This window comes from Schistocerca cancellata, chromosome 3, assembly GCF_023864275.1.
Source record: "Schistocerca cancellata isolate TAMUIC-IGC-003103 chromosome 3, iqSchCanc2.1, whole genome shotgun sequence".
NCBI classification, from domain to species: domain Eukaryota; kingdom Metazoa; phylum Arthropoda; class Insecta; order Orthoptera; family Acrididae; genus Schistocerca; species Schistocerca cancellata.
Window position 1 is genome coordinate 621,213,632 of NC_064628.1, and position 112,507 is coordinate 621,326,138.

The following is a 112,507-nucleotide window of genomic DNA, read 5'->3' on the forward strand; positions in this document are numbered from 1 at the left end:
TGTGAATACGTCTCCCTTCCAGTACTTGAATCTTTCGCCGATCGAGATGTCATCGCCTACAAGACCTGGCATTGTGGTATCGACCCGAAGACGCAAAGTAGACCTAGCTATGTTTATAGTAACATGCCATTTACATTGTATACACGCTCTTGTAGAAAAGTTAGTAATTATTTAAAAAATTCATGTATGGATGTAAGGACCTGGTGTACTGCTCGTCAGTGTCTCTCAATTTAATTATTTCCTAAAAGTATTTAGTACCAAAATAGATTATGATCATCTCAAAATGATCTTCATACCAATTTCACAATGATACTAAAATTAGAATAAACCTAAAGTTTGTTAACTGTAAATTTAACTGTTTTTACAAGCAATAAGGATAAGCTGGCGGCTTAATATTCGACGAGTGTTGATTATTTGTTATTTGAAGGTTCCCGCGCATTACTTCCCGTAAAACAACATCTCAGGCTAGATTCTAGCGGTGGTGCCATCTGATATTTGCCGACGGAAATTTAGCGAATGTTTGACATTAAAGGCAATGCTGAATTAGCTGAGCCCCGTAGATTGTTAAACTATTAGGCGTCGACGTATTATTTGTGTATAGTTTTATTTTTTGGCGCTATGCTGGACGTTCAAAAGAAAATAAATTATTGTTAGCGCCTCGTGTTCTACGGTACTAATCAGAGCTCTCTTACTGTTATGTATCTCAGGAGCTTTATTCTGAAATATTTATATGATTTGTGTGGAATTTCTTTTTATTAAAGAGGCACTAAATGTCCAGCGGTGGATCTGGGCAGGGAGCGTTATATTCTCCCCTTCCCCAATCCATAAGTGACACCGATTCATCAGAGGAGGAACTGGTCAGCATTGTTCATAATGACAGTAAAAAGTTAACAGTTTCCTGCAAAGATATCTCGGAAAAAAGAAACGGTACGTTGCACGCTATCTTTTGTGTGACTAAAGTTCGCTTTTCCATATAACATTTGAGAAAGAAATTAAGAAGTTAGTGACAGTGGAAGCGTATTATGCTGCACGGAAGTTAAAGGTAAAACATCACAAAAACCCGAACTGGAGAGAAAATAGCTTCGTAGCTTAACGCATTTGACCATTAGCTTTAGTAAGGCCCCATCAAAATTAGTAAAGGGAGCTTAATATGTTTGAAAAGGCAAACATTACATTTTTGGATATGTAAACTTGTATATCAGTATTTTCCCAGTTTTTGTTGCACTACTTGATGACAATCCTTTCACTTTAAGGCTCAGGGAGTCTGTTTTCCATCCTTGTCAAGCTGATTAAGTTCTTTAACTCCCAGGATATCACTAGAGCTTTAAAACAATAACGCATGGGCATTGGTAATTATTTTTCCCATTGGCAGTGCCTCTGATCATTTAAGCATTCCACACTTTCCATAAACATTATGGTATATTTTCCTGTATGTTTTTGAAACCAAATTTATTTCCTGCACTTCCTTAGAACATTTCTGATATACTTTCTTGGCCTATTAGAGAGAGAGAACTTTATTATCTAGAAGTGAAATTTTTGTGTAATTTGTTAGAATACCATAATTAATTAATTAATTGCTTTAAATAAAAGTAGAATGTACAGGCCTTTTTAGCTGACTGTGGTACCAGTAATTTAAAATTGCTGTGGTTACTACTACTGTTGACTTTTTTTGTTTGCTCCTGATTGTTTGGGCTCTGTATCTGTGGTACCAAGTGGATGCTGTAAACGCAGAGAAAAATGAGCTTCATTTTCTTCAGGAAAAAAATTGTCTCTAACTTCTGTACTTACGTGTAATAGATTGTCCTTTCAAGAACATTTCCTGAATACTTTTTCCATTTTAACTATGAGGTTTGCTCTAGCCCATTCATTGGCATCCTGTTTATTGGTCAGAATCAGTTGCAGTACTTGCAATATTGCTGTTTATAGAAATTACCATACTTAGTCTAGATGTTGCTGCATAGTCTGTGAATTACCCTTAAAATATTGCATTGATTTCCTTACATCTTCCTTAACGACCATTCTAAATACTGTATTCCACCTTTTCAAGTTGAGTACCGTAGTGGTATAGGGTTGATAGTGAGAAGTATGTCATCTTGTTTTCGTTTTCTTGTATTATTGATGTTTAAGGGAGATATATTGAAGAATCATGAATGTTGTAGACAAAGGCAGTACTTTCAGGAGTTGGACTTGGGTGCTGAAGACCTCTCATTAGTTGACGTTAACAGTATTTTTGCTAGTGGGGCCAGCTGCATTTGCTAATTGAAGCAACGTTGCCATGAACATTGCATTTCTCCATGAGACTTTGAGCAGGATGTGGTACTCACACTACTTCAGAGCTATATGCAACAATCTGTAATTTTGGAGCCTATATTTTAATGTAGAATGCTGATCATGGTGCAGATTTGAACTGGTTGCCTACTGTAAGAGCCAGTTGAACCTCTCGATACCAGACTTTGGCTTTGATATGTCGTATAATGAGGTTGTTGTTACATGTATGTGCACAGACAGAAGTAGATCAGAACACTGATAGTATTTATTTTCCTTCTGTTATTTTTTTAGATTGTAGTAGCATACTGACCTGCAACATAGCCTAAGGTCTAGGTTACGTTAGAAGGCAATGCTTTGATTGTGAATTGGTGAAATCAATACAAGGGATGCCATGACAGCAGTTACAATTCTTATGGCATGGTGTTTTTATGTTTTAGATTTCATTGAGTGGTTTATGCTGAAATTTTGGTGATGCTGTATTTGCCACTGTAACCTACTATCTTCTAAATTATCTGCAACAACAAGCAGGATACAGACAGTGGAGAATTTGTTATAATATAGAGTACCACATGAGCTGCTCATGTCACATAAATATGCTGCATCTGTTATAAGAAATTGCTGTTAAAGTTGAGATGAATCACATCAGCAGCTTATGCACACAGATTATGACAACAAAGGAGCATCATGCACTATGGTAGTAGTACTAAAGTCTCATTATATTTATCCTTATAACCAGCCTATTATAAGCCTTTTGTCAGTTTTAGGCTTCTTATGTATTTTTGATATGTACCAAAAGCAACAGAATGACCTGTGTAACATGCTTCTCTAGGGTTGGGAGTGGAATTATGTACTCTGGTGTTGAATATCTCAACAAGCTTGCACCTAGCATAAAACAAGAAATTAAAAATCCCTAACAATTAAAAAAATACCTTATGAGCCCCCTCCCTCCTGCAAATTATCTGAGTATCTAGATTCAAAGATTGAAAAGTTCTGTTAGCAAAATGTCAAGTAGCAGCATCCTCAGTATAGCTGCATGACAAGTGGCAGTATACTGTAAATAAGACTACATATTTACAGAGAAAATACAGTTTTACTCATGTAAATATTAAATTACCAAAAGCAGATAAACAAGATGCCATCTATTATAACTGAGTAGGCAGTAGTTGTTTCCAAAGTAGCAGCTTTCTTTCTAATTTACTTTATAAAATACAGCAGAAATAGCATTTAGAAGTATGGTGGTAGTTTATTGTTAAGACAGTAACCATGTTACATTTTCAAGATTTGCTTGCCTTTTGTTAATGTCTACCTTTATTTGTTTCACAACACTGAAGGTTCTTCTTCATATAAAATCTACAGGATTCAGTGAACGATTGCTGCCTATTTTCAGTCACAGTAGTTTTACACTTATTCAGCCATGTTACCAGAGTACTCCTCAGAAGTGGTTAATGTACTGGACTAAGTTTTGGAAGAAGCTGGGTTAAAGTATCTGTGTAGCAAGACTAATGTAGGGTTTCTGCAGCCTCTATATATCACTACAAGTGCATGCTGAGTTGCTCTTTTTTTCCATGTAGGCTATGCCCAGTCTCCCTATCATCCATATCTGAATAAGCTCTTACTCTGTGTCTGTCTGCCTCATTATTGACAGAACTTTAAGCATTATTCTTATTCTGTGAAGCAGATTGTTCTGTCATTAAATGGATATTGTTGTTGTCTTGGTTTATGCAGCTCTCCAAGCTGCCATATCCTCTGCAAGTCTCTTCGTACCTGAACAGCTACTGCAACTTACATCCTTTTGTATCTGTTTACTGTATTCATCTCTTGGTCTCCCTCTACAATTTTTACCCCTGACCCCAACCCACCCTTCCCTCCAGTATTTAATTGCTGATCACTTGATGTGTCAGAATGTGTCGTATCAAACCCTTCTATGAGTCAGTTGTGTCATAAATTTGTCTCCCTAGTTCTGTTCAGTACCTTCTTATTAGTTATGTGATCTGATAAGGAACATCAACTTTTTCATCTTGGTTTGCCTGAAATGAGTGACTGAAGATAGCAAATCTAATGTTGTGATAGGTGTAACACATTCTTCAGGCAAACTGTTCATTATTATCTACTGGATAAAGTTTAAAGGCTTATATCATAAGTTATAGTATGATTTCATGTAAGGCAACAAATTCTTTGTAGAATATTAGGCTGAGATACTTTGTGGAGTTATTATTGAAGATAGCTTTCAAGGGTCACTTCCCCATTATGTTTAGTGAGTACATTTTCTTCTTGTTGTTTGTTTGTTTGTGTGTTCATTTAGTTATGAAACTGTGTGCCAAATTAAAACTGTGTACTGGACCTGAACTTGAACCTGTTACCATGCCTTTTACAGGCAAACATTTTATCAATTGAACTACAGAGGCATGGCCCACATTCAACTCCTAGCCTCAATTCTGTTGTTACCTATCTCCTTTAATAGAAACTCTCTTTCGTACATTGCTGGACTAGCACTTTTTCAAGAAAGGATTACATTTGAAATGTCCTAGATTCACAAAAAAGAATATTTTGTCCGTTACACAAATGCCTGCCTACTGACTAGTTGAGTAATGTAATTAACCGTGATCCTGAAGTCAACTGCACCAGCCACAACCAAAATTATAACTGACTGCGTTGCATGTAGTTCACAGCAACCACCTTAATTCTTGCACTGTCAAAGCTTCTTCAATACAAGATTGATATGTTTCATGTTTCATTTATTTTAATACTATACTATAACAACAGTTACCAAGTTTTTGTAATGTTCAGTTTTCTGGGCAGTGAAGAAACAAAAGTACCCATCTTGTGGTCAGTGACTTGCTTCAGCTGTTCCATTGTAAATAGTTAGTTCACATTCATGTTCTGTTCATAAGAATTGTGACCTCTTACTGTGATGTGGAATGAGTCAGATGAGTCATTTTCCAATCATAATATGTCATCTCAGTGGAACAGGAATTATTCTGTGTAGAAGGTGTCGTTGAGCAGATATGATTTCACATAGTGTTTGAGGAGTTAATTTTATTATACATTCAGTTGTCTTTATCACTTGGCAGGTGATGAAAGATTTTTATGGCTGAGTTCCTCATTCCTTTCTTTGTCACACTGTCATGAGTTATGGATAGTGTAAATCATTCATCCTCATTGTAGACTATTCATGATCATTATTGTTGACCTAAACTGTAATTGTTACTGACAGAAAACATCACAAGGGAGTAAATGTACTGTGAGACTGTTTCAGTACACCCAACTGTCTTTCTTCAGTTTCTTCTGATGTATTTGTTGATCTAACAGTCCACACAGGTGTACTGCTGGTTCATAGTGTCCAATGGACACAATATTTTGCAGATCAGATGTGTCACCACCACCAAGCACGCGGATGGATTGACCACCTGGGAATCCACAGCCGACTTATGTCCTCTCTCTCCATGAGCCATTACCTATACAGTCTGCACCCGAGGGTGTGTATCAACAGCGATAGAGACGAAGGTGTCTGTGGTAGCGTAGGTGTAGTTACTTTGCTCACCAGGTCATTGTTTTTGTTGTTTGTCTAATTAGACCAGGTTCCCAAGCCTGACTGAGAGTAAAGCTGCAGTCCTGATTGATGAGTTTGTCTGTGATGCAAATTTTGATGATCTCTCTAACAACACCTTCCCAGTATTTCAAAATGTGTGGTAAAATTGTTGAGCATTCATATTCCGTTGGACAAACCGTGGACAGACAGAGCTCTGCAACTGCCAGTTTGTTGGGATACTTTATTGACTGTGCCGTTGTGATACGCTAGCGCACTACAGGGGGACACACACTGAAACAGCACTGAGTAAATACGGACTTTTTCATGCCAAATAAAAAGTGGACATTATTGAGGAGTGTCAAAGATGGCCTCAGTTTGCGGAAGTTGGAGGTCTTATCAGATTCTGTTCCAATGTGGCAAGATGTATCGAACATGCAGTGCACACCAAGATTAATGTCGAGAACACCTGTGGATTGTTCAGTCAGTATTCCCAGCATTTTAAAGAGTTGTTGACAAGACATGGAGAACATGCATTATCCTTGTTACATGCTTCTTTGTAACAAACACTTTTTCCTCAATGACAAGTTAGCACAAAATGTTCTGCTGTAAAACATTAGTCAATGAAAATAGGAAAAGTAAGTCACCTTTTTTTTCATTTTCATCTCCAATATCTGATATTATCCTTGATGCAAAAGTTGCAGAGCTAAGATATTTTAGATGGTTTGTAACATGTGACTACCAGTTCAGGTTCTTTTCAAAATAAACACCTAAGAATTAGTACCCTACCATGATATTGTTGCACTTGGCCTCCCACAGCCGTTATCGGAAACGCGGTAATGTTACAACAAACAAGTACATTGATGACTAAGAAAAACACATTGCATTGTGTATGATTTCAAGACACTTGTGCATATACTACTAAGTGGTTCAGTGTGTCCTCATGAAATAGCACGATAAAAACTCAAGATAAGTCAACTAAAGGGTACCTCCCCAGTGCAATAATGTTGCGGGTGACTTAATAGAACATTCTGCCTCACTTACTGATGTACCTTTATGAATTATTTCTTATTGTGCAGTCAGACCTTAGCACTGATGAATTGAATATATTGTGTTTTATCTAAGTTCATTAAAAGTCCATTTGCAGAGAATCAACTACTAATTTACATTTTCAACTGTTGAAATTACTTCATTAGGCATGAGTGCAACATTTCCATCATCAGCAGAGAGAACTACTTCTCTTTTTCGGTTTCATAATGGCAGATCTGATGGTGGTTCCGTAATGGTGTGACTGTGTTTACATGGAATTGAGTGGGTCCTAGGTTATGTTCGGTTACTTGGAGACCATCTGCAGCAATTCATGTACTTCATGTTCCTAAATAATGATAGAATTTTTTTGGATGACAATGTGCCTTGTCAGTGGGCGACAATTGTTTGAGATAGATTTGAAAAACATTCTGGACACTTCACGTGAATGATCTAGCCATTTATAGGATGTAATCAAGAGGTCAATTTGTGCACAAAATCCTACAATGGCAACACTTTCACAATTATGAGGCAGCATGGTTCAATATCTCTGCAGTGGACTTCCAACAACTTGTTGAGTTGCTGCATTACACCAGGCAAACAGAGGTCCGACATGATATTAGGAGTTAGCTGATGACTTTTGTTGTCTCAGTGTACATCAACAAAGAGAAGCATCTTATAGAAAACACATTGATAATTGTCATTAAACTGCTACATGTACAGCTGTTTGTGTTTATATAGGCTGCATTTACTGTATCAAAATGTTATGTCTACATCTACATAGATTCTCCGCAAGCCACCATACAGTGCGTGGCAGAGGTTACCCTGTACCACTGCTTGTCATTTCTTCTCCTGTTCCAGTCATAAATAGAGCAAGAGAAAATCAAATGTCTGTAGGCCTCCAATGAGACCTAATTTCTCTATCTTCTCTTTGTGGCCATTTCGCGCAGTGTATGTTGGCAGAAGTAGAATCATTCAGCAGTTAGCTTCAAATGCCAGTTCTCTAAATTTTCTCAGTTGTGTTTCTCAAAAAGAATGTCGCCTTCGCTCCAGGAATTCCCATTTGAGCTCCTGAAGCATCTGCCAACATTTACGTGTTGTTCGAACCTACCAGGCACACCAACATCCTATATGCAGTCTCCTTTACTGATGAACCAATCTTTCCTAAAATTGTCCTAATAAACCGAAGTCGACCATTCACCTTCCGTAGCACAGTCGTCACATGCTCGTTCCATCTGATATCACTTTGCAATGTTATGCCCAGATATTTAAACAACTTGACAGTGTCAAGTAGGAGACTAGTAATACTGTATCTGAACATTATAGGTTTGTTCTTCCTTCTCACCTGTATTAATTTATATTTTTCCACATATAGGACTAGCTGCCGTTCATCACACCAACCAGAACTTTAATCTGAGTCATCTTGTAGCTTCCTACAGTCACTCGACTTTGACATGCTACCTATTGTTATGGTAGGTGCTACTTTTCAAAAATAAGCTGTTTCCTCAATCAGAGTAATTGTCACTAATACTTTGCATTCATCAAGAATACCAGTAGAACTATATGCTGCAAGAATAAATAACTTTTTCAAAGAACTCTACTTCTGATAATGCAACTAACATGAATTTTAAATCTTTGAATCTATAGAACCAGGTAATTTGTAAGACTGGCAAAAAATTATTTTAATTTTCTTTTGGTTTTTTAGGGATTCGGAGTTTCTTGTTTTAAGCTGGATGAGAGATAGTTGAAGACATTCACTCCAGAATACAAAACCCCAATCTGTAACCTAGATAACGATGTAGGCTCTGCATGGAAATTATATTTATGAGTTGTATTGTGATTACAAAAATTACAATTTATCTGAATCTGACACCTCGTATCAGCAACAGTAAAAATGCAGTGTACTGGGAAATAAGTTTAAGAATTCCACAATCTTTGTGGAAGCCTCAGCAACATGTGCAGTTATTTACTTAACACAATATACTTGCTTCTCACAAGTGCAGACTAAATGTGGGTTACCCTCAAATGTTGTTCGTGAAATATTGAGGAGCTTTGTATTCTTACAGAAAAACTCGTAGATTTGTGTTCCAGGTGTACAGTGTGTTCCTCCTCACTGATTTTTTGTTGTTGACTGTTTTCTGCACTTAATGTAGGAGGATTTCATTAATCTCTTCAAAGGCAATTTAGATGCAATTTGATAGTGCTGGTAAATCTGTTGGTAATGGTAGTTCGAATACTGAATCTCATATAAAAAAATAATGAAATTAAATTGAGTGAGCAGGAGACCAGGACTGGCATTTTTGATCATTGGCTCCACACACTGTGTTGTTTTATTATTCATAAACATTGAGATATACATGAGGTGGTAGCTCCCATTATCATGTTCGACTTCCTTTTACCCAGTATAGTGCAGCAACTTGGTGTGGCATGGACTCAACAACTCATTGGAAGTGCCGTTGAGAAGTATTGAGCCATGCTGCCTCTATAGCCATCCATAATTGCGAAAGTATTGCCTCTGGATGAGTTAGTGCATGAACTGACCTCTTAAGTCCCATAAATGTCAGGTGATTGGCATGGCCAAATCATTTGCTGGAAATTCCATTGTTTGAGCACATGAAGACCATAAATATCTGCACGCGGTCTCCAGATATCCGAACATAAATGGTTAGTCAATGATCAGTTTGGCTGGACCAGTGGAACTAGTCCATTCCAGGTAAATACAGCCCACACCATTATGAAGCCACCATCAGCTTGCACAATGCCTTGTTGACAACTTGGGTGCACAACTGCATGGGGTCTGCGCCATCAGCTCTTACCAACTGAAATTGGGGCTAATCTGATGAGGCCACTGTTTTCCCAGTCTTCTGGGTCCAACCAACATGGTCACAAGTCCATGAAAGGCACTGCAGGCAATATCACGCTCTTAGCAAAGGCACTCACATTGGTTGCCTGCTGCCATAGCCCATTAACACCAAAATTCACCACAATGTCCTAACGGATAAATTCGTCGTATGTCCCATATTGATTTCTGTGGTTATTTTGCACAGTGTTTCTTGTCTGATAGCACTGACAATGCTATGCAAACACCTCTGCTCTCAGTCATTATGTAAGGCCATTGGCCACTGTGTTGTCTGTGGTGAGGGGTAATGTCTGAAATTTGGCATTCTTGGCACACACACTTGACACTGTGGATTTTGGAATACTGAACTCTCAAGCGATTTCTGAAGTGGAACATCCCATGTGTCTGTCTCCAACTACCACTCTACGTTCAAGTCTGTTAATTCCTGTCGTGTGGCCATGATGAAATAGGAAACATTTTCACATAAATCACCTGAGCACATTTGACTGCTGCATCTATGCGCTGCCCTTTTATACCTTGTGTATGTGATACTACTGCCATCAGTGTATGTGAATATCTCTATCGCACAACTTTTGTCACTTCAGTGTAAGTGAATGGGACCATCATGTTGTTGATGATGACATACTCACACTTTGTGGCTGTATTATGAAACAATTTTGCAGAATTTTGAAATACATTTTTTCTGTAATGGTTTCTTCCACGAACAAAAAGGATCATAAACTATAATATTTAAGTTAGCACTGAACACATTTTTTTAAATTGTGAGTTGTAGATTTGTTACACAGTAGTGTGCTATATTTACCCCAGATTCATTCATTGTGTTCTAATTGCAACATTTTGTCACCAAAATCATCCTTTTAATCTGTTAACAAGTGTGGATTTTGTAGGAAACTCACTCACATGTGCTCAACCATTCCGTCAGTCATATTTTGCCAGCAACTACTATTGTCAGATAGCATTGACAGTTTGTGCATATTTGTGAAATTGCATTCTAAAGTGACTCACCAGTGCTACAGACTGATGTAAATGAAACGCAAGTACAACATAAGTTTCCAATCACCTGTTGCCATTTTTATTAACACCTAACAGGTGTAGCCTATATTGGTTGTAGAAAAAGTGAAAACTCCTGCAACAAAACAAATATTTTTGAGCTCCACATGACTGCAACATTGTGTAAAAAATATCTCTGCGGTACATTGAAACAACTTCATTCATTTATAATGATCCTGTAGTTACTTTATATTGTATTAGTAAACTTACTCGCAGATTGTGACTTCATTTGACATGAGCTGTATTAAGTATAGATATACAGTCTATTAGGGACACACTTTGCCTGTGCTTGCCCAACAGGACTTTCATTTGCGGGATCACATATAATTTTATTTTTGAAGTATAATTAGTAAAAATCAGATTTTTAGTTTGTTAGGAAGATGAGCATTGAAAATTAGTCTATATTCTATTGAAGATGATCCATACACATTGCCTTGCTGGGCGGCTTGCATGCCTGAATGATACTGATAGCCTGATAGATGCAACCAAATTGAATAGGTATCGGTGGAGATACCAGAGTTTAAACATCCGGTACCTCAAGAGGGATAGCAGCCTTCTCAGTAGTCGCTGGGGCAAGTCTGGATGGTAGACTGATATGGTCTTGTAACATTAGCCAACATGTCCTTGTTCTACTGTGTGATTTAATGATGATGGCATCCTCATGGGTAAAATATTCCAAAGGTAAAATGGTCCTCCAAAAGGGGGGGAGGGGGTGTTGATCATCAGGAAAAAGAAATCTGACATTCTTTGGGTCAGGGCGTTGTGTATTATATCCCTGAACTGGATGTCAGGTTAGATAATATAAGAAGAGAAATGGATAGTTTGAAGTTAGATATAGTGGATATTAGTAAAGTGCAGTGGTAGGAAGAACAGGAGGAAATATCTTGGGCTTCATAAAGCTGCTAAAAGTAGTTTTAATAAGATTATGCAGATTTAACTGGAGAATCATTGTTTGCAGTGACTTTAATGTTGATTTCCTCTCGGACAGTACCGATTGAGGGCACTCAGAATTTTTCATGTCTAGCTTTCAATCATTTTTTACTGTAGAATTCCCTACAGTGATGGAAGGGCATAGTGCAACAATTATTAACAATTAATTTTTAACACTACAACCTACAGTGATTTAACTGTGCAACCAATAGGTAGTGATTTATCTGAACTTGGTGGTCAAATTTTAACAATGAAATTTACTGTCAAGGTATATACAGGCCGTAGGAAAAAAATAGTGTATTGCAGAATCATTATAAACTAGCCAGTGGCGATACATTTCCAAAGCACTTTGAGTACAGTTTTCCCCTAAAATAAAGACGGACAGAATTGAAGAGAAGCAAGGATAAGAGTGGCTAACTCATTGGGTTCAAGTATCATATGCTGGGAAGAGAGAGCTTTGCATAATTCAGAGAACATGAATATGAGTAAAGAAGACCATTCACCGAATAGGAGAAGTACTGAGTTGCCAACAGGCACACTCAAAAGAAAATGAAGCTTTTGGAATAAATGCTTTGACAATGCAGAGTACAAACACACACACGCACACTCTCTGTAATCCTCTATTGCATCAAAGGATTTATTCTGAAAGCTAGAAAGTTTTCATTCTCTTTTGTGTGTACATGTCAGTGACTCAAAGCTGCTATTCAGTGGGGCTCATTTGCTCTTAAATTATTTGCATTTTGCCTGAACTTTCCATACTGTAATTTAGCAGCCAAGTGCAAGATCTGAAACTCCATTTCCACCGGCATAGTAAAATCCTCCAGTCCATCATTAAGAAACCAAAACTTATGTAATTATGCTAAAAACATCCATGTCTGGAAAGAGTAAAAACAATTTATGACTATTAAACAAATAAAAATAATTACTCAAATAAAATTGAGCCATCAGAAAATAACTCTGGCAAAATTAGTTACAGTGGCCACTAGATTCAGTGATTACTTCCCCACAGTGGCAGCAAACACTGCACACAGTAATAATAATAAAAAAAAAATATACAGATGCATTACATTTACTTATGCAGGCATTGCATGTACTACCAACAGATATTAGTTTCGAAAATACAACCCCTGAGATGTTTACAGATCAGATCATAAAAAGTAGCAATAGTTACAGCTATGATTGTCTTTTAGAAGAATATTAAAATATTGTGCTGACTTGGTAGGCCTTCCCTAAAGCTGTCTCTCTGTAATCAGTAAATGACTTTGGGTGTATTTCCTGACAGACTTAAATGTGTTGCACCAACACCCATCTACAAAATTGGAGGTAGGCAAAACACCTATAATTAAAGACATATATCAATCCTTCCAATCTTTTCAACAGTGTTTTAGAAAGTGGCCTATGATAGTATACTGACTCATTTAACTTAACAAAACTTGTTAACTGGCTCTCAGTTTGGCTTTCATAAAGGATTCTCAATAGAAAAAGCAATAAAAGACCTCGCAAATTAAGTACTGTAAGAGCTAAACAAGAAAAATTATCATGTTGATATATTGCATGACCTTGTCAAAGCCTTTGATTGTGAAAGCAACGTAATTCAATTTGGTAAACTATTATGTTCTAATATTAATGGCATCCCTCTTGCATAGATGGCATAGTCCATGCATCTCATTAACCATCTGCATCTCTGCCCTCAAAATAACCTTACAATGGAGTGCTACAGGGGTCGGTATTGAGGCCACTCCTGTTTTTAAATTGCATTTCGATTTTCCATTGACTTCAAAGGACAGTTCAAAAACTGACACCATGAATCCTGCAGGGCTGTCCATAAATCCATGAGAGTACATGGGGGTTGAGATCTCTTCTGAACAGCATGTTGTAAGGCATCCCAGTTATGCTCAATAATGTTCATGTCTGGGGAGTTTGGTAGCCATGGGAAGTGCTTAAACTCAGAAGAGTGTTGCTGGAACCACTGTGTTGCAATTTTGGATATGTAGGGTGTTTCATTGTCCTGCTGGAATTGCCCAAGTCCATCGGAATGCACAATGGACATGAATGGATGCAGGTGATTAGACAGGATGATTACGTACGTGTCATCTATCAGTCATATCTAGACATATCAGACGTCCCATACCACTCCAACTGCACATGCCCCACACCATTACAGAGCTTCCACCAGCTTGAACAGTCCCCTGCTGACATGCAGGGACCATGGATTCAAGAGGTTGTCTCCATACCCGTACACATCCATCTACTTGATACAATTTGAAATGAAACTCGTCCAACCAGGCAGTTTCCAGTCATCAACAATCCAGTGTTGGTGTTGACTGGCCCAGGCAAGGTGTAAAGCTTTGTGTCATGCAGTTGTGAAGGGTTCACCAGTGGGCCTTCAGCTCCAAAAACCCATATTGATGCTGTTTTGTTGAATGGTTCACATGCTGACACTTGTTGATGGCTCAGCATTGAAATATGCAGCAATTTGTGGAAGGGTTACACTTCTGTCACGTTGAATGATTCTTTTCAGTTGTCGTTGGTCCTGTTCTTGCACGATCTTTTTTTGGCTTCAGCAATGTCAGAAATTTGATGTTTTACCGGATTCCTGATGTTCAGAGTACACTCATGAAATGGTTGTATGGGAAAGCCGCACTTCATCGCTCCCATGGAGATGCTTGTGTGTCAACTATACCACCACATTCAAACTCACTCACATCTTGATACCCTGCCATTTTAGCAGCAGTAACCAATCTAACAACTTCGCCAGACACTTTTTGTGATATATAGGCATTGCCGACCACAGCACCTTCTTCTGCCTGTTTGCATATCTCTGAATTTGAATACACATGCCTATACCAGTTTATTTGGTGCTTCAGTGTAATATTGGGTGCTGAGAACAGTCTTTCAGGCATTTATGATTTGTTCCTTAAGTCAGTTCAAGTAAAAATGTTCAAATACATGTATGTCTGGAAATGTTTGATCTATCAAATATCTGCCCTATTTGGTTTTTGAAACAGTGTGGGTAACAAGATGAAATCTGGTGTAATGTTATTTCATGGTAATTGTTACTTTACCAAATATTAAAGAGATCAACATATCTGATGACTGAAATCTTAGTGCCACAAACAGTCTGTCTTCAACACTAATGGATTTATGCATAATGATGTCCTGGTTGACAGTTTTTAGGTCCAATTATAAGGAGTATTTCTTTCATCTCCATGCTGTCAGTCTCACAAAATTTTGATATTTTTGGATCTGTTCCATGGCAAGCTTTACAGTGAGATTCTTGAGCCTTCAAAATCATCGTGCTCTCTATTCCACTATCTTATCCAACATGAACATTTGGGTTTGTTTTTTTCTTTGCCACTTAAGGCATTAAAACTGCACCTACCGCCTGGTGCTCTTCCATTGCAACCTCTTCTTTCCCACACAACTATGACTGAAAAATCTCAGGGAAAGTGATATTTCAGCCCTGAAAGACCTCCATCCTTCTGTGCATAAACACTTCTGACATCTGCTTCTGCAAGACACACACACTTACAGAAAGTACTCACTGGTAACTAACAGTAAAAATTCTCATACAGTGTAAATAATTCTGTGATTACTATCTGAGATTGACAAAAGGTGTGAGAGCAAAAACCTCTCACATGTACCCCTGCCCTTACAAGAGAAAGTGTCCTTTGTGGTTACATCATTGTGGTCTTCCCCTGCACTGCTGTATGGATTTTCAAAATAGGAGTTCGTGATCTTCCGTATTTCTGTCTTTTCCCTGACTGTGTTGCCGTCTGGCTTTTCTATCGCTTTTATGTATTCATTGCCTCTTCTTATATTTCTTATTGTTCAGTACAGTAGTTTATGAAATTAATCCAAGCTTTCTGTTTTCTTCGACCACAGTTCTTTTTACTTTTAGATTCTGATTTTTTTAATGTCTACTGTAATTCATTTACTCTGTATTCATTTCTTCTACTACCCTTTTGTATTTCTTTATCTCTGGATTCATTTTTTCCTCTTTCACAGCACTCATCACCCTATCATTCCACCAAAAAGTTTCTTTTATTTTCTTGCTTGTTTTACCACATACTTGTGCTGCAGCTCCAGTAATGCTTTCTTTGAATCCAGTCTGGTCAACTAACTTGTTTATCTTTCTTCCTCAGTTTGCATGCCTTTATTTTTGGTTTCCAGTATTTCTAAGGTCTGTGAACTTCGATGTGATTCATTGTTGCAAGTAGCAATCTGTTGACATGGTGTAGACTTCCACTTGATATAACTCTGAATGCACATATGATCTTCCCTGTTTCATTGTGTAATATGATGTAATTGGTCACAGTTTTAGATCCTCAATTCCAACTATATATTGTTAGTCTCTGACTTAACTGCTTCTGGAATCTTTTCAGTCTACACCTTACATATTGATCTAGAAGGTTTTCAACTTGTGGGTTGCTGTTGCCATGATGATGTGGACCCAGTACATTTTCATATCGAGGTCTGTGTGATCCAACATCGATACTCAGATCTCCCACTATAATTAAATTTTCTTCTCTTGCTGTAGCTTCTAAATCAGTTGTTCTTTTTCTTCGTCACTACAGCCTATCTATGGGGCATATGGCTGAACAATTATCAGCACTCTCTTGTTAAGTGATATGTGCAGTTTAATTATTCTTTAATTCATGTATGTTACCTCTCTAGTAACATCTCTTCCTTTTTTTAATACAAAACATACACCATTTTTGGCTTCAGTTTTTTGGCCACTCCAATGTAGTTTACATCTGTTCCTTAGTTTTGTTATTCCTCTACCTTTCCACTTTGTCTCATTCAGATCAGGGTACAGAGGTTTCTCCTTTACATATATCTATCAGTTCTTCAGTTTTACCAGTCAGGATGGGATATTCAGTTGTTCCAGTCTGATGTTTAAGGCAGGAAAAAAATTATTAACTGTCTGAATAATGAAAGAAATTATTCAGAAAGCTAAATGAAGTGAAAATTTAATAGTGATGAGGGCTTGGAATTCGATAAAGTAGGAAGAAGAAGAAAAAGAAGAGAAGGAAAAATGTCAGGAGAACATAGACTGAGAAAAAAAGTGACAGAAGAAGCTTCCTGGTATAATTTTGTGCACAACACAATTTAATCATTACTAACACATGGTTTATGAACCTTGCAAGAAGGTTCTATACATGGAAGACACATGGATGTTTCAGATGGACTATATAATGGTAATACAGGTTTTGTAATCATATTTTAGAATGGAAGCTCTTTCCAGGAGCACATGTAAACTTTCACCATGATTTGTTGGTTATGACCTGTCAAATGAAAGTGAAGAAATTGTAGGAAGACAGGATCTTAAGGAGACAGAAGCAGGATAAATGGAAATAATGACTATTGAGAGTTTCAAATGGAGCATTAGGGAATGACAGATTGAAGCAGGGGAATGAAATACTAGAGAAGGCAAATGAATAGTTTTTAGATATGCAAAATTAAGTCAACAAAGTATCAAATAGGCCAAATACAAGGCCCGTATAAATCCTTAAACAGCACATCAGATATTAAAATTAATCAATGAAAATAGAAAATATAAAAGTAATCAGCCAAAACCGAATACAGATATTTAAAAATTGACATTGACCTTAAATGCAAAATGGTGAAGAAGGAATTATTAGACTACATGTGCAAAGCTGTAGAGACATGCATGACTATGGGAAATATAGATGTCGTGTGTGGGAAAATTGAAGAAACCATGGGAGAAAAAAAAGCAAATGTATGAATATCAAGAGGTCAAATGGCAAGCTAGTACCAAAGAAACACAGAAAGGTGAAAGGGCTACACAAAAGAAATAGATCAATGTTGAGTAAAAGGAAGGAGAAGTAGATAGTGAGATGGGGGTGTGTGATGTGAAAGGAATTTGACAGAGCACTGAAGTATTTAAGTTGTAACAACACACCTCAAGGAGACACTGTTCCCTCAGAGTTATTAAGATCTTAGGGAGAACATGCAATCACAAAACCATTCCACTTGGTGTGGAAGATATATGAGACAGGCAAAATATGACCATTATTCAAGAAAAATGTAATAAAATTTCAATTCCAAAGAAGTTAGGTGCTGATGGGTGTGAATAACACCAAACCTTCAGTTTAATAAGTCAAGGCTGCAAACTATTGACATGACTTATTAACAGAAGAATGGAAAGTCTGGTAGAAACCAGTTCTGGGGACAATCAGTTTGAACACCAGAGAACTATAGGAACACACAAGGTGATACTGATCCTGTACATTACCTTAATAGAATTAACTGGAGAAAGACAAACCTGTGTTTGTAGCATTCGTAGATCCCGAGAAAGCTTTTGGCAATATAGACTGGAATATACTCTACGTGTTGCTGAAGTTATCAGGGATAAAACACAGGGAGTGAACCACACTGCAGTTGTAAGAGTCAAAAGACCTGAAAGGGAACCAGTAGTTGAGAAGAAAATGAGATAGGGTAGTAGCCTATCCTAAATGTTATCTCTCTGGACATAGCAGTAAAAGAAACCAAGGAGAAATTTGAAAAGGAATTTATATTGCAGGGAGGAAAATTAAAAACTAATGTTTCCAACAACATTGTAATTCTGTCGGAGACAGCAAAGTATTTAGATCAGTTGAATGGAATAGACAGTCTCTTTAAAACAGATTATAAGATGAATGTCAGCAAAAGTTGTGGAATGTAATTGAAGTAAATCAGACATTGCTGAAGTAATTAGAATATGAATTGAGACACCAGGTGTAATAGACGAGTTTTGCTATTTGGGCAGTAAAAGAATGGACAGTGGCTGAAATAGGGAAGATATAAAATGCAGACACAATAGCACACCACTCACAGGTTAGGCCATAGGCTTGTTCCAACTGGCCAGCTGCTGCTTACAAGGCACTAAAGACAGCACGAGGAGCAACCTACACTCATTGGACGTGTGATCCATTAATCTCTCCGGCCGTTATTGCCAGTAGATGGATACTGGTGATAACTGCTGCTTCTTTAATCAGCAGTATCTCATTTGGCACCCATACCAGACCTCCATACTCAGGAAAAAAATTTGAGGGGGTACCAGGAATTGAACCTGGGCCTTCTGCACCAAAGCAGCAACCCTAAGCATTCAGCTGCAGAGATGGGTAAACATGATAGTAAACAAAGCATCTTTTAAAAACACAAATAAGTTAACTATGAGTCTAAATTTAAGTGTTTAGCATGCCTTTTCTGAAGATACTTGTCTGGAATGTAGCGTAATACAGAAGCGAAACATGGACTATAAACAGTTCAGGCAAGAAGAGAAAAAAACCGTTTGGAAAATGATGGTACAGAATAATGCTGAAGGGTCAGCTAGGTAACTGATTAAGAGATACTGAAGCAGATTAGGAGGGTAAGAAATGTATGGCACTACTTGATAAAAGTGGGGATCCTGTAGAGGGAGACCGAAGATTTAACTGCAGTCAGCAGGTTCAAATAGATGTAGGTTTCAGTATTTATGCAGAGGTGAAGAGGCTTCCACAGGATAGACTGGTATGGAGAGCTGCATCACATCAGTCTTTGAACTGAAGATCACAACAAATGTGCTGTTGCACACTACTTTCTCCAAAATGTCTCTAAATACTGAAAAAAGAAAATGGGTATATAGTGTCTCAAGGGTAAGATTTTGATACTCTATGAAGAATACCATCATAGCCAGAAGAACTCTATTACATTCTAATAAATTCATTATATAACGGCTCCCTGCTTCTTAAAAATGCTCATGTAAAATTAATTTTTGGTTTGAGCAGTGCTGAATGCTCAGTTGAGCATCCTAAAATACTTCATCAAATAATGAAAAATATTAAAAAGAAGATTGATTCCTGTGTAGACAGGCACAATTAAGACACATAGAGCTTTTGGACACAGCCTTCATCAGCAAAAGAAAAACACAAATGAGCAAGCACACCTCATGCACACATAACCGCCACCTCCAGCATCTCAGGCCAGAAATGCAACTAAGGAAAGGAGTGGTCAAAGACGGGCAGGCGCATTGGCCGCAGGTGGCAAATAAACAGGGTGAGAGATAAGAATGGGGAGGGGATGATGGGACAGATGGGGTGGAAATTGTTGGGTGGAGGGTGGGGGGACAGTATGTTACCTTAGGATGAGGCCGGAATAATCACATGAGCAGAGAATGTTTTGTAAGTATAACTCCCATCTGTGCAGTTCAGAAAAGCTTGTGGTGGAGGAGGGATCCAGATGACTCAGGTAGTGGAGCAGCCATTAAAATCAAGCATGTTATGTTCAGTGCATATTGTGCCACAGGGTGGTCTACTTTGCTCTTGGTCACAGTTTGGCAGTGGCCATTCATCCTGGTGGACTGCTGGGTGGTAGTCACACCAGTATAACAGGTTGGGAAATGATTGCAGCAGAGCTGGTAAATGACATAGGTGCTTTCATAGGTGGTCCTGGCCCCTGATGGGGTAAGATAAACCTGTGACAGTATTGGAATAGGAAGTGCTGGGTGGGTGAATTTGGTCGGTCTTGCACCTGGATCTTCCACAGGGGTATGATCCTTGTGGCAAGGCATTGGGATTGGGAGTGGCATCGGGATGGACTAGGATATTGTGGAGGTTGGGTAGGTGACAGAACACCACTTTAGGAGTGGTGGGAAGAATCTTGGGTAGGATGTCCCTCATTTCAACGGATGATATAGGTTATCAAAGCTGTGACGAAGAATATGGTTCAGTTGTTTCAGTCCGGGTTGGTATTGGGTGACAAAGGGGACACGCCATTGTGGCTGGGTCTTGGGGGTGGTGAGAGAATTGGAGCTGTGAGGGAAAATGGCACAGGAGATCTATTTATAGACTAGGTCTGTGAAGGCCTTGGTGAGACCCTCAGCGTACTGAGCAAGGGAATTCTTGTCACTGCAGACATGTTGTCCCTGGGTTGCCAGGCTCTATGGAAGGGACTTTTTGGTGTAAAATGGATGACAACTGTCAATTTGCAGGTATTCTTGCTGCTGGTGGGATGGTGCCATCAGAGAGGAGGTGGTCAACATCTAGAAAGGTGGCAGAGGGGTTGAGGAGGACCACGTGAAGCTGATGGTAGAGAAGGTGTTGAGGCTGTGGAGGAATGAAGATATGTTGTCATGGTCCCAAGTCCAGATCATGAAGATATCTTCAATGAACACGAACCAGACTAAGGTTTTGGCATTTTTGGAGATAATGAAAGTTTCCTATAGATGGCTCATAAACAGATTGGCACAGGAGGATACCACACAGGTGCCCATTGTTGTGCCACAGATTTGTTTGTATACCTTCCTCTCAAAGGGAAAGAATTGTGGGTTAGGATAAAGTTACTAAGGTGTATGAGGAATGAGATAGTGGGTCTGGGATCTGAAGGATGTTGTGGAAGGTAGCATTCAGTGTCGGTAAGACTCTGGGCATGAGGGATGTTGGTGAATAGAGAGGTGGCGTCAACAGTGATGAGTAGGGACCCAGGAGGTAAAGGGGTGAGGATGGTCAGAATCAGTGAAGGAAGTGGCTGGTGTCTTTGATGTGGGAGGCTAGATTTTGGGCAATTGGTTAGAGGTGTTGGTCAATGAGGGCCAAAATTCTTTCAGTGGAGGCACAATAACTAGCCACAGGTGGGGCAGCAAGGAATGTTGGGTTGTGGATTTTGGGGAGCATGTAGGAGGTGAGTGTGTGGTGTGTTATAGAGGTGAGGAGGGAAATGGATTCAGGGGAGAGGTTTTGGGAAGGGCCTAAGAATTTAAGCAGGGATTGGAGATTGTGTTGGACTTTTGAGATGGCATCACTCGCAGAGTTTATAGGTGGAGGATCAGATAGTTGATGGAGGCCTTCTGCCAGGTAATCACTGTGCTTCATAACAACAATTATGGAACCTTTGTTTGCAGGTAGGATGATTAGGTCAGGATTTGTTTTGAGGTTGTATACGGTAGGGTATTCTTTCTTCTACTGGAAGGTTGGTGTTCTGAGAAAGGAACCTGGGGAAGGTTGGTGAGGATGAGTTAGAGGTAAGGAATACCTGGAAGGTGACCAGTGGGTGATTAGGAGTGAGGGGGGAAGATAACAGTTGAACTGGAAGAGGCAGTGTTCAGTGTTGGAATTAGGGTGGTTTTGGTTCTGAGGGATTGGGAGCAAATAAGTGCATCCATTGCAGGGATCGGGAGATAGAGAGTATGTGTTTGACAAGTCCAGCTTGGCTAAATTTGGGTGTATAGCTATAGGTGAGACCTTTGGATAAGAGTGAAACTTCAATGCAGCTGAGAGTTTTGGTGGAAAGGTTAACAACAGTGTTACATGAATGTTTTGACTCTGGATTTGGTGGAGAGTTGGTAGGGAGTTTTGTTGGATGTGGCAAGTTGAAAAGGTCAGCTAAGCAAGGTTTAGGCGCTATGAAAGGTGGACTAGGAGGAACAATGTGGGTAGGATAGGGGTTGGATAGTGGTGCTCTGAGATGGCAGTAATATGTCAGCAGGTTGGGTAACTTATGGAGCTGGTGTCTGGAATATTCCTTCAGGTGCTGGAGAGCATGGATTCAGTTTCAGCAATGTGACTTATGGAGTAGGGATTGCACAGTAAAAGTATCTTGTGGAAGGAGCAGAGGTGGTTCTGGGATGCCTGTGCCATGGAGATGTGTTTTTGTAGTACCAGGCTTGTGAAGGCCGGAGATTGGCAAAATCTGAGCAGGTATAGGTCATTGTGAAAGGAGGGATGGGTTCCAGAGAAAGGAATCAGTATGGTTAGGCCACTTGGGAGGATTCCATTGTATAGGCAGCATTTGAGAAATAGGATGTGGGACTGGGTTTTAACCATGGAAAGGTATAATTTTCTGAGCTGGTGCAGAAGGACAGAGCAGTGTCCATTGTGACAGGAATGGTGTGAAGGAGACAGGAATGAAGCAGAAATGGGCAAAATAGCTGTTGATGGTTGTGAGAGGAGCTGGATAAGCAAAAAGATGCATAAAAAGCATGAAAATATGCAAACACACACAGACACATGCACAGAAATGCAAAAATATGCACAGATACTTAAAAATATGCAACAGTGTGTGAAACCACATGAAACCACGTAAAAATATGTATAAACACATTAAAAATATACAGAAACATGGGAGTAAAGGAACAATAAAGAGTGTGTGTGTGTGTGTGTGTGTGTGTGTGTGTGTGTGTGTGTGTGTGTGTGTGTTGCGATAAGGGAAGATGGTAGGACGAGGATCAAACATTCATGTAGTATGGGTAGGTGTGGAATATAGAATGCTAAAGTAAATCAGGATGGGGTCAGTAGGAATATATCCCCCAGATGTAGTCCACAAACACATTTATGCTATTTCCGCTTACACCTCCAATCCTCCCACCATCCCCAAGAACCAGCCACAAAGGAGTGTCACCCAGCACCACCCCAGACTGGAACTATCCTTCATCATGGCTTTCATTTCTTATCATCATGCCCTGAAATGAGGGACATACTACCCAAGTTACTTCTCGCACCCTCCTAAAGTGGTGTTCCATCACCCATCCAACCTCCACAACATCATAGTCCATCCCTATGCCACTCCCAATCCCAACGACTTGCCACAAAGATCATATCCCTGTAGAAGACCCAGGTGCAAGACTTTCCCAATCTACCCACCTAGCACTTCCTGTACCAGTGCTGTCACAGGTCTACCCTACCCCATCAGGGGCCAGAGCCACCTGTAAAGCAACCATGTCATTTGCCAACTCTGCTCCAATCAATGCACAGCCTTTTATATCGGTGTGACTACCACCCAGCTGTCCACCAGTATTAATGGCCACTGCCAAACTGTGACCAAGAGCAAAGCAGGCCACCCTGTGGCACAACATGCAACTGAACATAACATACTAGATTTTAATGGCTGCTCCACTACCAGAGTCATCTGGATCCCTCCCCCACCACCATCTTTTCTGAAATGTGCAGATGGGAGTTATCCTTACAACACATTCTCCACTCCTGTAATTATCCTGGCCTCAACTTACGGTAACATACTGTACTGACACACTCCACTGAACAGTTTCTATCCCCTATGTCCTATTATCTGCTCCCTACTTTCATCTCCCACCCTCTTTGTTTGCACCCTCTGCCAACTCACCTGCCCATCTTTCCCTCATTTCCTTTTTCACTCACTTTCCTGCCCCACAACCTCTTGACGCTGCTCCTGTTGGCATTCTAGTCCATACACACTCTGCCAGATAGCATTCATCTCTGTTCCCACTCATACACTACTATCCCTTCCTCTTCCCCACCTTCAGACTGCTGCTTGCATCTCACGTGATAGTTGCATTCTGGTCCGAGATACTGGAGATGGCTGTCTTGTGTGCATGAGGTGGGCTTGCTTCTGTGTATGAATGGTGCATGTTTCTCTCTTGCTGATGAAGGCTGTGGCCGAAAGCTCTGTATAACTGTCTTTTAATTGTGCCTTTCTGCAGCTTAATGCGTCTTCTTAACGGTAAGTAGCAATTTATCTTTTCCTACACTGTTGATACTCCTACCTGGAGTTTCCCTTGTTTGATTGATTCCTCTATCACACTGATTAGTATTTAAAGAGTCCAAACAGAACTATAGTTTAGATTTCCATGCTTACAGAACTTAATGCAGGCGGTCTGAATCAAATTGGGAACCTCCTATTTCAGCAGTTGTCTGGATAGACACTGCTGTATTATGGGACAGTTACTGAAAATGATGAGAAGATGAGGGTTTGTAGGGATGAACTGTTGTGTTATAAATCCCAAAGTATTGAAAATATTAGTAGTAGAAGGCAACTAATCCATTATGTCTCCTTTATTATCCAGTTTTACTTATGAAAATGTATTGCTTCTGCTAAATGTTTTCAAGAAATCTTCATTGAAGTAGTTAGTGCAGCAATTTAGATTCTGTATTTATACTTGGAGGCAGTTTCAAATTCTAGTCATGCCATTATGATTTTGGTTTCCCTTGATCACATTTTACGAAAAAGGATGGATTCTTCAAGAAAGTCATTGACAACCCCCTTGCTTGTCAGGATTCAAATGATACAATGGGGTATGTCTAATGATCTTGATGTTGACATCTTGTTAAACTATTATGTAAAATGACATGTCTTCAACTATCCTCATTGAACATCTTTAAGTCACATTGACTATAATTCCTTTATAGAAGAATAAACTTTATTGATAATTTAATTATGTACCATAAATTATTGACTTCTTTTTTATCAAACAGTGGAAAATCCAGGATGGAATGTAACAATATTATGAAAAGGAAAGTTGCCACACTCTAGGTGTGTCCACAGTTGCCTGAGACTGCAGAGAGGTCTGTCTCTGTTTTTGATAAAGGTCTTACGGCCCGAAAGCTTTATTTGTGACAGTATTTATTTATTTATTTATTTATTTATTTTATTTTTTTTTTTTTTCTTTTTTTTTTTTTTGCCTATCTGTGACTCAGTATCTCCACTATATGGTAAGTGGCAACTTTCCTTTTCAGAATAATGTTGATTTGTTTTTTATGTGTGTTTTATCACATACTAGTGAAAGTTTATAATCTGTAGATACTGAATATACCAATTGCGATAATTTTGCCATCCCATCAAGTGGAAATACACAAGGTAAGTTTTCCTTAATTTGCCATTTTATGTTATTATAGAAACAAGAAACAAAACTTAATTAATACAGAACAACATTATCATGTTGCAGATGGTAGCACAAGTTCACCTTTTTTATGTTTGTGTCTAGTTGACTTCATGATAAAAATAGATTCCGTATTGCTGTTTCACAAAAGTTAATATTATGATATTTGTGGCATAGGGCATGCTCTATGAAAATGCAATTAGTAAATCACAGTTTTTACTCATTGGAGACTTTATGTGGAATCTTTCCATGTGTTTCATTAAAACTTTCAACTAATCTTGCAATCGATTTGTTACCTCTTTGTAGGTCACAAGATGGCTGAATATCGTCCTTTGGATCATGATAATGAGTGTGACTTGCCGATAAATGGTCTTACAAATAGAGGACCAATGGTGTCAGATGATGTACCAATCATCAAACCTGAAATGACAGCATCAAATCATCCAAGACCATTGTCCTTAATGCGTAAGGTGTTCTTCGTTTTGTCCATTTTATTGTGTTTCTTGACTGCTATTATCTTCCTGTGGGTAGTGCCATGTGACTGGGCTACTTGCCCTTCCTACCATGTGAAGCCTGGAACACAAGCCTGGGAGAAAACATTGGATGGAGTTGGCAAGTATTTTGCCTATTGTTGCCATAGTTATTTAAAACAAAAAATTTAATTGGTATTAACAGCTGTACACATTTTCTTTTTTTTTTCCAGAGCTAATTGGGAAAATAAGTGTTGTTCCAGGTGTATCAGGTCACAATTTGATTTTCTTGTTACGGGCGGACATTATGACAAATCCTGCCTCACATGGAAAAGTAGAGAATGCTGAATGGTTTGCACCAGGAGGTGGTGGAATAATTTCTTTACTGGGATCAACTGGTGAAGTAGCATGGTGGAAAAAATTTTATCTCCTCCCATCAGACATAGACTGTTCTTTGATCGATCTAACTGGAGATGGGATCTTGGACTGCATTGTAGTTGGTGCTAAAGATTTGATGTGTGCTGTTGAACCTTTATCAGGTAAATCATCTTACTGGTTAATACCTTCTTGTGTAAGTTTTTACTTACTATCATTTTCTTATGGTCATAAGAGCAATTTATGATCAAATGGAATTTTGCTTTTATTTCCTACTTGGAAAAATGTTTGATTAAACCAAATATCTTGTTTTGTTATGTGGCATCTGTGGGATAAGGATGCATGGCTTTTCTGTTTTTTAGTATTAGATGAAAAAGAGGAATATGTATAGGTTTAAGACCAGTGCTCTACAAACTGAGCAGTTTCTGCTCCATGGCTTAATGTGAAACACAGTTTTCTTACCACTTCCAGTTCTTTTCATCTGCTGACAGGTGTCCTTAACTTGACTTCATGATTGAATAATCAATAAAATACTTTAAACAAAAGTAGCTTGCAGTCTTATGAGGGTAATTGCAGAATAGGAGCAAAGCATTCACATCTTAATTAAAGTAAAATAAGAAAATATTGGCAGAACAGCAGAAATAAACATTTCTGAGCTACATTAAGCAGTCACTTATGGACAATATTTAGCTCTTGCTGGCATTGACGGTGAACCTTTCTGTCCTGAACTGGGAATTTCTTTCATTCAGAAGTCTCAAGAATTTTTTAAAGTATATCATTAGAGAGCTAGTGTTGGTGCACTTTCTTGAACGAGTATGTAAATCATAAAATATTCTTACCTCTTAGAAATGCTCTCTAGGGAATGCAGTAGTTCGCTTATTCAAGAGATCACATTTTCCATTTATGTATTGTGGCATATGTGCAATATTTGCGTTGACTTTAGCATAAGCAGCAACAATGATCATTTGAAGGCCACTGCTATATAAAGGCCTACTGTAGACATTTCCAAGCATTACGGTCATCAGTAACAAGGTGTATTTTTTAATTAAGTACTGCTTTGAAATCCTGCCACTGCAGCATCGTGGTCAGCATTTGGCACATGCACATTGTGTACCGCACTGTGTTGGCAAGCCACAGATGCAGTTACAGGGTCCTTTGGTGTCTTTATGTTTGCTATTTGCAATTGAGAAAATTGCTAACTGTGAAATATGAGCTGTGATTCATTTTCGTAGTGCTAAAGGTGTGAAAGTAGCTGAAATTCAATGTCATATTAGTGAAGTGTGTGGAGATAATATTATGAGCTATGGGATGTTACAGAAATGAGTGAAAGCTTACTGATGATTTGGTGCAGAAAGTCTAACACTGTAGACAACCCGAAGTGATGTGAAGTTGGATTGCAAAATTCACCTCTCTCACATCAGTTGACTTACTTGATCTGCACAGTCGATCTTCTTCTCTTGATTTCCTGCTACATCAATCTTCTCTGAAGAAGTTAAGGGAATTTAAAAGGCTCTCTCTCTACTTTTGAAATAATTTAGTACTCGGAGGATAGTTCTAGTTCACTCATGATATATTTCAACTTCCACAAGTAACATATTCACCATTTCCCACATTAATATTCAAATGTTTACAAGTCAGCTGATTTGTGTAGCATTAGACTCAATTAAATATGTCTGCAATATATTTGGTTTACCAACCACATAATGTATGAACCCATCTTGCCTCTAGCGAGTCAATACGTGCAATGTTTCAACTGTTCTTCTTTTTTCTCTTTACAATAATCAACGATATAAAACACCATAAGATACATAAACACTCCTTGTTCTTCCAATATGACTTCTGTGGTGCTAATGGCAAACACTTGTTGATTCCATTCGACTGTCGCATCTACCTTTTGCTCATGACTCCTTTCCAGCCTGCACACACAAACTTGGGTTTCACAGTATGTACGTTCTCTCACACTTATTTTTAAAATACAATGTGTTCGAGACTGTAGAAGGATGAGTTGTTCTAGACTTTATGCAGAAATTGTTGAAACACTACAAAAGTTGATGAGAAAGTGTGGGAGAACAGGCACTTCATGATTTCATCGTAATCTATTGAGTTTCTTCAAGTGCCAAGAAGTGTGTATTATGCAGTTGTTACAGAATGTTTAAATTACCAAAGCTGTACGCACACTGGGTAGCAAAAATGCTGATTAAGATGCACAAAAGCAAACATTTAGCCAGTTCTTTGACTTTCTTATAGTGGTACAGCGAGGAAGGTGCCAACTTTTAAGCCAAATTTTCATAGGTGATGAAACGTGGGTAGCTTGCATTACACTTCAATCAAAGCAGCAATCCATGGAATGGCTCCGTACAGCCCTGATCTAACATCCAGTGACTGCCATGTGTTCCTGCATTTGAAGAAACATTTGTGTGGTCAGTGTCACCATGATGCTGAAGGTATCAAAACAACCATGTTGCAATGGATGTCTAATCAGATAGCAGATTTCTACAACGATGGCATTAAGAAACTGGCTGTGTGATACTGTAAGTGCCTTAATATTGGTGGGAATTAGGTAGAGAAGTGGATTAAAAGTACAAGCTTTCATGTAAAAGTAAAATTGAAAAAAAAATCTACTTGTTAAATTTTTATATCAAAACTACACTTACTTAAAAAAACACCTCATACAAGCACTAGTCAATGTAGCAATGCTTCGCAGTTGCTAAACATTTATGGGGACTGGATATATGCCCTGATGTCCTTTTACCTCCCCCCCCCCCCCCCGACCTCTCCCTACCCATCTCTTCCTCCTCCCCACCGACCCTACCCATCTCCTCCTCCTCTACTCCCCCCCCCCCTCTCTCTCTCTCTCTCTCTCTCTCTCTCTCTCTCTCTCTCTCACACACACACACACACTGGCTCCCACTCCTGCTCCCTCCTCATTCTGTCCATTTCCTCTTTTTCCTCTTTCCCCTCCTTCTGACCATTTTCTCCACCCCCCCCCCCATGTATTTATCTTTTCTTGCCCCCCTGTCACTGACCATCAAACCTACATAGTTAGTTATGTGTTCCATTGATCAATCTCACAGCAATCGTTATGATGTGGGATGTGTCAAGTGCATAAAAAGTGCACAAATGAATCAAGGGTCTTTTTTAAGCCAAGGAAAACTTGATTGGGAAATGAAGCCTCTCAAATAAATGGGTGAATCAGTTGGGGTATGAGAGATCTCTCCTGCTGCTGGATTTGTGATGATAGTATCTTCAATGACAGTATTTCATATAGTTTCAATCTGCAATTGAATAGATTTACAAAGATCTGGGTGATACAGACTCCATAGCAGTATTCTAACCATACATACAACTTTAATGTTTTCTGTTAAAACAGATTGCAAGGCAGAGAAGAAAACAGCATGTAGTTGTGTATACAATTTTTGTTTAAAATTCTATGAAGGGCGGAAACATACTCATGGGAGAAACAATTTGTATAATGGTTTGAATGCCCTGATATCATGGTTAAAACCAACTATGAGAAAGAAAATGAAACTGGACATTTTGACAGCGTGTTTTCATTCTTGCAGTTGGTTTTAACAGAAAAAGTATACAGTGTCATTTTAAAAAAATACAGATTTTTGTCCATCTGAATGTTTATTAAATTGTCATTTAAAATTTTGAAATAAATCACTCAAAAATTTTTTGATATTTTTGCTGACATTTCCCCTCCATGTAGGATGTATATGTATATTTATGTACAATATATATTTTTAAAAAATGTCATCTGTGTTGTACCCAAGTAATACACAAAACTGGTTCAAGTAGCTCAAGTATGGTTTTATTCATGTTGCGTTGAAAAATAACAGAAAATGGACTCTCGTGGATCACCACGTAACAAGACACAGTACACTGATGTGAACAGTACACTGGAAGCACATACAAGAGAATCAATTAGCACACACCTCCCACAGGCAGCCTCCAGCAGCTGGCCTTCACTGATATAGTTGGCAGCCAATTCAAACACACATGCGTAATGACACCGCACTTGGTGTACTCACGCTTGCCTGCAGTAGTCGAAACTCTCGTGCGAATTAGGTGTCCAGGTGATGGAGGATACACTGGCAGCCCGAAGAGAGACACACATCCATCAGATCATGAGTGGTGACAGCTGGTGGGTATGATGTGCTATACGGGTATCTGAGCATAGGGCTGGAACACCCAGCGACGTGGGCACCCCCAGGGTAGTGAGTCTGCGCAGCACCTGACAACAGCATTGAAGAGGAGGTTGCCATCGCAATCTCTACATGGTCAGCAGCCAACAGAGACAATGGGGCTGGACCCACTGACAATGATAGCTGATTCGATGATGGTGAGGGGGTCGGTGGGGCTGACCTAACTGTAACAGCAGGCTATGGAAACTGACCCAAGGCCATAAACAGACCAGTGCTGGGAAGCAGGGATCCCAGGACACCACACAGGGAAGAGGCAGCCAGTGGGACAGGGCCGTTTCCACAGCAAGCATTGGTAGGTTAGAGGTGGAGGGTGATGAGGCAGACTGTGGTGACGTGTGCCACACCTGCGGACCAGTAGTTTCCGGTGGGGAATGGGGGTGCAGCTGATCAAAGCGACATGCCATCAACCTGTCGACTGTACAGAAGTTACACAGACAGACAGTGTTTCAAGTGGTGGACAGCAAGGCTTGGTATCCACTTGGTCCACTGACAATAGCCTCATGCCCACACCGATCCCAGTGTGACGTGGATAGATGTACCCAACCATGGCAGGCTGTAAAAGATGGAGGAGTGTGCATGGCTGCTGGCTGTGAAACGACTCAGCCGGGCTCCACTCCCCAATAGGCATAAAGCAATAGGTGTTCAGAAAAAAGGAGAAGGGTGTCATCCAATGCAGAATCACAACAAACTTTTTCATTTAAGACTTGGACATGAGCACTAGTCATTCTACCTTGCCATTTGATTGAGGGTAGAAAGCAGAGCCATAACATGGTGAATGATATGGTGGGAACAAACCAGTTGAAAGGTGTGAGAAATGAACTGGAGCCCATTATTGGAAAGCAAGGTACAAGGCAACATCTAAATAGAAAAAAGTCCACAAAAGCGTACGAATTGTGACCTTAGCTGATTTCGATGCACACTGCAGAAAGTAAGGAAACTGGAAAAATGCATCCACAACCAAGATCCAATAGGACTTCAGCAAAGGACCTGCAAACTCTACATGAATGTGTTCCAATGGCTGGAATTGAGCAGGCCAGAGAGACAGAACACCAAGGAAACTGCTTGTCATCGGGCACACTGCTCACAAGCCATGATGAAACGGACAATTTTGCCATCAATCCCTGACCGAAAAACGTGTCCCCTAGCTAGTTATGTGCACAAAAGTCCCTAGTGACCCTGGTGGAGAAGGCGTAGAACCTCGCCCCGTAATGCAGTGGGAATGACTAATCTGGAAGAGATGTCTTCCATAGACAACAGAAAAACACCATCAAAAACAGAGAGGTGATGCCATAAGGAAAAGTAGTTGCACAGGAGGTCCATAGCCCAAACCAGCAGTTTATCTGGGCAGCTCTGTTGGTCAAACTGAACCACCTGGCAGAGAACTGGGTTGTCAGCAATGAAAGCTGCTATGCGTGATCTCATAATTGGGAAACCCTCAACCGTGTTATGTGTTTCAGTATCAAGATGGAAGCAAAGCAATTCTTCACAATGAAAGTCGGGATCAGTACCCACAGGAAAGTGGGACAAGGTGTCCACACTGGCACATTTAGATGTAGGTCGAAAACGGATTTCATAATTGTAGCAAGACAATAACAGCTCCCAGCATTACAGACGGTGTGCTACCTAGTCAGCCAAGAAAGTGTGAGGGTTGAACAAGGAAACCAAGGGTTTATGGTCAGTAATAAGGTAAAACTTGGAGCCATACAAAAAACCATGAAATTTCTGGAGAGTATAGAGTATGGCAAGAGCCTCTTTCTCCACTTGAGAGTAACACAGCTGGGATGTTTTAAAAGCACATTTGCAATATGAGCTCCAGCAAAAAAGTACATTCTTGCTTAACAAGGCAAACAATGGATGGGCCAATGTGTAACCCCCCAGCACAAACCTATACTAGTAGGCCATCTTCTGTCGGAAAACCTGAAGCTCCTTTGTGGATGAGGGGCAAGACATAGGTGTAACAATGGAAATTTGGTCTGGCGGAGGGTGAACCCCATCGTGCAAGACCTCAAACCCCAAGTAAGCCAATGGAAGGTTGAAAAAAACTGAGATTTTGTGAGGTTATACCATAATCCTGCGGAAAGTAAGACTGAGAACAAAGAGCACCAATTTTTCAAGTGACCAGTCATGAAGGAACCCGTGACGACATTGTCATCCATATAATTAATGTAATCTGGTACAGGCATAGACAAATTCTGAAAAAAATCGTAAAATAGCAGGGGTATTAGCCCCACCAAAAGGAATTCACAAATATTGATAGAAACCAAAAGGAGTATTCAGAACCAGAACTTGCTGAGACTCTTCGACCACGGGAACCTGCAGATATTCTTTGACCACGGGAACCTGCAGATATGCTTCAGACAAATCAATTTCAGAAAGATATTGGCCACCCAATATTTTTGCGAACAGTTGTTCCTGGTGTCTGAGAGGATACGTAATCATGATTGACTGCGCATTGACACAGTAGTACTTAAGTCGCTACAGAGGTGAAGTTTCCCCAATGGCTTCCAAACTGGTTGCACCACCCCTAGAGATTGAAATCGGCCCAATTCTGCTATCACTTGATCTTTCAGGGCGGCAGGAATATGACAAAAACGAGTCTGAGCCGTAGATCTAAAAAAAATCTGAGCAAAAGAATTTACAGCGCACCCTACACCTTTCGAAAACAAGAAAACAAGTCCGAAAACTCTTCACACAGTGTTTCCAACTGAGAATACGGTACCTGATCCAACACGAGGTGAACTGCTTGGTGATAGAAACTCCTAAGGCCTGAAATGTGTTCATCCCAAACAAATTCTCAACACTGACATCAGCAACCACCAAAAATGTAATGGAACAAACCACAGTAAAAAGCAAATGTCATAAATTGTCCCAAAAGTCCAATGTTTTGTTTGTTACAACTGACCAGCTTCTGCGTCACTGGTGTCAATGGCGGTGAGCCTAAACTCACATAGTTTTGAGAATTCAATAGCATCACTGCAGCACCTCTGTTGACCTGTAGCCAGAGCATTCAGTGAAAAACACGTAACTCAATAAACAACTTGGGAGAAGTTACAAGCACTGGAATCACACAGTTGACATTCATGTCTATGTCCTGAGCGACCTTTAGTGAATAACACAAGGAGGCGATGTGGCCTTTCTTCCGGCATGCATTACAAGTAGCCCAGTGCTTAGGACACACCGAAAATTTTTGCTGGACGAAACAGAAAGGACAAGATGGAAACAGAACGCTGTGGCAATCGCAACTGCTTGGTCGGGCCTTGGTCTGCTCGGTGCTGGACCTGCATGCTTACTGCCACTACTGCCACTTCCTCATGCAGGCTATTTGTCATCCTAGTGGACACATCTTGTGACACTACTCCCACATCGCCCCATGATTAAATTCGGTCACCAGCTGCATGGGGAACTTCAAAAGATTGTGCTATTTACAAAACTTCTGCCAACAGGGGTTTTTCATGGAGTAAAGCCTTCTGGCATACTTGCTTGTCTGGAGCTAAACTGATAATTGCGTCGTGCACAATAGTGTCTGGATAAGAGTCATTATGGACATCGGTAGCGAATTGACACTTAACAGCTGAGGCCAAGAATTTTGGCGGCATGCCCTGTGTCACTCTTTTGCTTTCTTGTGGCAATGGTAGAATTCAACTCGCACCACTACTATGTTTATTTATGATAGTAGTTGGACAATAAACTGCACATCTGATAAAAAAAAAAGAGCTACCATTTCTTGTAAAGAGGCAAGCTGCCTCAGTTTTCGACACACCTTACATGGGACGCATGAGAAGAAGAAGACTTTGCAAAAATTTGAGCCTGTCACATTGAAAGTCAAAAACCGCTGTCTGAGTCTTTTTTTTGTATGCATCCCAGTTCTTGACTGAATCAGCATATGGAGGTAACACATGTGGGTGACCTGTGGAACAGTACCCTGTCTGTTAATGGAAGTCCACAGAGTAGTCACAGCCAAAGTTAGCTATTCAGTCAGGGCTGATTGCACGAAGTCTATAAAGAACAAATCGGATGAAACCCCACTTAAAGATTGCACACGCAGAAACCGTTCCAAACTCATTGCCAATCATGTAGTAACCAAGTAATACAAGAGACCAGTTCAAGTAACACAAATATGGCTTCATTCATGAAAGACTGAACAATAACGGAAAATGGACTCTTTTGGGTCCCCACGTAACAGGATGCAGTACACTGATGTGAACAGCATACAAAAGAATCAGTTCATGCTGATCTGCGTATATGTATGCATGAGTTGCTGGCAGATGATGCAGTGGAGACCTTGCTGCACAAGTGCTTCTCGCAGGTGGCCTCCAGTGGCCATCCCGCTCTGATACAGTTAGCTGCCAATTCAAACATGCATGCGCAGCATCACCACTCTCGGCGCACTCGTACTCTGTAAGATTACAGTCTTCCTTGCATACACTGATGTTATATCCATGTTTTGTAGCTTCAAATAAATGAACAAGCAGAATTCGTTGAGAAGTAGAGTGTTTCTTGTTAAGGAGATAATTATCTTTATTTCATTTTTAGAATGTTTCGTTTTCATAGTCTGCAGTTGTTGTATTCTTGTCTGAGGTATTCCTTTTGAGCTATGTGTGGCACCAAGAGCAGTTGGGCTGCCCGTAGTGTCTTCACAAGTAGCAGCAAAGAGATCCCAGGCCGTGCACAGCTCCCAACCAACACTGAAGACTAGAATGTAGAGTCAACAAGAATGTCAGTGGGAAATTTAATTGTGCCTGGTATGAGATGAGTCAGCCCTGCTTGTCTGTATTTGTCTATATTTATGAAGAAGTAATAAGTTGTTATTCTGTACTTGAGGAGTGGTGCTACCCCTTTAGTAGAGTAGTGTGACACAAAAAAAAGGGATTTTGTCAAGAATCAGTCGCTGTTTGCTCCACTGAAGACACAAGATAATCGAAAAACCTTACAACTTACATGCACTAGTCACAGGATACAACAGTCTGTATCTGTCCAAACATTTATTAGACTATTGTGTAAAAATATGAAGTAAATTGGTCAGGGAATTTTTGGAGACTTTTGCTAACAATGCTTCCTGTGTATATATATATTATTATATACCATATGTATAAAAAAAATGTAGCCTATGTCTGGCCAAACATTTATTAGAGTGTTGTTTAAAAATCTGAAATAAATCAGGCAAGAATGTCTTAAGTATCCCCTTTTGTGTGTGTGTGTGTGTGTGTGTGTGTGTGTGTGTGTGTGTGTGGGCGCGTGCGCATATTGAAAAAAAATTGGGCTGTTTCCATACAACTGTTTACTAGAGTACCGTGTAAAAATTAAGTAAATTTCACAGGAACTTTTCAAGATTTTTGGTAACAATATTAAATGACAACTTGCCTTTGTATAGTGGTATAGAATAATGTTATTCTTACATGTATTCTAATGGCTACCACATATCTTCTATGAGGTTGTTGCCTTGCCATTTTCTTGTCTCTTTGAACCCAGTGAAAACTGTATTCTCCCCACATCTATTTCTTTTTCATGACAGTCATATTTATATTTTTCATATGTAAGTTAATATGAACAAAAGTACGTAAATATATGTAGCAAAGAATTGATTGTAAACTAGTTCTCTTGAACTTCCCCATGTCTCATCTTCTCTTTATTCCAAACCTTGTGTTTACAGTTTTGATTCTTGTTGATCCCGTTGTGTGTCATTGCACATGAATAAGGGAAAAGTCATGACTACGAAATGTATTGTAATTCACTCACAATAAGAGAAACTACAGTTACATCTGTAGAATGTACTAAATAAGTTGTCAAATTTAGTTTAGTTTAGTTATGTCACATTCAGTAGAGCATTTTCATGATTATTTTATCAATATGATGTGGACAAGTCAGATTACAAGATATATATACACACATGAATAGTGCTAATATTAATATTACTGAAACTTTTAGTCATACACATGCAACTACATTTAGAGGAACTTTTTTTTTTTTTTTAAACCAGTTCTGAAACGGAAACTTGTCCATGGAATAGAAGGAATTGCCCAAAAGAAATGATTTTAAGCTAGATTTAAAACTTGATCTGCTACCTGCCTGCCAGACACTTTATGTTGTTGGGAAAATGATCAAAGATTTTTGTTGCTGAATAATGTACTCATTTTTGAGCAACTGACAGCTTCAATAATGGATAGGAAATGTCATTTTTCCCTCTAGTATTGTACATATGAACATCACTGTTCTTCGCAAATTGAGATGGATTATTTAGAACAAATTTCATTAGCGATTATATGTACTCTGATGGTGCAGTTAAAATACCTAACTCCTTGAACAGGTGCCCACATGATGTCCTTGGGTGAACACCACTAATTATTCTCACTGCTCTCTTTTGTGTAATCAATACTTTATGCGTAAGTGGTGAGTTACCCCAGAAAACTGTTCGATAAGACATTATTGAGTGTAAATATGCACAGTACGTTAGGAGGCTGATGAGTTTATTACCAAGACTAGTGATTATACAAAGAGCGAAAGAAGCTGAACTTAATTGTTTGAGAAGCTCAGTAATATGCTTCTTCCAGTTCAAGTTGTCATCACTGTGAACACCCAAAAATTTTGAGAAATCTACCCTGTTAATTGAGCTTTGTTCATATGCTACATCAATTGTCAGTATGACTCTATTTGGTGTACAAACTGATTATAGTGAGCTTTTTTCAAAATTAAGGGAGAGTCCACTTTCTGAGAACCACTTAATAATTCTTTGCAAGACATCCTTAACAATATCTTCAGCTGCTTTTTCTGGAATGGGATTTATTATAACACTTGTGTCATCTGCAAAAAGTAATAGTTCTGCTTGCTGAACTTTAAGTGAGAGGTCATTCTCATGAATAAGGAACAGCAGAGGACCCAAAATTGAACCTTGTGGGACTCCCTTTGTGATAACTCCCCATTCACTAGAATTTACCACCCTCCCAACATTATTTGTGTTATTCAGCACTACTTTTTGCTTTGTGGTGGATAAGAAAATATTTAACTTACTCATTTTAGACTGGTATTCGTAAACTCTTCTATGGTATAGAATCAGTCTTTCTGAACTAATGTTTTTACCTTTGTTCTGAACCCTTCTCTATTTGATGTTAAGCTTTTGGGTAACTTGTTGTATAAAACAACTCCTGTGTGACTTTCACTGCTGTGTTCTTTACATAGATGGATACATCTTTTGAATGACAGATCTGATGATAGTGTTTGTAAAAATATTGCTGTGAGCTGTGCTGCTTTCTGGAAAGCTCTCAAAATTTTTAATGTTTGTGTATTCTGGATTATGGCAAGTTTGTATAAATAGCAGCAGTTTCTGTCCATGAGAGCAGTTCTGTTCTAACTGTATATTGATGTTCATAATAAATCTGCTTTCAGTGCTAAGTATTGTACCTAATTGATGATGCTGCTTTCACATTTGGATTTGATTCTGCTTACATTGTGACATTGTTTGGCGAAGACAACGGATACTTCGAAACATCTACATCACAGTGGCTCCAATTATGCAACATGAAAGTTGCCTCTCACACAAACAAAAATTGGAATACAAGCAGTACATCATTCCAAAGGTCCATATATTCTTCCCTTGCAAGAACTATGGCAGTGGAGGCGACTTTAACCTGCTGAGTGTAGAATTGGATGTCTGTAGATTCATAGCAGGGGAGGGGGGGGGGGGGGGTTACAGATGACAAACAATCATACGAAATACTTTCGAACACAATTTTCTGAAAATTGTCTTGAGTAGCTAGACAAGTCAGCTGCACTTCAGGCACCCATCACTGTTTTCCGGAGATGCTGATCAGGATCAGACAAAATGGCTGAAAGGATTCAACCAAGTCACCAAATACAAAACATGGAATGACATGATGTATTTGACAAATGTGTATTTTTACTTTGATGGGACGCCCGGCAGTGCTTAAAGATCAACAAAGAGAAGCTCAATAGCTGGGACTAATTTCAGGCTGAAATGAACAAAACTTTTGATGACAATCAGAAGCAAGTCTACGTAGTGGAAGAACAGAAAACAACACAGTTGTATGTACAGAATGTTTTAGCCATATGCCACATCATTAATTCAAATATGACAGAAGTTTACTAAATCTCATATTTGATTATACAAGTGGTAAAGAATGTTACAATGACAGAGGAATCCATGAAATGTTGCCAGTAAATTGAGGAAATGCAATTTAAAAAAAAAGGATGAAAGACATGATCAGTTGCCAAATGTTGTACCTATGGCAATTATGGAAGTCCACCATGAGCTTTATATGCCAGATAGTAAGAGAAGAGATACAGCATTTTATGGCATCCAGAACTCACCTTGAGTAAGCAAAAGATAGCAACTATGAATGTTGATCTCATTTACGGAGGTTATAGGGAATTTTGAAGAAGAGCTGTATTGATTTTAATGCCAGTCAGACTGAATCCCACAGCCATACCCTCGACAAGGTCACTCCCCAACATGCCATAGCTGTTCCATGTCACCATACAGAGGTACCAGCTGCTCATATTTGAATTCAGGAAAACTTCAGCAAGTTGACCATCTGTGGAGGAGAGGCTGCCACAGATGAAAATCCTGCGTGGATGACAGTCACCAAGATGTCAGGTCTCTCACTAACATTATCATCAATGGCCAACCTGTGCGGGAAAGAACTGGGCCGAAGGTAGTAAATGGTAACTACGTCCAGCCCACAGGTACATATGCTGCATGAATAACTATCAATCACAGAACACACCCCTTTGAATTTATTATTTTAACAGAATGTAGTCATTATGTAAATCTCAGATGGGACTTCTTGCAGACATCGCAGACTTGTGGATTATCAGAACTCCAGATTGTCAAAACTATTCCAAAAAGCACACTAGCAAATATTGTTCTGGTCAGTTGTCTGTTATTCAAGGCGTTATCCTGCCTTCATCATCAAGACAAGTTCAGGTGCCCATCTAGGTGCTTAGTTAAACTGTGAAGCTTCTGCTGATTGTAAAAAAGCTCCTCAGGCTCACAAAAGGAATTTACATGCCTGTGATGATTATAACTGTATTAGGTGCTTTAGGAGAACTTTGGATCACTAATTACCATGAGCAGCCACAACTCATCCCAGTGCAGGAAGGGTAGTTTAATGCTATTGATGAAGAAATATACTGCACTACCACTATAGTCAATGTAGCGTAATGGAATCTGGCCTGATGCAGGAACACCTTCAAGGAGTGACTCTTTCAGAGTCAGAGTGGAGAAAAGAAGACCAAGCAGCCAAAGGTAAAATACTGTATCAACACCAGTGATCATCCACCAATTAGCCAGCACTTGCATAAGGTGGCACCAGCTGCCACTATGGACAGTCCAGGAGGAAGTGGAGAAGATGGTGCAAGAAGGCATCACGAAACTTTGAGAGAGTCGTTGGTCCTCGTCTGTGATGCTTTTGAAAACAACGATGGCATGTATGGCATTTGTGCATTAGCTACCAATGACTGAAGATAATTAAGGAAAAAGGTACCTACCCATAGCCAATCGTTGGTGACACCTTAGACTGCTTGAAAGCAGCAAATTACTACTCAGCTACAGACATGAGGATAGATTACTGGCAAATTGAGTTTGACAAGGCTGACCGAAAAAATACTAGCTTAATAACTCCTGATGGCTTTTATGAGTTTAGAGTTAAGCTATTTTGACTATGTAAAGCTCCAACCAGCTTTGAACATATGGACAACCTGCTTTAACATCATATATAGATGATATGCTATCTGCATTGTCATTTTTTTAAGACATTTGATGAACGTCTAAGCTCCCTGACAACCTTGTTTAAGCACATTCATTTGGCCTCTGTCTGAATCTGAAAAGTGTCTTTTTGTCACTCAAGAAATAAAAATCTTGTGGCACCTAGTTAATCACAATGGAGTCTGTCCCAATCTAGAGAAAATGACAGTCATAGATTTTCCAACTCCTCAGCACATTTTCTCAGAATCTGCTCATAGGACCAGCAATTCGAGGACTTCCTTAGCAAGGCTCGTCCCTTGCAAGATCTATGGCAGTGGAGGTGACTTTAACCTGCTGTGTGTATACAAAATACTTTTGAACACATTTTCTGAAAATTGCTAGCTAGCTAGCTCAATCGGCAGCCCACACACAATGGAAATATCTTAGAACTTGTAGTTACAAATAGGCCAGACCTTATCGGCAATGTCAGTATAGAAGTGGGGATTAGCAATCTTGATGTCATTATAGCAACTATGATTATGAAAATAAATAAATTAGTCATGAAGGCTAGGAGACAGTTTCTGCTAGATATAACAGATAATTAATTATGAATCTCCTACTTAAATAGTGAATTGGTATTACTTAGTACCAGTTAGATGGATGTAGAGGAAGTATGGGCAAAGTTTAAGCAGATTGTAAATCATGGTCTGGAGTTACATGCATAGTAAGTGGATAAATAATGGAAAACACTCACCATGGTTACGAATGAAATTCATAATATCTAAGGGAGTAGAGGGTGTTGCACTCTAGGTTCAAAAGGGGATGCATAAACGACAATGAGTGAAGATTTGTGTCTGTGAAAAGATCTATGTGCAAAGCATACAACAAATACCACCATCACACCTTAGCAAAAGCTCTGGCAGAGAGCCCGAGAAAATTCTGGTCATATGTAAAATCGCTAAGCAGGTCTAAGGTTTCTATTCAGTTGCTTGTTGTTCGGTCTGGTGTGGCTGTTGAAGATAGCAAAACGAATGCTGAAGTTTTAAATTTCACATTGAAGTAATTGTTTACACAAGAGAACCATACAAACAGCGTCATTTGACCATTGGACAGACTCCCTTATGGGTGACACAGAAATAAGCAAACCTGCTGTAGAGAAGCAACTCAAAGATTTGAAAACAAATAAATCACTATCTCTGGATGAAATCACGGTTTGATTTTAGAAAGAGTACTCTATGGCACTGGCCCCTTACCTACCTTGCATTTATTGCAAATCTCTCACCCAGCACAAAGTCGCAGGCAACTGGAAAAAGGTGCAGGTGACTCTGATATATAAGAAAGGTAAAAGAATGGACCTGCAAAATCAAAGACCAATATCCCTAACTTCTGTTTGCTGTAGAATCCTCGAACACATTCTCTGTTCATATATAATAAACTTCCTTGAGGCTAAGAAGCTTATGTCCATGAATCAGCATGGTTTGAGAAAGCATTGCTCGTACAAAACTCGGCTTGCCCTTTTCTCGCATGATATAATGAGAACTATAGATGAAGGACAACAGGCAGATTCCATATTTCTAGATATCCAGAAGGTATTTGTCATGGTGCCCCATTGCAGGCTGTTAACAAAGGGATGAGCATATAGAATAAGTTCACAGATATGTGAGTGGCTCAAAGACTTCTTATATAATAGAACCCAGTATGTTGTCCTCAATGGTGAGTGTTCATCAGAGACAGTGGTATCGCCAGGAGTACACCAGAGCAGTGTGATAGGACCACTGTTGTTCTCTATATACATAAATGATTTGGCAGACAGGATGGGCAGCAGTCTGTGGTTGTTTGTTGATGATGCTGTGGTGTACGTGAGGTATCAGAGTTGAATGACTGTAGGAAGATGATTAGACAAAATTTCCAGTTGATGTGATTAATGACAGCTAGCCTTAAACGTAGAAAAATGTAAGTTAAGGTGGATGAGTGTTACTAGTGTCCAACTTAACAAAGTCAAGTCATTTAAATATCTGGGCATAATATGGTAAAGCAATATGAGATGGAACGAGCATGTGAAAACAGTGGTAGGGAAGGCAAATGGTCAACTTTGGTTTATTGGGAGAGTTTTAGGAAAGAGTGGTTCACATGTAAAGGAGACCGCTTATAGGTCGCTGGTGCGAAATATTCTTAAGCACTGCTCAAGTATTTGGGATCCATACCAGGTTGGATTGAAGGAAGACATCGAAGCAATTCAGAGGAGGGCTGCTAGTTGTGTTACTGGTAGGTTTGAACAAAACGTGTTGTGGAGATGCTCTGGGAAAGCAAATGGGAATCCCCCCCAGGAAACACTATTAAGAAAATTTAGGGAGCCGGCATTTTGAGCTGACTGTTAAACAATTCTGCTCCCTAAGTTGACAAACAGGAATCAGTGGATTATAATCTTCACTGACCAGCCCACCCACTGTCACTAAAGTTGTACCAACAGCTGAAGCTCATGAAATTGCAAGATTCCTTGTTAGAAAACATGATTTTGAGGCACAAAGCACTGCGTGTGACTATCTTTGATTGTGGAAAAGCTTTCCAGTTGAGACTAGTATCAGAGATAATTTTAAATTGCGACATCACCCACAAGATGACAACTGCCCTACCACCCACAGACGAATGATCTCATAGAACTCTGGCAAATATGCTCTTGATGAATGTTGGTGTTGACCAGAGACATTGGGATCAGGGCACAGTACTACCTGTCATGACAGCATATGACACAGTGAAGCAAGACTCTGTTCTTTCTGCTTTATGGCCACAAGACTGAAACGTGTGAGAGTTCTCTCCTTCATGATGCAATCTTACTTGTTTAAGAGGGATCCTGCCTTCCACCAGAATTTTCCTGTTAAATGAGTACTATACGTAGTAACAGGTGCTCATGAGTTTACAAACAGTTTCTATTATCACAATTACCAATTGGTTTAACTTCCGATCGACAATAACTTATTATAAGCAAAACAAGAACAGACTCTCATTATGGTTCCTAGTGAAATTCAGTTCTGTATTATGCTCTGACATCACGAGCAGCTGTCTGGTGCCCCCAGAATATCTCCAACATATATCACAACACCAATCCAAACAGAACCTAATTTCCTTTTACCTGTAGCTATTATAACTTAAACCTAGGCTTTCGCAATTCAGTTACCAGCCTTATATCTATTTATATAACAGGGTGTATACGACCCGGGACAACCGGGAGATCCGGCAAAAACCCGGGAATTTTTTCGTCCAGGAGAAAACTGGGGAAAACCCAGGATTTTTTTAGAATTCCGGGAATTTTTCATTGGTTTAGTTTTCAGTTAAATTTTTGTAACTTTGACTGGTAAGAACCAATACTCTAACAAAGAATATTACTGTATCTCGCTATTGCAGAATAATACTACAGCAATAAAAAATGAACGAGAGAAAAAGAAACGAAAATAAAATTTAAGTTGCAAAGGAAATTCACGCCATATACAACAACAAAACACTGTGCTCTTACAAGCGTCTGCCAACAGCAAAATGTATCAAAGGCTTTAGGAAGACTATGCAATGTTTCATAACAACAAATTGCCTCCAATGGGCGTGATGTCACAACTTTACATTAGATTCGTTTGACCAGTTGCAAGCGAGCTTATCCGCTTGTGCAAAATGGCTCTGAGCACTATGGGACTTAACATCTGAGGTCATCAGTCCCCTAGAACAGAACTACTTAAACCTAACTAACCTAAGGGCATCACACACATCCACGCCCGAGATAGGATTCAAACCTGCGACCGTAGCGGTCGCGTGGTTGCAGACTGAAGCGCCTAAAACTACTCGGCCACTCCGGCCGGCATCTGCATGTGCAGTTGAGTCACGTATGAGTAGTACCTTCTCCTGCTTTTGGCCATAGAAGTGTGGCAGTTTGCTGTATAAGCAATAGCAGCAAGCAGCCAGATGCTATCCGGAAAAATTTTACTAGTGCGCCTAAGCTGCCAGATTCATGTATGCGCAACAGGCCCAGAACTATGGGGCGGAGGCAAGCACCAGGTTATCTGCCCCAGGCGATAGTTTTGGGAGGGGGGGGGGGGCAAATTCATATTGTTGAGGGAAAATACCTTGTTTCACAAAGCCCCTAGCACCCAGCCCACGTTGGTCTATCGATTTCTGATTTTGAATGCATCCCTGTTGGTTTTTGAACAGTTTTGAACAAATTCTAAGTTGATTTCTGAAAGAAGCGTAAGTTGATTTTTGAATGCGTGCGTAGTGTACGTGATGTTTCTGCCAGGGGAAACCCCGTCGCATCTAGAAATAAACTTTCCTGTAGACAAATGGGGACGGGTCTATACGAACTGAGTGGAATAAAGCCGAATGGATGAATGCCAGTCGCTGTTTATGTGGTTGACTGGGTTTGCAAATGATCAGCATTGTTATAGCTACTAGCGAATTCCATAAATTCAGACTACCAGAGTGGAAAAAAACGAATAACAGGCAACAAAGATTGTGTATTGTCTCCTCCGTGTGTCCAAGAAAATGAAATTTTGACAGAAAATTTTTGGCCAGACACTGCTAAGGGCCAGTTATACAGTCCCCGGCAAGCAGCCGCTGAAGTTCTATTCTGGGAGTAGCGTGGAAAACGCGTTGTACGAACATAATAACGCCCAACCGGACAACTAAACTGGTGACGAAATTAACCAGAGAATAAGTTTTGACACTGGCAGGGATAGTTACAGAATTAGTGATAAGATTGTTTGTTAGAACGAGGAAGGAGAAGAAACGGGGAGTCACACAAATTACGGGAAAATATGATTCGAAATTTATTTAAAAATTTAGTACTACTACTTTTCGATCACATGCTTCAGAGCCGGCCGCCGTGGCCGAGCTGTTCTAGGCGCTTCAGTCCGAAATCGCGCTGCTGCTACGGTCGCGAATCCTGCCTCGAGTATGGATGTGTGTTATATCCTTAGGTTAGTTAGGTTTAAGTAGAACTAAGTTCTAGGGGACTGATGACCTCAGATGTTAAGTCCCACAGTGCTTAGAGCCATTTCATTTTTTCATGCTTCAGAAGGTAGAGAGTATGAATGAAATGTGAAACTATTTCCTTACACAAAACTTTTTGCTTGTAGTAGGCCTTGGTACTTCATGAATTATATTCAGTCGTGGTATAAAAATGATCATTTGTGCCAAAACAGTCTCGTTTATTTGGTGTGTGTAACAACTGCTGCAATATTGGGCAGCCTATTTCGTTTTATATAGCAGTGGCAAAATACACGTAATCAGATCGAGAAACCACATCAGTCTTGGGTACAATTTGTATTAACAGCTTTTTTGGTATTAGACAACGACATTTTGTTTTTTCATGTAGCAAAATGTCGACGAACTTTGATGAGGTAGTAGATTCTTTCCCAGAAAGGAAAGTACGCCATATAAATCTGTGGCAAGATTAGAGAGGAAAGAAGCTAGGACTTAACGATTGAAGAAACGTGTACTGTCTTGCTTGTCTCTTGTCTTTACTCATTTTATGTATCCTATATTTAATTTTATGTTACACAAATCAGCAAGTTATTAGCTAATAGGCAGTAAAGACTGCAAATTTTCGGAAAATTTCTTGTTCTGACGGTTACAAATAATCCCAACCAGTATTAATTCCGAGATTTTTTTAAAGAGGACCAGGATGTCAAACCGGCCGACTGGGAACAGGAGAGGCACCACAGGATATTTTAATTTCCACTGGCATAAATGTAGTTTGATGGCACCCATTCCATTAGAAAATAGTACATGTTTGAATTCCACAGAGCGAAATACAAGAGACGTGCGATGGAAGAATGCTGTGTGGAGAGGTGTGGCACTGCGCTTTGCCACACGTAAGACGAAATAACATGACTTATGTTCCCTCGAATATATATGTTTTATGTATCAGACTCTTCAGAAAGATGTGTGCTACAAAATTAAGATATTTTTGAAAAGTCGATTTTTAAATTTTTGGCGTCCTACCTCAAATGCTCAAGGGAGGAGGAATGCCACTATCTAATATCGCCCGGTTCAGAAATATCCTGGATCCGGTCCTGATTTACAGAGCAGTCTGAGTTGTATTGGGAGGTGGTAGTCTCCACGTGACCCGTGTTTACGTTAAGTGATTTTGCTGTTTCCTCTTCATTTATTGCTCTCACTTCAAATGAAAACAATACGGATTTCTTTGGCCGGGAGCTATCAAGTGAACTAAAATACATTCACGTAATTACGGAAGGCTAAAATTTGTAATTAGTTTCAGATTTTATGTTCCACCTTTGTGACAGTCAAATGTTAATCGCCTTACAGAACAATGTAGTTATTTTTGGCGGTTTGTTAAAGAAATTTGACTTTTACTAATCTTCTCTGCTGAGGCAGTCAATTTATTTGAAACTATTGGCTAGTTTCAACTGTTCGCTGCATTTCAAGTTCACGTTTTCATCTTCTAGCACGTATGGCATTATGCCTTAATAAAGAACCAAGCATGACATAATACAGTATAGGTACTCCAAGAAAATTTACATCTGAATCTGGACATATGAATGTGCACTTTAAGCCGAATGATGCATTTTATAATAGTTCACAAAATTCCGATGCTCTTGGAGTGTCCTCTAATGTCTTGTTTCTTTTATGACATAATGTAAGATCTTTTAATGTTTTACACGTACGAACGTACGGGCTTCCTACGTCATCGTAGCTGCGCAAGTGCTGCGACACCTGTTATTTGGTGCGTTCTGGCAACTGCTGAAACGATTCTAAACAGGTCGCGGGAAAATATTGCAAATGGTTGTTTGGAAAGTGTTAGTTTCAAAGTAAATTTCCTTTTACGCAAGATGTACTCTGTGCACGTGAATGTCCGATAAATTTCTTAAGTCACAGAGTATTTGAATCTCATTCAAAAATCAAATCTTTGAGGGCGACCATTTAGAATATTTTCGAGCCCAGGAGATCAGACATTTATGTAGTTAAAAAATTTACTGGCACATTTTTGTGATGTATCTTTAAATTCTAACATGCGCAAAAATGATCATTATGTGCTAAAGCTTAGCTTCTCTTGCAGCTTATTAATCTTAGTGGCCAATATTAAATGTAAAAGCTTTTCTTTTCTTGTAGCAACACTATGTATATATGTAATTTAAACCATTACCTTTGCCTGTTTGTGTGTTCGCGCTACTTTACAGTGATGTTGCTACTGGCTGACTACATCACGTGTCCTACAATCTGAATATCTGCTGTCATCGGCTGGCGAGATCGCTTGACGTGAGCTACAACTGGCTTACAAAAGCGCATCGCAATCTCGATTTCAATTTTTCGGAAAGTAACATGCGATGTTTGGTGGAATTCGAATTTATACTTTTGTAATACGAAAATATTCAGTGTACATGTTGGTGCACATCAGACATCTTTCGAAAACGTGTTTTTTCCCCTGAGTTTCGTTTTCTAAAGTGCCGGAAAATTCTACGCCGCTCTATAAAACCACAACCATTTAATCTGCCGCTCTTCAAGGTTGCATGATCATGTCTGCTTACATATGCATTAATAAAAAATGAGGGTATCCCGTAACTTACCTACTGCTGCTCTTCTATTCATAACATATGCTTATTCCCCTATATCTTCTTGTCCCAATTACCTCTTTCATTGTAGCATAGCCACCATAGGCACATTGCTTCTCAAGTCCCCAACTGTTCCTATGCTAAAACCCTGGTTCTTATACACACAGTTACTTCATTATTTTGTAGCATTCTCACAATTCTAGTACACATCCAAGTACTGTCATACCTACATCATACTTATGGTGGGTCCCTTATGTTAACCACATTTATCACCATTGTTATTCTAGTAAAAAATGTTATGTCCATGAAGTTTGAACTGTGTCATATGGGCTTACATTAACTTTCAGGAGGAAACCATGAGATATCATTCTTGATGGTCTGACTTTCATTACAGCTTCTTATCCACTAAATGTTGCTTCACATGCACCATTGAATATCAGTACCATGTATATTTAATTTAAATTGATGGAACAGACGATGTAATCTTAAGTAATATGCCCTGTTCACACAAAAGGTTAAAAAATTTAGGAATTTCAAATCTTTAAAGAACAACACACTGGGCACTTAATAGCTGTTTTTACTAGAAATTGTAATATTAATACTTAATTCTACTTAACCAGGTACCTCACAGTTTGGTATTAACCATGACTTTCATAGTGGCCATTCCATTTGACTCATATTACAGTGCATCACTTGATTACTATTTAATTTCCATAATTAGTCCTTTCACTGCTCTACATACGGACTACTGTTGAGTACTCCCTTGCCTTTAACATCATACTTTCATACATAAAAAATGGTTGTGGGATTTCATTGAATCCCACTTCACCTTAAATTTGAACATAATATAGTGAAAAATTTATTGCTCACTGTCCTCACCCATCCATCCCCCTCCCTGTTCCCATTCCAGCACTGCACAGCCGTCATTTCACCGCCACACCCAGTCTTTTATTTTCTCTCCTTACTGCTACTTACCCCCCTCCACACCTTCTCTCCTGCCCTCCGTCTAAACTGTAACATTTGATTGTCTGCCACTCCCACCATACTATCCCTCCCCCTCCCCGCCCCAACCTCCTCCTTACCCCCACCCAGTCACCACTCCCATCATGCACTGGTGCTGCTGTTCGCAGTGTGGTCTCAGCTCTCTGAGACTGCAGATGTGTGTGTAAGTTGTGTGTGTGTGTGTGTGTGTGTGTGTGTGTGTGTGTGTGTGTGTGTGTGTCTACTGCTGACAAAGGCCTTAATGGCCGAAATCTTTAATTGTGTGAATCTTTTTATTGTGCCTATCACGACTCAGCACTAGCTGAGTGAAACTATGTGCAATGGGTGAAAATTTGGCTGAATTCAGTAATCGCTAGTTTGCGTTTAACCCATTTACCTTCTTAAAGTTTTTATCAGAAATTGTGTTACAGAATTCATTAGCGCAGTGGTTTGAGAACAGTTGTAACTACATAGCTGACACAACTATAAATAGTTCATTTTCCACTAGAAACAGAGCTTTCAGTGAAAGCAGTACGTGTACTTAACTGTTTGAAATTTTTTTCTATAAATGAATAATATACTGAAGCACCAAAGAAACTGGTATATACATGCTTATTCAGATACAGAGACCTGTAAAGAGGCAGAATATGGCACTGGTCGGCAATGACTATATAAGACAACAAGAGTCTGGTGCAGTTGTTATATCGATTACTGCTGCTACAATGGCAGGTTATCAAGATTTAAGTGAGTTTGAACACAGTGTTACAGTCAGTGCACAAGTGATGGGACACAGCATCTCCGATGTAGCAATGAAGGGGATTTTTCCTATACAACCATTTCATGAGTGTACCATGACTATCAGGAAAAACATCGAATTTCCCACATCTCTGCAGCCAGAAAAAGATCCTTCAAGAATGGGACCAGCGATGACTGAAGAGAATTGTTCAACATGACAGAAGTGCAACCCTTCCGCAAATTGCTACAGATTTCAATACTGTGCCATCAATAACTGTCAGTGAATAAACCATTCAATGAAACACCATCAATGTGGGTTTCCAGAGCCAGAGGCCCACTTGTGTACCCTTGATGACTGAACAACACAAAGCTTTATGCCTCACCTGAGCCCATCAACACAGACATTGGACTGTTGATGACTGGAAAAATGTCTGGTCGGACAAGTCTCATTTCAAATTGTAACAAGCAGAGGGACATGTATGGGTATGGACACAACCTCATTAATCCATGGACGCTGCAAGTCAGTGGGGGACTGTTCCAGCTGGTGGGGGCTCTGTAATGGTGTGGGGCATGTGCAGTTGGAGTGATATGGAACCCTTGATACAACTAGATATGACTTTGACAGGTGACATGTACGTAAGCATCCTGTCTGATCAACTGCATCCATTTGTGTCCACTGTGCATTTCGACGGACTTGGGCAATGCACACGTCCAGAATTGCTACAGAGTGGCTTCTGAGTTTAAACGCTTCTGCTGGCTGCCAGACTCCCCAGACATGAACATTATTGAGCATATCTGGGATGCTTTGCAACATGCTGTTTGGAAGAGATCTCCATCCCCTTGTACTCTTAGGGATTTATGGACAGCCCATCAGGATTCATGGTGACAATTCCCTCCAGCACTACTTCAGACATTGGTCGCGTCCATGCCACGTTGTGTTGTGGCATTTCTGCATGCTTGCGCGAGCCCTACATGATATTAGGCAACTGTACCAGTTTCTTTGGCTCAGTGTAAATTTGAGTTCCTTATAACATTCTACTTTATTTCATAAACTATAGTGAAAATCATTTGCTTTCCTGCTGGTAACTATCAGCCTGCACAAAAAGTACTGTAACAAAGTGACATGTGGCTTCCTGATGATGCCAGCTTTTGATTCGTGTATCTTTGACAACTTTCACATCAGTTACATTCATCTTTTCAAAGAGCTTCTCATTTTGGCTCATGAAGTTGTGTGGATTCTTTTCCAGCCAGAGTTTTCCATGGCAGAAAAATGTAAAACAGTCATAAGGAATTAAATTGTAAACTATCACAACAGCAGCTGTCAATAAAAATATCTAGCTTACAGATACACTCTCAAACCTATACGCATCTCTTGTGTTCATGGCAGTCAAACAGTGTGACTCAAAATAAAGTATATGATTTTTTTTCTTCACTCACTATATGGTACTGCAGAACTAACTGCTTTTGCCCTAACTGCTTTTGCTTAACATTGTTCACTGTGCATAGAGGGATAAACTTCCATTTGAGAACCAGCCTTTGGTCACATTAGGAAAGAAGTCAAAGTTTGCTCTGGTTTTCAGTGTGCCTCATAAGTATTATGTAAGAAACATGTTTACCTTTTCAATACTCTTGTAAGACATGGTTTGTTCGAAAATCATTGAAAAGTTCTCAAACTTATTGGGACATATATTCTCATGTTCTGTCCCTGCTGATAAATGCCACCAATCATCTGCATATGAGTACTTTTAGTTTCAGTAATAAACTGTAATGGTAGGGTGGAGCTTTTGGGTTTATCACCTAGATCGTGAAGATGAAATTGTCTCCATTTTCCTTTAAAAATTAAAATGTTGTTTCAGTTGTGAGCAGAATGCTAAAGATATGAATGTCTGTTCAGGCATAATATAAGGGGCAGTCAAATGAAAATGAGACAGATTACATAACAAGCATGGTGTGGACGTTGGTAATGCAGGTAGGTGTGTCTATCAAAGTGCTCTCTACTGGGAATCAGGACGGATTAACACAAACTTTCACCACTGTGCCATTTGTCTATTAGGTGTACACAACATGAGAACATGAGCTCAGTGAGTCGTGTTGTGTGTGTGTGTGTGTGTGTGTGTGTGTGTGTGTGTGTGTGACTTCTCTATGGAGGTTGAGAAAGAGGAACAGGGAGGTATAGTGTGATTTTTGACTGCAGAAGGAGCGTCAGGAAGTGAAATTTGTGCATAAAAGTCTGCTGTGTATGGCAAAACAGTATGTCACATGGACATGTATTTGCATGGAAAAAACGATTTTGAGGAGGTCAGGTGTCACTGAAGATAGCAAGTTGGCCAGAACAGGCTCATTGTGTTGTTGCCCCTTCTGTCAGTGCTGCAGTGGATGCTGGTGTCAGCAAATACTGATGACAGACAGTATAAGACTTTCGGCTTATTGTAGGTATCAGTCACAGTACCATTCACGCCATCGTGATAGATGAAGTTCTGGAAAATCTGTGCACAGTTTGCTCCCCATTGATATCACTGCGACCCATGGAATCATATCATGATAAAGAATATCATTTCCTGTCCCATACTGTCAAAGGAGATGAAATATAGTACGATCATTTTGAGCTGGAAGCAGGCATCAGAGCCAACAGTGAAGCACATGGGTTCACTCCCACCAAAAAAAAATTGGAAGCTGTGCAATCCAGCTGCAGGAATGTCATGATAACCATTTTCTTTCACGGCATGGGTCCACTGCTCGTTGACTTTCTGGACCATTGCACCACAGTTAACACACAGCAGTGTGACATCAAGTTCGAACATCCAGGAATCATTGATGGATGGCATCATTCTGTTTCAGGCAAATTCCTGCCCACATGTTGCCAAGGTTGTTTCAACTATGCTGCAGAAGTTTGGCTGTGAAGCCCTCACACATCATCAAAGTGTAAGTTGTCTTAGGATTTCTTTACTGATTGTTGACCTGCCTGCTAATGGCTATTTCACAGAAGAAGTAAAAATATTGTCTTCAGCGAGATTAGAACCAAAAATTAACACAGCCTTCAACTTGAAGAGTAAACACTTTACCGGTAAGCTAGCATGGAGCTGCATCAGATGATGGCTAAGATGGAGAGTTATTCGCAACATAAATTGTGATGTATGCTGCAGTTTCTGTTGGAACAAGCTTCCTGGACTCAAAAACAGACATTTGCTACTTCTGTGAGAAGAATACAGACTATTTAATTTAAATGACAAGATAATATTAAGCGAATTTACTGTGATAATTCTGATAAAATCTAGGAAGGAAATTGCTGGACATACAGTTGCAAAACATTATTCTACAATGTTGCCAATTCTCGATTAAACTAACAGCATGCAGAATATTTTTGGTCTGCTGATATGTTTCTTGAGCTGGCTGACACGGGAGAAAATGGCCCTGTAAATACACAGTGTTGCCATCTACCACTGCATTGACGGGGTGTAGTACTACCTAACTTAGGCCAATGAGTTTTATTCGCCTTTCTGTAACTGTGATTCAGGTCTAAAACACAGTTACAAATAATATCCAGATGCACTGATGGCAACTTGAACTTCATAAATGAGGAGCAGGGAAAATTATTTTGGTGGTTCTGTTCTTCAGTATATCTTGCAGGTACCTTTGTTGTTCTACCTTAAGTGAATTGCAAACTACAAAACTCGTTCATCAGAAGGGATTCGCTTTTTTACCATCAACAGATACTATTAACTTTAAGAGTAAATAACATTCATTTTAATATTATATAATTCAAAATATTCTTCCTAAGGAACACTTGCATTGGCACCATCTCTCATACATCATAATGTAAATGAATAGACACCATAGCACTGTTTGTGGATGCTCGTGTTTCGTAATAAAATTTCATAAGCTGCAAATAAAATGTAGTTTCAAATCACAAAAGCAAACCGTGCAAGAAAATCTTTCGCAATGACCAAAAAATATAATTCAGAAGCCACCAAGATGATTAACCAAGTGAATCATTGTAGTGCAAGTTCAATTCCAGCTTCTAATAACATGAAAGAAGAAGCAGTTGTAATGAAAATGTGAAACAAGGAACAAACAGTGCCAACAGTAATGTGTCAAGTATGTCATTCTTAAGCAGAACTGTCATTCATTCGAAACCGTCCAGTCACATTAATGTAACTATCACTTACATTCAGCATCAACAGGCAATAACCATATGCAGCAGTAGCAGTAGAGGGTATATAAAGTGTGGGGGGGGGGGAATGTGGAAAACAGTGCAGTCATTGTTGTAATGCAGAAAGGGAGTGATTTATCTGATGTCCAGAAGGGCACGATCATTGGCTTTTGGATCAAGGGTGGAAGCATTTCTGAAATGGCTAAGCTTTAAAATAGTCCATGTGCTGCCATTGTTAAAGTATGTGATTCATGGTAAAATGGTGCTGTCCAAAAGTGACATCAAGGCAATTGTGGTGCACCACAAGTCACAAATGAAGGAGTTGAAAACAGCAGTTGAGATGTGAACAGGCAAATAGACATACAACTGTTCAGCAGCTGATGCCCAGATGAACCAAGGAGCTACCAACAGTGTCTCCTCAACAACTGTTCAACATATGTTGCTGCATATGGGCCTCCACAGTTCATGCATCCACATTGACTGCTGTTTGTTGGTGCTGAAGGCTGGAATTTGTGTGCCAATATCACAACTGGATGTCCATCGAATGAATCAAGTTTTATCCCTATCGGATAGATGGCCATTTACGTATATGTCTTGAAATATCTGAAAGCAAACATCCTGCAACAATCATCAGAAGAGAGCAGGCCAGAGGAGGGAGTGTTATGGTCTGGGAAATGTTTTTGTGACATCCTGTGGGTGATCTCATAATTATGGAAGGCACAATGTTTCAAAATAGGTCCATATCTATCCTTATGGAGAATGTCCATCCCTAAATGAAGTTTGTTTTCCTCAGCATGATGGCATCTGCCAGCAGGATAGTGTAATGTAACACATGGCTTGCAGTGTATGTGCATGGTTCCAACAACACCAAGCTGAGTCTACCATCCTATCCTGGCCACAAAGCTCCTCAGATTTAAACCCAGTTGAGAAACAGTGGGACCACATCAATTTTGCTGTACGTGCCGTGGGTCCTCAACCGAGAAATCTAGTGTAGCTGGACATGGCACTGAAGTTGGCATGGCTCCACATCTCTTTTGGTACGTTGCAGAAACTCATTGATTCTGTTCCTGCACATGTCGCTTTGGTCTGCTCTGTAACAGGTGGTTATTCAAGCTTTTGAAGGAAATCTCTTTAATGTGAATAGACAGTGTATAGAAACCAAATAGAAAAAAAGTATAGTCTACTCGTAATAATTACAATATAACTGCTGGTGGTGCTTCATCAATAAAAGTGAAAAGTGCCTGAAGATTGAACTTTTCAATTTCAGAAACTTAAAACAGAGAGGAACCAAAGTAACAAATTGAGGTTATCCTAGGCAAGCATGGAAAGAAATTTCTGTGCAGTATCTCACAGATTGCGCATTTTGTATGTAGTTTATTCCCCAGCTGTTTCACACTGGTAACCCCTCTAGGCTATCACAATATACGTATGAGAATTATTGAGGTGTAATTGATAAGACAAACTGCTGTTTTAAATAGTACAGCACTTGTGGCCAGATCTGACTCAGTGGGCAACGCTAATTGTAATTTCATTTCATCTTGGAAACTACGGAGACTATCAAAAAGGCTTAATAGCGCTAGATCCTATGGACTTCAACTTGTCTTCTCTTACAATTGCTCATTGGTTCTTGGTTGAGGGCTACATAAATAGGGTAAAATCAGAAGGACAAATAGACATGGTAACTATACAACACACTCTTTAACTACCATGGGGTAATTTGAAAAGTTAAGCAATGGTAAGGCAACGAATTTAGATTAAATGGAGGTGTCGAAATAAATTAAACATATTCATATGAAGCCAAAATCATTTTTTCTGTAACTATTTCCATTTTGAAATCACCCCTTCTCAGATAGTAAATAACAAATGTAAAATATGAGTAATCAAAGAGCTCTTAAAGTCATTTTAAACGCTTTGGTAATTCGAAATCACAGTGGGGGAGTTTCCACCCACTGATACTATTGTCATCCTAGTCTCAGTGAAATACAATCCCCAACTGGAACTCTACTACCTTCTCATGAAGCTCAGCAATCATATAGTTACAGGAAGAGAGTCAAAAAGAGAGAGTGAAAAAGTTCACAAATCACAGGAAATGAAACATGTTAGTTTCTGCAGAATCAGTGTGGTTTAATCTTACTTTAATAAACCTAATATCTTTATAGCAGTCCTGAGGGATGCAGGTCATGGTGATTAATTTCAATAGTATATTCATTTCTTAAGAGAGATATTTGGGAACCATAGGGATGGGTGGAGCCATGTTTCTTGTGTAGAAATACAGAACAAACACAATCAGCACAAAAACTGTATCTTACTAGGGGAACCTGGCATTGGTTGCTCTCTGACACAGTTGAATTTTCACGTGGTGAAAGAAGGTTGGAAATGAAGGAACACTCACCTCGTCTTAGATGCCAGCAGTCAATAGTCACACAACAATATGGGTCAGAACGCACCACACTGACCATTCCCCCCTAGAAGATTGACACCTCATCCAAATGCCCTTGCATGACAGGTCTGCGTCCTCCTCGGCTCCGGCACAACATTGTAGCAAATTGTGCACTATCAGGGGTGACTGTCCATTGCCATTTGTTATGGTGTGGTTTACATGCACGTCATCCACTTCTCTGCCTACCTTTGGTGAATGTACAGGAGCATGCTAGACAGCAATGGTGTATGGAGTGACATTGCTGGGTACAGGAATGGCATCAGATAATGTTTTCAGAGAAATCCAGTATCTGTTTGTTTGATAATGATGGCCACATTGTGGTAGATCACAGTGACTGCATTTGCACAAGACCTACAGTGCTAACTCAAGGCCTTATTGTGTGGGGTGTTATTGGGTACAAGCACAAATTACAGTTAGTACTTGTCCAGGGCACTGTGGCCAGTGTGACCTACGTTAATGACATCCTGTGACCTGTAACCAAACCCTTTCTGCACAACACCCCCAGACACCGTTTTTCAGAAAGACAATGCATGACCACAAGTCGCTGCATGAACACATGCCTTCTTTGTATCACAGGATGGTAGCCTTTTGCCCTGGCCTGCCAGATCACCAGTCTTGTCATTAATTGAAAATGTGTGGGATATGGTGGAACGATGGGGGAAGGCACTGTCGCCCAGTGCCGACCACCACAGTTAAACTTTGGAACCATGTGAATGCAGCATGGATAGCTATACCAGAGGATGCCATTCGCACCTTTTACGTATGATGACATCATGCATGAAACAAGTTATCCACGTCTATGGCAGACCCTATGCCTCCTAGGCAACAGGAAACATGCTGAACTGAGGTGACTAAAATACTATTCATTTCTGCAGAACATACTAATGTATGTCCTGTGAATATGAATGTTCTGTTCTTGTCGTTTAAGGTGTGCTGTTTTTTTCTGAACATGAGTATGTTTTTGTGAATTTGAGAAATACAATGGATTTGTTGAGAAGAGGAATAAACATTTTAACCTTATTAAACTAGATTTTGTCATCACAGATCTTATAAAACTTCATAGGAAAAACAATATATCCTTGTATTACAATTTTCACATTTTTGGAAATTCAGAACAACCATTGCATTTCCCAGGGTGATACATATCACAAAAACATTCAAAGTATAGAAATGCAGAGCATAACAAGCAATATGGGAAGACGTATATGCCACATTCACATATTTTACTGTGAATATCATTACGAAAAGCAACCTCATTAACGGTCGCAGGTTCGAATCCTGCCTCGGGCATGGATGTGCATGATGTCCTTAGGTTAGTTAGGTTTAAGTAGTTCTAAGTTCTAGGGGACTGATGACCACAGATGTTAAGTCCCATAGTGCTCAGAACCATTTGAACCAACCTCATTAATGTTGCTAAATACCTCATCGTCAAGTGGTAATTTTGTGACAAACCAAGCATATAAAAGCATTTTCTCAACAGCTGGAGCCTGCAATTAATTCCTGATCCATTCACGCGTGTATTTTATTAACTACATCACTTCTGCTTGTGACTTCCGTTTGCTGTGCGATGAGAATAGGGCACTTCTGCAACGAGTGAATGTAATTCTTTACCTGTCAGTAAGAGTATATGTTGTAGAGTTGATAGAATGACATAGGCTTTGACATATTTACATTCAATCAACATGTTGATATTCTGATTTCATCGACAATGAGGCAATCATACGAGGAGTGATAGCCTTGCCTATCCCACACCTCAGTAGTGTACAGAAGCAGCTCCATTTTAAAATGAGGTTGCAAAATTTTGTGCAAAAGTTGATGGTAGGTTTCTACGTTTCAAGTGGCTGACAGCTGTTTACATTATTTTCTCACCTCAAAGCAATAACATTATCTTACTAGAGATACGGTACACTGTTTGATCCACTCATAGAATGAACTCATGGTTGAATTCAGGAATTATAGTGAATGTTTGAAGTTGGAAGAATCCTGCTGTTTTCAGTAATTCATCAAATGTAAGCTTGTCATTGGTGCTGACGTATGTGGTGCCACAACACTGCTGAATTTTGTTTTTCTGCTGGAATCAATGACACCAGGTTTTGAATTCAAAATTTTCTGACAGCAATGAGGCGGCTGCAGCCCATTGCCCACTGCCACACTGCTCATGTAGTAACCACATGTCTGTTGTTTATAGCATCTGTAAAATGATCAAACCTTCGCAAATCAGTCATTTTATATTTATCATGAGTCAATCCTCTGCTTGTCACATGGATCCTTCATTGTGGTAGCAGTTTTGTACTTGCGAGATTGTGCACTCGTACACTGCCCAGCACACATTAACACTTTCTGAAAGCCTGTTACTAGCAGTTTTTGTTTGTCTCCAAGATATCAATGGCAAATGTAGTCATCTAGACCAACAATATGTAAACCAGGCAATGGAATGCCATCATAATGTGCACACAATATCTGCAAAACTTTGGCAAACTCACAAAATATACCTAGAATGTTTTTGTTCAAAGTTTTGTGATCTAATCTAAAAATGAACCTGCTTCTGTAAATTATTGAGCCATAGGATGGGCAAAGGTATCCCTCCTTACATGATGCCCTGGCTTTCGATGAAATCAGAATATTTACACTTCATATGCCATGTAGCTGTTGTGGATGAGCTAACTTCTCATGCTCCACTGATCTCCAAGTGCTGATGATGTGTTTAAACATGGCCCCTGGGTTTCCCTTAAGCGCTATCGATGTGTTTAAGCATCCTGTTCCCGTTGAGCATCTCACTGCTGCCGATGAGTTACTTCCGTATCTCAGTGAATAAAAAAGTTTCAAATATTTATCAAGCAACAAACACGTCTCTTTGTGTGCTATCATTTGCAAAAACTTTGTTTCAGTGTCATGAACCATTTATGAAATATGATGATTGTTGTAGCCACAATTCCTGACACACAAGGACAGAAATGGTCGCATTGTGCATGACTGTCAACTGGATATAAAAACCAATAACTTGTTCTGCTCTCAGTTTTAAATAAAATTTAGATATCTTATATATATTTCATACATTGCAATGTATGGGCTAAATCATTCATATGTAAAGTCTACAAAATATGTTTTTACATCTGCAAACTCTTTAAAATTCTGTGCAGTGCTTTACTTAATGTGATGCAGCATGGTAACTATGATGAACAATAAATGCAAATTCAGTGCTTTATCAAGCAAAGATATCAGTCAAAAATCAAATTTTTTCACTGAATAGTTTTTTTTTTTTTTTCAAATTTGATGATTAATATTTCATAGTGGCTGGGACACCATCTCTAATCACAGGTAGCAGCATTAGGCGAGCAGTAGAGTGACAACAGCACAGGCTATAGAGATCATATCTGTAGCCATCAAAGGTTTAAAAGTTATTCCACACATGTGTATACATTCTATTGACTCTGCAAAACATATACTGTTACTGACAGATGAGGAATTGTATTTGCCCATTACATAAGTCCCCTACTCTCACTGCACAGCAAACAGAAACCACAAGTAAAGGTAATGCAATTGATATAATTCATGCCTTGATCTGTAATCAATTACCAGCTCCAGCTATCAAGAAAATGCTTTTATATTTTGGCTTATTGCAAAATTATCATCAGATCGCAAGACATTTAGCAAAGTGAATAAGGTAGCTTTTCCTAATGTTATTCACACCAATATGTGTGACTGTGGCATATATGCCTTCCCAAGTTGCTCATGGTGCTCTGAATTTATATGATTTGAATGTTTTTTCAAAGAAAAAAAGAAAAGGAAAAGAAAAGGATTGGACCTGAACAGAGAGCACAAAAATTTGAAACTGTACTCTTAGCCACTAACAACTGATTGAGTTGGCCTACTGCAACACAGGCTAAGTGATGAAATAATGTCAAAAATTGACTGTCATTTTCTCAAAAACTATTGAGCTAAGACAAAAGGAGTGTCCCTTCATTTTCACCCTTCTTTCACCAGTGAAGTCTTGACTGTATCAGAGAGTGACTATCCCCCTGCGGGTCCGGGGATTAGAATAGGCCCGAGGTATTCCTGCCTGTCGTAAGAGGCGACTAAACGGAGTTTCAACTATTTCGGCCTTCCATGTGTTGGTCCCCCTTGGGGTTTGACCTCCTTTTTTCTAAATTTCTACAGAAGTACGAGCCTTTTGGGGAAGGACACCTTACGTGGTGTACCACTGGTCCTCAGTGCACTCAGACCTTGGCACTCAGCATTGCACCGGCGTTGTAACCATACCCACTATTACTCAAATTGGGCCTAAACGCCTTTTGGGTTGTCCCAGTTACGCCCATAGTGCGTCTCCATCTGCACCAGCGATCATGATGGACTTTCCATGGCACCAGAAATCCAGCACGGTAGCCAGCCCGTTGTGGTGGGGTCGTCATGTACCCTCTAGGTTGTAGCCCCCTGACAACACAGGGATCGTACTGCCGATACCTGAGCTGCACCCTCCCCACGTCGGCCAAGGAGTAGATGCCCGTCTCCTTGGGGCATCAGGACTCCCGGCAATGGTCATCCTGCCAGGTGGCCCTTGCTGCGGCTGGGTGGCGCCCGTGGGGAGAGCCCCTGGTCGGAGTGGGTGGTATCGGGGCGGACGTTTCGCACATGAAACGTCACCACGTATCGGGTCGCTCTGCGGCCGAGTCTTTCAAAAGAAAAGGTACAGTTTCTAGTTCTGGTTCTCCTGCCCCTTCCCCCTTGGCCACTCCATGGGAGGAGGGACAGGCCCGCCGGCTTGGAGCGAAGTACTTCCCCCGCTATTTGGTCTGTTCTCGAACCGATGGGGGGACATTCGCCACCTCCAAGCCCATGTTCTTTGTTCAGCACATTGAAGACATCTTCGGGGAAATCGAGGCTCTCAGCAAGATGCGTTCAGGGTCCGTACTTATCAAGACCACGTCCGCCACACAGTCGGCGGCGCTCCAGGCGTGCGACCGCCTAGGGGACATCCCAGTCTCCATTGTCCCACATCTGGCACTCAATAGGACGCAGGGGGTTATTTTTCATCGTGACCTCCTGCTACAATCTGATGAGGAGCTCAGGGCCAACCTGGAGCGCCGAGGCGTGCATTTCGTCCGGCGAGTCCAGCGCGGCCCCAAAGACCGTCGCATCGACACTGGGGCCTTTATCCTCGCCTTCGAGGGGGACGTTCTCCCGGAGAAGGTAAAGGTAATGTGCTACCGGTGTGACGTGCGACCCTACGTTCCGCCTCCTATGCGCTGTTTTAGGTGTTTGCACTTTGGGCACATGTCGTCACGGTGTGAGGCTGAGCCCCTCTGTGGCGATTGTGGGCGTCCTCTTCGTGAGGAACATACATGCACCCCACCACCTCGGTGCGTTAATTGTCCTGGCATCCACTCGCCTAGATCCTCAGACTGCCCCGCATATCAGAAGGAGAAGAAGATACAAGAAATCAAAACTTTGGATCGGCTGTCTTATTCTGAGGCCAGGAAGAAGTATGACCGCCTCCATCCCGTGCCATTGACCACTTCATTTGCCTCAGTTGTGTCCACTCCTTCCGCGGTATCCTCACCCCTCTCCTGTCCCCCCTCCGCCTCCTCCGCCCATCAGGGGGCTCTGCCTCCGCCTCCCAAATCCTCCTCCCCCGTGGCCCCCACCCCCTCTGCCCCAGGGGCCACCCTTCCTCCTCCTTCTCCCCACACGCCACCTGAGAAGCGATCCTCTTCTCAGGCGTCCATCGGGGAAACATTCCGGACCCCGGCTTCCGAGGTCCGGCGTTCCAAAACGGACCCCGCGCGTGAGGACCTTCTTCGGGTCCAGCCCACCATCCCTGTGCCTCCTCGGCCTTCCAAGAAGGCCTCCAAGAAGAAGTCTCTATCCCCCTCTCCACCCCGGCGCGTTTCGACTGACGCTCCATCCGTGAGTCGCCGCTCCCGGCCGTCCTCAGTTTCGCCGGGACGCTCTGCTGCCAGGCGCTCAGCTGGCCTTTCGTCGGCAAATGATGCTGCCCCTCCTACACAACCAGGGACAGCGGCCGCAGCTGGCAACCAGTCGATGGAACCGGATCCGCCTCCCGTCGGTTGTAGCGTTGTTCCCTCGCAACCTGGCCCTCCGCGGCCGTCGAGGTGACCTGCTCTTCCCCCGTCTCGTTCCCCCAACTTTTTGACTAGCGATGGCGTTGTTTCATTGGAACATAAGAGGTATTCGATCTCATCGGGAGGAATTACAACTGCTCCTCCACCTGCACTGTCCGCTCGTCCTTGGACTCCAGGAAACCAAGTTGCGCCCGACTGACCGTATTGCCTTTACCCACTATACCTCGGAGCGGTATGACCTTACCCCTGTGGACGGTGTCCCAGCTCATGGTGGGGTCATGTTGCTCATTCGGGATGACGTCTATTACCATCCCATCCCATTGACCACCCCACTCCAAGCAATAGCTGTCCGCATTACTCTTTCTGCTTTTACTTTTTCAGTTTGTACCATCTACACTCCACCGTCGTCTGCTGTTAGTCGGGCTGACATGATGCACCTGATCGTTCAGCTTCCCCCGCCGTTTTTATTGTTTGGCGACTTCAATGCCCATCATCCCCTTTGGGGCTCTCCTGCATCCTGTCCAAGAGGCTCACTCTTGGCAGATGTCTTCAACCATCTCAATCTTGTCTGCCTCAATACCGGCGCCCCGACTTTCCTCTCGGACTCCACTCATACCTACTCCCACTTGGACCTCTCGATATGTTCTACCACTCTTGCCCATCGGTTCGAGTGGTATGTCCTTTCTGACACCTATTCGAGCGACCACTTCCCCTGTGTCGTTCGTCTCCTGCACCACACCCCATCCCCACGTCCCTCGAGCTGGAACATACTGAAAGCTGACTGGGGACTTTACTCATCCCTGGCGACTTTTCCGGACCACGATTTTCCCAGTTGTGACAGTCAGGTCGAATACCTCACGGCTGTTATCATCCATGCTGCCGAACGTTCCATTCCACGTACTACTTCTTCACGTCGCGTTTCCGTCCCCTGGTGGAACGAGGCTTGTAGGGACGCTATCCGTGCTCGACGACGTGCTTTACGCACCTTTCGCCGCCATCCTACGTTGGCGAATTGTATTGAATACAAACGACTCCGAGCGCACTGCCGTAGAGTCATCAAAGACAGCAAAAAAGCTTGTTGGGCCTCTTTCACACACTCCTTTAACAGTTTTACTCCCTCTTCCGTCGTTTGGGGTAGCCTGCGCCGGCTGTCGGGCATTAAGGCCCACTCCTCGGTACCTGGCCTGACCTCAGGTAATGCGGTCCTTGTTGATCCGGTGGCTGTCTCCAACGCCTTTGGCCGCTTTTTCGAGGAGGTTTCAAGCTCCGCCCATTACCATCCTGCCTTCCTTCCCAGGAAAGAGGCAGAAGAGGCTCGGCGACCTTCCTTCCACTCGCTGAATCTGGAAACCTATAATGCCCCCTTTACTATGCGGGAACTCGAACGTGCGCTTGCACTGTCCCGGTCCTCTGCTCCGGGGCCGGATGCCATTCACATTCAGATGCTGGCACACCTCTCTCCAGCGGGCAAAAGCTTCCTTCTCCGTACCTACAATCGCGTCTGGACCGAAGGTCAAGTCCCCATGCGTTGGCGTGACGCCGTTGTTGTTCCTATACCCAAACCCGGGAAGGATAGACACCTTCCTTCTAGTTACCGCCCCATTTCTCTTACAAGCTGTGTCTGTAAGGTGATGGAGCGCATGGTTAATGCTCGGTTAGTCTGGATTCTTGAATCTCGACGGCTACTTACTAATGTCCAATGCGGCTTTCGTCGCCGCCGCTCCGCTGTTGACCACCTCGTGACCTTGTCGACATTCATTATGAACAACTTTTTGCGAAGGCGCCAAACGGTAGCCGTGTTCTTCGACTTGGAGAAGGCTTATGACACCTGTTGGAGAGGAGGTATCCTCCGCACTATGCACAGGTGGGGCCTACGCGGTCGCCTGCCCCTTTTTATTGATTCCTTTTTAACGGATCGAAAGTTTAGGGTACGTGTGGGCTCCGTATTGTCCGACGTCTTCCTCCAGGAGAACGGAGTGCCTCAGGGCTCCGTCTTGAGCGTAGCCCTTTTTGCCATCGCGATCAATCCCATTATGGATTGCATTCCACCTAATGTCTCAGGCTCTCTCTTTGTCGATGACTTCGCGATCTACTGCAGTGCCCAGAGAACATGCCTCCTGGAGCGCTGCCTTCAGCGTTGTCTAGACAGCCTCTACTCATGGAGCATGGCAAATGGCTTCCGGTTCTCTGAAGAAAAGACGGTTTGTATCAACTTTTGGCGATATAAAGTGTTCCTTCCGCCATCCTTACATCTCGGTCCCGTTGTTCTCCCATTCGTGGACACAACTAAGTTTCTAGGGCTCACGTTGGACAGGAAACTGTGTTGGTCTCCACATGTCTCTTATTTGGCGGCCCGTTGTACACGTTCCCTTAATGTCCTCAGAGTTCTTAGCGGTTCATCTTGGGGAGCGGATCGCACTGTCCTGCTTCGCTTGTATCGGTCCATAGTCCGATCGAAGCTGGATTATGGGAGCTTCGTCTACTCGTCCGCTCGGCCGTCCCTCTTACGCCGGCTCAACTCCATCCACCATCGGGGGATACGTCTTGCGACCGGAGCCTTCTACACTAGTCCCGTCGAGAGTCTTTATGCTGAAGCTGCCGAGTTACCGTTGACCTACCGGCGCGACGTACTGCTGTGTCGGTATGCCTGCCGGCTGTCGTCTATGCCCGACCACCCCTCTTACAAGTCCTTCTTCGCCGATTCTCTCGACCGTCAGTACGGGTTGTATGTGTCTGCCCTGCTGCCCCCCGGAGTCCGCTTCCGTCGCCTGCTTCGACAATTGGATTTTGCCCTCCCTACCACCTTCAGAGAGGGTGAGAGCCCAACACCACCTTGGCTCCAGGCTCCGGTTCATATTTATCTCGACCTCAGCTCACTCCCGAAGGATGGTACTCCGGCTGCAATGTATTGCTCACGGTTTGCCGAACTTCGTGCTCGACTTGCCAGTCACACCTTTATTTACACCGATGGCTCCAAAACTGACGATGGTGTCGGCTGTGCCTTTGTCGTCGGGGCCGCCACATTTAAATACCGGCTCCTCGACCAATGTTCCAGCTTTACGGCCGAGCTTTTTGCTCTCCATCAGGCCGTTCAGTATGCCCGCCGCCACCACCATTCATCATATGTACTCTGCTCTGACTCACTCAGTGCTCTTCAGAGCCTTGGAGCTCCCTATCCGGTCCATCCCTTGATTCAACGGATACAGCAGTCCCTCCATTATTTCGCTGATAACGGTGGTTCTGTCAGCTTTCTGTGGGTTCCCGGACATGTGGGAGTGCCTGGGAATGAGGCTGCAGATGCTGCGGCCAAGGCTGCAGTCCTCCTGCCTCGGCCAGCCTCCCATTGTGTCCCGTCATCCGACGTTCGTGGGGATGTCTGTAAGAGGCTTGTGTCGTTGTGGTGGGATGCTTGGTCATCCCTCCAAGGAAACAAGCTCCGGGCAGTGAAACCGCTACCAACTGCTTGGACAACATCCTCCCGACACTCTCGGCGCGAGGAGGTCCTTCTGACCAGGTTGCGGATTGGGCATTGCCGGTTTAGCCACCGCTACCTGCTCTCCGGTGACCCAGCCCCGCAGTGCCCTTGTGGTCAGGTATTAACAGTGCGCCATGTTTTATTGTCGTGTCCCCGTTTTAGTCAATTTCGTGTTGTCCTGTCCCTGCCATCTACTTTACCGGATGTTTTAGCTGATGACGCTCGAGCAGCTGCTCGTATTCTGCGTTTTATAACTTTAACTGGCTTGTCCAAAGACATTTAATCTTTTTACTTATTTTGTCTGCATCTTTGTCAGGTCCTTCTTGTGTCCCCTCCATCCCCTTGAGTTTTACCAGATTCCATGTGCTTTAATAACAGTGACTGGGCGCTAATGACCTCAGCAGTTGAGCGCCCTTAAACCCAACCAAAAAAAAAAAAAAAAAAAAAAAAAAGAGAGTGACTAGTCTCAGGTTCCCCTAGAACATATAGTTTTGAGAGACTGCTGATTCTATTCATTCTATACCTCCACACAAGAAACATGGTTCTGCTAATTCCTATGGGTCCCAAATGTTTCTCATGAGAAACTAATACATTATCAAAATTAACCACCATGACTTGGGTCCCTCATAACTTGTATGAACTAGGCCTATTAAAGTTAACAGACAGTAAAGCTGTGCAGGCCAACATAACAGTGAAGTGAGCAGTCTCAAAAATTCTGTCACTGACTATATCTATATGATGACTGTGGCTGAACACCACATTATCATTCTTACTGCCTACTTATGTGGAATCATTATTTGCTTCCTAAGTGATAAGTTACCCAGAAAATTATTCCACAATGTGTAACTGAGTGTAAATATGCAAAATATGTCAGCAGGTTGATTCATATGTTTCAAAGACTAGCAATTATACGAAGAGCAAAAGTAGCTGGACTTCATTGTCTGAGAAGCTCGGTAAGGGGGCCTCTTCTTCCAGTTCAAATTTTCATCAATATGTGCACCTAAAAATTTGGAGCATTCTACTCTATTACTGACTCCTCTTCATGTGCTACATAATTCTTTGTAAAACATCATCATCAATTTTTTTCTGTTTCTTTCTCTCAATGGGATTTATTATAACAGTAGTATCTTCTGCAAAAAGTACCAATTCCGCTTGTTGACTGTTAATTGGAAGGTCATTCACATGTCTAAGGAATGAGTGGACCCAAAGCTGAACCCTTTGAGACTCCTTTTGTGATTTCTCCCAAGTCACTAAAATTTTCTAACTTTGCTCCATTGCTTGACTTACTCAGTACAACTTTTTGTAACTTGTTTGATAAGTGTGATTTAGACCAGTTGTATGTGGAAAGCCATCAGTTCTATAAAACTTAAGTTTTTCTAAGAGTGTAACTTGATCTACACAATTGAACACCGTGGAAAGATCACAAAAACACCATCTAGTAGCCGGCCGGAGTGGCTGAGCAGCTCTAGGCACTGCAGTCTGGAACCGCGCGACCGCTATGGTCGCAGGTTCGAATCCTGCCTCAGGCATGGATGTGTGTAGTGTTCTTAGGTTAGTTAGGTTTAAGTAGTCCTAAGTTCTGGGGAACTGATGATCTCAGAAGTTAAGTCCCATAGTGCCCAGAGCCATTTGAACCATCTAGTGAGATTTTAGTATTTATGCTTGTAATATTTGATGGATGAATGTGTAAATAGCATTCTCAGTTGGGTAAGCAATCTAGAATCCACACAGTGATGTGCTAAAGAAATTGTTTGTACTTGGACAGTAATTATTTAGGTCTTTCTTGTCATTACATTGCTTATATTGTACTTTAACAATTGCATATTTTAATCTGTATGGAAAAATTTCCTGTGCCAGTCATGCATTACATGTATTACTTAGGATATTACTTTTTATGTTAGAGCAACTTCTCAGAATTCTGTTTGAGATTCAGTCAACAGCATATGAGCCTTTATTTTTTAGAATTGTATTAATTTCAGTGACGGCTCTTGGTCTTGCTTCTAGCTGCTTAAAGTTTTGTGGAATGATGGTTTTAATATATCTTCTTGCTTCTTCAATGAACCATTTAATCCTATTTTTGCTGCCACATTTAGAAAGTTATTGTTAAAAAGCACTTGCAACTTGTGAATTGTCAGTCACACATTGCCGCTTAGTTTAATTGTTATGAATTCTTTGTCACTTACTGGCTGTTCTGTCTCCCATTTGACTTTAACCCATGTAGTTCCAGTCTTATTATCTGTAATATTTATGTTTATCTATGAGGTTCCTCTCAGAGTATGCTCCACATTTAGCAATTATATACAACCACTCACTCACAAAAAGATCCATACCTAAAGACTGGAAAATTGCTCAAGTCACACCAATACCCAAAAAGGGAAGTAGGAGTAATCCACTGAATTACAGGCCTATCTCACTAACGTCGATTTGCAGTAGGGCTTTGGAACATATACTGTGTTCAAACATTATGAAGTACCTCGAAGAAAATGGTTTATTGACACATAGCACGGTTTCAGAAGATATCGTTCTTGTGAAACACAAGTAGCTCTTTATACTCATGAAGTAATAAGTGCTATTGACAGGGGATGTCAAATTGATTCGATATTTTTAGATTTCCAGAAGGCTTTCGACACCGTTCCTCACAAGCGTCTTCTAACCAAACTGCGTGCCTACAGGGGGGTATCGCCTCAGTTGTGCAACTGGATTCGTGATTTCCTGTCAGAAATGTCACAGTTTGTAGTAATAAACAGAAAGTCATCGAGTAAAACAGAAGTAATATCTGGCGTTCCCCAAGGAAGTGTTATAGGCCCTCGATTGTCCTGATCTATATTAACGACATAGGAGACAATCTGAGTAGCCATCTTAGATTGTTTGCAGATAATGCTGTCATTTACCATCTTGTAATGTCTTGTAAAGTCATCAGATGATCAAAACTACTTGCAAAATGATATATATAAGATATCTGTATGGTGCGAAAAGTGGCAATTGACCCTGAATTAGGGAAAGTGTGAAGTTATTCATAACTCCTGTTTTCCACGTACACTCACATGAAAATGAGTGGAAAACACATGATATATATATTTAACTTTTCTATCCTTGTGGCTGTATGGTTTTCAGAGAGACACAGAACATCTACCATTCCAGAATTTTCACATCTTCTTGATATTTTTCAGCCCCATAATGTCCAGATGAAACAAATTAATTTAATGTAAATTGAAGGAGGATCACTGCTATCAGCTGCAGTGGTACATTAAGTGAAATCAGCGATGATGAATGAAAATGTGTACTGGATCGGAATTCGAACCCGAGATCTCCTGCTTACTAGGCAGGTGCAGTAACCATTGCACCATCCAGTACACAGCATTATTGCAACTGCACAGACTATCTCGGTATGCCTCACAGCTGATCCACACTACCGTCTGGCACCACCTATCTGCAGCCACTGTCTATTATTCTCCTGTTCGCTACTTAGAAATTCCCACAGGAGGCCGGACATATTTGTACATTCACACTGAAGAAAGTGGATCCATTGCCCAGCCAGGCTTATCAATTATTTGAATGCACAGTGTCTGTTCTTTCGAAAGATCAGATACAATGCAGATCCAGCAGCTGTGAAATACTATTTGTAAATTGGAGAGAGATCACTGCTATTAGCTGCAGCGGGACTTTAAATGGAATCAGCAGTGATGAATGAAAATGTGTACCAGACTGGGATTTGAACCCGGAATCTCCTGCTTACTAGACAGGTGTGGTAACCACTGCGCCATCCAGGACACAGCGTTATCACAACTGCATGTACTATCTCAGTACAAGTCACGACCGATCCACACTTCCATTGAGTGCCACCTATCCGCAGTCCCTCTCTATTATACACCTAGCCATCCTGATCATCTGATCTTAATCCGTGTGACTCCTGCCATGGGTATATCTGTAAGATGATGTGTTCAGTACCCCGATTATGAACATAGCTGAATTGACACTGCACAACATATTCTGAATGTAACCCGTGAAACACTCCAGTCTGTTGTGGAACATTCTGTTTCTCTATTTCAACTCAGGCAAGAAAACAGTGGAGAGCGTATTGAACATGTCTTGTGCTAGTCTCACAACAATTGGAAACTGATTACATTTTTTATGCAGTTTTTGGCGCCAGGACAATTAAAAACTGATGTCACTCTACTCTTTTTGTGGGTTTTGGCACAAGGCCAATTAAAAACTGATGCCATTCTGCTCTTTATGTGGTTTTTGGCCCAAGGCCAATTAAAAAAAAGTCATTTTGCTTTTTATGTGGTTTCTGGACTCACGACTGTTAAAAACCAATTTTTCCAATCCAGTATGGTACAACCTTCTCATGGTGGGTGCTCTTACCTACCTAACAGTGCAATAAATGTTGACTGCTGAACTTGGTCTGTCATGCAGATTATACAGTACAAACGGTGTAATTTTAAACTTAAACCATAGCCATCATCTCATAATTCATCTGTCATTTGTAGCTGATCCCATTTACATTAAGATGGTTACAGCATCAGACAATGGTTAAATTTCATTAAATTGTTTTCTTCCATGATGTTCCCCCCTGGATCAATAATAAGCTGTACAAACTTGATGTCATTTTGAGCAGTATTACTCTTTCTGCAGTGTTTTGAAACATTAATTATGGACACCCTGTAAAACTAGGGTAACACTCCCAGCTATAGAATGTGATGTAGAGTAAATTTTTGGAACAGTAACTATTGAGAGAAGCATTTCTAACTTTCCTTCTCATTATTGCCAGTCTGAGATAATTCTACTATTACTTAGCAGACCTCATTAACTTCCAGTGTGGTCTACCTTGTGTTCAGTTTACTCATACCTTAAGAAGAAATAAGAGTAAACATTTGTTCTACTCACCTTGTATTGTTTGCCCATCAGTCATCATTCTCATTATTGGTGCAGTTGTCTAATAACAGATTCCTGTTTGCAAGAAAGGAATTTCTTGACATTCAGGGACATTTCATGCACAGTTTTAAATGAATTTATCACAGTCCTTTAGAAAAATTATTCCATATTTTATTCATTCTTTTGTATTTTTTCATATCATAATTAAGTTTACATGCAGTACTTTTTCAACATACCCATACAGTGCAGAATCTTAACTAACAGCTGATGTCACACACAGCTTTACAGCGAAGAAGATACATCAAAGAGACTCCACTCACAACGCAATTGACAGTCTATCCAAATATCATTAATTTTCTGTATGCCATTTGCAATTAAAATTTACAGCATCATTTGTGTAACCCATGTATTTTAAGTTGTAGATTTTTCATACACATAGTTAAGGTTTTTGTAGTGTCCATTTTTAACATTTTATCTCTGATTTTAGTAGTCTCACTATCAAAATTTTAATGAACTGAAAAAGTTTCAGTTACATCATGGAATTTTCTGATATCTTTCACAAATGTTAATCCAAAGAACAAAATATATAAAGAAATGACAGATGAGAAACTGAAAAGATTCCAGAAGACTGGAAAGTGGCTCTTATCCATCCTCTGCACAAGAAGGGTGATAAGCATTATATAAATAACTATAGAGAATGGGTTGTAAAATATTTTCAACAATATTACTCAACAAGGTGGAAACAACACTTGACTGCCATATGGAAGAAGATCAGAGTGAACTTAGAAAAGCAGATCTTGCACAGAACAGATTTTCAACCAACAGTCCATAATATGTCAGACTTACAAACTCCATAGACATAGTTGTAACATTTATAGATTTTAAAAAGGAATTTGATTCAGTTGATGGGGAAATACATTTAAAGTGATTTGAGAATTAGGCATTAAGTCTAAACTACCCAACTGCAGATACCAAATAAAAGTAAAGTTCTGGGATGAAATATATAAGGCATTCAAAATAAAAACAGATGTAAGACAGGATGATGGCATGTCTCCACATTTCTTCAATTGTGTCCAAGAGAAACAGTAAGTGAATGGAAATAAAAACTAAAAGAACTGTAGTGATTCGAGAATTTCCAGGTAAATTCTGGAACCACTTGACCTTCTGCCACCTCTCACACGCGATGTTTTAAAGATAGACGGCCGCGGTGGCCGAGCGGTTCTAGGCGCTTCATTCCAGAACCGCGCGACTGTTTCAGTCGCAGGTTCGAATCCTGCCTCGGGCATAGGTGTGTGTGATGTCCTTAGGTCGGTTAGGTTTAAGTAGTTCTAAGTTCTAGGGGACTGATGACCGCAGATGTTAAGTCCCATAGTGCTCAGAGCCATTTTTTTTAAACATAAGTGTGTGTGTGAGAGAGAGAGAGAGAGAGAGAGAGAGAGAGAGAGAGAGAGAGAGAGAGAGAGAGAACGCCTATTTACTGCGCAACACATGTCTGTGTGTGGAGGATGGACGTTTATCATGGGAAGACAAGAGTTGCGTCAGGTGAGCGACATCAACAAGTGTTTGCCACTAACACAATAAAACCTATATGGAGGGTGCAAGGAATAACTATGTATTATTCCTTGGTGGTCGAATAACTGTAATTGTTATAGACAATTGAAACATGATGTATCTCGAGACTCTTGCTTAATCTTGGTGTTAGACTTGCTAGAAGCAAGATCTGGTTTGGAATTTCTGGTGGTTATTAAACCCACCACATTGTAATTATCGTTAATAGTATCTGATGGTTATCGGCGAAGTTGACTTGGAAGAGTTTGTATGCTTATATGAAACTCATGGAAATAAAAATATATCAGAACTGAACCCAAAGTGTTACGCGAGTACCAAATTATTTCAAGAGAGAGAGTGTGTCTTTTTTAGTTCCTCTAACCAGCGTTATTTCTTCGGAGAAGAAGTTGTGTAGATCGACGCAGCCGCATATCCAGAGAAGAGGATCGGCTAAACTTTTCAAGTAAGTCAGCTGTAGTAAGAGAAGTGTAAAGTTTGTAATCCAGTTTTGCACCGCTCCACATTCTAACGTCAAAGACTATTAGAATGTGGCGACCGATGTGATAAGGACTCGAAGAAAGAGGAATTTTAAAACGAAATAAAGATAAAAAGATATTATGAGTTGCTATAGCAACCAATAGTAACAAGGCAGGGAAATTGTTTCGCAGAGTTGGATTCTGCGTAAACGGTAAAAAGGGGTGAAAATTAATAAATACCATACAAGAAAAGACACAAGAAAAACCTCAAGAGTTTAGACTAAGAAGAGTTATGACGAGATCAATTCAACAACGAAGATCCAGTGCGGAGAGTAAGCAGCCCTCACCCACATCGCGGGGGTGTGGACCCTGTAACCGGCAACTGACGCCAACGGCACCAGCTGCTGCTCACCAGTGCTGACTACAAATCCATTCAATGGCACCGATGCTGAAACCAACCTTCGACACTGCCGGCGGCCATGCTGTTCACCAGCGCTGATTCCACACTGGCTCACCGACACAGCCTAAAACTCATTGCCGGGTGAGCGAAAGACAATAATTAATGAGTGTGAAGTTAAGGACACAGTTCAATAATAGACTGTTAGTATAGTTATTATACTCAGAGGTGAATTTTTTAAAATGATAACTCTATCTCTCGTGGCCGAGCGGTTCTAGGCGCGTCAGTCTGGAACCGCGCGACCGCTACGGTCGCAGGTTCGAATCCTGCCTTGGGCATGGGTGTGTGTGATGTCCTTAGGTTAGTTAGGTTTAAGTAGTTCTAAGCTCTAGGGGACTGATGACCTCAGAAGTTAAGTCCCATAGTGCTCAGAGCCATTTGAACCATTTGAATAACTCTATCTAAAACTAAGGAAAATATGGATAATGCTAAAAAAAACTGGGGAAACATCAGAACCAGCCAAGGCCATGACAGTGAGAAAAGAAATGCCAGACTGGACTGAGCTACCAAATTTAATTAAAGCACTAAGTCTTAAATTGGATAGTCAAAAGTTAGACTCAGTGAATATTCAGTTGAATGCTAAATTAGATGACCAGAAGGCAGATTCAGCTGCTATAAGAAAGGAACTAAGTGCTACTTTAAATGAAAAACTAGAAGCACAGGATAAGGTTTTAAATGCTAAGTTCAATGCCTTAAATGATAAAGTGGAGAGTTTGCAATTAGGTTTAAAGAATGAATTAAATAATTCCCTGACCATCCACGTCAATCAGCACTTCAATGGCTTTATTGAGACAAAGAGTAACCAATTTCAGAATTCAGGGACGTTAATGTTCCGTGTTAATGGGCGGAGTGATGACTATCAGATCCCTAGTAGCTTTTGGTGTTTCTTCTGTACTATTTTTCCTGCACCAAATTCCTTCAAATCTTAAACTATATTGTAATCTATTCTTGATTTCTTAAACTATCCTATAATGTTAGTACCTAGGAAGCTAAATATGACTAAAAGTCTATTAAGAGAATCATGGATAAACAGTGATCTCTAAACATGAAATGCAACAAATAGTATATAGTATTAGTGGAAAACGTAATATGAACTAGTCAAGTAGAGTGATACCTAGATGAGATGAACTGAACATAACGTTTTAAGTGTATAAAAATATAGTGTAAGCTTAATGACTAAACAGCTATTTTATCGTAGTGTATAATTTTCTATTTAGTATAGAATATTTTAAACATTTTATGAAATGTGATGTAGATGGGAGCGTTTGTATTGTTTTTGGAAGGGGTGGGTATTATAGATTAAAGCATGATTTACACTAACAAATAAATCATTACTAACACAGAACACACACCACACCTTTCAAATGACTCGCAAACAAGTGTGACTGACTCTTCACCATTTTCCGTTCCATAGGGGTTGCTAAGATTTTCTTCAGGGACTTCAGAGGCGAAGGTGAGAATGTCCGTTCTGTAGGAGACGTTTAACTCCATACCTCCATACTCACTCAAGTACCGGCGAAGTAGGGATCCTGGGGAAGGGGGATGGGAAGGGTTTCCTATCTTCGGGGCTATCTTCTTTCTCTTCATTGATCTTAGCAACAATTTCTACTTTTTTCTTTCTTACTTCTCATTTGAGTACCTGTTTATCTTCCCCTCTTTCCAAATTCAACTGCTTCTATTGCAGAAGTCCTTCTCATTTTCCGTGGTTTCCAATATTTTATATAAGTAGGCCAAAGAATCAGGCTACACAAATATACATATGCATACACACAAATAATATGATTACACAAACAATGACCAGAACCGTCAAGTATTGTGGGGGAAGAGGTATGTGTACATCGTGAAATGTGCACACATTGAAGAACAATGATCATTCCATATCGCAGTATAGAAGAACTATGCTTATTTTACATCGCGTATACCTTGTGGGAAACATGAGTAATTAAGGAGAGCATAAGCCAGAGAGGAAGAGTTTGTGATAATTGTTAAGGAAGGTCAGTCTAACAAAATATTCTGACGACTGATGGGACTCTTATAACACAAGTAAACCATTTTGTATGAATACATCTAGATCTACATCTACATACATACTCCGCAATCCACCATACGGTGCATGGCGGAGGGTACCTCATACCACAACTAGCATCTTCTCTTCCTGTTCCACTCCCAAACAGAGCAAGGGCAAAATGACTGCCTATATGCCTCTGTATGAGCCCTAATCTCTCTTATCTTATCTTTGTGGTCTTCCGCGAAATATAAGTTGGCGGCAGTAAAACTGTACTGCAGTCATCCTCAAATGCTGGTTCTCTAAATTTCCTCAGTAGTGATTCACGAAAAGAACGCCTCCTTTCCTCTAGAGACTCCCACCCGAGTTCCTGAAGCATTTCCGTAACACTCGCGTGATGATCAAACCTACCAGTAACAAATCTAGCACCCCGCCTCTGAATTGCTTCTATGCTCTCCCTAAATCGGACCTGATAGAGATCCCAAACGCTCAAGCAGTACTCAAGAATACGTTGTTTAGTGTTTTATAAGTGGCCTCCTTTACAGTTGAACCACATCTTCCCAAAATTCTACCAATGAACCGAAGACGACTATCTGCCTTCCCCACAACTGCCATCATGCTTGTCCCATTTCATATCGCTCTGCAATGTTACGCCCAAATATTTAATCGACGTGACTGTGTCAAGCGCTACACTACTAATGGAGTATTCAAACATTACTGCATTCTTTTTCCTATTCATCTGCATTAATTTACATTTATCTATATTTAGAGTTAGCTGCCATTCTTTACACCATCCTGTCCAAGTCATCTTGTATCCTCCTACAGTCATTCAACGACGACACCTTCCCGTACACCACAGCACCATCAGCAAACAGCCGCACATTGCTATCCACCCTATCCAAAAAGATCATTTATGTAGATAGAAAACAACAGCGGACCTACCACACTTTCCTGGGGCGCTCCAGATGATACCCTCACCTCCGATGAACACTCACCATTGAGGACAACATACTGGGTTCTATTACTTAAGAAGTCTTTGAGCCACTCAAATACTTGGGAACAAATCCCATATACTCGTACCTTAGTTAGGAGTCTGCAGTGGGCCACCGAGTCAAACGCTTTCCGGAAGTCAAGGAATATGGCATCTGTCTGATACCCTCCATCCATGGTTCGCAAGATATCATGTGAAAAAAGGGCAAGTTGCGTTTCGCAGGAGTGATGCTTTCTAAAGCCGTGCTGATGCATGGAGAGCAACTTCGCTGTCTCAAGGAAATTCGTTATATTCGAACGGAGAATATGTTCGAGAATCCTGCAACAAACCGATGTTAAGGATATTGGTCTGTAATTTAGAGGATCCATCCTTCTACCCTTCTTATATACAGGCGTCACCTGCGCTTTTTTCCAGTCGCTCGGGACTTTACGTTGGGCAAGAGATTAGGCGATAAATGCAAGCTAAGTAAGGAGCCAATGCAGTAGAGTACTCTCTGTAAAACCAAATTGGAATCCCATCAGTACATGGCGATTTATTTATTTTCAACCCATTCAGCTGCTTCACAACCCCAGGGATGTCTGTCACTATGTACTCCATACGGGAATCTGCACGAGACTCAAACGGCGGTATGTTTGTACGATCCTCCTGCATGAAAGATTTCTCAAATGCTAAATTTAAAATTTCAGCTTTCGTTTTGCTGTCTTCTGTTGCCAGTCCAGACTGATCAGTGAGTGACTGGATGGAAGCCTTCGACCCGCTTACCGATTTTACGTAAGACCATAATTTCCTTCGGTTTGCAGCAAGATCTTTTGCTAAGGTATGACGGTGGTAGTGGTTGAATGCTTCGCGCATCACTCTTTTTACAGCAGCACAAATCTCTACTAACTTTTGCCTGTCCTCATTCTCCCGATCTTTCTTGTATCGCGAGTGAAACTGGCTTTGCTTCCTGAGCATTCTCCGAATTGCATTGTTAAACCATGGTGGGTCTTTTCTGTTCGTAACCACTTTTTCGGCACATACTTGTCCAATGCGTGATTTACAATGTGTTTAAAATTTGCCCATAATTCTTCCACGTCCATCGTACCGGAAGTAAATGAAGTCGATTCATTTACTAAGTGGGATGCTAACAACTGCTTATCTGCTCTTTCTAGTAAGAATACTCTCCTAGCCTTCTTGACTGACTTTTTAATTTTCATAACCATAGTCGTAATGACAACATCGTGATCACTAATCCCTGTCTCAGCACTGACACCGTCGATGAGGTCTGGTCTCTTCGTGGCTACCAGATCTAAAATATTTCCGTTACACATTGGCTGTCGATTTAGCTGCTCAAGACAGTTTTCGGTTAATGTGTTGAAAAGTAATTCACACGACGGCTTGTCTGTACCACCTGTAATGAATCCATAGACATCCCAGTCTATACTAGGTAGGTTGAAGTCGCCTCTGACTTATATAGCATGATCCGGGTACTTCTGCGATACAGAATGTAGACTCCCTTTGAATGATTCTAGAACTGCCATGGTGGAACCTGGTACGGTAATAACACCCAACAATTAAATTTATTTCCCCTAGCCCTGTTAAATGTGTCCAGATAACTTCACAATCACACTCTAATTTGACCTCAGTAGACACAATATTTTTGTCAACTGCAATGAAGACACCACCTCCTACGGTGTCTAATCTGTCTTTTCAGTACATGTTCCAACCCTTACTAAATATTTCAGAACTTCCTATCTCAGGGTTCAGCCAGGTCTCAGTCCCAAGAATAATTTGTGCGTCACACGCTTCCTGGAGGGCAGTAAATTCAGGAACTTTATTCCGAACACTCTGAAAATTTACTGCTAATATCTTGATAGCTGAAGTGTCTTTACACTGAGCGCGTCCTGATTTCCCTGCCTGCACGTCGACTGGTGAATGTTCATCAGGATACCTCGCACTACTGCCTAGCCTAAAAACCCCCATGTGCACGCCACAAGTACTCTGCTACCCGAGTAGCTGCTTCCTTTGTGTATTGCACCCCTGACCTATCTAGGGGCATCCTACAATTAGTGTATAGAGGTACCAAGAGTATAAAAGTTGAAAAGGACTCTAGGATACTAAATGAAGTATTAAAAAGAAAGTGTGAAGTGTCAAATATATTTTCTAATTTTACCAGAGGCTATTTAATTATAGTGTACATAAAGATGTATACTCGGGTAATGAACCTAGAGGCCTGCTCATAAAGGATAAGGAGGGCGCACCCAGCATTTATTGGATATAAAGGGAAGCTAGGCAGACCTAAGATAGGCTGACTATACTGTGTGGACAGGGGCTCCAAGAAGGGGATTGACGTGTACCATAGGAGAATTGGAATTTAAAGGGGTGTACCTACTGAAATGGATGGAGGAAGGGCACTCATAGGGTCAACCCACGTGTAAGGTATAGATGATCGAAGGGGAAAGGACAGTATTGTGACAGAAATCACACATTTTGTAGGATTTTTCTAGTAAGTTTGAATTCTATATTTCACTAGCATTATTATATTTTCTGAGTGTCAATAGGAACACTTTTATTTTGCCCATATTTCCTCCAAACTACAGACTAAAGAGGTAGTACAGAGAATTAGAATAAAGGATGAAATATTCAAGGGTCCATGACATCTGGAATTTATGATTGGAAAAAGAGCAGAAAACAAAAATTTTGCTCCTCTCGATTTTTAGATATTGAAAGAGCTACCTCCAACATCGATTGAAAGGTTCATATTTTATAATTGTAGTAGAATGGAAGAAAGGAATTACCAAGCAATAAGAACAAGAGTATTTATGATTATTAATAGAAAAAGATGTATTGTTGAAAAATGAAGTGTTATCCTATGTGATATTAATGTACACGGTAATTATGTATAAAATATCGTGTGTTCGCCTAGGAGGGGGGAGGGGGGGGGGGGGAGATATGTAGTGATTCGAGAATTTCCACATAAATTCTGGAACCAGTCGACCTTCTGCCACCTCGAACATGCAATGTTTTAAAGACCTCGAACATGCAATGTTTTAAAGATAAGTGTGTGTGTGTGAGAGAGAGAGAGAGAGAGAGAGAGAGAGAGAGAGCACCTATATGCTGCAAAACACATGTCTGTGTGTGGAGAATAGATGTTTATCGTGGGAAGACAAGAGCTGCATCAGACGAGCGACGCCGACAAATGTTTGCCACTCATGCCATAGAACCTGTATGGAGGATGCAAGGAATAACAACATATTATTCCTTGGTGGTCAAATAACTGTGATTGTTACAGACAATTGAAACATGATATGTCTCAAGACTCTTGCTAGAAGCAAGATCTGGTTTGGAATTTATGGTGGTTATTAAACCCACCACATTGTAATTATCGTTAATAGTATCTGATGGTTTTCGGTGTAGTTGACTTGCAAGAGTTTGTATGCTTATAAGAAACTCATGGAAATAAAAATATACCAGAACTGAACGCAGTGTGTTATGCAAGTACCAAATTATTTCCATAGAGAAACTGTCTTTTTTAGTTCCTCTAACCATCATTATTTCTTCAGAGTAGAAGTTGTGGAGATCGACGCAGCCGCATATCCAGAGATGAGGATCAGCTAAACGTTTCAAGTAAGTTAGTTGTAGTAAGAGAAGTGTGAAGTTTGCAGTCCAGTTTTGCACCACTTCTCTTATCGCCGAAACCGTTAGAGAACATAAGTTATCAGTAATAAGCCTGGGGATTAACAACAAAGGTAGTGAAATTCACTGTCTAACATTTGCGGATTAGTTTGTCATTCCTTCTGAAACCTAACAAATGCAGAAATACAAATCATTCTCTAAGAAGAATAGCCAACAAAGCAGGTATAAGAATTTCTGTAGAGAAAACAAAATTTATGGAAAACATAAAAAATGCCCCAGAAATCCTAGTAACAGATACTGGACAGATAAAGAGTGTTAATAAACTTAAATATATGGGAGAAATGATTCAGGAAAATGGCTTAGAGAAATTTGCTGTAGAAGAAAGAGTATATAAAATGGAGAGCGCATATAACCAGGAATATTTACAACAAAAGGTCTCTGTCTAAAAGTTTGAAAATACAGCATTACAACACAGCAGTCTTTAGGCAAGTGAATGTTTAGTGCTGAATTACAAATTATGCAATCGTTCTTGTGGTTTCCGGCAACTAGAGGGAGTAGTGTGGTGCTGGTGTGCCAGACTCCCACACCCACTTTATTATTGAGCTTAGGTGGAGTTGTTTCGCCGATCTTCTCTTCAGGATAGCCAGCTGCAATTGTCTGCCCAACTTCTTCTCCGAAGATAAGATGCTCTCACATACTTTATAACAAATACAATCTAGAAAGTCCGCCATCCGGACCCCACAAAAGTAAGTGAATAAGTAAGTGTCTTTTCATTTCTTTAACAACATTCAGCTGTTCTCAATAATGACTGACGTAGCACCATCACAGAGTACAGCGCGTTTGCTTCTTGTGCTGGGTGTGTAACCTCTGAGGCGAGTGCTGCAACTACCTGCCCACGCCGATCAACCATCCGATACACGTCAGTCCTGCACACACATAATCATTGTGCAGTAGACACAGTTCCACTTTCACACACTCATTTTTAAAATAATGCATGTTTGAGACGGTGGAAATACGAGTTTCTCCGGAATTTACCCTGAAATTCTCGAGGCACTACAACGTGAAGTCCTAAAAAGAAGAATCATTTGAAAAATACTTGAATACTTGAAGTACAGAGGTATGGAAATTGAGAAATAATGAATTAGTATATCACAACATATAAAACATAACTGAAATACTACAGAAGAGGTGACAGCTATTTTTTGAACATTTATACAGAATGAATGGCAGCAGGTTAACGAAACAGATTTTTAAGTATCTTTGGGACATGAAGTCAACAACAGCATGGATTCGAGAAGTTAGGAAAGATTTGGAAAGAAACAACACAATTAAAAAGGGTACAAGAAGATTTTTTTTTAAGAAGGAAATGTTAAAAATGGAAGGATTCCAAGGCAGGAGGGTGAAGAAAGCAGAATCAAAATGGTCTGAGGAGAGAAAGAGGATACTTAGTGAGAAAATGAAAGAATACTGGAGGAAGAAGGAAGAACAACAAAGGATGAAGCATTGAAATTGGCATGTGGTCATTAGAGGACACAAACAGAAAACGAAGAAGAAAGAAATGACAAAGTTTACAAAACATTTTTCAATTAATATTAATTAAATGCAGGCAGAGTTCACAAAAGGTTTTGATATTGTTACAAATATATGTGCTTAATATGAGTGAATCAGTAGTAATAAGTAACAAAACACAGACCAAATAAACCATATGTGTATTATTAGTGTCTCGTGTACTAAAAGTGTGTAAATAAGTGTTGCGCGACTTCATTACAAGTTGCACAAAATTCTGAACTAGAGCGAGGCAGTTGTTAAAAGGAGAGAACTAATGGGCATGACATAGTAGATTTGAAAGAATAAGAGCATCTGTGATGTACTGTAGGAGATCAACAAGGAAAAAATAAAAATTCAGTAACTTTTGTAGACAGACTGCTTTAAAAGAAGTCCAGATAAATTAAGTGTCACACATAGAAGAAGGTAGTTTGAATAAGCTTAAAGTGATGCATAGAATGTTAGAAGGCTACATATAAAGTTAATGATTTTCTTGTCTGTTTACGTGATCTACAATATCAAAAGGAAGTACATGTATTATGTTTCTCAGAGCACCATATACATTCAGGAATCCAAATGTTAGACATGGAGACCTATAAACTAGGCAGCCTATTTCTGCAGGGAAAATAGGGAGAAGGGAGAAATTGTCATCTGTTAAAACAAACACAAAATTTGTATCTATGGAAACCGTGCAAGAGGCCATAGAAAAGATAAGATTAAGATGATATGATCATATTCAGTATTGGGAGTTGACGGCATTTCAAGACAGGCTCTTGAAATGACAGTTGATGACAAGAGACTTACAGGAAGACCGAGATACAGATGGATTATGGAAACATGGTGGGAGGACAGTAAAAAATGGAAAAGCTTGCATTCCAAGCAGACACAGCCAAGAACTGAAAGTGGAAACAGCAGCAGCAGAAGATTATTATTATTATTATTATTATTATTATTATTATTGGGGCATTCCACAAAACTTTAAGCAAATAGAAGTAGCAGCAACATCCTTTACTGTAATTAACAGAATCATAACAATTTTAAAACACTAACATTCATATGGTGATGGAACTCCAGACAGAATTCTGGAAAGTTGTTCTAACTTAAAAATTACAGTAACGTCCTTTGTGATATCTGTAATGCATTACTAGCACACAAAATTCTTCTAGACAGCTTAAAATATGTATTTATGAAGACTTTTTGTAAGAAAAGTGAAGGCTTAAATCTGACAAATTTTTCCAAAATATTCAAAAATGTAGTGTACTCAAGTGCAGTCTCTCGCATAAGTAGAAACAACTTGCTTAGTACATCACAGTTTGGATACCAGAATGTTTGCTCAACTAAGAAAGCTATTTATGCATTCACTCACTAAATATGACAGGCCTTAAATAATAAAAAGTTGCCAGTTGGTTTTTTTTTGTGATCTTTCCAAGGCATTTGATTGTATAGATCACATTACCCTTTCAGAAAAACTTAAGTTTTATGGAATGGTGGCTTTACACTTTACTGGTTTGAATTATACTTAACAAACAACATGCAAAAAGTTGTGCTGAATGATTCAAACCGTGCTGGAAAGATATAAAAATTAAATGAAAGCGAGAAATCGCAAAGGGAATCCTACAGGGTTCAATTTTGGGTCTACTCATACTCCTTATATGCATGAACGACCTTCCACTAAACATTCATCAAGAGGAATTGGTACTTTAGCAGACAGTACTGGTGTTATAATAAGTAGTACTGGAGAGAAAGTAATGGAAAATGTTGTTAATGATGTTTTACAAAGATTTATAAAATCAGTTCTTCATTTGTGTGGCCATGTTGTCCATAGTTGCATTACACTTTCTGAGGATAATTTTTTTTTAAACTACTAGAAAAAGCATGCCTCCCAACTAGACACATTTTGCTTTATTGAATTAAAGCATCATCAGTGGCCTGTAATTAAGGATATTTATATATGATTGCTTTTTAGATTGAAAAACAGTGCATTTACAGTTCGTTGAGTTTTCACATGTGGTAATTTCTGCTTGGTTTTACACATACATCAGGAAATGCCATCTGGTAACATGTCTTTGGTTTCTTTCTTCATTAGACACTGATACTTGTGGTCTAATTTTTCGATGAAGCATCAGTGACTATTGTAAAAAGAAACCAAAGACATGCTAGCAGATGGTGTTTCCTGATGTAGGCATAAAACCAAGCATAAATTACCATAAGTAAAAAACAGCAAGTTATCAGCAAACTGTTTTTCGATCTTAAAGGCAAATCATATTGTAAATATCTTTAATTATAGACCATTGATGCTTTACTTCAATGAAGCAAAACATGTCTGGCGAAAAGAAAACCACGCATTTCCTAGTAGTTGTAACAACAGAACAAAATTGCCCCCAGGGATTTATAAAGTGATTCTATGGAAATGTACTATCCATAAATTTTCGGAAAATGCACTATATTCAGTTCGAACAACAAATAGTCGTACCAACAATTTATGTAGCACATGACTAGGAGTCCCCGCGGGACTGCTACGGTCGCAGGTTCGAATCCTGCCTCGGGCATGGGTGTGTGTGATGTCCTTAGGTTAGTTAGGTTTAAGTAGTTCTAAGTTCTAGGGGACTTATGACCTAAGATGTTGAGTCCCATAGTGCTCAGAGCCATTTGAACCTTTTTTGACTAGGAGTCCATAAATAGGGTAGAATGCTCCAAATTTTGAAGTGTACATATTGATGAAAATTGAACTGGAAAAATTTAGGCCCTATTACAGAGCTTGTAAAACAATTAAATTCAACTACTTTTGCTCTTTTTATAAATGCTAGTCTTGGAAACATATGAATCAATCTCCTGACGTACTTTGCATATTGCAACTCAGCTATGTATTATGGAATAAATTTCTGGAGTAACTTATCACTTTGAAAGAAAGTAATGACTGCATAAAAGTAATAGTAAGAATAATATGTGCTGTTCACCCACAATTATCATGTAAATACTTCTTCAAGGCATTAGGCATTTTAACTATGCCACAACACTACATATATTTGCTAATGAAATTAGTCATAAAAAATCCATCACAATTTTAAATTGCTGGATAAAATATGTAAAATAAAGGAAAGGCAAGCATTCACCTACAACTGTCTGAGATGTAGTGTATAGAAGCAAATAACAGAAAACTATTTATACTAGCTTTGGAGCTTCTGATCTTTCTCTAGTCTTTTTTTACATGTTCCTCCATTGAAATTTGAGAAGAATAGTGACATCTGTACCTGCAACACTAGAGGAAAAAAGTGACATACCCATTATCAGCAGCTCAGAAAGTAGCTCAGTAAGCAACGGCATAAATCTTTGATCATTCAACCAATAATATAAAATGTCTCTCAGATAGCAAATAGAGTTTTAAATCCAACTTAAAATCATTCCTACTGGACCACTTCTTCTATTCCATAGACATGTTTCTATTTAAAAACTGGTATTTTGTGAATAAAACTGTCTAGCTTGCTATTGACACCAGTAGCAATCTCAACAGTCTTATTTACAAAATATTTATAATGATCATGGACTCTTACAGGAAATTCATTTCCTTTGTTAATAAAATCGGGTAGCCTGTAAAACAAAATAAAGAAATAAAACTGGTGAACTGACTCATTCCATATCATTTTGATAAAAGAATCATTCAAGTTACGGAACATGTAACTAACTATATAATCAATAGCGTATAGATCTGTTGTAATGTTGCACAAACACAATATCAGTTTTACCAGCAACCAACTTTTATTCCACTTCCACACACTTAACCAAAGGGTACATTAACTAACAGTCTAACAGTGAAGCAGATATATTAGCTGCACAAACAGTAGGGTGGCCGAGGGCTCGGCATGCTGGCTTACATATGACTTGTTTTGCACACGGCGCAGTGCTTGCTGCACCATCTGTGCTGATGGACAGTGGCGTCCTTAGGCCGGCCATGGAGTTGTGCTGTATAAGGTTACAACACTCCTTCCCTCTCGGAGAAAACTGTTCACTGTGGAGATTATTCAACTCCAATTTTATGAGTAACATTTTCTCTCATTTGGTTATACTTGGTTCATAAAACATTCATACAACAATAGATTCTGTTTTCATTTATGGCATATATTGACATACGTTTCATTTCAGTTCACAGTGAGTTCTTGCTGGAGCATATTTATCAGTTCAAAAGAATCAAAGAAGTAAAAAATAGTCACTACAATAGATACTATGCGCCGCTCAGATAACTAAGCATAGCCTCGCTTCTCTAGCATTATCCAGGAAGGATCCACACACTACAAGGTTGTGGAAATTTCGTGGAAAGACATTTTTGTGCTCAGTTACATCTCGTTAATAGACTTAACTGTGATCCCAAGAACAAAATAGTTTGTTGTTTATAAACACAACTCAAATCTGATGATACCAATTGTATCAAATACTAATTCAGTGTTCAAAAGTGCAGCTCAATATTTACATGTTACGTTCATTGTATAAAGGATAACCATTTCATATGCTGAGGTATACAAAGTTGTATCATCATTACATACAATAAGCATTAAACAGTGTTTACATAAGTAACAAACATGCATAAAAATTTCAGTGTAAATCAGGTGATGCTTTCATGGGTAGTCAACACTCGCAGTAGTTTGGTTTCAACCCCTTGATTATTTGGTAGTACTCAACCTTAGTTCAGCATTGTGATATGTGACGTACAGCAACTGTTTTCTTCTTCACATACTTTCACACTATTATATTCATATGTATCATAAACTTACAGCTATATTTACTTGTGGTGCGGTCCTTTCTTTTGTTTATATGGTACCTAACACCCTACAAACATTTATCTTTCTTCACTGTAGGATGTTTTGATGCATCGTGTCCTGCAAGAGAAACCTTAATACTAACTTAAAACTAAATCTTCATAGATAAGTGTATAGTGGCTTGATAGCTATTAATACTTTATTCATATATTCAACCATGTATTCATTCATTTCAGTGTACAATCGGGCTATCACAAAATTTATTTAATTCATGTGTGCTTTCTACCAACCTTTATAAGTCTGAAACATTAAGCGTATTAGAGGTGTGGTGTGACCTCTTATTCAATTTGCCACTTATATTGTACTCGCTTGTTTACCTGCAGCAACACTTTTCTCATCCATAAATTGTAATTAGTGCATGCACTAATATTTAAATTTATAAATATTGTGCATATATAGATGTAATGTATATAGTAGCGTAGCTTAAGTAAATATCTCATAGTTTAGGATCCCTTTCCTGTGTATATAGTCCCTTAGCTTATCTTTGTGGGTGTGTACTTTGTAGATAGTTATAGTTGTAGTATAGACTCTCTCCTAATTTTCTACATCCCTGTTTATTCAATAGGCTTGCAATTTGTTGACTAGCTTGCTCCCCAATGCTGCTGAATCGCTCTGATACCACTTGCGTTGCGGCGAGTTGTGTATTGCATTGCATGCTACCATGTGTTTTATAAGTTCGTTTATTTGTTTACAACTGGGCCATGTACAAGTCAAAGTGTTGTATTTAGAGTGTTGTCATCCCTAGACATATAAAAGTAAAATTCTTACTTGTTACAACCACTCATCTTATCATTTACACGTTTGACATATAAGACAAAACACAAACAAAAAAATTTCCTTAACAACTAAGTTCATAAATTCTGAAATGTGACTTCCAGCAGCCTAAATCTAATATTAATATACAACTTAGAAGGTATACAGATCATCTTTCACATCTCTACCGTCATCGTACCAGATAAAGCAGGTGTTGATCAACTAGTGCCCCCACTCTTCCCCCCAGGTCACAGAACGAGGGCCTACCGTGACCGGTTCGAGTTTTCCGGCATCATGGCAGCATCAGTTCTACTATATGGACAGTCAGTGTTTGATCATGCCAATTAGTATCCTGTGAGGTTCTCGACTGAAATTCTCTTTACCTTTGTGTGTTATTTGGCATATGTACTTTGCTGACAAAATTCCGCCATCTGTGGATTATTCGACTGCTGTATTGTTTTGTGTTTGCCAAGAGAATGGCTGATTATAGCTGATAGCTTGTGTCTGTACATATTGTACAGGCTGGTCATACTCTGCTGGCCCATTGTAGTTGTTTTTGTTAAATTTTTGCCCGTTTCTTTTATATCCACCCTTGAATTTACAGCTTTTGCCATTGTCATTGTGATTACTGTTACCATATGTCTATGTGGGTTAAAGATACCATTTGTGTTGTACTACGAATCCATTGTTCACTTGTTGGTCCATAAATCTCTATGGCACTATCTGTGTATTAACAAGCTTGGGTTGTACTGGTCTCTCTTCGTATATCAAATTTATCGAGTCCAGTATAGATAGAAAGTATCTGGTGTCATGTTCTGGAATGGTAATGAGATTTTCCCTAATGTGAGCAGGAAGATGGCTCTTTAAAATTTTCAGCACGTCTACTTGAGATACCGGGTTCATCCAGTATATGATTTTATTCAAATATTTTTCAAAATAGCTGCTTAAACTTCCATGTTTGCTATTCAATGGAGCTAGGTTGAATACTTCATGCCTGAGATGGCCTCAGAACAATATTTATCCCGAAAGGCTCTCTCAAACTGACCATAGCCATGGCAACGTTCCGCCATATTCATAGCCCATAGTAGAATGTCACCTGTGTATATCCAACAACAAATCTAATCTTCTGGGCTTCGGTTCAGGTATGAGGTAAACCGTTTCAAAATGCTCTGAGAAAGACCACGGGGTTTGTTCTTTTCCCTTCAGAGGTTCTATTCCCTTCAGAGGAAATTGTCGATGCCTGAGTAATCCCTCATCTGCAAGTAATGTTGACAAGCACACTGTGCTGTCTGTGACAGGCGTGTTTGTGTTCACTTGGGGTGTAGCGCATGGTGGTTGTGCTTGCTTGACCGGTACAGCTGCTGGCAAATGTTTTGCATTCTGCAACCTTTGCTATTTTCTGTCAATGGGCTAGCCACGTATTGTGGGTAACCAAAGTATGTAACTTCTCTAAAAGCATGGGTTTGTTTTCTGTCAACTTTTTGTTTTGGAATGTCAGTAGTTTTAGCAACACTGCCTCGTAACCTTTCCTCTGCTTCCTTTAAATTGGAATCTACTGACTTTATTTCTCTTTTAGAGTTTCTTCTACTGTAGATACATAACTTTTGCACTCGGACACTACCTTGTCAGCAAGGGTGTTGCCCTTATCCGGCACCCCAGCTTCAGCTTTGACAGTTGTTTCCTTTACATCAGTACATATCTCATCTCTCTCTGTTTTTTGGCAAATTTTGGTCCTAAACTCAATTGGCCCACTCTTAGACTTTACTTTTGTACTTCTGTAGGTAAGTTTTTGCACACATCTTGCTGACTGCATTCGTCACATTTTTTACCGACGCATCCATTTGGGATTGTCTGTCCTGAATTTGGGAATATGCTTCACTGAGGTTTTGTAACTCACCTGGCAGTTGTTTCTGTTTATCGTCTATGAATGATACTCTTTCCGTTAACGTATTTATATTGCAGGATATCTTGGTAGTTATTTCTTGTTTTAGTTGTTGACTTAGCTCTGTGAACCTCCCGGATAGTTTGTCAAGTAATTCAGTGCATATAGTTTTGCTCACTTCATTGAACTGTTGACTAATATTATTCTTTAGATTGTTAAATACCTGATTTAGCTGTGTTAACTGTTGACCTATACCCTTAAGTTGTTGTGTTCCACTTTCCTGATATTTGTGTTGTTTTGTAAACTGTAGTGTTATTTGTTGCATGAGTTGTATCAAATTGTGTGTCTCACTAGTATTTACATTGCTTTTATGAGCAGACCTCACTGTAGGCACCTGCGTGGATGGTGGAGGTGGCCACAGGGTTGGCAGAGTCTCTGCCACATGGTTGGTCACAAGTGGGAGGAGCTGGTCATAGTGTCATGACACCAAGCCATTGGTGGTGTGCATGATGCGCAGTCGGTGGCCTCAGCAGTGATGGAAGATCACTGGTATCCACTTAGGGTGCCAGCCAACCCACAGGTCCTGACAGCCAATCCCAAACCGAACCGCTGCAAGGGGGCACCGGTGGGTGGCCAGGTGTCAGCCAGAGCAGATGAAGCAGTGTACAGGGCTGCCAGCTGTGAAACAGCTCTGCCGGGCTATGGTCACCAACTGGAATGAACCTATATGAGTTAAAGGACCTACTGAGGGTTCCTCGGGAGAAGATTGCATGATATATTTCTTAATCCAAGTTTTGCAAGTATGGACCAACCGCTCCGACTCACCATTGGACTGAGGTCGAAATGGAGGGGCAGTAACTTGCTGGATGCCACTCTTTGTACAAAAATCTTTAAGATTCTAAGAAACAATTTATGGGCCCTTGTCTGTCACAAGGGTATACCAGAATCCTTCCAAGGAAAAACTCTTTACGACAGCCGTGACAATAGCCACCGTGGGTGTGGATGGGCAGCGAACAACATAAGGAAATTTTGAGAGACCATCAGTTACTACAAGCCCTAAAGAGTTAAGGAATGGATCCACAAAATCAGCGTGAATACGCCCCCTAGGTGGCACCCTGTGGACAGGCTGACACAACACACATGATCTCATTGTCAATACCTGGCCAAAATACATGGCAGCAGGTCAGCAATTTTATATGAGTAACACCCCTATCATCCAGGTGGAGAAGGCGCCAGAGATCTCACCGCAATATGGATGGGATCACAACCCTCATCACCAGTTCTTCAGTAGCCAACTAACCCACCAGCAAGAATGGAGAACACAAGAAATCCGATGCACAGCCCAGTGCCTTATCTGGCCAGCCATGGTGGACAGTTTGAATAACCTGATTTAAGACAGGATTGGCCATGACAGCCACCAAAATTTGAGAACTAATAATGGGAAAACCATCCATCATGTTTTGGAATTTGACATCTAAATGAAAACACAACAGTTCATCTTGATCAAATATTGAATCAGGACCAATCGGGAATTGAGAAAGAACATCCGCATTAGCATGTTGTACTGTGGGGTGGAAATGAATCTTGTAGTTATAGCACAACAAAAAAGGAGCCCAGCATTCCAGACGATGGACCGCTTCATCTGGTAGAGATGCTGAATGATGGAAAAGAAGAGCTAGACATCTGTAATCAGAAAATGAAATTTAGAACCATAAAGGAAAAGATAAAATATTTTGAGTGCATGCACAATAGCAAGGGCTTCATTTACCACCTGTGAGTATCGCTGTTGTGTGTGAATCATGGTTTTATAAACATACACAATAGGGCATTCAGATCTGTCCACATATTTGTGAGTGAGAATGGCCCCATGGCCATACTGGGATGCATCTGCGGCCAAAACAAGATCTTGGCCTAGTTGGAAGGTAACCAAGCAATGCGCCGAGTGTAATTTTGACTTCAACAGTGTAAAAGCACACTCACAGTTGGGTGACCAGTGAAATAATGGATCATGAAGGGCTTGAGCCACTGAGGCCACATCAGGAAGAAATTTATGGTAGTATGCAGTCTTTCCGAGAAAGGTCTGAATCTTCTTGACATCGGCAGGACATGGCAAAGCCGTAATGGCATCACCATGCTGGTGTAAAGGCTCAATGCCTGCACGTGAAGCTTCTAAACTGAGATGATGATAGACAACTGAAAAAAATTGTGATTTGTCCAAGTTACATTTCAACCTGGCAACATGCAGCACCATCGAAGGTTCCACAACTGTTCTATTGAGGAACTGGAGACTACAATATCATCCAGGTAGTTAACGCACCCCGGCATGGAGGCAATGAGTTTCTCTAGTATTCATTGGAAAATAGAATGGGCGCTAGCAACGTTGAGTGGCAGGCACTGGAATTGATATAATCTGAAGGAGGTATTCACTATGAGGGTATGTTTGGAATCAGTCAGTTCCAAGTAGGCTTCGGACAAGTCTACCTTGAAAAAATATTGGCCCCCAGAAAGCCATGCTAAGCGCTCATCCTGACAGAGTAAGGGATAGTTATCAGTAATATACTGTGTATTTACAGACTTTTTAAAATAGCCACAGAGCCAAAGGTTATTGTTATGTTTTGCAACAATTACCAGTGGAGTAGACCATTCACATAAGGAGACGTGTGACAGTACCCAAGGATGTTAGGCAATCTAATTCTAATTTTACGTGCTTCCATAAAGCTATTTGGATTAATAAATGGAAATCGCTATTAGGGTTGCTCAGGCATGAAAAAAACTTGGGCGCACCATTCATTTCATTGTGATGTGAGCCTCGACATCGGTAGCACTACCAAAACCTTGTGAAAACAGTGAGGAAAATTCCGAGCAGTATGTGTCCAGTTGTTGGTACAGAATTTGATCCGAAACAAGATGCACTTCATCAGAAATAGAGAATCCAAACTTTCTGAGAGTGTGTAACCCAAATAAGTTTGCAGTGTTGGCATTATCCACCATTAAAAATGTCAAAGGCCAAACAATTGCTTTATACAGTAGGGGAGTAGACAACAACCCCAATATGAGTATTATTTGTTTGTTGTAACTCACCAACCGATGAGAGATAGAGGACAACACTGCTGATCCAAGGTCCACATAGTTTTGAGAATTTAACAAAGTCACTGCCACAGCCATGTCTACTTGCATTTTTAGCATCTTGTCCATAACACGTACTTCCAACGTATAGTTTGTTTGGTGCTACCATCACTTGGCAAACACTGTTCACATCTGTGTTCACGGCTAATGAATGAGGTTGAGAGTTGCACACATATGCAATTTGTACCTTTTTGTTCACATGACTTGTTCATGTTGATCAAAGCAATACGGGCACAATCATAGAGGAACACATGGCCACTGTTATGATGCTGATTCCTTTGCTGTTTAGCATGGCATCACCTCATGTGTTGTGGAGGCCATGATTGCATGGCCACATCATCATCTTCTGCCTATGAGCTAACTGATTGTGGATGAGGAGGAGAAGCAGTGGAGGCAACTTCACACCAAGCTTCTATCTGATTTCCTAGATACTTCAGAAGGCTGGGCAATGTTCAAAACCGCTATGAGAGAGGCATTTTTACATTGTAAGGTGGGTTCACGAACGTCTCTATTAGGGGCAAGCGTATTATAGCATCACTAACCACCGAATCGGCATATGAGTCCTAGTGACCTTCAGTAATAAACACAATGACAGCTGAGCCTGTGGAGTTCTGCTTCCCAAACTCTGTACGATTGTTGTGGTCACTTTGGACAATAGTAGAACTCAGTGTGAGCAGTATTAACACGAGTTCACTTGCACTGATAAGTAGAGACCAAGTGAAGTAGTTCTTCGAAAGAGAGACTGGCAGGTTCCTGAACAGGAGCTAGCTGACACAAAAGGTGATAAACACAAGGAGAAATCCATGACAGAAAGAAAGCTTTACACATGTTAGGGTCAGAGACACCAGAAGCTTGGAAATGTTGTCGAAGGCATTTTTTATATGCAGTATCATCATATGGAGGAAAAATGGGGGCTGTGTCAACAGTGGTGAACCCCTGCATGTCAGTGAAGTTGGCAAATTATTTAGTGCTACAGAGAGAACCTGCTGCTGGTTGGTGGGAGCTTGCTGCTGTTCAACAAGGGATTGAAGAATTTCATCCACTGGCATGTTGGTCATAGTGAACCTAAAACAAAACATTCTGAATAGAATACCACACTCATTGCCATAAATATTGTAATGTTGCACAAACACAATATCAGAATTCCCACCAACTAACTTTTATGCCACTTCCACATGAAAGGATATACAGAGACACTGAATAAAGTAGTAACCAGTGCAAACACTTTTAAACAAGGAGTACATTAAGTCACAGTCTAACACTGAAGCATACATTAGTCATGTGAAGATGAGTGGTTGAGGACCCCATGTGCTGTCTGGGCCGATGCATGGTGGCCTCATTGGGCTGGCTGTTGAGGTGCGCACTGTTTAATTATGCGTACTCACTGTATAATGTTACAAGATCCTCTTTGGGAAATATTCAGATATTTTGTAGAAAAGCTTGAGTCATTATGATATCACATAGAAGACCAAAAACATTAAATGATTTTAAAATTAATTAACATGTACTAAATATGAGGTGTTAATTCTTAAATCTCTTGCAAGGAAATGCATTTGCTGATAACAGCCTCATAGTAAATATACTCATTTATTAAACCTGTCATTTAAAATCACCATTCCATCCACAGTGAATATAACACTCAAAGAAAGAATTTCTTTAGTATTGTTACTCAGCCTTAGCTTAACACGTGTTGCGTGAAGTGTGTAATTCTAAAAGTCTTTGATCGTATACTTAATGCTCTGAAGGGTCAGATAGATAAAAACTATTTTAAAACTTTACACCATACATTTTTTTGTGTTCATACAGTCACTTTTTGTGGCACTATGACCAGTTAAGTTCAGTTATTATAATTATAAGTTAAGCAGCCTGAAGTACGACTATATAAATGGTGAGCATGTAGCCATAAAAACACTTGAAACATGTAAGACATGTATTATGACTTACTGATGCATTCCAAATTGCAGTGAATTAATGAATATATATTTCACATGATAATTAACTAATTGTACCTAGCAAAAAAACTGAAGATTGAATTTTCCACTGCGTTTATAAATGCTTTTCTTTGCCTGTGTGGATTGAAGACAATGGAAAATTGCTGAATATGATTTTTGTGTGTGAGATGTCAGTCTCCCAATGTTTTTACTGTCTTTTGCAGGTAGTACGGTATGGCATCTCAGACATCGGTTCCAGTTTACTGTAGATGACATACAGTTTCCCCTTATCTTACCAGATTTAGATCATGATGGAACTAATGAACTGCTTGCAGCTTGTGCAATTACAGAGAATCACAAAACAAATACTGCAAAGCGAAACCATTTAATACTAATATCAGGAAAGATGGGCCAGTTACTGGGACAGCCACTGATGGTCTCTGACTGTCCTAGAATAACAAATATCATTTTGGAAACAGACTGGAGAATTACTTGTACATGTGAAGAGGAAGCTGGGAAAGGTGAGCATAGTTATTTTTAGTTGAAATTAGGATAAATATAAGCATATGCATAATTACAACTGCCACTTATGGTTTGTTTTCTCTTCTGACAGATTCTGTGCAGATTATAGCAGTGAATCAACTATATACCGAAATTACTAATCGCACATGGCACATAGATCAGAGCACATACAGAATTCAAAATTTGAAACAGCATGGCCTTCGGAGACCTCCACGGAATACTCATTTGGAAATACATGATATAGGTGACCATCACTTGACAGTGCTAAACAGTGGGAAATGCCCTGGTACATGTCAGACAGAAATAAAAATAGTTTCCAAAGGTCAAAGTAGTATACTGTACAATTACACTGGCAAGAATATGTATGCTATGATCCCTACTGCACTTGACTTCAAGAGGCAGTCAATAGAAGGCTTTGTTCTTAAATTCTGGTTGTGGAATCATCAAAACAGAGAACTGACTGGCAACCCATTCTCCAGAAGTCGTCTCAGAAGAAATGTTCCTGTTACATCAAAGAATCATTATGCTGACAATATAAGTGAACATTGGTTGCATGAACGAGTTGTACTGATTACATTTAATAAAACAAGTACACACATTGTCAACACCAGTCAGAGTGAAATACTGCAGCTTTGCAACAACCAAAGTGATAGCTGTCAGCCAGATCATAAGCTACAAGAGGAATCATGTAAGCAAAATAGTCCTTTTATGCACTAACCTTATCTACAATCTACAGAGTATAAATTAATGTAGATGTCCTTTATAAACATGGATAATTTTTTAAAGTATTAATGTAGGTACAGATTTTCAGGTATACTAAAGAGGCATTTGCTATACAGTATAGAATGAAATGTCTGATAAGCATCCTCTGCTATAACTTTATCTTGTACTAAGATAGTCTCTATAATGTAAAATACAGTTCATTGTCTGGTAACTTCATGTAACAAGACCATAGGCTGTCAGAATTACAAGCCTCACCTTTTAAGTTATACAGACAATCATTAAATGGTATATTTGAGACTTGACATTAGTGTTGTAATATTTGCTATTATTTAAACAGTGGGAACTCAAAAACGTGCCAAGTACTTCATTGACAGTGAATATTTAAAGAAATAGTGTTGCGAAAAAATGGAAATTTCAGGTGAAAGTTTGTGTTGGTTGATTGATTTATTGTGATTGTCATGATGGTCCAACTCTATACAATTAGTTTGCAGTATTTCATCCTGGTCATACTTCTGTCAGCAGTGAATTTGTGAAGGTTGACCAAAAGCAGATGTTGTGCCAGAAGACATTGATGCTATACACATCATTATTGATGAGGGCTGACATGTAACTTATCTTGAGATAGAAGCATTGTTAGGCATATCTTAAGTTGCTGCACATTAGATTTTAACATCAGATGCTTATTTTGAGACAAAACTAAGCAACAATCAAAAGTTTTGTGTTCCAAGATGAATCAAAAATAACAAAAAGTTATTCATTTGCAAAGAACTTACAAGAAAGCTATTGCTTGTTTCTTTGGTTAAACTGGACTTGTTATGACTAAATAGTACCAGCAATTTGTTTGCCACAAGTCATCCATGAAATCAGGACAAGCAACCAAAAATCCTGGCTCATTCTTTATCATGAAAAAAGCCAGCTGTCACACACAATATCAAATAATTGATTATTTGATGAAGAAAACATTGACTCAATGTCTCATTGCCCATGCATATCTGATTTATTGCTCAGTGACTTCTTTCTGTTTTCTTATCTCAAACAGAAAATTCACGCATAGCAATTTTATCAACTGGAAAAGCAATTAAATGCTGACAAAAGCATGACCACAGTGAAGTTCTGTAAACTAATTTTAAGTAGTCTTTTCTGTAGGTGATTGATTACCAAGAATTAAACAAAGTAATTTGGGGCATTGTTGTCTAGTTTAACCTTAATAAAAACTGTGACAAATCATACAGTAAAAAATTTCACGTGAAATTTCTATTTTTTTCACAACACTTCAAACTCTCATTGTAAGTCAAATATTCATGCAGTTTCTGATCATAGATAATGGTTTTGGTCAGTCTTGGTTCATTTTAGGTGTATGTAGTGAGTGATCACATTTAAATTACCATGAAGATTTTTTAGCTCTGAATTGTAATACTGTATTTCTTTATTGCTATACAAACATTATGAAAAATCATGTCACACTGGCACATTTATAATGGCAACATTCATATTGCACATTTATAAAACCTTGCAGTTCGGTCTCACTTTCTATTCGATAGATATCAATGCCACTGTATATAATTGCAACATTTTCTTTTTAACTGGCTTGTTTCTGCAATAATATTTTCTATTACAACATCCCCCCCCCCCCCCCTTGAAACATGGATGTTGCTGTCAGTGAGTTAGCTTGCATGCCTCAGTGATACAGATAGCCATACCATAGGTGCAACCACAATCAAGGGGTATCTGTTGAGACAAGTGATTCCTGAAAAGCAGCAGCAGCCTTTTCAGTAGTTGCAGGAGCAATAGTCTGGATGATTGACTGATCTGGCCTTGTAACATCAACCAAAACAGCCTTGCTATGCTGGCACTGTGAACAACTGAAAGCAGGTGGAAATTACAGCCATAATTTTTCCCAAGTGCATGCAGCCTTACTGTGTGGTTAAATGATGATGGCATCCTCTTGAGTAAAATATTCCAGAGGTAAAATGGTCACCCTTATGGATCTCCAGGCAGGGTCTACTCAGGATGATGTCGACATCAGAAGAAACATAACCAGCAGTCTACAGATCAGAGTGTGGAAAATTAGAACCTTTAATCAGGCTGGTAGGTTAGAAAATTTACAATGGAAAATGGCTAGATAGAAGTTAGGTATAGTGGGAATTAGTGAAGCTCAGTGGCAGGAAGAACAGCCCTTTTGGTCAAGTGAGTGCAGGGTTATAAATCTAACATCAAATAGGGGTAATGCAGGAATGAGTTTAATAATGACAAAGAAAATAAGAATGTGGGTAAGATATTACAAACGGAATAGTGGATGCATTATCATAGCATGAAGCCCATCCTTCCACAGAAGTACAAGTTTATATGCCAACTAGCTCTGCAGATGATGAAGAGATTGAAGAAATGTATGATGAGATGAAAGAAATTATTGATATAGTTAAAGAAGTCGAAAATTTATTTGTGACGGGGGACTGGAATTCGGTAGTAGGAAAGGGAAGAGAAGGAAAGATAATTAGTGAATATGGACTCGGGGATAGGATTGAAAAAGGAATCTGCCTGGTAGAATTTTGCAAAGAGCATAATTTAATCATCACTAAAACTTGGTTTAAGACTCATAAAGGAGGTTGTATATGTGAAACAGACATGGAGATACCAGAAGATTTCAGATTGATTATAGAATGGTAAGACAGAGACTTAGGAACCAGATCTTAAATTGAAAGCCATTTCCAGGAGCAGATATGGACTCTGACCTCAATTTATTGGTTATGAACTGTAGATTAATACTGAAGGAATTGGAAAAAGGTAGCAGATTAAAGAGATGAGACCTGGATAAGTTGAAAGAACCAGAGGATAGTTGACTAGACAGGGGAAGAAGATGAATGGGTAGCTTTAAAAGATGAAATAGTCAAGGCATCAGAGTATCAAATAGGTAAAAAGAGAAGGCCTAATACAAAACCTGGGCTAAAACAAGAGATGTTGAATTTAATTGATGAAAGCAGAAAGTTAAAAAATGCAGCAAATGAAGCGACCAAAAGGGAATACAAACATTCAGAAAAACAGATTGACTGAAACTGCAAAATGACTAAGTACGATTGGCTAGATGACAAATGTAAGAGTTTAGAAGCATACAAGGTGTGTTCAAAAAGTAAGGTGACTTTATGTTTTATGAAAAAATATTTATTTATTCATCAGTATTCGTGTTGTCCTCTTGAAAGTAATCCCACTCACATACAATACACTTCTACCAACGCTCCTTCCAATCCTCGAAGTACTTCTCATAAGCACTTTTTGCTACAGCCTTAAGTACTTCCGGTGATGCAATTTTTATTTCCTCAATTGTTGAAAATCTTCATCCTTTCATAGGTCTCTTTAGTTTTGGGAACAGGAAAAAGTTGCAGGGGCCAAATCCAATGAATATGGTGTCTGCGGCATGATTGTCATGTTGTTTTCGGCCAAAAAATCTCTCGCAAGCAATGATGAATGAGACATGCATTTTTCCACAATTCCAGATGTTTTTTTCGTATTGCTTCTCTCAAACAGCACATTACTTCAAGGTAATACTCCTTAATGACCATACGACCTTGAGGCAAAAATTCATGATGCACTATGCCACAGTAATTGAAAAAAACAGTGAGCAAAACTTTGACATTTGATCGAACTTGGTGTGCATTTTTCGGTCTTGGCTCTCCGGGATGCTTCCATTGGGATGATTGGGCTTTGGTTTCAACATCATAACCGTAAACCCATGTTTCGTCACTAGGTGTGACCCTTTTGAACAAATCAGGATCATCATTGACGACATTCAAGGTCATGCAATGGTTGTTCTGCTCAAAATTGAGAAGTTTTGGAACAGACTTCGCTGACACACGTCTCATGCCCAAAACATCTGAAAAAATTGCATGACATGAGCCAACCGATAAGCCAACATCCTCAGCAACTTCTCTTACGGTAATTCAATTATTTTCCAGAACGATTTTCTTCACAGCTTTGATGTTCTCATCTGTTGTTGATGTGCTGCGGTGTCCAGAGCGAGGTTTGTCATTGGCATCTTCTCGGCAAACTTGGTAGAGCTCATACCACTTGTAATTATTTTTTTTTTATTTATAGCAGACTCACTGTATGCCACTGTCAACATTTCAAGTGTTTTAGAGCACTGTATTCCATTTTTAATTCTTTACCCCATTTTTTTTTTTTTTTTTATAATCAAAGATCTCCGAGCACACTAAAAAATTCTAACATTTCTATCTGTCAAAAACAAAGTAAGTATGCAGGGTTGTTCACTAAAGTACGAGCAGCTCTTAGTGGCTCACCATCTTACTTACAACTGTTCATGACGTCGCCTTCCCAGCTTAGATCTTTTTTAATATGTGACTTGTAAGTACTGCATCTTTTTCCAGTCAGTACAAACTTTAATTTTATTAATGTATTATATACTTAATATGTTTTAGAACAGTTAGTCTAATTCTGAAGACGATGCTCATAGTAGCGTCGAAGCCTGGTCAATTTTGACTTAATATTTGTGACTGAGGGCTTATAATACAAAAAAATAAAGATTGATAACCAAATGTACGTTGACTGTGCAATTTGAAAAGTCACCTTACTTTTTGAACAGCCCTCGTATTTCACCAGGGGATAGATACATACCACCTACAGGAAAATTAAAGATGCCTTTGGGGGAAAAGAGAAGCAGCTGTAAGAATACCAAGAGCTCAGATGGAAAAGCAGTCCTAAGGAAAGAATGGAAATCTGAAAGGTGGAAAGAGTATGCAGTGTGTCTATACAAGGGAGATGGGCTTGAAGACAATATTATATGAAGGGAAGTGGTTGTAGATGAAGAGGGGGTGGGAGATATGATACTGTGAGAAGAATTTAACAGAGTTCTGAAAGACCTAAGATGAAACAAGGCCCCGGTAGTAGATGATATTCTGTCAGAGCTACTGACAGCTTTGGGAGGGCCAGACAGACAGCCATGACAGAACTCATCCATCTGATGTACAAAATGTACAAGACAAGTGAAATAACCTCAGACTTTAAGAAGAATGTAATAATTTCAATTCCAAAGAAAGCAGATGCTGACAGATGTGAATATTACAGAACTATGGGTTTAATAATGGAAAAACTGGTAGAAGCTGACCTCATGGAAGATAGGTTTGGATTCCAGAGAAATGTAGGAACATGCAAGGCAATAATAACCCTATGATTTGTCTTAGAAGATAGGTTAAGGAAAGGCAAACCTACATTTATAGCATTTGTAGTCTTAGAGAAAGCTTTTGACAATCTTGACTGGAATACTGTCTTTCAAATTCTGAAGGTGGCAGGGGTAAAATACAGGGAGCGAAAGGCTATTTACAATTTGTACAGAAATCAGATGGCAGCTATAAGAGTCAAGGGGCACGAAAGGGAAGCAGGGGTTGGTAAGGGAGTGAGACAGGGATGTAGCCTATTCTCAATGTTATTCAAGCTGTACATTGAACAAGCAGTAAAGGAAATCAAAGAAAAGTTTGAAATAGGAATTAAAGTTGAGAGAGAAGAAATAAAAATTGTAATTTTGTCAGAGACAGTAAAGGACTTGGAAGAACAGCTGAACAGAATGGACAGAGTCTTGAAAGGAGGATATAAGATGAAAATCAACAAGAGCAAAACAAGGCTAATGGAATGTAGTCAAATTGAGCTGGATGATGCCAGGGAAATTAGATTAGGAATTGAGACACTTAAAGTATTAGTTGAATTTGCTGTTTGGGCAGCAAAATAACTGATGATGAACAAAGTAGATAGCATATAAAATGTAGACTAGCAATGGCAAGCAAAGTATTTTTGAAGAAGAGAATCGAATATAGACTTAAGTATATGGAAGTGATTTCTGAAGCTAATCGTCTGGAGTGCAGCCATGTGTAGAAGTGAAACATGGGATGATAAACAGTTTAGACAAGAAGAGAATAGAAGCTTTTGAAATGTGGTGCTACAGAACAATACTGAATTTTAGACAGGTAGATCATGTAACTGATTAGGAGGTAATGAACAGACTGGAATTGGAGAGACAAGAAATCTGTGGCACAACTTGACCAAAAGAAGGATTCGGTTGATAGGACACACTCTGTGACATCAAGGGGGTCACTAGTTTAGTACTGGAGGGAAGTGGGGGAGGGGGGGGGGGAGTTCAGGGGGGTTACAGTCACAGATGGAGACTAAGAGATGAATACAACAAACAGATTCAGAAGGATGTTGGTTGCAGTAGTTATTCGGAAATGAAGCGGCTCACACAGGATAGTGTAGCAAGGAGAGCTGTGTCAAACCAGTCTTTGGACTCAAGGCTGCATCACCAACATTTAATGTGGCACCAGGTTTAGCTTTTGTAAATACTAAATGCTTTGTCCAGACATTTTCATGGATGGATACAGATAGGTATTTTCCATTATTGTTGGCATAAAGTAGGAGCATTTTCTTGCCATCAGAATTTTCTTATTTGAAACTTTACCAGGTGCTTTGTTGTTGCACTTTATATCTCCTGTGCTGGTGGTTTCATCGCAGAGTCTTGTACCAGAAGCTGACTTAATGATTATCACTGGAGCTATACTTAAAGCTATGCTTCCTTATACATTTTATTTGGCACATGCCGTGTTTTCCGAAAAGAATGACCATTAACAACTATGCTGTTTTTGGTTAGGCAGTGTTTGTGATAGGTTCTATCAATTTTTTTCCAACTCTTTATATTTTGTCACAAGTTCTTGGTATTTGAAGTTGATTGTCACTATATTTTCTGTTAAGCACTTATTTTTCTTTTTGGCTGTAGTGTGTTCCTTATTTAATTTTTCACAGCACTCATACACCCAAGGATCCAGGTGGTAGTAGGGATGGTGGAGAGGAATTAAAGGAAGTGGTTCATGTCCTTGATGCAAGAAATTAGGCTCCAAATAATGGGTTGGAGGTATTGGTCAGCTAAAGTTGAAATGCTTTCCATGGGAGTACAGTAACCCAATACAATTAGGCGCCACTTTGGTGTTCCGTAGGCACCATGTTGTGTGGTTTTCTATATACTTGTACCCTGCCATCAGCATGTGCACCACTACTCATGAGTCTAGACTACACTTGACTATGAGGAATAACAGCTTCTGTATCTTCATAATGAGTAAGCATTTCTAATACTGTTTTGTTATCCAACATTGAAATGGTAAGTGATTTGCCGAACTGTTGTCCCTCTGTTCTTTGTTACAAGCAGTGACTGTCAGTGGTGCCTGTTGTCATAACGTGTTGACCATGGTAATTTACTTTGGCAGAGATGGCTTTCCCTTAATTGTAATAATCTAATAATTGTATGAGGGTAAGTCAATTATTATCTGCATAGTAGTTATAAAATTTTATTGTAATCAAATAGGAAACTTAAAAGAACATCATTTTTCAACATAGTCTCTTTGCATTTTAATGTACTTGGTCCATCGTTGTACAAGCTTCCTGATGCCTTCATAAAAGAAGGTTCTCAGTTAAGCTGCTAGCCAGGAATGCACTACTTCTTTCACTGCTTCATCCAAGGCAAATCGACAGCCCTTTAATGCCAGTCTAAGTGCACCAAACAAGTGATAGTCAGAAGGGGGAAGATCAGGACTATATGGAGGATGATCCAGTACTTCAAATTTGAGTTATTGGAGTGTTTCAGCAGTGTGGGCAGCAGTATGCAAACGGGCATTGTCGTGCATCAACACAACACCTTTTGACAGCAATCCTCGGTGTTTGCTTCAAATTGCAGGCTTGAGCCTGGCAGTAAGCATCTCACTGTAACGTACACTGTTCATTGTTGTGCCCCTTTCCCCATAATGTTCCAGTACTGGACCTTGTGTGTCCCAAAAAACTATAAGCATCAGTTTTCCTGCAGACAGTTGGGTCTTGAACTTTTTCTTGCACAGCAAATTTGGATGTTTCCATTCCATACTCTGCCGTTTACTCTGTGGCTCGTAATGATGGATCCATGTTTCATCACCAGTAATGATCCTGTCTATGAAGTTGTGCTCTTCATTACCATAGCGATCCAAATGTTTTTTGCAAATGTCCAAGTGCGTTTGTTTATGCAACTGTGTGAGTTGTTTTGGGACCCATCTTGCACAAACTTTATGAAACCTAAGTCTGTTGTGGATAATTTTGTAGGCAGAACTGTGACTAATTTGCAGATGATGTGCCATTTCGTCAATAGTTAATTGTCTGTCTACGAGAATCATTTCATGTGAACACTCAATGGTTTCTTCATTTGTGGCAGTAAATGGTCGTGTGGCTCCTTCATCGTGCATAACACCTGTGCGACCATTTCGGAATTTTTCAATCCATTCGTAGACACTCTGTTGTGGCAAAATACTGTTCCTGTACTGTACCGAAAGTATTCGATGAATTTCAGCTCCTGATACGCCTTCTGACCACAAAAAAAAAAAAAAAAAAAAACAGATCATTGAATGTTGCTCATCTTTGGTGCAAATAGACAGCAGAGCAGCCATAATCAACAGCACAACAATGATAACAAAACTAACCTAGCAGCTTGAAAATTGCAAAGATATAACAACAAATAGACGAAGCATGTGTCATCAACATAAAATGACGGTACTACCAAAATAAACAAAAATATAACTAAATTGCAAATAATAATTGAGTTACCATCATATTACTTTGTTGATGTTGTGGCATGTGAAAACACCAGTGCATACACAGCCTCAGAAGATGAAGTGTCCCATATGTTGAGCATTCACTATCTGTCCATGATAAAATGCACGCTGATTTGTGTCTTGCCCATTCTGCTCTCCACTATGATGCCAGTGGCTGGTACTACATTTGGATTGTGTGACATGCTAAGTATTCCATTCACCAAGATGACTATTTTGCCCCCTCTATCATATCAGCTATTCCAGTGCAAATATTAATGACTGTACACCATACAGTTAACCAATATTTTTAATTAAATTAATATGGTACTGGAAAATCCCAACTTGAATATAAATAATGGAAGAAGTGAAAAGAAAAATTAGAGCTTAACATCCCATTGACAGTGAGGTCATTAGAAACAAAGCGCGAGCTCAGATTACAAAAGGATGGGAAATGAAATCAGCTGTGCACTTTCAAAAAAGACGATTCAGGGAAATCATGGATGACCTAAATGTGAGTGATTGGACAGGGATTTGAACCGTCATCCTCCCAAATAAAAATCCAGTGTGCTAACCACTGTGCTACCCCACTTGGTGGAAAAAAGTGAAGATAATCGCTCACCAAGTAGTTAGGACATTGGGCAATTGATAGCTTCATAGGCTAAAAATGTTTGATGTTGTTGCTATACTTTTGGAAAATATTCTTTCTCAGACCTAAACAACAACATATACACATACACACCAATGGCTTCATTGTCCATATACTACACTGTCTTGAAGCTGCAGCCTGACCTGGGCCAGGAGGTGGGTCTGATGGAGTGGGTGAGAGGAAATGGGAGGAGGAGGGGGAAGTGTGGAGGTGGGAAGGAAAGAAAGCCTGATACCTAGGAAGAAGAAACAGCAAGAGCATGGAGTAGGCATGTGGGACCAGTTTCAGTTAAAATATTCATGAGTGACACGCAGTGAAGTGGAGAAGCAGGTTGGGAATGGAGAGAGGGAGAAAAGAGCAGAAGGAAGACTGCAAGAGGTCAGCGTGGTGTACATTAATGTAACGAAGTGGGATGCATAAGGGCAGGGACAGAGGTGGGCGTAGAGAGGGGCTAGCAAATATTGAAGTTATGACGACTGCTGGTTCGAAGGATGTGTCACAGTAATAATTCCCATGTACATAATTCAGAGAACCAGATGGCATGGGCTATGGAGCTTCCATCATCACCTCCCACTGTTCCCACCGTATTACTACTTACCTATATGCTTGTCAGTGTTGAAGAACCTTCCTCTGCAATAACAAGCCGTTCCTCTTATTCCTTTGTGCCCTTGCTTTCCTAACATCTTACAAACTCCAAACCCACTACCTCATTCATTATACACCAGACCATCTATATCTTTATTCACAATGCCTTCTCCTATGATAGAAAGATATTCAAAGTAGCTCACAGTACAATTGTGGCACCATCATATCCCATCCAGTTAATTGATCATCCAGAGAAAATCTTCATAGCTACCTAAGCTCCCATACCCCTTTTTCTGGTTCAGATTCATTGAAGTTATTTTCAGGAAATGGACCCAGAGCCAAGACACAATCTTTTCTTACCTACTTTTCCTAACCTACCTTTTGGCCCAACACATTTAATTTATTTTTCATTAAATGATTTCTCATTTGTGGCATCAATACTGATTTCAGAGCCTCATTTTACCACTGCTATATACTTCATAATTCAGTCAAATTTCTGGGTGATGTGACTAACTCCAAAAGAGATGCCTCTGACAAAGGGACAGATGACCTTTCTGTTTAGTCCCTTAACCTTCAGCCAAGCTTCCTATCCATTTTATCTGATCCTCTTTTCCTCAGCGTAACACATACTTGAACATTGATCTCCACCTCTCCTGTGACTCCATAAGAATGTGCATATAAAGCTCACTAACCATTGAGAGGCCCTCCACTTAAATAGTTACTACCCTTTGTACACTAAAAAATCTGTTACATGTAATAGACACCTGTGGACAGCACACGTTTAGTAATGAACGATCTCTTGCCCATTTTGCTGATGGTCTTACGAAGGTCTTCACAGACAAGTGCTGTCCTCCAAACCTAGTCCACAAACACATACCCCATGACATACCCACAGATGCCCTTAGTTCTCCAAGCACACCTTTGTTCCCCTCTCACCTGCCTCCCCCCACCCCCCACCCCACCCCATACCAACTGGAAAGGACCGCCTATCTAATTACTTAATATCACCACAAGACTGGAACTACTCACCCATATCCTCTACCTTCCATTGTGCCCTGAAATGAGGATTATCCTTCCCAAAACCTGTGCAGCCTCTCGCAAGATGATATTCTGCCACCCACTCAATCTATGAAATATCCTATAGTGCGCGTCATATATCTTGGCGGCCGAGTTTAGGTTCGTTCTGCGCATCTGACGTCACAAATGACAGTCAGCCAATGAACAGAGAACGACGTTGCCAGATCTCGACTGCAGTGCAGAGCACCGACGAGTGTCTTCAGTTTTAGAAACGTTCAGTCATAAATGAAGTAATTGAACAAAAGCAATGTCTTGATAGCAGACTTCCTTTTATAGAAAGTTTGGAAAAAGCATTCTTTACACCAATTGCTTCATATTCTATTAATTAATTAAACCAAACAAACAATAAGCCTCCTAATTCAGGCGGTAGCAAGGAAAGGTGTTTGTATCAGTCTCACGAACCGCTTTTTCGCAATAAAGAACAGCGGTAATTGTTTATTTCCTATTGTACTTCGACGCAACGTGAGTAATTCATAGTCACCCCAACAGTGTTTGTCGGTATTTTGCATACGTTTAGAGTGCTCCAGGAGATCTCTGACACGAGGAGCTGCGTTAGCGTAATGGTTAAGGTGTTGGGCCGCTAATCGGAAGATTCTGAGTTCAAGCGTTGTTGCTTACTTAATATTTTATTCATTTAAAAACAATAGCGAAATGTCTTATTTAATGAATTTTATTCGTTTGAATGTAATGTTTTGAAATTTCCTGTGCTTTTTCTCTCCATTATAAACATAATAAGTTTTCAGTTTTTCTAATTTTCTCCTCCAATATTTCTTTTCACAGCAATTAAAAACAATGAAAAGGCACACATGCAATATTCATGTTATCCGTTTTGTTTGTATATCGTCTCTTCCGCAGTCGCTGTTTTACTATTCATATTGAGATATATTCTTTTGCGGCAGTATTAAAAGTATTATTTAGAGCAGAATTTCGGCTCGTACGTTGTCGAGGTATTTGATTGTCTGACGGAATTCTTTGCTTCGCTGCTTTGGCAACATCATATTCAATGTTTTCGTCGACTGATCTATGTTTTGGCAAGTATTTGCTGTCCGTTGTGACAAACATAAAATGTTTGCGCACTGCGCCTCACTGGCAATATATTTTAGTTTTATGTTTTATTGCGTCCAAAATTCAGTTTTGTGTACTTCGCCAACTTCGTTTTAATCAGAACGTTTTAGAAAACAGCGAAATGACTCTGGTATAAAGAAAGTTTTGTTACAGTTGCTAAAGATAGAATATTTCCCAAGTGTAATATTTCCCAATTTATAAACACTGTTTATGTTATAAAGGGTGTTCATTTTAACTGGGGACATTGAAATCTCTTGAAAACGAAACACAGAGCTAAAAGAAATCCTAATGAAAATTAGTTCCTCCCGGAAGGGGACATCCAATTATAACAAATTTGACCACAAATTCGTCGGATTTGGTATCATTGGATTTCCCCTCTGAGACAAAAGAAATTTATTTATAAATTTGTTTGATCCAATGTGTAGATTTGCGGATATTTCAATGTCTCCAATTAAAATGAACACTCTGTATAGTTGGAACCATGAACGACTGCGGTCGATTTAAGGCTCGTTCTACGCACCTGACGTCACGCATCCGCTGACAGCCAATGAGTGTTCAGTAGTTTTCTGAACGGTCTGCTGGGAATGTCTTGGCGAGTGCGAGTGTTAAATGTGATTGTAGTTATTCTTTGGTGAATTTTTATCGCATTTGTTGCAAGTTGTCATGGCTGATTATGGTGGTAAGCGACAAACTCTCCATAAACAGGCGAGGGACATAATTTACCGGATACACGCTTTTTTCAAGCGCGAAGCAGAAAACGGTGGACCTATCACGGATGTCGCCAGATCTCAGGAACGCACTGCAGAAGCGACAGGCGTTAGCTTGAGAACCGTTCAGCGGATTGCCAATGAAGGAAAGTTATCTACGGAGACCTGTGGAAGCCCACTTTTCAGATCGCCAGGGAAATATCGCACTCGTGAGAGGACTGTAACTAATTTAGATAATTTCGACAAAGATGTTCTAAGACGAGAAGTGCTCAACATGTACAACACAGGCGAATTTCCTACTGTAAAAAAATCACTGTGGAAATGCGTGAAACCATAAATTTTAAAGGTAGCATGACTTCAATGAATAGAATACTTAAAAACATTGGATTCAAATATGTACATACAAATGACGGAAGAAAGTTTTTAATGGAACGTAGTGATATCGATGCTTCAAGGGCCCAGTTTTTAAGACGTATTATTGAAGTAAGAAAATCCGGGAATAAGAACATTTTTTTCTTGGACGAAACATGGGTAAACCAAAATCACACAAGGAAAGTGTGTTGGAAAATGAGTGATGGTTCGGGTGGGTTTAAAGTACCAGTTGGTAAAGGTGGACGAATAATTGTGCTTCACGCTGGCTCTGCTTCTGGATTCATTCCAGAAAGCAAATTAGTGTTCCGAGCAAAAAAGAGAAATTCAGGGGATTATCATTCCGAAATGAACTCGGAGACATTTAAATTGTGGTTTAGGAATCAGTTTCTCCCTTACTTGCCTCCAAACTCGGTGATTCTAATGGACAATGCGAGTTATCACTCTGTTGTTGTTGACAAGACACCCACAACAAGTACAAAAAAAGCCGATATCATGTTATGGCTTGCAAGTAAAAATATACCACATACTGCCAACCAAACTCGTGCTAAAATGTTGAATCTTGTAGTGCTTCATAAACCTCGCACAAAAGTTTATGAAATCGATTGTATTGCACAGGAACATGGACTCACAGTTTTGCGTTTGCCACCGTACCATTGCCAATACAATCCGATAGAGTTAATTTGGGCACAAGTGAAAGGGTATGTCGCAGAACGAAACGTGACATTTAAATTTGCCGATACAGAAAGGCTTCTGCACGAAACACTTGACAGAATTACTCCTTCAGCATGGGCTGAATGTTTTCGGCATGCACAAAGGCTACAGGAGGAGGACATGGACAGGGAAATTGTAATTGACAATCTGCCTGAACCCATCGTCATCACTCTTAAGACCTGATGATTCGGACTGCGACACTGACTACAGCGATGCAGAAGACAATCGCAGCGATTGACAACAATGAAAGGCAAGGCACATACACAATAATACTCATGTTCTCTTTCTTGTTTTTGTTCCACAGTTGCAATTTTACCAATGGTATTGAAATATATTCCTCTTCTGCAACTGTAATAAGCGTCTTATTTAGACCAGACGCGTTTTTCTCTTTTGAAGCATCTTCAGTGGACAGCATTTTGTCTCCATTGCCAAGTCACCTTTCGTAGTTTTGTGCTGAGGTAACACAATATTCAACGTTTGTGTCAGCCGATCAGTGTTTTAGCAAATAAATGCTCTTTGTGTGTGTGCCACACACAAAAATTATATTTGACATAGCTCAGAGCACAGTATATTCAAGTCCTAATGTTTTTGTAAGTCCACAGTTTTGTTTAACGTATTTTGTGTACTTCCTTTTGATTGATTGAAGTGCTTTAAAATAAAGTCAAACGCGCCCGGTGTAAATAAAACTTTTATTACAGTCGCCAAAGACGTAATATTTCTCAATATTACATACGACACCAATCTGGTACTTAAATTAAATGAGATATTGTTATACAGTAAATTTTATATGAAATTTAGGTATCTTGTCCACATTTCATTCTCAACATTGTGGTAACTACAATCGAACATACGGAAAGTATACGCTATGAACTTTACCTCTGCAAACTCTTCAAAATTTCGTGCAACGGTTTACTACATTTAATGCTGCAATATAACTTCGTTGAAAATCGAAACAAAATTAAGTCATTTATGGGGGGAAGTTATCAGTCAAGAAAATGTGTCAAAATCAAATTTTTGGACCAAATAGTTTTTGTGAAATCGAATGATAAGTGTGTCAAAGCAGTCGGAACACTATGTGTCTGCACAGGCGAGCAGTGCAGTGGTTACAAAATCGCGCACGGCGCAGAATGCGGGGAGCACGTCTCTGAATGTGTGTGTGAAATCTTATGGGACTTAACTGCTAAGGTCATCAGTCCCTAAGCTTACACACTACTTAAGCTAAATTATGCTAAGGACAAACACACACACCCATGCCCGAGAGAGGACTCGAACCTCCTCCGGGAGCACGTCTCTGTAGCAGCGAAAGGTTTAATGCGGCCGTGGTGGCTTTACTTCATAAACTGCGCGCTCCCCCCTAAACGTAAGTTTGCGAACTACACTGCTACGGCGCTGCTTCTCTTGACGCATGCAACTGGCAACGCTGCAATCTCCCGCGTCTGGGCGGGCATGCGCGAGCCGCCAATATAAATGAATTGAACTATAGTCCATCCTTATGCCAGACCTATTCCCATATTTCACATACCTGGGGAACACCCTGGTACAAGACCTATGCTTTGCAGCCACCAAGTATATATTATTCCAGTCCCATCAGAGGCATATTCTACCCTCCCGTGAAAACAGTCATGTCACTTACCAATTGTGCTGTAACTTCTCCACAGACATTTTGTGATCATCATCATCAGTCAGCTGTCCACCTAAATAATGGCTACTGCCAAACTCTGCATAACAGCAGAGTCTGTCACCTAGTGGCAGAAAATACTGATGAAAACAACATTTTGAACCTGAATGGTTACTCCATGACCCTGCTACCTTGATCCTTTGATCCCAAAATCCCCCTGACCCCAAGTATTGATATCTTCTGTTCCACATCCACCTCCACTCTTGTCCTTACATCTTCTCATTTAATTGCATTAATTAACAGCTCATAGTGCAGTCTGCCAGCTTCTCTGGTGTACATAGGTGGGAATTGTCCTTGCAACACATCCTTTGATGCCAGAAACCTCCTGACCCCCAATGTTTGCTGCCCCTTGCCCCACACTGACCTCCACTCCAGTCATTATGCTTTTTCACTTCACTTCATTTCATTAATCAGCAGACGATAGCCCAGTCTCCCTATTCCTCTGTTCTATATCCCTCCTTTCTCAATCTACCTCCCACTTGATCAAATGCCAGACACGACTTCCATTGCTGGTGTCAGGATGGACTCACTGATGCCACCCTTGTTGCCTCTCCCTCCCAGCTGTCAGTCTGTCTTATTTTCACTCCGCCCCCATCGTTTTGCTCCATTCACCCATTCCATTATATGTGGGTTGCAATGTTGCCAATTACTTGCGTTCTCTCTCTCTCTCTCTCTCTCTCTCTCTCTCTCTCTCTCTCTCTCTCTCTCATTCTCTCATTCTCTCATAGTGTAGTGGTCATGGGGGAGGGGGTGTGTGTGTGTTACTGGTAGCAGAGTAAAGATATAACACTTAGAGTTTACTGATGGTGGCATATTCTTTCTCTTTTCAGTGTTGGTTGCCGATCTGGATGGCGATGGTTCCCACGAGCTGATATCATATCTTTCAACATTTAGTGATGGGCAGTCTCCAGGAAATCTCCAATCTCACATTCGTGTAATACGACTTGAAGCTGAATTGCCAAAGCTATATGAAGAAGTTGTGCATTAGCACCACTAGCACTGGATGCAGTAGGGTTAATTTTTCAGTTATAAATGTGTTGTTTGTGATTTAACACACAAAATAATGAAATGGTGTGTTTACACTTGAGTGGAGAAATGTGAATTTTTATGTGTGGGCTACTAGCTACCATCTTCTAATTGCAAATATTTTACACAGGTCATGCATTTGCTTGACATGTCATTCATTATCAGTATGTCTGAAAATTTAAAGAGAAAGAATATCCATTGCGTGTTTTGTTTTCATTACTTTATTGGAGAGTGATCGTGCACACTATGTAGTGCAACGAAAGTAAAGAACTATAATAATAATATAAATTTTTATTATTGTTATTTTCCACTAGTCACTGATTTTATGGCAGCTCTTGATCTTTAAAAGATGTACAAACATTGAATAGTTTCTTCATTCATTCTAATTTGTGTTTTTAATTTATTATTTTATTTAGGTAATGTACCACGTGTATCTATATATGCAGTTTAAGCAGCCAATGCAACAGTCCCAAATATGATAACTAGTTTTGTATTCTGTCCCCTCTTTTGACAATATTTCATTTTCAGCACTGTAGAATCTGTCTGCAAAAAAAGAAAGTCATTACATTAAAAGCTTTCCTTCGAAGTTAATGGATTTTATAATATAATTTGATTCTGAACAGCAAAAAAAAATTGATCAATTTGATAAATTTTTGCTTAAAGAATAGAACTGTGCGGCAGGGTACATTACAGCACATCATTAAATAAGGTGTTACAGTTCCTGGGTAACCAGGTAAGTTTTATATCCTAGGTATTATATTAGCAGTAATGTTATATGTAGGTTGCATTGTTGCCAACTGGAATTCTTTATTGTATGCTTGTAATGGTCGCCTGGTTGTAGATATTGCTAATTGCTATAATCGCACTATTTCACTCCCATTTACGGAGCTTGTTAGCACTTGATGTTAGGTTGGTGCCATTAAAATGCATTGTGTTGTGGTAATCGCTGCTACTTGCTGGATCGCTGCTGTCTCTCGATGCTGATGCTGGCTCTACATCTGGTTGTCTAGGGTTAAAAACATGAGGTCCCGTGTTTTTCATGTGCTTTTGATGATAAAGAACGAGCGAAACCAACAAATATGTAAACTTCAAATATTTCTTACTCTGGTGGCCATCTTAATTCCACTGTCCACCCAAGACCATGACTCAACACAAAGTAGTACTTCTGTTACATGTTCTTTGCATTGTTTATCCACCTCAAACAATAATACACAAACACACTGTACCAAAGTGACATTCCGACTGCCTCTCAACCCTTCTTGCTGCTCGTATTTATAACATTGTCAAAGAACTACTAAAAAGAGATATAGTTTATAAGTCACATGTACATCTGTTATCATA

At 39.9% G+C, this 112,507-nt stretch overlaps 1 protein-coding gene across 3 annotated transcripts; it reads left to right on the forward strand.

The window, feature by feature from the left end:
* Nucleotides 1-475: 475 nt before the first annotated feature.
* On the forward strand, nucleotides 476-111,752 carry LOC126175528 (uncharacterized). Of its 3 annotated transcripts, none has more exons than XM_049922355.1 (7): nucleotides 476-670; nucleotides 762-927; nucleotides 25,579-25,884; nucleotides 25,976-26,281; nucleotides 93,676-93,972; nucleotides 94,065-94,661; nucleotides 110,971-111,752. In XM_049922355.1, exons 2-7 carry the CDS (start codon nucleotides 771-773, stop codon nucleotides 111,126-111,128), a joined length of 1,821 nt encoding a protein of 606 aa, XP_049778312.1. In that variant the 5' UTR covers nucleotides 476-670; nucleotides 762-770; the 3' UTR covers nucleotides 111,129-111,752. The 3 variants fall into 3 exon arrangements, with proteins under 3 accessions (XP_049778312.1, XP_049778313.1, XP_049778314.1); XM_049922356.1 differs by lacking the exon at nucleotides 476-670 and adding an exon at nucleotides 8,196-8,292 and having other exon boundaries at nucleotides 822-927; XM_049922357.1 differs by lacking the exons at nucleotides 476-670; nucleotides 762-927 and adding an exon at nucleotides 932-1,042.
* Nucleotides 111,753-112,507: the final 755 nt, after the last annotated feature.

What these genes read in the sequence shown, in the direction of transcription:
- LOC126175528 (XM_049922355.1), top strand. Translation starts at nt 771, where the DNA reads ATGTCCAGCGGTGGATCTGGGCAGGGAGCGTTATATTCTCCCCTTCCC. An exon ending in TATCTCGGAAAAAAGAAACG is followed by an intron (nt 928 to 25,578) that starts GTACGTTGCACG and finishes ACCTCTTTGTAG; the next exon opens with GTCACAAGATGGCTGAATAT. An exon ending in TGAAGAGGAAGCTGGGAAAG is followed by an intron (nt 93,973 to 94,064) that starts GTGAGCATAGTT and finishes CTCTTCTGACAG; the next exon opens with ATTCTGTGCAGATTATAGCA.